Below are 144,179 nucleotides of genomic sequence, written 5' to 3' on the forward strand. Positions count from 1 at the left end.
AAATCTCCGTACCAATGATGTATGTTTCATTTAAAACAAAACGAATAAGGTATACTCCCTCCGTTTCAGAAAGATTTGAACATTTGTTGGGACACTTACTTTAAGGTGATAATTTGTAGTGTGGTTATAAAATGTTATTTTATTAAAAGAGTAGATATGATAGGAGTTGATGGGTATTTTTTATTGATGAGAGAGAAAGTTGAGTAACTTTTATTAATAAAGGTTGAGTGTGGGTCAAAAGAGTGTAAAATAGATAATATAGTAATAGTGGGATCATGTCAAAAATAAAAGTGTTCAAACTAATTTGAGACAAACATAAAAGAAAAGTGTTCAGACTATTTTGAAACAGCGGGAGTAATTTTTTTTGAAGGTAAAGTGTTCAGACTATTTTGAAATGGAGGGAGTAATTTTTTTAGGGTAATAATGTCGTATAACTAATGGCAAGCGTTGCACAAATTTTTTTTGATGTTGTATAATGAATGACAATGTTGTGTGAAGTTACTAATGTTTATAAAGTTACTAATTTTGTATATAAAAAAAATGGCTTAATTTTGTTAGAGATTTCAAAGCAAAGTTCCACATTGATGAGGCAACACTATATTAGTATGTTTATGAGGGGAATATCTCCTCACCATTATATTAGTATGTTTATGAGGGGAATATCTCCCTCATGAGTTAAGATGTATTTAGACTCACGCATACAAATCTTTGTTTTTAGTTGCTAAACATATCTATTCAAATCTTTGTTTTTAATTAAAAAACCAAAGTTGAGAAATTATTTTAAGATTTAAAAATTGGTAAACATGAGTTTTATTTTTTTAATTAATTTGAGGATAAATATGTAATTTAGAGTGGGTATTGAGTTATTCCCACTTTCCTTATATAGGATTATTTTATAACCTTTATTTTTTTCAAACAAAATGATAATTTAATGACAGTAATTTCTCTTTGTATTTACTTTGTAAGGACCTCATGTATCAATGTGAATAAGATCAAAGGATTCACTTAGCTTGCTTGTGACTCACTCACAAGTCACAACATATGGCAACTTCGTGAATCTTGACAAAACACATACACATTTCTTTGTACTTTGTACCGTCTTCGTGGTTCATATGGATAAAAAACCGTACACACTTCACCACTTACATTCTTCAACTCTTTCAATCGTCTATCTTACCAATTCTAGACAAAGGTACATGACCTAGTCTATGGTGCCATAATGTTTACTTGCTCACAGAAGGGATATTTGTTATCACAGTTGGCACTGAGCTACATGAGTTTGCAAACACACCAGAGTTTTTAGTGCATTTCTCACTATAACTGTTGCTTGATATTGGCCAAAGTCTTGTCAACAGGTTCATTCAGCAACCCGTTTTTAGCTCTTCCTACTCCTTTCACCTTTCTAGTTTTACCATCAAGAATTATATAGAATCCAGGGTGAAACAACACCTTATAACTAATTTGTCTATTACATACAACAAATTATATTATATTGATATATATTAAGATGCAAAGTATCTGCAATTTAGTCATGCATGGAGCTTGCCAGGTTTTTACTATAGAGAAGAAGAATCACATCCACCCAAAAGGGTTGGCCTCTATCATGTGCGAATGTGCCACCCTTATCAGTAGGACGGTTGCTAATCATGTGAAGGTTATTTGATTAATTAATTAGGGGCCATTTTTTGTAGTATTAGCACATAGCACCAACATGGAGTCCATCAACAAACTTGGCTTTATTGTTAGGATTTTTCGCCAATTACAACCTTTTATAATAGCGAGTTTGTTAATTGCAGCCTATTTATTTCAAACTCTCCAATTGCAGCCTTATAAAATCAAGGTGCCTTTAAGTTGCAGTCCAATTTCATTTTCCGGCCAAAAATGACGTCATGTTAACCATAGTTAAGGTCCAACGGTAATTTTCAGGCCCAAACCCTCTACTTCTCTCTTTCCTCTAACCTCCATTTGCTCTCTCTCCTCTCTCTCTTCTGACCTCCATTTTCTCTATCCTCTCTCTCCAAGACCACCATTTTCTCTATCTTCTCTCCTTTCTCCTCTCCCCTCTCTGTGCTAGCATTTCAGAAAATAGGTGTCTTTGCTCTATTTTATAAGTATTTTGTCATGCGAAAATCTCAATCGACGTCCATTTCACCTAATAAGGGCGGGAATGGAATCCGATTGGGTGTAAGAACACGAAAGAAGCACAAAAAAACTTGATGCAATTTGTGAGGATATATATACTCGGAATCGTAGGGTGTCGAATGAGGGTACTAGTGGAGGAGGACGTTTGGGAGATGACATTCAGACTTAGAGGAGAGAGAAAATAATGGAGGTTAGAGGACAGAGAGGAGAGAGAAAATGCAGGTCATAGGAGAGAGAAAGAGAGAAGTCGAGGGTTTTGGAGGGAAGTGGAAAAAGGGTTGAGACTTTGGTGAAGTATGACGTCATAATCAGGCTAATTTGGCCTGAAAATGAAATTGGGCTGCAACTTACAGGTACCTTGATTTTATAAGGCTGCAATTGGAGAGTTTGAAATGAGTAGGCTGCAACTAACAAACTCGCTATTATAACAAGCTGCAATTGACGAAAGATCCTTATTGTTAATATTAAATTAATAGTTCAACCAAAGCCTTAATGACACATGTCCCTTAGTCTACTTAAATAGCCTTTAGGGGAGGATCGGAGTGGGTTTTCTAATTGATTACTCTTAATTTTTTTCATTTTTTTCTTTACAGTAGTCCTGTCTGAAAATATAGTTTCTATTTCTTTTTTTCACGGTAATTTATGCAAGTAGAATCTAAAAGGGATAAAAAAAAATTATTTACATAAATATTGTATGGGAAAAAATGATTATTTTAGGAGAGAAAATGGAGAATAATTGATGAAATAGCATTAATTGTAACACTTTGGTTGAATAAACAAAGGAAAAACAAAATTTAATAAGCAAATAAATGATGAGACACGATTTTTCTAGACAAATTACGGAAAAATGTGAAACTAAATATGAAAATGAAAACTATATTTTAGAATACCCAAAATGAAAACTATATTTTGAAACGGAGAAAGTAAATATTTCCAGAGCACAAACAGTAATTCTATTGCACATAATTTACATTGTCCAACATGGAGATTATTTTCATTTTATAATGATAGAAAATGACAAACTGATCAAGTTGAACGGTAGACTAGACCTAAAATATCCTAAAGCCATGGTTAACATTTTTCTTTTTCCAGCTCTAGTTGATAATATGAATATATTAATACCAGCTACATATAGCAGCCAACTAATTAATGGGATGAGAACTTATATATATAGCAACTAGCAAATAACAACAATAAATTTGAATGGCATATAGTGGTATGAGTTGATCTACATTTGACAATAATCTTTCAATTTAGAAATTGGTAAGAAACATGATGTCTCTTGACTAGATATAGATAATGGAGTGATCATTTAAGAATTAGGATGGAACATGATGAAATAGATGATACTACCTCCTCGGTTTCTTTTAATTAGAACACTATTTGTTTTTGCATATAGACTAAGGAAATACTCCATCTATTTTATTATTGTTCTCATAATTAGAATCTTGACACTATTTATATTTCGAGAGAATTTTCTTAAACTTTTTCAATTTATAAGAAAAAACATAGACATGTGGGTCTTGTTTGATTTCTCTCAATTAGTACATTATTAATATTCAATCATTATAATGTTTACTAATATATAATGAAAGAGATTTAAGTTCAAAAATTGTTTAAATAACATTTAGTGTTATCATTTTAAATTATAATATTAAAAAATGAAAATTTTTCTTACTTGGGGCGTAGCTGGGCATAATAACTAGTTCCTTACTTAAATGTTGTATTGACTATTGAGGACAAGAATTTTGTGAAGAAAATCATATATTTGGGGATTAGGCACCATTACCATGGTAATGAAAAGGGAGTTATTCTAGTAAATTACATATGATATCATTACTAATATAGTCATTTAGTACCATTATCAGTCAACTGAGCAATTAGGGATTAATTATATACTCCCTCCGTTCCAAAATATAGTTCCCATTTTCCTTTTTTCACGGTAATTTATGCAAGTAAAATCTAAGAAAAATAGTAAATATTTTTTGTTTATTTAAATAAATGTTGTATGGAAAAACATGATTTTAAGAGAGAGAATGGAGAATAATTTATGAAAAGCATTAACGATAATATTTTGGTTGAATAAACAAAGGAAAAACAAAATTCAAGAATCAAATAATTTGAGTGGTGGTGGTGCGGTGGTAATTTGAGTGGTGGTGGTTGTGGGGTGGTGGTGGTAGCTGTTGGTGGTGGCTGGGGCGGGCGGCGAGTGGTGGCGGCAGCAATAGGTGATGGTGGCTAGTGACAATGGGGTATTAAAGGGGAAGAGTATATATGTAACTTCAAACCGTATTTTATACAAAATACGGGGGGTATATGTTAAGATAATAATTAGGAAATATTATACTTCCTCCGTTTCAAAATAGATGCTACATTGTTGACTTTTCCACTATTCATGAATGAGGTTTGACCATGCATTATTTACTATTAGGTAAAATCAAATGTTTTAATGTAATATGTTGTTGGATTTGTCTTAATGTATATTTTCAGAAAATCAAAATTTTATACTTTACTCTAATACATAATTAAAGATATTAGTAGTCAAATTAGTGCCTCGACAAGCGTTTTAGTCAACAATGTACCATCTATTTTGAAACGGAGGAAGTATATATCTTTGGATATCCTAATTATGTTAGTTCTTTATCTTTTCCTAAGTTATTGTGATACGGTTTAGGATTGTAATGTACTACATATATGATTGATGAATCAATGAGAAGGTTGGGATGTTCACATTATTTTGACATGGTATCGAGAGCCTAGGGTTCGAAACCGAGAAAAAAAATCCCAAACACCCAGTTTGTTTTCCAGTTTCCGTGAGTTAGGGAGATGACGAAGGATACTGATCCTCCTCCACCACCTCCATCGGTGGATCTTGAATATCATCTGAGTTTTAAGTGACCATCCCAGAATTGTCATTACTCCGATAAAATTGAAAGGCCCTAATTATGATGAGTGGGAAAAGACGGTTCGTTGTGCGTTGATTGCTAAGTGGAAATTTGGCTTCGTTGATGGTTTGATTCTCGAACCCACTACTGATTCAATGAAGCAAAAACATTGGATTGTTGTTAATTCAATGCTTGTGTCGTGGCTTACCAACACTCTTGATGATAGTTTGCGCTCGACTATTGACAATTATGATGTGGTTAGTGAGTTGTGGCTTCATTTGAAGCACTGCTATTGTGTGGTGAGTGGTACTCGGGTTTGTCATCTTAAACAAGCCTTAAATACTTGTAAACAAGCGTCTACTGAGTGTGTGACAGAGTATTTTAGGGCTCCTATTATACGTTTTTTCCAAAATTCCCTATGCCCTGTTTCAGGATGATAGAATTTACAAGCCAAAAACCACCTCCCAGGATTATCCTTTGTCCAAGATCTAACCTTTGCAATCGGGACACCACAACTACATTTCGCAGACATTTTCTTTCGATATTTGAAAAAAAAATTAGGAGGAGAAGAGAAATTACATCCCTAATTTGCAATTTGGGGAAAACCGTAAAATTAAGAATCCTAATTTACGATTTTGGGAAAAACGTATGGGCTCCGTTTGGTAGGGCATAAAACGTTTTTCCGCAAAACTGTTTTCCTCTATTTTCAGTTTTACATTGTTTGGTTGACAAAAGAGTGTAAAACCATTTTCCCTTGGGGTAAAATTAATCTATCAATGATGGAAAACCATTTTCCTTTCAAAATAAAGGGAAAACTATTTTCCTTATCTCTCTTGTACACTCCTCTCACTACCTCTTTACTTTCCCTTTATTTCATTTTACTTTCATTTCATTATTTTTCTTACATCGAACCAAACAACGGAAAATTAATTTTGGAATTGTGTTTTCCATTGTAAATTGTTTTCCATGAAAATCACTTTACACTGAAAATGTTTTACGCCCTACCAAACAGAGCCATAATGTGAGCCCTAAATTTCAAAAACCCTTAAACATTGAGAGAGAAAATTTTGAAGAGCAAAACATACCTTGGATTTGATGAAGGTTGCAGGATAAGATCGAATAAGTTGATGCTTCCCTTCAATGGAGATTGCGCTGTTGGGAGGAAAGTGTGAGAATTCAATATGTTATGGTTAGTTAAAATAGAAATAGAACATTAAAGAGTCAACTAAGGGTAAAAGAAAGGGTCAACGCCGATAAATGATAAATTTGGCTGGAAATTCATAAAGTGGTTCCTGTTCACAATCGGAAGTATTTTATTAGGTCCTTTTTGACAAAATTTTTTATATTAAATCTTTTCCCACAAAACTTGTATTTTATTAGGTCCAGTGGCGGATCTTGAAAGATTTGTTACAGGGGACCAAATTTTTCCACAATAACATATTAATGGATAGGTATTTTTTGTGAGATATAAAATATTCCATTGTTGCATTTAAAACGAAACGGAGGAAGTAGTATAATTTATTAATTACATAATACAAGAACATATTGATATTGCTTGAATCTACAATAATTTATAAAGCAAACAAAACACACATCACATGTGATAACATGAATAAGTTTTCAATTGAAAAAACAAAACAAAAAAATTCAAAATTAAAATAGGATGAGTGTCGTGTGAATAGTGATAACAATTCACAAGATTCATATATACAAATAAAAAAGCAATGATGCGTGCAGTAACTAATACTTCAGAGTTGTAGTTCATAAAAAGTAAAAAGGATACAATATTATGAATTGAAAAAGATAACTAAAAGTCTGAAATTCAGAGTTGCAGTTCCTAATTTATGCTAACAAAGTTACAGACTTGTAGTTGTTCAGATGGCAGATTTTCCCTTTTCGTTTTCACTTTTTAGTTTTTTGTTTTCTAATATTTTTTTTTTTTTTTGGTAATAGTAGAACTGAAATAAATTAAGAAAGTTTTAGTACATGAAAACTATCCATGGTCCGAGTGTTGGCGATTACTAGCCACCCTTTTACAAGCGTCTAAATCTTGTTCAAAATACTTAATACATTCCGGGGGAGGGGTAGATAATTCCTGCCAAAAATTTAAACTTGCGTTCCTCCCTTGGTCAAGCTTTGCCATTGCATCCGCAAGCTTGTTAGCGTTTCTCCTTTCATGCTCTAGCTCGATCCCTGTTTCTCCTTGGAGCAACTCCCTACAGTCATGAATAATATGATATAGATTACTTCTAATCTCCCTGTTAGTCTTTATTTCATTAATCGCATTAATACAATCAGAAGCAATTATACACTTGTCCCACTGATGGGTTTTCGCCCATTTCATGGCCATTTGTATGCCTCTAGTTTCGGCCTCTAATGCATTGTAACAGTAAGTGGACATAGTTACACCTCCATGCCAAGCACCACACGAGTCCCTGCAAACAGCTGCCAAGCAAGTTTTTTTTGTTTTAACAAAGAAAGAGCTATCAACATTAATCTTGAAGGTGGGTGTAAGTGGAGGGGTCCAACCAATATGATCATCATAATTAGGAGAGTTATAAGGGCTGATTTGGTTTGGGTTCGGTGGTCTAGGATTAGGGGTGTCAGGAGCTTTTCCCACCTTAGGTTGGTTCTGAGAATAGAACCATTCAGTGGCGGCCCAACTAGAATTTTTAATGGAGGAGGAAGAAGATATATTCTTCTTGTTGAAAACCCAAGCGTTACGTCGCAACCATAAACCCCAAATTGTGAAGATGAAATCAACATTAGAAGGAATTAAGGAAATAGATTGGTTATGGTCTTTTATGACATTTAGTTTAAGCCAATCATTAAAAGGAATTGAAGGGTCAAAATTGATTTTTTTCTCATTCCAGATTTCCATGGCCCTTTGACAGTCTCTTAAGATATGTTTCATGTTTTCCACCTCATTTGGACAAAAAGGACAGTTCATTGGGTAGGAATTTATACGATAGTTAATGTTATCATTAGTAGGCATTATATTCCACCACGTTTGCCATAGAAAGAAGTGGTGTTTTGGGAGGCCCGGGGCCTTCCAAATCCAATCCCAATGCTCATGATCCACACTTGGATAGATAAAAGCAGTGGCTTTTTTTGAATTAAATTTCCCAAGGTGAGACCAAAGAGAGTACGTTAGGTCTTTCTTATGAGAAAATTCGATGGCTCTGATTCTGTTGGTTATCTCCGGGGGTAGCCTAATCGAGCTTATTTGCTCAATGGTTTTGTCCTTAAGAGATTTTAACTGAAGCTCATTTTCATTTCTTTGGAGAGGGCCTTGTATTAGCGATCTTAAACTTTCACCATTTAGCCATTTATCATTCCATAGATTTATACAAGTTCCTTCCCCAACGACCCAGGCGATACTATGCTTATAAGTCTCCCACCCAGCCCCTATGTACTTCCATATGTGTGAACCTTTTTTAAAGCTCAGGGGTTCATTTCTTTTATTGATATACTTTTCTTTGATTATGTTAGAGGCCCACAATGTGTCATTGTCAAGTTTCCAGCAAAGACGGGCAAGGCTAATGTTATTCATAGCTTTATGATTACAGAACCCCAATCCTCCTTTACTCTTATGGTTACAAATTTTTCCCCAGGCGATCCAAGTTATTTTCTTTTTATCAGATTTGCTATTCCAGAAGAAGTTATTACAAATTGAGTCCAATTTTGCTTTAATTACTAAAGGAAAATCAATTAGGTGCATGTAGTAACGGGGGATCGCTTGTAGGGCTGCATTGATAAGAATAGCTCTTCCCGCTTTGTTAAGGCTTTTTGCTTTCCAAGAAGAAAGTTTAGAAGCAACTTTATCAATAATGAAGTTTAGTTTATTTTTTGAAGGCTTTCTATGGGAGAGGGGAAAACCTAGGTAGATACCAAGGTCATTTGTGCTTAATATATTCATTTCCTGCTCAAATTCATCTCTCATATTTAAGTTTGTATTTGGGGAAAAATATAACATACTTTTAGAATCATTTGATTTCTGACCCGAGAGATTGAAAAAGGAGTTTAGAATGTGTCTCATGGAAGTTAGGGTAGATGAGTTAGCTTCACCAAATAGAAGTATGTCATCAGCAAAAAAAAGATGTGAAATCTCCGTGTTACCCCCCTTGACTTTGAAAGGAGTCCAATCCTTTGAGTTACAAGCTTCATGGATAGTCCTAGAAAGGTATTCAAGGCAAATGATAAACAGGTAGGGGGATAAAGGGTCTCCTTGCCTAATCCCCCTAGTTGTATTGAAAGTTTGGTGCGGTTTCCATTAACTTGAATTGAAGTTTGTCCAGCAGAGACACAACTCATGATTAGCTTTATGGAATTGTAAGAGAAATTTAACCGTCTTAGGCAATGCTCAATGAAAGGCCATTCCAGCCTATCATAGGCTTTCTCGAGGTCAAGTTTTAAAGCAAAAAGGCCCTTTTTCCCTTTCTTTTTCTTCATTGAATGTAAGATTTCCGAAGCTATTATAAAATTTTCCTCCGAACCCCTTCCAGGTATAAAACTATTTTGATTTGGAGAGATGATGTCTTTTAGAAAGGGTCGGATCCTCTGGACAAGGATCTTTGTGGTTAGTTTATAAGAAGTGTTAACAAGGCTGATAGGCCTGAAGTTGTTAAGTCTTAGTGGGTTATTAATTTTTGGGATAAGGGAGATCAAGGTGGAGTTCATAGATTTTGGCATTTGAAGGGATGTGAAAATGTCATTTACACAGTTGAAGCAATCCATTTTATTGACTCCCAAAAATGGTGGTAGAAGAAGGCATGGTAACCATCCTCACCCGGAGCTTTAGTTTTACCTATTGAGAACGCAGCATCTTTAACTTCTAACATAGAGGGGATTGAGCTACAGTCAATGGTTTCATTCGAAAGAATATTGGGAGGAGGGGGAAGTGACGCAGAAGAAAAAAGATCTTTATAATGATTAACAATCATATCGTTGATCTCAGTTTGGTTCGTAAAGGAATTACCCACATCGTCTTTTAACATTAAAATTTTATTTGCTTTCCTTCTGAAAATGGCGGTTAAATGGAAAAAACGTGTGTTACGGTCGCCGTTATTTAGCCAGTTTGATCTAGAACGGATGTGCCAATAGGCCTCTTCTTGGTCCAGAATAGTGTTTAAATCTTTTGTTAATCTTTCCTCCAGATCAAAGAGAAAGGAATTTTTAGGGTCACGTTCAAAAGCCATTTGGGTACCATGGATACGAGATTGTAATTTCTTTTTACTTTTAAACATGTTATCTTCAGTTTGCACCCAACAAGGAATTTCATTGCTAAGTCTTTGGAGTTTTTCAGCTAAAGAAGTATTTTGCAGGGCCCATTGAGACCTTACCCAGGGGTCAAAGGGAGGGTTTTCAAGCCACATTGGTTCAAATTTAAAGTAGGTTTTACGCGTAGTGTTGTTAATTTTGTTTAAATTAATTAAAATGGGGTTATGATCAGAGGACAATCTTGGAAGGTTATGAACTACAACATTAGGGAAAGTTTTTGACCAGTTGGCACACGCCCAACACCTATCCAATCTTTCAAGAATGGGATAACTCTTTCTTTTATTAAACCAAGTATACTTACTTCCAATGTAACCCAAATCATAAAGCCCACATTCATCCATAGTTTCCTTATATTTTCTCATCTTATAATCTTTTGGAGCATTCCCTCCAAATTTTTCATGTGAATATGTTATTTCATTGAAGTCCCCGAGAACCAACCAAGGGAGATTAACATTATGACTCATACTAATCAAATTATTCCACATTTCAAGGCGCCCATGATATTTAGTATTAGCATACAAAGCAGAAATATAAAAGGGAGGAAAATTTTGGACCTGAATGATTCCATGTATGGCTCTCGGCTCTTTTGTTATGGGGGTGAAGGAATGAAGTCCTTCATTCCATAACATGAGAATGCCACCAGAGAAGCCCTGAGGTTCCACGGTCTCAAACGAGTTGAAAGGCAAGCTACTCACTATCTCCTGCATGCTTTCCCGGGCTACCTTTGTCTCAGTAATGATCACGAACATCGGGTCATGATCGCGGATGAGCTGCCTAATGTTTCGGCGGAACCCCTGTCTAGCCACACCCCTAGCATTCCATAATAGTATTGACATTCCCGGGTTGAGAGGGTGGAGTCTCATGAGCTCCTCTAATATTTCCGGATGCGTATTGTTGTCCAGAGCAACCATTCTTTGAGCTTTCAAGCTGAATAAAATCTCGCTGTTCACTTTTATTTTTATTCCCGACATTCTCCCTTCGTCCTTTTTCGAGGTCCCCCACGCCATTTTCAAAGTGAGCTGAGTGCAAACTTTTGTTAAGCGTAGCCACTTGACGTTGTCGGTTTCGCTTCCCGCTTGCACCATTAACCAATTCTTGGTAATTGATAGGGCTTTTCGCTCTCGCGGAAGTACGGGTACGGGGTCGGAGAGAAACTGAAGCTCCCATGGAATTGCTTCCGCCGAGAATTCGTCGATTGTTTTCAGCATCCACCACTTGAGGTACACTCCTATTATCTTGGATATTTTTGTTATATCCGCTAAGCATGGGAGGTGAGCAGGGACTAGTCTCCCGGCTCTTCGGGTACACCATCATCAGGTTTTGGAGCATCGGTGGTGTGTTTTCTGGACTGAGAATTAATTCCTTCAACACCCTGGGATAGACCCTGGACCAGTTTCTCATCATATCCATCCTGAAGAACATGAACCTGTTGACCCAAACTTCTGGGAAAGTGAGGTGGGGTCTGGTCCTTGTTGTTATGGTGGTCGCTGGAGATAGGATGACATGGACCGGAAAAGGAAATTTTGGAGGGGGCATTATAAATCCCCGGTTGAAAGTGGGGTCGGACAGGTAAGGAGCTAGGGCATGATCCTTCTCCTCTGCTGGGAATGGAGATGCCATGAAGTTTTTTGTTTAGATTATCAATGAGAGAGAAAATGGAGTGAGAGTGTTTGTTTTGGAAGGATATATTTAAAACGTTGGATTGCTGGGGTGAGTTGATGGGAGCTGTTGTAAGCCTTGGGAAGGAGAAAAGAAGTTTATCTGCTGGAAAATTTGAGGGATTTTGGAGGAGTGGCGGAGGAGAGAGGGAGGATGTGATTGAAATTTCAGCATGAGAAGACTTCTCTCTGTCATTTTCTAGAATTTCCAAGGAAAAGGTATCATTGAGGGCAGAGAAAGCATTGCCAACAACTGTGGAAGCCGATTTTTGTGTCAGGTTTAAGGTGGTATTTGGATTACTAATATTGTTTTTTTTATCCAAACTTTTTGCTGTGGGACCAGAGCTAAGGTATTCTCTTTCCTTTTTACCTGGGTCCACTTGTTAAACCCAGTCGATATTTCAACGTCTTTTGTCGGATCTTTTGGAACCAGGGGAATTCTGGTTTGATCATGATGCTTCTCTGGTTGACTTTGACAACCATGATCATGGTGGTTTACCTTGCCACATTCAGAGCAAATTTGTGGCCAATCTCTGTAGAAAATTTTTTGCTTGAATTTTCCAAGCCAAATTACTTCTTTTTTTTTTTTTTGACACATCCATCATGATCAAGATTCTTGCAAACCTCAACCTGTTTGCACTTCCGGAATTTGAATCCATTTTTATAAAGGATCCCAAGCAATTGCCAATCCTTCTTAGCATTTGTTCACAATTGAATTCAACAGGGATTTCATGAAACTCCAACCAAACTGGGAGGATGTGGATTTTTGCCGACGAAGCTTGGAATCCAGGGACCCATTTTTGTATTGAGAGAAAAGTGCCATTTAAAAACCATGGTCCTCCAGACAATATTCTATCAACCTCTTCTTCTGAAGCAAATTTTGATATGAAGAAACCTTTCCCAATAGGAATGGTCGAACATGGGGAAGATAATTTCCACAATTTTGGGAGGGTTTTTGAGACATAGTCAGTAGAAAAAGATTTCCCACAAGGTTTAGATATTATTGATCGATCCCACGGGTTGCAGAGGATTTTATAATCCTCCTGAGAAATGGGAAGGAAGACCTCTGATTCTTGATTAAAAACCGGAGGCGGGGAGGAACATGCAGGGGTTTGACCATCGAACACCTCATTTGACACTAGTGTATCCTTGAATGACTTCGGGGAAGAGCGAGTAGCTTGCCCTTCTTGCTCTTTCAGACCTGTAGGAACCTGCACTAACAAGGAACAAACAGAGTTAAGGAGGGGGGGAGGTTGTGGTGGGGTTGAAAGTTTTGTGGGTGTGGTATTTGATGGTGGAGGGCTGCCAGGTGGGGATAGGGAGGAGGTTTGGGGAGGGTCAGGAGGTTTATCTTTTGGAAGGGGTGAGGTAACCAGGTTGGGTGGGCGGGGGGGGGGGGGGGGGTAGGAGGGGGTTAGAGAGCATTTTCTCTCTCCTATCTTTTGCGTTAACTTTCCTCTCCTGAGGAGCAGGAAGCATAATTTTTTTGTTTGTTTTCTAATATGCAAGGGTATTTTTCAGTTGCTTTAGCAGTTTAACAAGTTGCCGTGTAACTTATTTCTTTTTTATGCTTGACTTTTGGGCCTAATCTACAAGCTTTACAAGTTTTTCTAAAAAACCTAAGGGGGGCCAGGCCCAGGCCAGCCCCCATTAAGATCCGCCTCTGATTAGGTCCTTTGTGATAAAAAATCCTATTTAGTATATTTAAAATAGAGAGAGAGTTTGAAGTTCATCTTCCTCACACACTCTTGTGCTTGGTGAGAGATTTGTCTAATCCTCTTGTAAACACTAATTCTTCTTCAATATTATTTGTTCTCCTTGTGTCTTCTTGTGTTCTGTTGAAGTATAGATATTAGGTTGTTAGAGTTTAGATATTCTTGTTAGGTTATTAGTTGTAATTCTAGCATTAATTTTGTTACCTATTGTAATTAGTGTAATTAGTATAAATAGGTAGATGTCATAATATTCTTTCTTACCTTTTACACAATAATAAAATGTAGCTTTACATTTTCTCTATCTTCTCTCCTCTACTGTTCTTCAACCTCTTGCTAATCAATGGCTTCTTCTTATGATTTTCAACCTCCCTAAACACAAATTCTAACATGGTATCAGAGCGGGAATGATCCTAGCTCGTAAATTCCGCACAAATTCTTGTTCAAATCAAATCCCTAATTCATTCATTTTCCCCAAAATTTTTCTGTTCGAATTTTTCTGAATTCATGCTCATAATTGAGCAATTAGGATTCGATTTGCCCATTTATCACCTAATTTCGTTCACAAATTATCTTTTCGAACCTTGAATCGAACAATTTATAGATTCTTGAGGTTTTCCCCTAATTTCTAGGGTTCTTTTTTGCGATAATGTTGCTTCGCGATTCTGAAATCATCATTTCCTTCCAATTCCTTTTGATAATTCATTTTCTATTTCGAGTTTCTTTGAATCGATTTCATCGAATCAACGTCAGATTCATTTTCTGATTCATCAACTTCATCCTTCTTGATCTTTTGCACTCAAAATTTCTGGATTTTTTTTTCTCTTTCTTTTCTCTTTTCTTCTCTCTAGTACAGATCGAGGGTTTCGAATTTCCACCTGGGAAGTTTGTTTTGGTGGTATTGGGGAATCGTGGTTTTGATGTTTGCTTGCTGTTTTTTGCTCGCGATTTTCACTATTATCTCCTCTACGAATTATGAAATCTTATTCGAAGCATTCAAGATTTGATTCTTGTTTTTCGGCTCAAGCTTTCAACTGCAAGTTTTCATCGCTAACTTGTTAATTTCGCCAAGTTATATGCACAGTTACTCCGGTAATAATTCAGCTGACAATGTTTTCTGGGTTTATTATTGTTGTATTGATGTTATGGTTTTATTGGTGTTTGATTGAGATTGAGATTGATGATTGAAGTTGCTATTAGGTGTTCTTAGATTGAAGTTGTAGTGTTGAGTTTGTTGTTGTATGTAATGGTTGAATACATGATGAGTTGGTGAATTTGTTGGATGATGGAGGTGAATTTGTATGTTTTCTGAAATTTTCTTTCTGATTTTTCACTTCTGATTTGTGAGATAAATTCTCACACTCTTGATTCTTTCAACATTTTCTTTCTTCTAAAACACATTTCTATTCTATAATTCTTCTACTTCTTCTCACCACAAATTTCCTATTTTCTTTTTCTTTTCTTGAAATCAAGTTGGGATTTCGTCTAGTATTCTTGATTCTTTTGTGCCCATAGAGGCATTTCTCATGATCCATTGTGATCATTTTCTTCGACCCAAAGTGGTCCTTTGTTCAAGACCCATAGTTGGTCATTTGCCCGTAAGAGGTTTTATTGAATTTTGAGACCCATAGTTGGTCATTTGCCCATAAGTGGCTTGTTATGCCCATTAGTGGCTTCTTTGTGCCCATTAGAGGCTTGTTTTCGCCCATAGAGGCTTTGTATGCCCATAGTGGTTTTGATAGCCCATAGTGGCTTTGTTGTGATCCATTGTGATCTTCTTTGACCAAATAGATGGTCCTCTTTCATTGATCCATTTATGATTTTTCTTCTGATGAGACCCATTGTGGCTCAATTTTTTTTTCAAACCCGTAGCGGTCATTTTCAGACCCAAAGTGGTCAATTCTCAAAAAGACCCCAGGGGTCAATTTCTATCTCTAGCTTTTTCCCTTGTTTTTGTATATTGTGAGAAAGATGAAATGACCATTGTAGTGGTGATAAGTGGGATGAAGTCCTTGTTGATTGGTACATGATGATGCTGTTATGGCAAGCAGTTATGGTGTTTGCATTGTAGTTGTTATGGTGTGTTTGGAGGATGCAAGTTGTAAGTGTACATGTATAGTTCTGCAGAATGATCAGTGGTGACTGGTGTATGGTGGAAGTTTGTTGGGCTTCTATGTTGGCTGAATTTAGTATCACACTAGACCAGAGTGATGACAAGCTAGCTGCTGCCAAAATCCTCTTCTGTGATATTGTTTGTCACCTGACATAACTTGCAGCAATCTTCTATAAAGCACACAAGTGAAGGTTCTTCTTCAAATGCATACAGCAGCAACATCTGGTTGTTCCGTTTGAAGTTCACTTTGAAAGTTCAAACTGAAAATGGTTGTTCAACCATTTCCAGTTTGCGGGGGATGTTGAAGTATAGATATTAGGTTGTTAGAGTTTAGATATTCTTGTTAGGTTATTAGTTGTAATTCTAGCATTAATTTTGTTACCTATTGTAATATAGTGTAATTAGTATAAATAGGTAGATGTCATAATATTCTTTCTTACCTTTTACACATAATAAAATGTAGCTTTACATTTTCTCTATCTTCTCTCCTCTACTGTTCTTCAACCTCTTGCTAATCAATGGCTTCTTCTTATGATTTTCAACCTCCCTAAACACAAATTCTAACATGTTCAAATTTCTCATTTGTGTGCTTCACATTAGGTTGTATTTCTGTTTATTTTTGCTATGTGAAAAAAAAATTCTACATATAAAAGATCGACATATATGATATACGCATCAGAGAATCTGTCAAAAAAATTACTCAATACTAGGTATATATCGACCGTTGTTTTTATTATTCTTGTTATCCCGGAGAGATTCGATCCTTTCCCGTGCACTCTAGGGGGTGATAGTCTCAAGGGGAGAGTTTGTACTTGCTTATGAAGTCGGCTTCCTACATTTCACTGCATCATATTTTCTAACAAATTTGAGTCATGATTTGAACTATTTTTTGTTAGGCGCTCCGCGCTCTAACTACCAGTTTAAGGGCTTGTTTTCCCTGCTTATGTTCAGTTTAATTCAGTTCAGCTCTGTACAATACTTTTACTCTCACATATCACTATTCAGTCAGTTCAATTCAGTTCAGTTTAATTCAGTTCATTTCAATCCAGTTCAGTTTTCAGTTCAATTATTTTATGCCGAGGAGAAAAGGCCCTAAGTTGTAATAATTTCCAACTCTTTTTCCCGGTATAGGAATTAACGTTGAAGATTCGTTGAGAAAGCTGGCTATGCTTGTTTGCCATGAATTACCTTTGTATCAAGATCCAGAAAGGGAGGGTCCTTCTTTTGTTAGAAGGGTGCAAATGATAGGGAGACAGAGGGAGACAGAGGAGACTGTAAATTTTTTGACGTCGCTGAACTTGTATCCTGATATTCCTGTGTCAGTTGTTCCTGTGACAGTTGTTCCTATTCTTGGAATGCCTGGTACTGGTAAAACTTCTTTTGTGAACCGTATCTTTTACAATCTTACAATACGTGAAATATTTCAGCACAGAAAATGGGTAGGTATTTCTGGACTCGATAGTGGCGCAGAGATATTAGACAAAGTTTTCGCAGAGAAAATGAACATGGATAGATACTTGGTTGTGTTGGAAGTTTTGTCAAACGAGGATCATATTCATGGGGAATGGGTTGATTTGCTAGAGGACTTTTTAACGAACTTTCAAAGTAAACCTGGAAGCATTATAATAGTTATCTCCAGGTCTTTTTCTTTTCTTTTTAATGGCCGTTCAAAAAAAAACATAATCACCTCCTGGTCTACATCTAAAGATAGGCCTTATCATTTGGGGCCGCTCCTCGCTGACGACTCTCTAGCTTTGTTTCAGAGCATAGCATTCAGAGGAATATCGGAAGAGGATAGAAAAACTCATCTGTCTATTGCTCTTGAAATTTCAAATATATGTTCCGGTAATCCTCGCGTTATAAGCATTGTGGCTTCCATTCTTTCTTGTCAACCTCCTACAAAATGGCAGTATATCAATAAAATCTTGCTCGACCTACAAGATCCTGTACAATGTATTCTTTCAGTAGTAGATTTGATGCAACAAGAACACCCAGTTTTGAATTACTATTCGTTGTTTCCACTTGATCATGAATTTAGCAAGGCAGAGTTTAACCAGCATTTGGGGGCTCAAGAGCAGTCAATTTTTCCAGAGTCATATGCATCAAAGGAAACATTTGAAAGTTATTTTAAGAAGCTTCGTAGTAGTGGTTATATCATTGAATGTCCCAGAACAGAGAAAAACGTTGTCTTAGTCTATTACAAGGCCCAAGTTCTACTTGAGGAGGTAGTGAAGCAGCTAGCAAGGCATGAATACCGTTTACTAGAGAAGCCGACTGTGGAAGTCAATCATCTCATAATCAAACATGTGAGCTTTATTGTGGACTATTCTTGGGAAGCTCCACTCTGGATTCGTGATGCGAAACAATTGAAGTCACTCCTTTTCTTTCCTAGTAAATCATGCCAGAGAATCGTTATACCTGACTTACATTTAATACTGCAAAATCTTGAGGGCTTGCTAGCTTTGGATCTAGCTATAGTGAATTGTACAAGTTGTTTGAGTTCCATTGGGGAGCTAAAATTCTTGAGGTATCTCAGACTTGGGATCTCCTCTGAAACTCTTCCCGAGTGCATCACAAACCTCGTGTTCTTGCGAACTTTGGACCTTCGTTGTTCTAAGGTCAGAGAGTTGCCATTAAGCTTTCATAAATTGTACCGTTTGAGGCACATGTATATTGGAGGTTCATTGATTGATCTTCCCCCGAAGTTTGGAGAATTAACTGAACTCCAAACTTTAGATGTCTTCATAGTAGGACCAAATAACGGGTTAGATGCACTACACTCCTTCACTCATCTCACTGGGAAGCTGATTATTAGGTATCAGAAAGGTCGCGAGGAGCATGTATTACCAAAGGCCAAAACATTTTTGAAGGACAAGAAGCTTCATGAGCTCTCATTAGAATGGTCATCTTCACATAACGCAGACGGAGTAGCTGAGGATGATGACAAGGAGGATACCATGGAGTTAGAACTGTTGCAGCCCCCTTTCACTCTCAAAAGCCTATCGATTAATGGTTGGAAGGGAGAGAAGTTTCCACAGTGGGCAAGGGATCATTTCTCTTCTTTCCTCAATGACCTTGTTTCCGTACATATAGCTAACTGCAGTCGATGCACACATCTACCGTCCTTCAGTAAGCTTGGTAGTCTTAAGCTTCTTGAGCTTTGGGGGCTTAATTCCTTGGAGTGGATTGAGAGTTGTAATGATGATAGTATGATTTCATCTGAAACAACTTATTTTCCGTCCTTAGAACATCTGACTTTGGTTAATTTGCCACAACTAAAGCGATGGTCAAGGGTGGAGGAACATGATGCTGAATGTAGTTCATGGTCTCTCCCTAGCCTTTTGAATCTCAGAGTAAGCGGCTGCGCCGAATTGATGTCAATGCCTTGTATGACAAGCCTTCAGTCACTCGACGCAAGTAACATCCATCAGAATCTGCTACATGATCTTCTCAGCTTCCACGGATCACCAGCAATTCCAAAACTCGAGAGTCTCCGCTCTTTGAAATTATCAAACCTCTCAGAGACAGGACCCCTTTCTAAGGGCTTCGAGTGCCTAACAAAACTTACGGAACTTTCTCTCTGCTGGCTTTATAATTTGAGAAGTTTGCCAGAGTCGATGCAGCACCTCATACATCTTCGTAAGCTTGTCCTCCGATATTTGCCAAATATAGCGAGTCTCTCTGAATCACTAGCTGGTCTCTCCGAATTAGAAAATGTTGAGATACAATATTGTCCCAGATTGAAACAAGTACCAATATACTTTTCTGATCTCAAGTTGTTAAAGCGACTCCAAATCAAGGAATGCGTGATTCTGGAGAAAAGATGTCAGCAACCTGATGGTGAAGATTGGACTCGTATTAAGCACATCTCCGATATTATTTTGGGGTGAAGGGCCTAAACTGGTATGAAAAAGATTCCTATATCGACTGCCTTTCCTTTTGTAAGACTAGCATTATATGCACATCATGTGTGCGAAATCATTTAAATAGTGACAGACTATTGTATGAGTTTTTATAGAGATTTGACGTCCTTTAATTTATTATAACTCAGTTGCGACCTTTATTGTTGTATATCTTTCTTTTATTTTATTTTGGTTAAATGCTATTTCATGACTTTTTGATATTATTTAACCTAACTATATATTTTTTATTTGCATTTTAATTTATATGAATATGATTACCCATTTTGATTTTTTTTTTTATCATGAAAATATGAATAAAAATGTTTTTATATATCTATAATCCGTTTATCATAATTTTTAGCATTTTAAAAATGTATTTACTTATAAGCAAAGCTATATAAGCATGATTTTTTTAATATTAAATAAACTCATGAATAATGAAAAACAATTAATCTCAATATACTAAAGTCTTAACCACTAAATAATATGATACTTGATGTTATCAGTTTAAAGTGGAACTAGTCTTTAGGCCCGGACGAGACCTCGGGGTTTCTCTGTGCTACAATTTAGCACTAGGTCTCATACTCATTTAAAAAAGTCATTTCATTCATTATATGGATTTCAAAAGTTTTCTTTGCATTTATCATCATTAATTTTGATTAATTAAGTACGCAATAATAGTATGGTAGAGTGATGGTTGCATCTCTTTCTTTCATACTTGAGGTTGTGGGTTCGAATGTTCACACTAATAATGTCTTTTTATTTTTACTTTATGATAAAGATGTGGATAGGATGACACTGAATGAGGGATGGTGACACATGACATATATACATTTTTAAGGAGGCTTATTGTCATGTGGTTTGAAGATGGATACTCCTTAGTCTTGTGAAGTAAACTTTCTCTTCTTATGATGGATGCAGCCTAGGCCCAAATTTAATACAAACTTATGATCAAATTTCGTTTATAGTATTACTGTAAATATAAGGGTAGTACTGTAGTAGTCAACACTACTCTTCAAATGGTATCATGCATACATAATTAATTTTAATGAACATGCAAATTTATTTATATTTAAGGACGCAATGGCTATGTTTAATAACAGTAACTAATTACAAGTTACAACACATATTTGTAATTTTGTGGAAACATAGATCACTAAAAGACGGTAGATCATATGGTGAATTTATGGAAATCCTTACATAAGGTTAGGGGTTCAAGCCTAGGCTTCAGCATATCTATACAATTATTAAAAGGTGTGCAAAAGAAAGTTTATGTGCCACGTGGCACTCTCCTCAAGTTTCTAATGCAAATGTTTTATATTCATGTATACTCCTCACTTTTTAAAAAAAATGTGTAAGTGCAAGGTATTGAACACGTGACCTTTAAAATGAAAAATAAGAGCTTAACCATCAATACACTATGACTTTGTTGTTGAATGTTTCAAATAAAATATAATAAAGTCTTGTAATTATTGTAGTTAACTAAAAAGACTTAACAAGTATATACGCCCTCCTTTTTTTTATTGCTACATTATTGTATGCATAATTATTTATGCAATGTCACTTTCAAACTTTTTAAAGTGTAATTTTTGATCCATTTAATGTAAAATAATGAAAAAAAGTGAAAAGAAAATATTTTTGGGTGGGAAAATAGAAGATTAAATATAAAAATATTACTTTATGGTGGGCCAAATACCCCAAATAAGGAAAATATAGCAATTAAAAAGAAACAATCATTTAAGAAAAATATAGAAATTAAAAAAAACGGAGGGAGTATATCTTTAACACTCTTATTACGTAACTTACAAGAAAATATTGATGTCATATTATCTTACCACAATTACTTTTAAGGTATCGTTTTCAAACTCATAGCTTTCAAAATTCTTTTTACTTATCACGTCGTGACGTGAATTTTTCAATTTCTTAATGGACAAAAAATACGAGAAGTGGCAAAATAAATTATGAAATGAAAAATAATAAAATATTTATTTATTGTAACTGACCCGAAATATCGTCCGGGCAAAAAAACTAGTTTATTTTTTAAATAGTGACCACTTGACTTTGTTGGTTAATAACATATGGCAAAATTCTGGTGGTAGAAGAAGGATGACACGTGTCGCATAAACATTGTTAAGCACGCCTTTTAATATATTTGTATAGATATTAATAATTGATAGATATAATTACTTGGGACATTATCCGTGCCTAAAAACTAGTTATATACCTTAAAAAACATGTTCATCATAATGAACAAAAACAAACAAAGTGTAAATGACAATATGTTAGTGAGCCCGGTATTGGTTATCAAACATGAGAACATTAAATCTCTATATATTAAAAGTGAAATCGTCCATCATTTAGTATGTGTATAACAAATGTGAAGAATAATAGAAAAGTTTCACTGTTTTACTCTCTTTATGTAATAAATCAGTTAGACCCATATAACTAACTCTCTACATTCTGTTATTAGCTTTTCTTTTCTGTTATGAGCTTAGCTACTATAAGTAGCTAGTTTCCTTCTTCTTTCTCCCTTAATGAGAATGATCTGATTTCTCCCAATTACTTTCTCTCTCTAGTTTTATTCATACAATCAAGATTATCTTGATTCACGTGGTATCAGAGCATGTTTTCTTTGAAACCATGCTGATTTTCTTCTTTTTCGCTTAAAATCTCATCAAAATTGTTGATGATCATTGATAATCTTGCTTCCTGATGAAATCTCGATTTACTTCAAATTGAAGAAATATGATGGAAACTAGATAGAATTCTGGAGAGCAGAATACTGATACAATAAGCTCGAATAATGGAGGTAACAATGTGAGTTTTGCTTATAACGATCCTTTATTCATTTCGAATTCTGATCATACTGTTGGGAAATTAGTTGCTATCAATCTTAATGGTAAACGACTAAAATCTAAGGATTTGAAATTCAGTCCAACTGCACCATTTCTCCATCTAGTCAAACATCCTCTTTCTCTCTCTCTCTCCTCTAACAACAACATAATTCTTTCAAACTCAATCTAATTATGATGAACAACAATTGCTAAAAATTAGAGATGCTCAACAGTGCGGCCCAATCCAGCCCATCTGTTGGGCCATGTGGGCCAGGCATGCGAAAAGCCTAATCCAGCCTAGCTCGAACCGTGAAATTGGTGGGTGGGTGTGGGCCAGATTTCTTGAGCCCAGTCCACTAAAGCCCGCTACTAAAACCGCCCAGCCCTGACCACGAAATTGGTTCAACTCGACCAATGAACCGGACTAGCCTAGCCCAAGTAAATATTCGACCAAATTGTGTATATTTTAATCAAGTTGTATATATTTTGATCAAATTGCACACTTATATAAATCAATCAAATTCAAAAATAATGAAATTATTCATTCATATTAATAATTGTATATATTTTAATTCATTGTAAAGGTTTTATGTAACAATAATGAATAATTTCAATGATTAAATAATTCTGAAAAAAAATTCTCATGTCGGTCCGCTAACCCGTCCAACACACTAAGCCCACGAACCGCTTCTCGAACCGTGAAAATCGGTAACAGACTGATGTGGTCCAAGATTTTCAACCCGCGGACCAGGCCGCCCAAACTGTGAATTTCACGCCGGTCCTGGGCCGTGAAATCCCAGTCCAGTCCGCTACGACCCGTGGTTCGGCCCACCCAGCCTGCACCAATGGCCATCACTACTAAAAATACTAACAAAGAAGACAACAAAGTTGAAAACTAAAAGGAGACCAAACAATGAGATATTTTGGTTCTTGTTTGCAGAGACAACAATTGCGAACTAAGAAGTTTTCAATTTTTTTTGGAAAATTGAACTTGAGAGGACCTTAGAAGATGGTTACAAATTTATTGTAATGAATTTTTGATTTGATAACGAAATGACAGTAAAAAAAGGTGAAGATTAAAGGTTAAAATTAAAAGATAATCAATTGATGAAGAGAGAAAATCCTAATTTTTGGGTAAAATTGATAGAGGGAGGGAAGAACTTAGTTTAAGAAGGAGATGGAGGTAATTTATTATTTATATGCTAATGAAAGTGAAATTTTAAACCAAAAATTAACAAACCGTTGATTAAGAATGACAAAATCTGATTTTATTTTTATATGAAATGATAAAATTTAGAAATCTTATTTTTTTCTCAAACAAATGATTTGGAATTAAATATCAAAAAATTGAAATGAATTACCTAAAATGATGTGTTTGAAATGAATTCGTTCAATCCAAATACTACCTAACATTATTACATACTCGTATGACTACATGTGCACCACTCGAAGTATAATTTACCAAAGGTGGTCTTGGTCTTTCTTTATTTCTTATTATAAGTTGACTCAATTTAAAAAGAAGACTGACCCATTGCACCATTTGTTTAATCATTTTCTATAATTTAAAGGCTACTATCACAGCATACAAATATCAAACATTGATAATGTCATGATCTGTATAAGTAAATTAAAGACAAAAGATGAATGTAGAATAAGTGAATAACCAAGTATTCAATTCATTTATAATTGGTAGTAAGATTTTATACAACAAGAAGAAAACTGCAATGATACTAATAACAAGAAAACTGTATCATTCTTTGTGTGCAGAAAAAAGTTTGTAATCTAATTGATTTATGTTTACAAGAATACAACACTAAAGAAATTGTATGGTACGTCGAGATTGCTAGCGCCTAGCAAAACGACCAGGGAAAAGCTTATGATTTGCTGTAACTTTGATCATCCTTAATACACACAGACTACTCATGCATCTAGATGAAGCTCATCCATTTTCTCATAACAGAATTGTGGTTGTATCATCTGCATAAGATTAGGATGATAATGATCTTAATGTAGCTTTAAAACCCGCTGTTTGCCGGGGGATCAAGGCTTCTGGGACACAGAATTAGGAACTTCGCTGCCAAAATTTTACCAAGTAACAGACAGATAAGATATGGGAGGTTACATCATAGTATAACTGCAGTACTGCAGCTTTAGAATCATAATAAAACAACAATAAAAGGAAGTTGTGAAAGATTTAAAGAAGCTATACCGGTTTAGGCAATTCACCAAGATCGATGTCAGAGATGTGTTCAATAAGATAGCAATCTTCGCCATCAGGCTGATTACATCTTCTCTGTAGCTTGGTGCATCCTCTAATCTCCAGTTGATTTAAAGACTTGAGGTTGGGGAAGAACTCCGGAATTTTTCCCACTTTTGGACAACATTGAATGACAAGCCGATTAAGCTGGGTGAGTTGCTCAATTGACTTTGGGAGGACACTTAAATTGTAAAGCCAACAGAGAGAAAGCTCTTTAAGTGTTCTTACATAACTCAGGCCGCGTGGCAGAGGTTCGGGCTTAGAGATGTTTGTCAGTGTGAAAGACAGAAGACTCTTGAGGCCTTGCCAAGCAGCTCTTTCACTGTCATCACCACTTCCATCAGCGTCCTCTATTTTACCCCCCCAACTTAAATTTTCACAGCTCTCAACTTTCAGTTCTTCGAGGACATTGAGATTGTGCAATGCACCCAGTATATTTTTCAAACTGGGGCAAGCTTGAATTTTAAGTCGTTTGAGAGAGTTAGGAGATTCAACCAGCAAACTGGTTAATTCTTTACACTCTCTTATAGTTAGAACCTGTAAGCAAGATATAGTGATTGAGAGAGAGACTAGTTTATGAACAGAGTTGATATGTAGCTCTCTGAGTGTAGGAGATGCGGATGAATCTGACGATGATTCTGCCGATTCATGGGCATTCAAGAGATGTTTAAGCAGCTTCTCGTGAATGTTAACTGCCTCAAGTGTCTCAAGGCTTGGGACTAGAGGCATCGACATCAGCTTTGGGCAGCCACTTACTTTGAGTTCAAATAGGCACTTCAAAATCTGCTGTGGTACATATCTGTGTTTCTCATGCTTTTCTTGTCGCCGTTTAACATCACGCTTTTGCATATTTGACCACCCTTTTAGTTTTGGCAAATTAACCAACATAAGATACTTCAAGGACGGAAAGTATGCAGTTTTTGAAGCAGAAACATTGCCATCATCAACACAAATCTCTATCCACTTCAAGGCCGTGAGTCCCCAAAGTTGAAGGGACCTAAGTGCACGAAGTGAATTGAATGATGGAAGATGTTGGCAATTATGACAGTCTGCTATATTTAAGGACACGAGATTCTTGAGTAAGATTGCGAACCGATCCATCGCCCATTTTGGAAAGTTCACTCCCTTCCAACCCTTAACAACAAAGCTTTTGAGAGTCGAAGGAGGTCGCAAGAATTCAAACTCCATGGCATCTCTCTTCTGATGAACATCTTCGATTGATTTTTCTTTCCGAGAAGACCAAGATAATGACAAGTCTTCTAAGTTATTGGTTGCTAAGAATTTTGCATTTACCAGTTCAGTGTGCTTCTCACGACCTTCTTGGTAACGGATCTTCAGCTTCCCAACAAGAAATTTCAGTTCAGCCAGTGCGTCTAGCCCATTATTCTCTCCTACTATGAATTCGTCTAAGTTTTGTAGGCTCGCTAATTCCTCAAACGAAGGTGGCAGATCAATGAGTCGACAACCAGTATACAAATAGCCCAAGTGCCGCAATTCACAGAAATTTTCTGGTAGTTTCTTAATGGCTGTGTGACGAAGATCTAAAGTTTGCAAGTTTTTCAGGTTTAGAATGCACTTGGGAAAAGATTCAAGGGAGATACCAAGTCTGAGGTATACCAACTGTTTCAATTCCCCTATGAAATCTGGTGAGCTTTTAAAATGTACCATTACCAAATCTAAAGCACGTAAAGCTTTCAATTTTGCAAAGATTTCATCAATGTTGCCAATACTAACCGACTCACATGATTCTTTAGGGAGAAAAGAGAGAGAATTCAATTGTTCGGCACACTGAAGCCAGGATGGAACTTCCCAAGTAGAGTCGACAATGAAGCTCGCATGTCGAATGATGTCAGCCTCAACAGCCTTTGTAGGCTTATCCAGTAAACAATACCCATCTCTTGATAGATACTTCACCACCTCATGCATTAATATATGTGCCTTATAGTAGACTCTGTCACCAGTTTTATCTGTTTCCCTATCTTCAAAGAAATATCCCATCACAACAAGTTTCTCAAATTCTTTCTCAAACTCTTCTGTTGTGTTCACACCATGGGACCCTAAGTGATCCCAAAGCGGCTGCAAATCAGCCTTACTAAATTTATAGCCAAGTGGGAACAAAGATGTGTGAGTCAATAATTTATCTCGGTTGACTTTTTGTATTTCGTCTACTACTAACTGAATAGATTCTACAGGATTCTCTATGCTTGCGAGCATAGCATTGACATACTGCCATGTCTCCAGATTAGTAAATTCAGAAGAAAGAATGGAAGCTACGATTGTTACTACGTGTAGATTATTGGCACACTTGTTAAAAATTTCAGTACTAATGTCTATTAGACGCGGATTTCTATCCTCTTCTGCTATCTTTTTGAATGCTATGTTCTTAAACAAAGCCATGGACTCATTTTGGGAAAGTGATTCTAACAGGTAGGGTGCACCTTTAGCCATTGGCAATCGACGAAAGGCACGATGCTTTAATGATGTCGATCTCGAGGTGATTAATATCTTGCTACCAGATTTACAATTAGCAGAGGCATCCAGCAAATTGCTTAACATATCGAACCACTCCCCACCATTCCCTTTTTCTTTTTTGGTTTTGGTTTTTGTTTTTTTGCTTTCTTGTTTCTTGGAACTGACAACAGACAGGTTTTCTAACACAATCAAGTATTGTTTGCCATCTAAAAATGTTTTTAATAAGTCTTGATGTGTAAGATGTGTGTACGTAGTAAGAGTTAAATCAATTTTAAAATTTTCAACAACTTTAAACAGTAATTCTACACTATTAGAAAGTCCAGAAATGTCTAGCCAAAGTTTCAGTTCAAAATGGTCTTGGACTCTACGATCGTTAAAGACAAAGCGTGTAAGACATGTTTTCCCGGCGCCGGCCATTCCAAGAATAGGAACAACCGAGACACCAGCAAGATCTGGATCCTGCTCTTGCAGCAACAAGCTTTTAATATACTCGCGCTCACTATTTCTTTCAAATATTATGGCTGCCTCTTTCACAAAAGACCGTCCTTCGTTAACCGGATTGGCAAACGAAGGCAACGTTAGCAGAACATCCTTAGCTAGTTTTCTCAAGTACCTTTTGTTTTTATTACATCCTCCTATCACTAAAAGATGAGAAAACAAAGAATTGATGTCACAACAAGGTTTAGTGGTACCTTGGCCAGATGATTGGAATCTCCACGTCTCAAAGATAAGGAACTCCACCCTGTTGAGTCCATATTTGAGTTTAATCTCCAGCTCTTTGTCGAAAGCTCCGAGCCCGCCCATCTCATTCAGTTGATCGGATGCGCTCGAGAGCATCAACTTGATCTTCTTTAGTCTGGACATTAATAACCTTCGTTGATCGTTTCCAACAAGGTAAGAGTCTACTCCATCAAACAAATTCTTAGCTCTACGGTAAAGATTGGTTACAGTATCCATGGTACAAGCTTTTCAGTTTTCAACGATTTGGTAATGAAGCAATTATGATGTAGTATTTTTCTAAAGAGGCCTTTTTTCTGTTTTTCAAGAGGGTATTGTGATTCAAATACCCAATGCACCTTGAATAATTTCTCAGGTGGGGTTTAGGAGGTTGGCCAACTGGCTAACTATAAGGTTGTTTAATGTTTGATAAATTCAACAAGGATAGTATACTATAGAATCATGTGAGGATACAGCTGCACCCATTTAAAAAAAAAAGATGACCACACAATTAGAATTTTTTTTAACCAAATACAAAACAATATGTCATGCTAATGAAAACACAATAAAAAGAAGTTGAGAGGTTGAACTCGGTAGCAGATGAAGCTACAAACACGAAAAGGCAAAACCACAAAATAGTTTTTCCAAAAAAGTTCCCTATTAGAGGCTGACCGAGTTCAAGGCTCCAATCACTCATTAATAAACTACTTAAAGTGTAGATTTTTGATTTGCATTAACAATGAAGCATCACAAGATAGTCCAATACTCATTGATATACATTGCGAAATCATCTAGAGCTCTGATTATGCAGACTTTAGGAATTTAGAACTTGAAAGGATTGTATAATTGTAAACTAATATATTTAATATTTACCATCTAATCTTAAGTTTATAACTTTTAAGTGGAATTCCCAACTTCTTGTCACCAAATGGACATATCATTCATGGCTAGTAAAGGGTCATCTAATATTATATCTGATTTTACAGAAACAAGCACATGATCATCCCTCATTCCCTCTTGTTGCTGGGTATCTAGTCTTAAGTTTTCCTGTCGCCACGTTATCTAGTTTTCAGGGACATATTTGATTGTACAGAAAAGAACAATGCTGGACAGAATCACACCTATTGCCATGTTATATCGTCTTCGTGACGCTTTCTATCCAATGACTAGTGTGAGCACAAGACTTATTCTTTCTCCGTTTATGAAATAAGTGAAACACTTCTCTTTTATTTATTTGAGAACAAGACTTATACTTTCTCCGTTTATGAAAGAAGTGAAACACTCTTCTCTTTTATTTCGTTCAGAATTGAGTAAGTATATAGGTTAGGACTTATGATAGATTTAGGGTATTTCCGAACCTCTGCCTCCCTCTTTTGTCATCATAATTCACAAAAGATAACTTAAAAATATACTGGGCAACTGAGTAAAACAGAAAACAAGATTTTCACAGGCAGCCAAAAAAAAATTACAATAAAACCCATTAAATGTGACAAATAGCAAGAACCAAAGAAAGAAAGAAATAAATAAGCATATAAATAGGCATAATTCAATCATAATTAACCCATTCTAGGCTTCTAGCATAAATAGGTACTAAATTATCTAGCATATCAAGTAGAAAAGAGAAAAGTAAGAGAAATGTACCAAGAAGTTGAAGATGCAAACGCTAGCTACCTTCAGGCGAAAACAACCCCGAAGAAGCCGAGATTCTAGTGACAAGCATATCTGAGAGGCGATTTTTGGGAGACCAATTCTGAGACTTGTATGAGAGAGAAAAAAAGAGACATAGTGTCAAGTGTCTAACTCTCAATGGTAGAGCTAAATGAAAATTGGCTCGCTACATAGATTTTTCTAGCTAACTCAACTGATAGGCGTGTCGCGCACCTAACAAAAATAAATAACCTAACTCATCCTCCTAACTATGTAGTAGGGTAAGTCAGGGTCGATCCCACAGAGAGAAAGTTGTTTTATTAGCCCTTAGGTAATGGTAAGACTAAAGGAGATTAATATCTAGAATAATGGTGGAATTAAACTATACTAATCAATATATAAATAAAAGACTTTACGGTTAAGTATCCCCACTAGCACGAATTAATACAAAACAATTCCTACCCCAAACTAATCAATTAAATGTTCACAAGGAAAAGTCCACCCTATAAAGTACCATAAACCTCTCCCGAGTATCTATGGCTTCTCTAATATTACTCCCGTGGAATCATGCAAATTAAAGACATTAAACACGACACTTTAACTTCCTAACAATCCATTCACCTACTCCGTGGAGAACTTCATGTCTTAATTGAAATACTCAAATCCGTCAAAATCCAACTCCCGTTGTGATCAAGACAATGGAATTAGAACAATACTAGTTATCCCTAATCTAGTATTGGAATATGCACAATCAATTAAGAAGAACAATTAACAATTAATATGAGAATTTAAAGAAACAATATGAATTAAATCATATAGGGTTCAACTTAACCATAGATAAAAGAAACTACTCTATCATAAAATAAATAATGAAATCTAAATCTACAAGAAAACATAAACAAAGAATCAAGAAAGAAACTAATGAACTCATGAATTAATGAAAAAGAATAAAAACTAGGGTTTACAATAAAACTAGAGAGAAAGAGAGGAGAGAAAACTAAAACCTAAAACCTAAAAAAAATAACGTGAGAGGGAGAAGGAGAGAGAAAAAGAATCCCCCCACTTATCTAAATAATATTCACCTAATATAACCAGGAAAGTAATTTACAAGATAAGGAAAATCTTAAATAAATCATTAATAGGCGGATTAGTGATCCGCACGTACGCGTGGCAGATTCCAAACAGTGCAATCTTCCGAAAGGCATAACTCCTTGACTAGAAGTCTCCTCGGGGCGTGCCACCTATCGTTGGAAAGCTCTTCAAGTCTAGTTTCCAAATCTGCTGGAATTACTTGATTTTAAGAATCGCATCAAAAGTTATGATCAGAATAGTGAACATGACTCTTTTTTCACATTTCTTCTAATGATTTTCCACTTCGTTTTTGCTCAAACTCGTACTATGACATATCTATACGATCCTTATTCATTGTAGCTTCTTTCCAAGTGCTCCTAATCCTTAAGATTAGCTAATCATACTCCAAATAAGTTCTCAATGCCTGAAATTCATCAAAAACAAGAAAACATACGAATAGAATAGAAAGCAAACTTAAGAATATAATGCAATTATGAAACTAAATATGAAACTAAATGCTCTAAAATGCAACCTAAATGCACCTAAAAACTATATATAAAAATGTCTTATCATCAACTTTAATTAAAACTTTCCACAATGGACAATGGTCTGTCAATATACTTGTTTGAGTATGTCCCGCTTAAAATAAGATAGTTTTTTTTTGTAAAGAAGAATATAGAAATTATTTATCAAAATTTCCATATGGGCCCACATCTTTAGCTCGAGAAAATTGGCTAGTTAAGCTAGATTGACTAACAAATGAAATTTAGCTACTCACTCCAATGGTTGGGCTAATTGCTTAACTTTTTTTATTTGCTAGCAAGTCTCTGATACTCACCATTTGAGTTGCTCTTATTGTTTTGTTGTATTTTTTCACTATATGGTGACCTCTCATTTTCAATTTTATATATATATATATATATATATATATATATATATATATATATATATATATATATATATATAATATATATATATATATATATATATATATATATATATATATATATAATTTGTTTTTGAAAGAGAAATTTCATTAATTGAAGACAAAACGACATCTACAATAGATATTAAAAAAAACAAGACACATGTAAACAAGCTAAAATCAAATTCGCCTTCGAAGAAACTACAACGGACTAAATCGAGAAATACAGCGCAACCCCCTTGTATTTGTTGAATCAAGCCGCTATTGATGAGGAAGTTGATATGTCACAATTATATATAGTTTTTAGATGCATTTGATTGCATTTGGAACTCTCTTTAGAGCATTTAGGTGCATAATGGAATGAATTACGTAAGTTGTGCTCTACTACTCCCCATTTGCGTGTTTTGATCATTTTCAGGTTACTTTGATGCAAATTGATTATGATTACCTAAGATCAAGCCTATTAATCATTGAAGATGAAGATATCTTGCACAAGGATCACAATGCATCATTTCGGGGCAATTTCGAGTTAAAATGAAGCAAAGAGTTGGTGAAAGAAGTGTCAAAACTGACACCTGTTCACTATTTTGGCCATAACTTTTGATATACAATTTATAATCAAGAAATTCCAGTTGGGTTGGAAACTAGACTTAAAGGTCTTTCCAATGATAGGTCACACGTCCCAATCCGACATCTGGTTCGAGAGATACAGCCTTCACAAGTTGACGCAAAATCACTGTTTCTCCGCCCGGTCGACCGGGCGGTTTTGCCCGACCGGGCGAAATCAATTTTTCACCAAAATGCAAGGAATGTTAGCCCGGTCAACCGGGCGAGAAAAGATCCAAAATCGCTTGCGCGCCCGACCGGGCGGATTTGCTTTTTTGTCGTAAGTTGTGAATCACCGTCGCCCGACCGGGCGGTTCCTCGGGACGCGTTTTTTCGGGATTTTTAGCCGGTTTTGTAATTAGTATAAATTGGTTTTTAGTTTTTTTTCATGAAGACCACTTTATTTTCTACGTTATTAGAGCAAAATACTTAGTTTTTCTCTCTCTAGTTTTGTTGAACTTTTAGATTGGAAGATTATATAGATCGTCGATTTGCTTTTTCATCGTTCTTCAATCATTTGGTATTTTTCTCTACTTAGTTTAATTTTATGAATTCTTTTACTTTGATTATGTTTATTGCGTTTAATATCATCATGAGTGAGTAGTCTATTTCTAGGGTTTAGAGAGAGAAGCCATGTTTATACCTTTTTTATTGTAGTTTGATGTTCTTCAATAATTGGATTGAATTAGAATAATTCCTATTGATTTGTTATACTTGTTTAATTCATGTAATTACGCAATATCATGAGTTATGTTTAGCTAATAAGAATTAGAATCGAAAGATCATATTCATTATAGGCTTATTACAATAGGTAGATTTGATTATGTTGAGCGACCGTACTGGCATATGTTAATCTAGGAGTTGTTAGTGCCTGACCAAGGATTAACGAAATACTTCATTTATTTGAACCTCAATCCAAGTGTTGTTGAACTATATTATATTGATTAAACTGGTATAAGCATGGTGGACCGAATCGATTGCCCTAGGTTTTTAATTATTTGATAAATTCCCATTTTTCTGCGTTCTAGTTTGTTCTAGTTTAGTTATTAATTCCTCAATTATTTTTCCTCTCTGGAAGTAGTTAGATAATTGAACATAAATCTGTAGAACTCCTCTCCCTGTGGATCGACCCGTATTTGCCAGTTTCTGCCAAACAGACACCGTGCACTTGCGGTATATTTTAAAACACATTAGAAGCCTATCATTCTGACATAGTTTTAGAAGAGCATTCTTAATCAAGTCATGTTAATCGCATCCGAGATTCCAATACCTTCATGTTGAGTCTTAAACTTCAACCAATGAGAATAGTTTCTCATATCTAAAAATAAAAAAATCCTACTCACAACTCCCATAGGGGAGAAGAAGATCTCCACAACAGAGACTAAAAATCTCTTATGATGATATCATTTTCTTAGATTGGTAAGGAGAAGTATCATATTTTGGGGAGTGGTTTTTACTACTTTATGATGATATCATTTTCTCAGATTGGTAAGGAGAAGTATCATATTGGACCGAAAACTCATACAGGTCAATCTGACCTAGCATGCAAGATTCTTTGGAAGTGATGGAGGAAAATAAGAGAATTCCATCCCCAAAACGCCTTTAATGAGGTTTGAATCCAACAACTATCCTATTAAGGTTATAGATTTGTATAATGATGATCTTATATTCTATAATCGTATGGATGATTATACTTTGATTAATATTTGGAGCATGAAGGAAGCTTGCATGCTATTTGGATTTCATCAAGAATCGATTACTTAATGATATGTGATTATTTTAAGTACGGAAAAGATGTAAATTTAGCATGTTATGTGGTGCATGTTATTAATATTTCTAGCTATCATTATTTTGAATGTAACCGTTTTTTTCCTTTTTAACCATTATAGTATGTAGCAAGTGGTGGCTTTTTCAACCATTATAGTATGGAGTGAGTAGTGGCCTTTTTTAACCATTATGTAATTGACCTAATATTTAATTGACTTTGGCTTAAATGTAACTATTTTTTAATTGCAGAGACAATCTTCCAAAGAGATTATATTTGAAAAAAAAATACCATGTAATATCTTTAAAAAGGATCACCTTTTTATTTAAATGGATTAGTAATTAACTATTCTCAAGTGTGCTCACATAAACTAACACTAGAATTTTTTGCACGCGATGCGTGCTTGAATTTTTTTCAAAGGAGAAACTCAATTTTCTTCGACATAAGAATCAAAATTTGAACATTAGACATACAAAGTATAATTGTTTTTAGTTGTAAAATTTGTTTGGTTTAGTTTCTGTCACTTAAGTCTCTCACCATTCTTTTTGTTTTTCTTTTTTACTTTTCACAGTTAAATTCTATGAACAAAATAGAAATTTTATTGAATTTATTTATGATTTCTAATATTATAATTTTTTAGTTGATTTTTGAATTAAGTACAGTACTTCGTAAATTATTGTAAAGAAAGTGGACACTTTGATTTCAAGTCAATTTTTTCATAGGTTGTAGTTTGTAAGTGAATTTTTAAGTTTTTGTAAAATTCCTCATTTTAGTGATTTGCATAATGCAAATTATGCAATTTTATGATTTTAGTTGACTTGTGAGAGTGATTGTTATAATTATATTTTTGGTATTTTTGTTTGAAGTCCCCTTTGATTTGTAAGTGAATTTGTAATTGAGAATGGAAAGGGGATAGTCTCTTCATTCGGGGACACCATAGCTCCCCCCCTTCCCTTATATAATAGAGATATGTTCTACTTTAATTCTTGAATGATATTTTACATAAACCTTTTTACCTTGATAATTAATTGCTATTGTATAATAGAAAAAGATAGGTCCAAATATATGTAAAAATTTCATTATATATAGGAAACACTTTTAAAAGTAAATAATTTTTTTCTCTGTCTAACTTCTAAATTCTGATTACACTATAAATACACCTCTATTTTTTTTTTATCATGACCCACTATTAATTGTGAATGGTTCTTGAGAATAGTGATTTGTAAGTAAAATTTTGTAAATGTTTGTGTATGTATTGATGTTCAAGGTTATTAGTTTTAGTTTATATGTTAATTTTAAGTTTTAATAAAGTTTCCTTATTATTTAAGTGATTTGCGTGATTTTTATAACGTGATTTTCTCAATTGTATGAGTGGTTTGTAAAGTTTCTTCTTTTAAGTGATTTGTGATTGAGTGTTGTAAATTAATTTTCGATAGTTTCCTTTGAATGCCGATTTTGATTTTGACATTCCTCTTGTAATTTAGCAAAGGAAGAGGGGTAAAATAGGCGTTTCAAAAGAGGACACCATTGCTCCCCCTTCCCTTATATAATAGAGATATATCACATTTTCTATACATGTTGGTTAAAAATGATTACTATAGAGTCGTATAAGAATTGTTCATGTGAGATCACATTTTCAATACATGTTGGTTCGCTTGATTCCTTACATGAAATAAAAAAAGCACTATGTATTTTCTTTTTAACAGAAATATAATTTGTTTTGGTTATATACTTATATTATAACCAATATTTCCTTAAATTTTAAAAAATACATTTTCAATAAAAAAAAGTTATTATGTAACAACCTAAAAAAGGATTACATTTTTACAACTCATGAACTATCTCTATTATATAGGCCAAGGGGTGAGCTACGATGTCCTCCTATAAGATTACTTTTCTACGCTTCACATATCAAAAAATATTAATTATAAAATATTCAATTCCTTCTTGATCTATATTAATGTGTAATAACTAATAAGGAAACTTAAGATTAACTAACTTATAATAAGATGTAATGTACACATAAAATATTTTCCAGAAAGAAATGCTAAAAAAGAGATATTTTTGATTGAAAATTAAACTACTCTAAATAAAGCAATTTCAAACAATTAAATAGTAAGAACTTACAAAGTTTCTTTCTAACTAAACTTCCAATCGGAATCACAATTTTAAAGAACATACATTAACATAAAAATACTAAAAAAAAGGAGACAATCTCATCTTTTTATTTTTTGCCTTTTATAATTGTCTTCTGTGTTGATTAGGATAATTTATCATTTTATTTATTTAAAGGCTCTTAGTGGTCGTTTGTGTTAGTTGGGATAATTCATCTCATCATTATTTAGAAATATGTTCGTAATTCAAATGTATCAAAGAAATAGGCTTATACCATCCAATTTCTCAATGTAATGTTACACAATGAATTACACATACTTCCTCCGTTTCAATTTAGTTGTGACACTTTTATTTTGGGTAATACTTCTCACTATCTCTCCCATCATATGGGATCCTTTTATTATTATTTTTCTCTATCTCTCTCCCTCTCCAAAAATTGCCTAGCTAGAGTCCGTGATTTTAAAAGTGTTACAACTAAATTGAAAAGGAGGAAGTATATTAAAGATATTAGCATATATCATCCAACAATATCAACTTATAGTACATTCTGGTACACGTTCATTTATCACATCGGAAAAAATTGTGAATGATCAAATTAAACTACAATAAAATAGTATAAGTGCATGCATTTAACGCTTTTAAATGTCAATATTAATGTTAATATGTCTTCGCACGCATCACGTGCATATGAGACTAGTAATTATACTATTATCACGGTCTCATATAAAAGTATTTTCACAAACAATGACAACATACAGGAATCAAAGTTGGCTTAACTAGTTGGAGACTGTCCTTACACCCCTGTCATAGGAATTTGATTTTTCCCCCTTGCTTTAGGATCCCCGAACTCCCCCACTTGTAACTTGTAAGGAATCTTCATCTTAGATAAAAAATGACAATATACGAGGAAATAGTCAATGTTAGATTATGTATATAATAATCATATGTTCATATTGTATATCTCTTATTATAGTTAAGAGAGTATTATGTAGAATATTCTCTCTTGTATTATGGTGTATATATTATCATCATGGTTAATGAGAAAGGGAAGGATTATATTTCTAATATGGTATCAGATTTTTAGGTTTTTTTTTTCGTCCTCCTACACTCACCTTCTTCCTCATCTTCTTCTCTGATTAGTTGCCCACCATGGGTAAAACTGTAAAGACCACCACCCTACTTCACCCGGCTCTCGCCGTCTCCAACATAAAATCCTTCATTATTCTTGTCACATTGGAGATGGAAAACCCCCAATATACTACGTGGCTTGAGCTTTTTAAAATTCATGCTCGTGCTTGTATGGTGCTCGATCACCTTGAACTTCCCGCCGAAACCGAGAAGGACAAATCTGCATCTTCTTCTACCACCGTAGACAAGGATCTTTGATCCCGTCTTGACGCCATCGTCCTTCAATGGATTTATGGCACCATTTCTAATAACTTTGTTCATACTATTTTCCAACCCGACTCCATGGTGACACAAGCATGGAACCATCTTCTTGACCTTTTTTCATGATAATAAGAACTCTCGTGTGGTGAGCTTAGGCCTTAGAGCATCAATTCTCTCACCTTGACATAGCTGGTTTTCCGAATGCAAGTTCTTATTGTCAAACTCTCAAGATGCTCGCTGATCAACTCGCAAACGTTGGCTCGCGGGTCTCTAATTAAAGATTAGTATTATAAATGGTTTTTGGCCTTACCGAGGCTTATAATGGGGTTACCTCAATTATCAGCACCACGACCCGCTTCCTCTTTTTTCTATTGCTCGTTCCATGCTCATTTTGGAAGAGACAAGTTTGGGGAAGCGGGTTGCTAAGAATGGTGGTTGGACCCTTGTAGTTGCTAATTCTCCTAATGTGGATGATGTTCATTCATCATCTTCTAATCCTCAACGTCGCGACGACCATCATAGTAACTACAAAGGCAAGAAAAATAATCACAAAAACAAAGGGGGAAATTCTGACAACCACACCGGTGGTGGTCAACATGGTGGCCAGAACTCCGGTGGCCGTGGTGGTGGCGATCAGTCCGGCCAGCAGCATAGCAGTCATGGGCGACAATAACCCTACTCGACAGCAGCACGACCTTAGGGATATTCATGGCCTTGGATGCAACCTTGGGCTACTTCACCAAGCCCATATCCTACTCTTCATTAGGCTCATCTAGGAAACTCTCAACAAAGGCCCAATTTCCTTGGTCCTAGGCCTCAACAGCAAGCCTTTGCTGCCACTGTTTCTCCTCCACCAAGTTATGCACCCATGCATATTGATTCGGCTATGCACACTCTTACTCTCAATCCCCCGGATGCGAATTGGTACATAGACACGGTTGCTACATCTCATATGACTTCTAACCAAGGTACTCTCTCGTCTTATTTTAATTTGAGCACTAATAAGAATATTGTGGTAGGAAATGGTCATACATTCCAATTCGTGGTAATGGAAATGCAACCTTGGGCTACTCCCCCACCCTCATTTGTCTTTTAATAATGTGCTCCATGCTCCCCAATTCATCAAAAACTTAATCTTTGTTCGTCGCTTTACTCATGATAATTCTGTTTCTGTTTAGATTGATCCCTTTCGGTTTTCTGTGAAGGACTTTTAGACGGGGACGCTTCTTATGAGATGTCCTAATTTGAGAAGATAACACTCGGACAAGTCCAAGTGCGTGAGTTGTTTCAACGAATCGATCCCCTTCGGAAGAGACTCCAAGTTATGACATGCTTTTAAATCCAGCACCTTCAGATGATCGAGCTTGTAAACTGAATCCGGTAATTCAACAATTCCTGATATCCCTTCGAGGCTTAAGAAAGTTACTTGACACATGTGCTTCGTCAAAGCTCTAAGGGCGTCGATGTCTTCAACCATTATGTACCTTTTAGGATTGCGATCCCAACTACCAAGGTGTAACACCTTACCATCGTTCTTCCTTTTAGATAGTCGTTCGAATGTTGTAGCACCAAGTGTGTTCTCATTTATGTTGAGCACCATCGTTCTTAAAACTTTTTTATCTTCTGGTTGGGTTAGAATAGACAAGGTACGATGACCAAGTTTAGCAAGTGAACCTTGTTGCGCTGGTTGTTGTGATGGTTGTTGTTGTTGTTGCGAAGATTGTGGTTGATCCATTATAGAAAAAGAGCTGTGTGGCTCAACTGCGACGAGCTTCATTTCGTGAATGATCATAGAGCACGCAATTTCATTCATTTTGTATCTATTGCACAACTTTTTATTGGCAATAGTGCGCTCGATGAATCCCTCAACCACAAGATTGGCCAACATTTCAGGACCCTTTAATGGATCAAAAATTAATTCTAGGCCAATGCATAAATGAATTGCTTCTCTATTTTTTTATCACATTTTGTGCGGAGAACAAACAGAGGGAGATAAGACAGTTCTTCTCTGTTCTTCGCTTTACTCATGATAATTCTGTTTCTGTTTGGATTGATCCTTTTGGATTTTCTGTGAAGGACTTCTAGACGGGGACACTTCTTATGAGATGTCCTAGTTCGGGTGATTTATATCCGCTCACATCTTCCATCACATCATCTATCTCCTTACTATCTACTTTTGCAGATCTCTCTCCTCAATTATGGCATGATAGTTCAGGTCATCCGGTCGAGGCAATGCTATTTTACATTTTCTTAGACTTAATAATTCTATTTCATGTAATAAGTCTAGTAGTGACATTATTGTCAAGGTTGTGTACTTGGAATACATGTGCGATTACCATTTGCTAATTTTACTTCTATTACTACTTCTATGCCATTTGATATAGTTCATTATGATCTTTAGACCTCTCCTATCTTAAGCTCATCAGGCCACATATATCATATTTTGTTTTTGGATGATTACAAATTTGATGTGGACTTTTGCTCTTGCTAAAAAATCACAAGTACATGCTATCTTTCTTGCTTTTCGTGCTTATGTTCGCACTCACTTTAAAAGAGAAATAAAAAAAATTAATATGGTAATGGAAGGGAGTTTGATAATTGACCATTTCATAAATTTTGCGAAATTGCATGACTTGTCCTTTTTTTAGCCCCAACTAATTTTACAACGAAAAGCACCATAAACAATAAGTTTCAATCACCAAAAAAGCTTAGTCGATCACAACTCACAATTATAGGTTTTACATAGTTTGGATTTTGCAAAATACTAATGTTAACCACTTTTGCACCATAAAATACATGGCTCATTATCCATTTAGCTTTACTTGAGGGACTGACTTGATGGCTTGATCTGCACTACAATAGTGGCCAAAAAAGTTAAATTCCTTTTAAAAGAGAATAACTTACAACCTGATAATAACACCCTCCCTCTTTTTGGTATTTTTTCATGTGATGGATAAAGGATAACTGATAGCCTTTATCCTTTTTTCTTTTTCCAGGAAATAACTATCCTTAACAAGCTCAAAAAGTACATAGGCCATATTGCAAGGGGTCTTAAATACTAAAGAGAAGATGACAAACCTACCTGCAAAAGAGTAAACAAAAAATGGTTTTCAAGATTACAACATTAACTCTAATTTTAACATAAAACCATCCTTAATAATAGATTAAAAAAACTCACCCATTTACTAGAATCAACCAAGATAAATATTGGGGATGTGTTGAATTAGAGCCCAATCTTGGCCATTAGGTTGCTGACATCTTCTTTCTAGCCTGACACATTCCTTAATCTCGAGTCGACGTAAAGACTTGAGCTCAGAAAATGTTTGGGGAAGTTGTTTCAGTCTTAGACAATAACGAATCTCAACATGTTGTAAAGCAGAAAGTTGGCTAAGTGATTCAGGGAGATATAGTAAATCAGGCAAATATCGAATAACGAGTTGATGAAGCTGGGTTAACTCCCCAATCGACTCTGGGAGCACTCTCACTTTATGAAGCCAACAAAGAGAGAGCTCCTTCAGTTTTATGAGGCAACCAAAGCTCCTCGGTAATGGTTCAGATATTGAGAAGTTTGCCAATTTCAACGAGCGAAGACTCTGCACGCCGAGCAGCTGATATAGCAGAGTTTCATGAATGTTACTTGCCTCCAGTGATTCAAGACTCGGCATTTGAGGCATATACATCAGTTCAGGGCAGCCGCTTACTTGGAGATCAAAAAGGCGAGGGAGAACTGACCATGGATCACATTGTTGGTCGTCAACAACATTCTCCTCCACCCTTGACCATCGCTCAAATTGTGGCAAATTAACCAAACTCAAGTACTCTAAAGACGGAAAGTATGGCGTTTCAGATGAAACTATACCATTACTTTCAGTTGTATCTATCCACTTCAAGGATTTAAGACCCCAAAGCTCAAGAAACTTCAAACAACCAAGCTTACTGAAGGACGGCAGATGTTTGCATTGATTGTTTTCAGCTATATGTATGGAAACAAGGTTACTTTGCAAATAAGATTGTGGAAATGTCTCTCCCATCCAGCCTGTAATTGCTAGGCTTTCGAGGTTAAGTGGGAGCTGCAAGAGATCTAATTCCATGACATCTTTCTTTTGGACAAGATCAGAACTAGTTGGTTCGCTATTGGAGGATGATGGCCATTCTAATAGCAAGCCATCTAGCTTGGAGCCCTCTAAATTTGTTGGGTTCTTTACTAATATATGCTCCTTGCGATACAAATACCGTATCTTTAGCTTCCCGGTAAGATGAAAGAAACGAGTTAGTGTTTCTAACCCGTTCTGTCCAACTACAAACACATCCAAGGTTTGAAGCATTTTGAATTCTCGAAAACTAGGTGGCAGATCAATCAATTTATCTCCTGTATACAAGTGTCTCAAACGAGGGGACAGTTTATAGAAGTTTCTTGGTAAATTTTGAATCATAGAGCCTCGAAGGTCTAAAGTCTGCAAGAATTTTAAGTTAATGATAGACTCTGGAAGAGATTCAACAGAGACACCAAGACTAAGGTACCTCAAGTGAGTCAGCTCTCCTATTGCCTTCAAACAGCTTCCACAATTCATCAGAATAGTTAGATCCAATGCTTGTAGTGCCTTGAGACTTGCCAAGATTTTTTCGATTTCAGGAATAGTAATAAGCTCGCCTGCTTTGCTAGGGAGAAAAAGAAGAGTCTTCAATTGTTCAGCACGACATAGCCATGAGGGAGCTTCCCAGGAAGACTCAACAACGAAGCTCAAATGTTGAATAATCTGAATATAAATATTATCATTTGTATCCATATCCACTAAACAACATTCTTCTTTTGTCAAATGCCTCACCGCCTCACGCATTAAACCTTGTGCCTTGTACCACATTCTCACACCAGTCTGATCTCTTTTGCTCTCTTGAATGAAGTATTTTGTATCCAAAAGCTTCTCCAAACATTTATCAAACCTTCTTTTCAACGGCACAGACTCAAGAAACCCCTGAACCTCCCAAAGTTGTTGTAGTTGTACCTTACAAAATTTATAGCCAAGTGGAAACAAACAAGAGTAGGTCAATAATGGATGTGCATCCGCATCAAGCTGATCCATTAAGCCTGCTGCAGACTGAAAAGATTGTACAGGGTTATTTACACATGAAAGCGCAAGATCATTGAAATGCTTTAATTTCTCCAGATTAGTAGGTTCAGAAGAAAGGATGGAAGCCATGATACTTGTGGCATGTAGAATATTCGGGTGGAAGTCATGGTCTACTAATTTGGCACTTGAGGTGATAAGTATTTTGCTACCAGTTTTACAATTGGTGAAAACAGACAACAATGGCTCTAACAAATCAAACCAATTATTCCCTTTCAGACAACCCTCCTCTGACAATTGATCTAATACTAGCATCAATCTTTTGTCACCCAGTTCTCTTTCGAACTCAGATAGAAGCAACTTCAAACTTTTGGATTCATGGAATTCAAAAGAAGCAACTCCAAATTGAGCTTCTTCAACCACTTGCCACACTATATTTGCTATACTGAGTTCAGAAATACGCACCCAATATTTGATATCGAAATGCTTTTGAACGCGTTCATTGTGAAATATAGCGCGAGCAAGAGCATAATCAATAGGAACAACCAATACAGAATAAGGATTTGAGTCCTCCAACAACAATAAACTTGTAATCCCCTCAATATATTTGTCTAATATGAGTCTTAAATTGACCTTTTCAACTGAACATATCTCTTGATTATTCTGTAGATTTGAAAATAGATGTGAATCCCGGATCAAATCCTTTGCCAGCTTCCTCCAGTATGATTGATCAGTTCCTAATTTGAAATTAAATTATTAACAATACTTTTCCAACAATAAAATCAGGTAGTTGTAGGCTTATAATTAATTAACATCTTATATGTAAAAATATATATCTGCCTTCCATCCTTGTCTCTTGCAATACTTTGTTTCTTTTTTCAAATTCGAAGTTCATCAACTTTGATTATATTATTTTCAACTAATAGGTTTTATATGTTTTAGAACACCATCCATCTTTTATTAGCTCACTCCATTGCATTTTCGAAGTGAAAGTTCATTTAAATTTATCATACTATATTTTTACTAATATACTACTTCCTCTATTTTTTAATAAGTGAAACAAAGAGAAAGTGGGGTGCAGGGGATACTAAGGAGCTAGCCTAGAGAGAGAAAGTTGGGACCACTTGTTTAACCAATTTTGAGTATTGGATAAAGTAAGTAGGTGAAACAATTAAATGATGACAAAGATGTAATAAATAAGAAGTATTTTTTACTACTTTGAGCTATGTGTCACTTATTATGCATTTCCCTTAAAGAAAAACGTGTCACTTATTAGAAACGAACGGAGGAAATAACATTAAACATCATCGCATCATTGGGATTTGTTTTAATGCGTATTGGATATAATATATTTACTTTTTGTAACTCGCCTTTTAACCTTTGTAACTAGTATTTAGGCCCGGGCGATGCCCCATATTTTCTCTTTGCTACAATTTATTAGTAGTTAAATAAGTATTCTCATACTCATTTAGAAAAGTCATCTTATTCATTATATGTATTTCAAACGTTTTCCATTCATATGTCATCATTAATTTTGATTGCAAAATCAATAATGGTATGGTGGAGTAATAATGGTTGGATTTCTTACTTTCATACTTGAGGTTATGGGTTCGAATCTTTACGTATACAATTCTTCTTCTTTTTTTCTATATGAAAAAGACGTGGATATAATGTTATTGGATGAGGGAGGGTGACACATGGCACATATACGTTCTTAGGAACGCCTTTTAATATATTAGTACTAGTTGCATATGCACGCGATGCGTGCGTCGACCATCTTATGTAGTTATATATAAATGGACATGTTGTTTATTATCTAAAATTATTTTGATAGTGATGTAAATTATTGGGGTTCTTTTGTAGATGTTATTTTCTTTTTAAATTAAAGGTGAATGGATTTTAACTGTTCAATATCGTCACTGTAAAATTTGGTAGATTATTTAATAATTTTTTTCGGCGACTTTAGTATAGTTCTTTAACAATTATAGATGTTAATATACCATATTGTTTGAATTTTGTAGATATGAAATATTATGTTATCACGATATGTTGCTAACTTTTTTTGGTTGAAGATTTTAATTGATTTCGTGAATTGATTGTGTGAATCTTGTTTGTCAAGTTATTAATGGTATTGCATATTCCATTTTTTACCTACTCATATGACAAGTTTCATTGATTCTCATTTTTCAATTTTTTATATAAAAAAAATATTTTAGATTATTAGAGGATATTTTAGTCACTTCAAAAGAGGACACCATACCTCCTTTCTTGGCTTATATAATAGAGATAGATATATGAGCTAATAGATCAAGTATAATATAATTTTACCATTATAATTTTAGTAATATACTTTCACGATCAATTCTAATAATAGAGTTTCTTAAAAATATACTAAAGTATAGTATTATTACTTTATTTGTTTTTCTTTTACTTGTAAGATTTTGACTTTAGCATTACTTGCATTTACTTTGACCTGAAATTTGTGAACAATAATACAAATTTTAGCATGTAAGGTATATATAAATATATAAATATATATATATATATATATATATATATATATATATATATATATATATATACAAGATCTCAACTTTCTTTAATTTTTACAAGCATATAATTAAAGATATTATGATCAAAATTGTATATCGTCAAACTTAAAAGTCAAACATTGCAAGTAATAAACATTGTTGGATTATGCTACAGAATTAGTCAAATAGTTTTCCTAATAGCTAGGATTAGTTGCTAATAATCAGTTAGTGGGTTAACAAGTAGTTGTCTAGATAATGGTAGTTAGTGGGATAGCAAGCAAGTAGTGGGCTACATAGTGGACATGTTATTAGTAGTGCTTTGTATGTCTATTTAAAGGTTGTTTTGTTTATTCATTAAGTGAGTATGAAAAATATATAAAAATGTAGTCTTTTTAATCCTCTTCAAGTTTCCCTCTTTCCTCCTCTAAAAATTCTACATGGTATCAAGAGCTCCAGGTTAGATACGGAAAGGGAAAGAGATGAAGCAAAGAAAAAAAAAGAGATAGAGAGAGAAAAAGAGTATTAAGAACAAAATTGAGTAAAAAGAAACAAGCAATGCAGCTTGATTTCATTGTTTGTGAGCAATTTCTTTGTTTAAGTGTTTTTTTTTGTGTTTAACCATGAAAGTAATGGTTTGGTGTGATGTGTTGTTGGGTTCCCTTTTAACCCATGAAAATGGATTTTAATCCAGTGAAAAAGAGGGCATAAAAAATTGTTGAGTTGAAGATCGAGTAATCTTTACGAGTGTGTGGAAGTCGTAGTCAAAGCAGAGACGGTTTCCGAAATTAAAGTAGTGGACTTAGTCAATTTGCAAGGCAACGTCAAAATGAGTTTATGGAGAGAAGTGCTTCATTGAGTGAAGGTTGATGATAATGTGCATCAACAAATTAAGATATGGTGTTGGTGATAATGTGTATCAACAAAAAATGGTGGTGATGAGAAGTGCATCACATTAGGAGAGAAGTGCTTCCATGTTAATGGAGAAAAATGCTCCATGAAGATAAAAAAAAAATGAAGGTCCATCATGTGGGAAGAATTACCAAGAATCAAGATTGTGACATAATGTTTAATATTGGCTCCTACAAATTTTGGAGCAAGGGGGTATGTTGGATTATGCTCCAAAATTAGTCAAATAGTTTTCCTAATAGCTAGGATTAGTTGCTAATAATCAGTTAGTTGGTTAACAAGTAGTTGTCAAGATAATGGTCTAGTTAGTGGGATAGCAAGCAAGTAGTGGGCTACATAGTGGACATGTTATTAGTAGTGCTTTGTATGTCTATTTAAAGGTTGTTTTGTTTATTCATTAAGTGAGTATGAAAAATATATAAAAATGTAGTCTTTTTAATCCTCTCCAAGTTTCTCTCTTTCCTCCTCTAAAAATTCTACAAACATAACGTAAGAAGTACATCTTTTGTCAAAAGAGAAATTAATCATTGTAAGTATAACTTTTTGAAATAAATGGAAAATGATTAGATCTTCAACAAATGATACACATGTATATGGATAACTGTAAAATATAACATTAACTCTGTAGGCTTTTATCTTGTTAACTTTGAATATTCTTTTTTTTTATAGGAGCGAGTTTACTTTGAATTTCTAGTCAAAATTAATTAGGAAATTATTACCAATTTTAGCTATCCATATAATTCTATAAGAAATAATATAATTTTATATGATCCTGTTAAATTTGTGTCAAAGTGTACTTTTAGTATATCGATTAACTTTTATAATTTTTCTAATACCTAATTAATTAAAGATACTAACAATCAAATACCTACATTTGATTTTTTTTTTTTCATATATTTCATTTACATAAGATTTTAGGAGATGTTGTGTAAGACCAACAACTTAATGAGTATGTGACAATAAAAGGTAAAATAGGTAAAAATAAATAGGTATATAATAAACACATTGGTAAACAAAACTGAATATATATAACACGTAACTAAGAATATTTATTTTAAACAAATATAGCAAATAGAATAAGAGATGGGTTATTACTTATTAGAGATTTTTTTTTTTGGTGAACAAAGCCGTCTTCTTACATTATCATATTAATTAAAAGTAGTCTTTACAATCGTTCAGATACACATTCATACAGTAACTAGGAGGAGCGGGGGTTATTAGAGATATTAATGATCCACAATTCAAATTCTTAAAAACAAATAAAGTTGAGTGGCTTACCTTGATGCAACCAAATCTTAACCTCGTTGTAAAGCAATTCCATTCGGCACAATCGATTTTTCACTCCGCACTTGACCTCTTCGAGTAAAATTCCACACCCACCCATCGGCGTTTGTTCAAGTTGATCGGGTGCGCCAAGAAGTACCACCTTAATATCCTCCATTGCTTTCTCAAACCTCCGCCCATCGTACTTATCAAGACGGTAAGAAACCTCAGCCACTGTTTTGGAATGTATTTCTTTGAACTTGTTATAAAGAACTGAAAGCTCAAATATATTCTCCATTTTTCTTTTCTGTTTCTTTCAGTTCTCTCTCTTTGTGATTGCAGTTATTCTGCGTACGTAGTACTAGTAGTTTCTAGCTAGCGAGAATCTCGATTATATAAGGTAAGAGGAGGAGATACCAAAAATGGTAATTCCTTTTATATTCTTACGTAATAAAGCACAAATTCACCATCTTTTATTATTATATCCTCAATTTACATCATCATTGATTTATCGATTTTCAAGAACAGAAGAAAGATATACAATAAATTTTATGAATTATTTTTCGTATATATTATTACGCAATTGACCTTTTGTTTGTTTTCACACGTATCGCATGCATATCCGATTAGTGAAAATTATTGTAAGGCCCTCGCTCGGTCTCTCTACGTGATTGCGCAGTTGTGCCAAGACAGCGCAGTACTAACTACTAGTAGTAAACTAGTAATACATCCTTGATAGTTAATAGAGAGTCGTCGTCATGTTCATGCCCCGGTATCGACGCAAAGTCAAAGTCAATGCGCTACATTCCTACTTGCTTTGCTGTCTTAATTATTTCTTTAAGTGGAATTATATAGGAGTATTAAATACATCTCAAAAGCATAGCACATACTCCAATTTAGACATGTTCGTATCACTCCTTAATGGTTTTAGTTTCTTGTTTAGAGATTTCTAAAGTTTTGTGTATTATTGTCTTTTATTAGGGGCTTTCTTTCTTATAATAATCGCAACAAATTTCCAGGAAAGTCGGGTCATTTGTTTTATTATATTGTTAAAGTAGTATGTGTTGTGATTATGAAGTATTAATTAACGCAAGGAAAATTAGGTGATTTATAGTGTATCTTTAGAAAATATTCTCTTCATTGTTTTAGTCTAACTGCTTTGTACATACCTGTGTATTATTCACTTAACTTAACTTTATTATGATCGTTGTTGGTGATTTATACTTAAGGAAATCAAATTTACAGGATGTCTACTTAAATTCCTCTCGAACTTATTTTTGAAATATCAACTATTATAATTTATTCTTTTTAATAATAATATAGATATATGGGTAAATATCAACTATTATAATTTATACTTAACTACATAGCGTGGGCAAGAGCCATTACGCTATCACTTCGGGCTCGAAAAAGGTTTGTGTTTATTGAGGGCTTGATTCCTAAGCCCACTGAACCGAGTGCGGTGCTCGATTGGGACACCGTACACTCTATGATCGTGTCTTGATTGGATATTGAGGAGCATGGATTCTAAGATTGCGGGGACGATTCCACTTCATGAGAATGCCCGAGATTTGTGGCTATACCTTGTTGAAATCTATAGTTAGAGTATAGACGAATCCGATAAGATCATAAATACATGATACTATTCATACACAACTAAAAATATATTCCATAAACGTATGTGAAATTGAAACTATAAAAAACAAATGTTTTTTTTTTTTGATAATTTGTTGTATTTTATTAATACTCAAGAGAATGAAATATCTACTCCAAGTAAGGTATCCCCTCTAAAAAGAGGAGAACTTTCATAGTGTTAGACACACCCAACAAGGAGGACACCTCAATACTCCATCCAAATACAACCTAACACAGTTCTGCTAGATACAATACAGCTTAATCCAAACCACATTATTACATGCCATTCATGAAAAGGGAATTCAGACTACGGGGGGATCCATGAGCATAGGATTTTGACTTGAGCACCATTTATCTCCTTCCTCCACCCTACTATAACCATGCTAAAAATTCATCATATCTGGACAACCCTTGCTTAGCCAAAGCATCCGCTACCGCATTTGAGCTCCTTTTTTTGTGGACAATGGAAATATCCAACCATTCTTTCCTTGCATTTCGTATGAAGTTTAACTGAAAATTTAAATTCCAAGGCCCACCCTCATTATCATTTGCCCATTTTACCGCATCCGCTGAGTCAGATTCTAGCATCAAGTGCCCCTGCTTCAAGTGATCGAAAGAGCATGAGATTTGTAAGGCTCGGAACATAGCATGAATTTATGCAGAGTTTATTTCAATTGGTGGAATAGGGCTAGAGAACACACACACAAAATTCCCTTGAGAGTTTCGCAACACACCACCAATCGCGACCCTTGACCCACCTGCATTTACCGAGGCGTCCACATTCCATTTCATAACACCGGTTCTAGGAGGAGACCATAGACTCGAACCCGTAGCTATGCTTTGGGGTAGCTGAGTTTTCACACATGAGTTCCATGAGAGACATTTAGGGAAGCGTAGGACCTCATTCATCGAGTAGGGAAAATTTTCCCCCCATCCTTTAATCCACCACATGAGACGAGTTAGCACCAATTCTTGTAATTGGGGGATGGAACTAGAGACCCCTCTAAAGATTCTAGCGTTCCTTTCTTTCCAAATCGTCCATATGACGATGGAGAATATTGCACACCATATCTTCAAGAAGAAAGGATTTTTATCAAAACTTACCCATTGCTCGAAAGCTTCGTCAAGATGCGATGGGAAGACCCATGACAGATTCCACAACTGGAGCCACCATGACCATAAGCGAGAAGCAAAAGAACAATGCAGGAGGAGGTGGTCCGAATCTTCTGGGGCCGAATTGCATAGGATGCATGTTGATTCATCAGGGGGGATTATATTCAAAGCTGTAAGTTTTTGCCTAGTGTTGATTTTCCTTAATAATGCTAGCCAAGTGAACACCTCTATTCTTGGAGGTATTAAACCCTTCCATAGCCTCTTCCAGTTGTGAATTTTTGAGTGTGGTTGGAGAGAAGGTTTGCCTATTTCCGCCGTGCATGACTTCACTGAGAAAATTCCCGATTTGTGAGGCGACCAAACTAGACAATCATCTCTTGATGATGACAAACACACGCCCTTTAATAGCACCTGCAGTTCCTTCCACTCTTCGCAATCTCGAACTCGAAAAACTCTTTTCCATGAGATGTTCCACTCCCATTCACATCCCCTCCATGATCCAAGAGAAGCAATATTCGCATGGGGATTACATGCAATAGAAAAGAGACGTGGGAATCGAATTTTTAGAGGAGAGCATACTAACCAAATGTCGAGCCAAAAGAGGGTATTTGACCCATTACCCACTGATTTCCTCAGTTTTGTCTTCATCAGCTCATTTGCCGTGGGATGAGAGATGATACTTGCGCATATGAACCTCCACGGCCCACCACCCTTTGGAATTTCTATATCATACGCTGTTGTTGTGTCAGAATATCCATATTTATCCCTAATCACCCTTTGCCATAGTGATTATGGTTCATAAAAAAGTCTCCACACCCATTTGAACAGTAGCGAGATATTCCTATGGAGTAGGTTCCCGCAGTTCAGTCCGCCATTCCATTTTGGTAGGATTACTTTGTCCCACGCTACCAATGCAAGATAATTCTTCCCTATATCTCCACTCCACAAAAATCTTCTTTGAAGTTTATTGATGGCTTCAATTACCCCTTTTGGAGCCGGGAAGAGGGACATGTAATAAAGAGGTAAGCTAGCAATGGAAGCTTTGATGAGCGTGATTCTTCCGGCAATGGATAACAATCTCCCTTTCCATGATGCCAATATTTTCTCTATTTTCATGATAATAGGGTCCCAAAGCGCCTTTCGCGATATGTGCCCTCCAATTGGGAGGCCAAGATAAGTAAATGGGAAATTCCCCACTTTACACAATAATGCATTTGCTGCATCTTGAAGCCAGCTTTCATCAACATGAATACCCATAATAGAACTTTTGTGAAAGTTCACTTGTAGATCCGAGGCGAGCTGAAAAAGAATGAGAGTTTTTTTAATGTTGAGCAAATAGTTCATGTTAGGTGGACAAAAGATTATCATGTCATCTGCATACTGTAGATGCGTAATCTTTATCCCATCTTTTGCAATCTCAACTCCCTCCCATAATCCTTGTAAAGAAGCTTTTGAATCACAAGGCTAAGCATTTCCACCACTAAGTAAAATAAGAGAGGGGAAAGGGGATCTCCCTGTCGCAAACCCCTGTGTAACTTGAAAGGTGCTGTTGGAGAACCGTTTATAAGTATAGATGCCGCTGCGCTAGTCACACAAGATACTATCCACATCCTCCATCTATCTGGAAAACCCATTTGAATGAGGGTCCACTCTAGAAAGCTCCAAGCCACACTGTCAAAGGCTTTGTGAAAATCAAGTTTGAGAGTCGTGAGTTGCACATTCCTTTTCCTACATGAATCAATAAGTTCTCCTGCTATCAAAGCTCCATCTAAAATTTGCCTCCCCGATATAAAGGATGATTGGAATGGCCCGATAAGAGAGTCCATTACCCTCTGTAACCGTTTTGAAGAAGCTTCGCTATTATTTTGTAAATGCATCCCACCATGCTAATAGGCGTAAAATCTTTTAGACCCTCCGGAACCTCACATTTAGCTATAAGCGCAATGAACGCTACATTCGACCCTTTTGGAAGTTTACCCGAAGCCCAGTAATCCTTCACTATGCTGTATACATCGGACTTGATTGTTTCCCATGCTTCCTTAATGAAATGGAAGTTGTAACCATCGGGCCCAGGCACCTTTTGCGAATTACATGATTCTACTGCTTCGTCAACTTCCTTGTTACTAAATGGTTCAATGAGTTGCGAGGCATGCACTGAGGAGAGAGATTTGAAATTTAGCCCGTGGAATAAAGGCCTGGATGAATAGTCCTCCTTGAAGATTTCTTTGAAAAAAGATAATGCTTCTCTATGAATACCTGCAGGGTCAGATACAACTCCATGGTTAGTCATAATTGCAGGTATATTATTTTTCTTTTTTCTGATGGATGCAAGGGTGTGAAAATATTTGGTATTTTTGTCTCCCTCCTTAATCCATTTTGCTCGTGAGTTTTGGGCCCGAAAAACCTCTTTTCGCTTCAACCAAGCCCATAGATTCATCTGCGCTGTTCTTCGCTTACCCAATTCGGACTCTGATAGATCCTTGTCATTTGAGATGATATCCAGTTTATGAATCTGATTTTCCAAGTCCTCAATATTTCGGTCAATGTGACCAAAATCGGATGAATTTCATGCCTTCAGTCTCCTCTTAGTTTCTTTTAACTTATCTGCGAAACCATCCAATGAGTGCGAGGACCATACTCCTTTGACAATTTGCATACAACCCGGATGCGACAACCAGCAGTTCTGGAATCTAAAAGGTCGAGGCCCCCAGTCTAAATCTTCCGACTTCACAATGATGGGACAATGGTCTGATAGGTTTCTTTTATGAACTGAAATGTGCAACGAGGGAAACTTTGAGATCCATTCAGGGTTTACAAACAAACGGTCCAGTTTGCTCTTTAGATTCCCACTGAACCATGTGAACCAGCCATCTGAGGCAGAGATTTCCATCAAATGTGTCTGGTGAATGAAAATTTTAAAATCATTAACACCCGAGTGAGAGAAAGCACTACTCCCCCTGTCATTTGGGCCCAGGACTTCATTGAAGTCCCCAATCACTAACATGGGAGATTGCATTTCATTCCAATATTCTGAGAGGGATTGCCATACATTGCTTCTGCTTATTCTACAGACAGGGTTGTATAAGTTCACTAGAACCCCACGAAAGTTAATTGATGGTATCTCTCCATACAATGCAATCCAATTATTTTCAACTTTTTGCGACATTAATTTGAAATACTCAGGTTTCCACATTGATAATAGTCCCCCAGAGTTCCCAGTTGACGGGGTGAAAAGCCAATCAATGTCATCTGCGTTCCATATGGTTTTGATTGTTAATGGGCTGAAATGTTCAATTTTAGTCTCCTGGATAAAAACAAACTTTGGATCCTGTCTAGAGATCAGTTTTCTCAATTGTGATTTTTTTATTCTGGCGTTGAGGCCTCTTAAGTTCCAGGATATGATTATCATCACAAAAATTTATGGTGGGAGATTGAGCGGGAACTTACTGTTTATGAGAGTCCCAAACTTGAACTTGGCCTTGAAGAATTACCTAGATACGTCTCCTGAGTTCGCTGGTATGGCCATCAAAAGAGAGACCCAGTGAGTTTGCCAATTCAATGATGTCATCAACTGCAATAGCGCCATAGCGCTGCTGTGTGTGGAAATCTGAAGGCGTCTTGTTTTTGGCTAGGAGCTTTAGCCTTTTTTTTCTTTTCAAGTTTTTTCCTTCTTTTTTCAAGTTGGGCCATCTTTACGTGAGTTGGCACCCTATCTTCAAACCCTGGTGGAAATACAGGTCCAGAGCTGGCTGACAAGCCCATAGTGCCTAAGGAGGACTGGACTTGTTTTGGAGGTTTTCTGAGAGGCCCAAATTTGTTATGTGTTTGGATTGGCGAATTTGTGGGGGAGGAAGGTAAATTGGGATGGGCCGAGGTATTTTTTGGAGGTAGGCTTTTTGAGTGTGGGACCTCAATGATTTTTGAGGGAGAGGAGAAATCAATGGGCGCTCTCATAGGAGAAAGGGACAAAGTTTTCTTTTTTGTTATGAAGTGGAGCCTACCTAGATCCGACAAATCATTAACTGATGATTGTAGTACTGGATGCTCATGATTATTTCCCAAAAAAGTTTTGCCAGAGTTGTCTTGGGAATTTAAGACACTGTTAAGGTTGTTTGGCGACTCTTTGGATACAGTGTCATGAAGGCTTGGTTCAACATCATTGTCCTTCCATTGGTCAGAATTTGAAAAGAGGGGGGGTGAGATTTTTGGTTATGATTTTGGGCGAAGGTTGTGGATGTGACAAATGGTCAGCGACATTCTGTTCAATCCCCACTTCATGTTCAACATTCTCAGAATGAGTGTTCTTGTCTTTTACAATTTGCCATGGACCCACTACCTCAGAGACAAAAACTGGATATTGCTTCCCTTGTATCTCCATTGACAATGTGTTATTAATCTGGAACAAACAATCAGTAAAGACTAGAATATGAGCAGATTCATAATCATTTTGGTTCACAGATATAACTCTTCCATACACACATCCAATTTTATGGAAGTTTTCATGTCCCCATGCAATCAGTGGAACACCATAGACTTTTAACCAGGTTTCTCTCCATATCGCCGCCGATTCATCATTGACATTCCTTAGAACCATGAACCACTTCTCTAACCAGTTGCTCTCCATCATTGCCTTCTTGTCCTCAAAAGTCTCAAAAATGATGAGGTGGAGCATTCCTCCCATTGGTTTGATGTTGAGACAATTCACCCCTTCAGCAAGAATGTGGCTTAGGATGTCCTTCGAGGATTGAGATGAGTTCGCCCCTGCTATCGCACTCCTCTCTAGCATTTCCCTTTTATCCTCGCATATTTCACCTTTTAACGCTGCCGTATATTCCCCATCTATATCAATCTGTCCCAGAGATTCTCTAACTTTCTCTGTATCTTCACCTAATGCACGGGAGCTCATAACTCTACGGGGGGATGGTTTTGGGGTTGAGTAAGTGATTATTTTCTCTTCTGGGGGTTTTAGGATGTGTTGGGTTGTGGGGTTCCCGGAGAGGTGGGTGGGCCCAGAAGAGGGGTTGGGGGTTTGATGATTCCCAGTCATGGATGCTTCCTTGTATGATCTAGAATTTCTATAGGCATGGGGGTGGTGGGGTTGTTGTTTTCTCACAGGGGGAAAGGTGGAGTGTTTAGCTTGTAATGGGATAGGGTTTGAGTTTATTTGTTTTTGGTTGGCTGGGGGCTTGTCATGCTTTGCGTAGTGCACAATAATTTTATGATTTCCAAGTCGCCTTCCATGTTCATCTCTAATGGCCGATGGCAGTGATTGTGGGTAGATGAATCTCACGAAAGCAAACTTGTGGTTTTCCTTGTGTTGGACTGTGGGAATATGAATTGAGTCAATAGACCCATGGATTTTGAAAATCGCTGCAATTTCTGTGATGTTGATGGAAGGTGGGAGGTAGTTCACAAAACAAGTACGGGTTGCTCTCAGAGGGGATGAGAATCTGGGTTTTTTCCTGGTTACCACTGTCCATTGGAGGTGAGGGTTTCTCTCTCTAGGAATACTCTCTCTCTCATGATTTTTTTTATAAAAAAAAAACAAATGTTGCAAGTAAAAAAATAGGAAAATTAAAGTATTATGAATATAGGATTTAGAATTGGTTAAACATGTACTTCAAGTGTTCTATTTTAATTTAATGTTATAATTTGCTTCTTCATAGTTTTTACTGTAATATTATTTGATCGTTATTATCTCTGATCATGTAAATATATGCTATATAACAATACACATTGAAACAAATTATTACTAGTTGGGATGCAAAAGTAAGGTGAAACATTTACCAACGCCTCCTTCCCCCTTTTTTCTCTCTTTTCCCTCCTCTCCCACAAAATCCTAATTTTCAACCTGGTGGCAACCGTAATGCTTTTGGGCAGTGGTAATCCCCTTTTTCTCCTTTTGTTACTAGTTTTTTAATGTTAGTGTTTCTATTAAACTTAAGTCTTTCTCTATTAAAGAGTTTTTCTACCCATATATTGTGTTATTTCTACCATATATTGGGTTATTATTACTCTTCATGTGAGAGTTCAGAGACTTTGTTTTTTTTTTTTTTTTTTTTTTTGTTGCAATTCAAGAGGTTGATTCATGGATTGAACTTTGTGCGTAGTTGCAACAAATGTTAGTACTTTGTTTACAATCAATTAATTGAATCCATTTCTACTTCAAAACTACAACAGATCGACAGACCCCCTTGTAAAAGGACAACGATGTGAAAGACGAGGGTTGTCAGAAGTGTTAGATCTACTCAAGGATCGTGGTTTTGTTATATTAGAATTGTATTTCTTTCATTTTGGTATGTATTTGTTTAGTTTTGACTTCCATTGTAGATGCCATATGACTTTAAATAAATGAATTAATTTTAGTTTCACAAAAAAAATTGCTAGTTGTATACATTTCACGGACTTATTAATTAGTATAAATATTGCAATTAATGTTTCTAACAAGATTTGCATTCACTAGTGTTTGGGGGGTGATTGTGCACAAGACAAAATTGTGGCATTAGGCCATTTAGTTACATAATTTAATACTTAATAGTTAATAGTAGCTGTTTTGGATAAATTTCAACAAGTAGCTAGGATCAATAATCTATCAATAATATATAGTTTAGGCAATCAATCTAAGTGCTTAAGAAATAAATGGAGAACTGGAGATCGTATTATTGCGAGTAAAACTGATGGGAAAATACAAGAATACTGAGGAATAAGTAAAGTAAGAGTAGATTGTAACTGATGCCTTATATTTGACTACATAAGCTCTATTTATAATAAGAGACCTAACTAATGTTATTGTTGCTAAGTCGTTACAAATGACAAATATTCCAACTAACTATCTCCTAGACTTGTGGCGAGTTCCCCTTGATTATCTCAGCTGCTTCAACGGGTTATGACTTGGTTTAACGCTGGATTCAGCCACGTACTTGTCGGTCATGCAGACTAAATCAGAACATGGCCTCAGTTGTGGTCATGTCCCTGAATCTCGTCAGGTACAGGTAGATTTTTACCGCACAACAATAGCATCGTCTAAGCATGTGAAACGACAAGTTTTTCTCCTCCAACGAATGACCAATAGAGAAATTAAGGATGTGATCCCTCCGAATATCTCTCCAACTGGCTGCTTTAGCTCCCTCACATTTTGATCCTCCTGTGTTGTTCCTCATAGGTAACCTAAGTTCATCAAATACCAAAATATGAAAAAAAAGTAAACAAATGAGTTTATGAAATATGGTAAAGAATTTCCAATTCTTGACGTAAAAGTAGGCAAGTAAACAAAAACTTATAATACTTTGAACCAACCTATGAAATCTCACCATTAGAATTCTTTGCCTCTTCCCAAACACCATTTTCATCGCACGGGAAGAAGATGAGATTAGGACATCCCGATACCTCGAGTCGAGTTAGTTCAGGAAAAAACTTCCTGAATTCATCCCAATCCATGCGTAGATCAGGCAAGTATCGCAGACGAACAGTGTGTACACAACGAAAAACATGCATCTCCATACCCAAATCCCAAAGTCGACCTCCTCGAATGTAGAGTTTCTCCAAAGAATTTTGTGAATCTTCACTAACTAACCTTAATAGTCGTGACATTGTGTTCTCGGGAGCAGCCTGAAACTCCAATTTCTTCAGGCTCTTCGGAAATCTTCCTGATGCGCTTGCACTCGGACTATCAACAGAACTCCATACCCATGCGATTCTTAGATTTTCGAGCGTCTCCATTGCATACAGTGTATCGAAATCTTCACTTGTTGGGAAGTTCATTCTTCTAGTGCGTATAGTTAATTTTATCAGCTTCTTAAGCTTCGATAAATCACTAAACAACGCACATGTAGATGCATTTTTCCCATTCTCAATACCATTTCCTACTTGTGGATCTTCAGGATTAATTACAAATCCTTTGAGCAGTCTAAGCTCAGTAAGGAGTTCAATTCCTTTGGGGATGTAATCGAGAAGATAACATTCGGACAAGTCTAAGTGCGTGAGTTGTTTCAACGAATGGATCCCCTTCGAAAGAGACTCCAAGTTAGGACATGCTTTTAAATCCAGCACCTTCAGATGATCGAGCTTGTAAACTGAATCCGGTAATTCAACAATTCCTGATATCCCTTCGAAGCTTAAGAAAGTTACTTGACACATGTTCTTCGTCAAAGCTCTAAGGGCATCGATGTCTTCAACCATTATGTACCTTTTCGGATTATGATCCCAACTACCAAGGTGTAACACCTTAACATCCTTCTTTCTTTTAGATAGTCGTTCGAATGTTGTAGCACCAAGTGTGTTCTCACTTATGTTGAGCACCATAGTTGATAAAACTTTTTTATCTTCTGGTTGGGTTAGAATAGACAAGGTACGCCCAAGTTTAGCAAGTGAACCTTGTCGCGCTGGTTGTTGTGGTGGTTGTTGTTGTTGTTGCGAAGATTGTGGTTGATCCATTATAGAAAAAAAGCCGTGTGGCTCAACTGTGACGAGCTTCATTTCGTGAATAATCATAGAGCGCGCAATTTCGTTCATCTTGTATCTATTGCACAACTTTTTATTGACAATAGTGCGCTCGATGAATCCCTCAGCCACAAGATTGGCCAACATTTCAGGACCCTTTAATGGATCAGAAATTAATTCGAGGCCAATCCATAAATGAAACGCTTCTCTCTTTTTTATCACCTTTCGCGCGGAGAACAAACAGAGGGATATAAGACAGTTCTTCTCTTCATCAGTAAGCCTTTGAAACTGCTCAACCTGTGGTTCATCATCCTTAGTAGAAGCTTCATATTGAGCAGAATCATCGCCTGGTGACTTACTACGCTCGAGTATCGAAGCAGATCCGACAGCAGAGAACTGCTTCTTGGATTTAGAGTCATTGATGATCTTAGCTAGATCTTCATATTTGGGGGCATTATTTATGTCAAGTTTGATCAATTTTTGTAGGGTAGTTTGGATTTTTTCAAATACTTTAAGAATGATTTTTTCAGGAAAAAAGGATGGAAGTTGAGAACATTCGAGTTTTTGCAGTATTTGTTGAACTACATTTCCAGCTTTTACATAAATGTTTTGAAGGTTCTCTTGCCTAGAAGTAGTAGAAATCTCTTTTTTGTGTTGGCTTTTGGCCTCACGAAGTAGGCTGGCAAGAGTTCTACCATTTTCGACAAGGGAAGAAATTAGAGGATTCATGGAGGAAGAAGCCGCCATTGTTGACAGCTAAATTGCTGGTTTTGGTGTGAATTAGGGAGTAAAAAGGAAATGGTAGGATGACATAGCAAAAGATGATTGAATTTTTTGTAGATGGAATTGAAACATGAGTGGGTGGCATCCAACTTTCCTACCTAATTACTCCATTTTTTTTGTGCTTAATGATAATATCTTGGAATAATTGATTATGATAATACAACTTTTTCACCGATTAATTTTTAATAAGCCAACCTTTTAACTATTCCTGAATAATGTAACCTTTGTACCTAATTTACTTTTAGTGAGTGAAAATAACTTAAAATTGTCTAAAACATTAGATCTTTACGATAGAAGTAGTGGGCATAGAGGCAAGGGAAGAGAAAAACGGATCAGTTGGAAAATGTAGCTTACCAAACAAACTGATTATCAAGACCCCAGAGCCCATTAAAATCAAATATTCCAACAGATTGCATTATTCAAGAATAATTGAATGATTGACTTATTAAAAATTAATCGGTGAAATGTTCTATTATTAGAATCAATTATTCATAATATCTTTGTTAATTCAGGTTTATTATACTCATTTTTTAAATAATTTCACCACTTTGCCTTAAGCAAATATTACAAAATTTAAATATTTCAAAAATCATCCTATTAAAAAGATTTCTCGAGACACTGGATGAGGAATATATATATTTTAATGCAAAAGTCATCAAATACAAAATTCACTTTGAAACAGTATGTAGTATATAAAACATTTGTGGGGTAGGTCCTATTTAGATGCCCTGTAAAAGAGCGTTGCACGTTAATGTTATTTATCTTATCAAAATCGTAAAAAATATTATGTGCGTTAGAGAATAGAAAAGGCAAATAAGTATATTACTAATTTACAAGGAATTTGTTGTCTGTTTCTCTGCTGGCATTTGCTGAACACACCAAGGTTGAATGTTGATGGTACATTACTACTAGATCGCCTTAATATAGTGAACATTATAAATAATTACAAGCCAACAACTTCTAATTATCTTATTAGTAGGTCATAAAGTCTTTAAAATTTGAAATCGTGAGAAACAAGATGCCTCCTACAGGCTCCTAAGGGTTTCCTAACAAAGTTTACTTTATTGCATGTTCTTACCAAATTTGCTAATTAAATATTTTATAATTAGTAACCTAATCATAAACAAACCAAGCATTATTGGATACTCATTTAAATCTTGAGCCAAAAAAAGGTCCTCATTATTTCACCTTGATTACGCATCCAACTATCATTCATCGTGCCTTTTGTGTTCAACTTAGTCAAATCTACTATAGTTCCACCTCTAGCTCACTTTTTTTTTTTTTTATCTTTTGGGTGAAATACAGATAGTAATTAATTAAGTCACAGCAGAGGATATGTTATAACTTCTAGCTCATTTTGAAAGCAAAACTTGATAAAGGGGAAAGTATTTTTCATGGGAAATGACCAATTAAAATACGGTTTTTGTAGGAAAATATCATTAAAAATTTTTTTTGGAGAGAAAGACCAATTAAAATACTTATGTTGGCAACTTAACACTATATTACGATTTTCCAGCTAAATTGTCAACTTTCCGGTGTTGACTTATTTTTCTGTCCGAAACATCAAATTTTTTTTGTTTCTCCTCATCCCCCACCCCTACAACCTACCCACCAAAAATCCAAAATCCTCCTCCCCCCATACGCCCTACCCACCAGAATCCTCCTCCCCCCACCCCTACTCCCTACCCACCAAAATCCCATCGAAATCCTCCTCCTCCACCCCTAAGCCCTACGCCCTACCCACTGGAATCCTCCTCCTTCACCCCTAAGCCCTACGCCCTACGCCCTACCCACTGGAATCCTCCTCCCCTACCCCTACACCCTACTCATCGGAATCCTCCTCCCATGTGCTCTACGATAAGTACTTAGTGAAGCACGAGAGCATGGACCCGCGAGGAGATATAGAGATAGAGAGAGGGGCAACCAGTGCAAAAGGGGTTGGAGGATTTGAGATTGGGAGGTGAAGAAGAAAGATGAAGCTATGAAAAGGAGAGAGAAGGAGAATGAGAGGATTTCGGGGTAGGGGACTAAGGGGGGGTTCCGATGGGTAGGGCGTAAGGGTGGGGGAGGAGGAGAAACAAAAAAAAAATGAGGTTTTGGAGGGAAAGAAATTTTCAACGCCGGAAAGTTGATAATTTGGCCAGAAATCATAATGTGGTGTTAAGTTGCCCGCAGAAGTATCTTAATTGATCCTTCACTCCAAAAAAAATTTAAGTGGTGTTTTTCCACAAAAATCTTATTTTAATTGATCCTTCCCCACAAAAAATCCAAGGGGAAAAGTTTTACTCCCTCCGTTTTCTGAAATTTTGCTCACTTCTCATTTCAATCTGTTCTGTATAGTTTACTCGTTTTTATATTATATCTATCTTGACAAAAGAAAATTATTAGTTTATTGGTCTATGACCCACTTCTGTTTCCTAACTATATGTAATTGGACCTGAATATCTTTCTTGTCTCTCCTTATATAATTCTATTTATTTTATACTACCTCTGTATTTTTTAGTTGTAACATTTGATTTTTCACATTTGTCGAGATGCTTCTTTGAACGTTAATATCTTTTATTGGGTGTAAGTAAAAATTATAAAATTTTGGTATTTGGAATACTTGCATTGAGACGAATCGAACAAGAACTCACTTGACTATGTTTTTCTTATACAATGATACGAGATAGTTAAACAAAGTTGGTTGATTAATAGTGTCACAAAAACAAATGATAAAACTAAAAAAAATACAGAGGTAGTATAAGTGGATCCAAAGTATAGTCTCTCATATTGTCTAAGATACTTTGTCCACTTTAACCAACCAAGACTTAAAAAAATGGAGGGATGAACAAGAATGCATCAATCAAGATGCTATTTCGACTGATCCATCAAGTTGCTTAGTTATATGTGAATTACAATTAATTATTCTAAACAACGAATACATTAAGCTGGCATTATCAGTCTTTTATTAGAAACATCGTGGTTGCTGAAAATCAACACCAATCTGAATGCATTTAGTCAACTCTCATCTTACTAACCTTTCATTAAAAATGACCAAGACTTTCAATCGTAATTAACAATTACAATCATGGTTATGCACATTAACAACTTTGGAAATGGAATTATCATGATTGATGTTGAAAGGAGAGGTGGTAGCTCAGTAGAGTACCATTCCGAATTTCAGGACATTGTCCAGGGTTCGAATTCTCATCCCTGTAATATGTTGGGCATTTAATTCTGGGTTGTTTAGCCTTGTATCCAGCTTCAGAGCTGACGTAGAATTCATCCAGAAACTTGGAAGCACCTTCACTGATCAAATAACCTACCTTGTTTCTTTTGCAAACCAAAGAAAAGCAGAAAGAATAGTTCGAATTAAGCCACAAATATAATGGAAAACCCAAGTAATTTAGCGAGGGTAAAAAATCTGCTTGAAAAATGGGATGTCCGTGTTTTCATATTAGTCAGTTTGTTTATCCAAGCATTTCTCACATTACTTGCACCCTTTCGAAAATCAAGTGCAAGTACATTCCTCAGTTTTCTGATTTGGCTGCTGTATTTATCAGCTGATGCAATTGGAGTATTTGTAATTGGGCTGATCTCCAGCAATGAAGGTGATACTCCGCACACTATAGAACTACTTGTGTTTTGGACACCATTTCTTCTGTTACATCTTGGTGGTCCAGACACAATTACTGCTCTGGCTTTAGAGGATAATGAGCTATGGAATCGACACGCTCTTCAATTGGCTACTCAGGTATCCATCACTGTTTATGTCTTCTTCCAATCGTTTCGAGAAAACAGACTGTGGATACCTGCAGTACTTATGTTTGTGGAAGGTTTGATCAAATATTTCGAGCGAACCTGTGCTTTGTTTTTCGCTAGCACAGACAGTTACAGAGACTCCCTAGTTGCTGAACCTGAACCTGGGCCTAACTATGCCAGGTTAATGGAAGAGTATAATTCCGCGAAAGGGGCTTATATTCCTACTGATTTCGAAGGTAAAGATGGGCGTTTAGAAGGCGGTGCAAGGTCAGATGAAAGAGATGGCCTAGTCGAAAATGATCAAAACCAGTCTGCAGCTGATGATGGCAGTGACCCAACTGGTGTTGCTAATTCTGATCTAAAGCTGACACTTGATGAAACAAATGTCAAAGAAGCACATCGCTTCTATGAAATGTTTAAAGCTCTACTAGCAGATGGGTTTCTGAGCTTGAAAGATCGTAAAGTAAGTCGTGACTTTTTTATCTCTGTGCCTGTTAAAGATGCTTTCAGGATCATCGAGATTGAGCTCAACTTAATCTATGATGTTTTCTATACAAAGCTATTTTTGTTGCAACGAAAACGAGCTTTTGCTCGAGTTTTCTGTTTTATATTCGTCATTGCATCCCTATTGATCTTCTCAATTAAGGACAAAAGCAAATACAAAACTGTTGACATTGTAATAACCTTTGTTTTGCTTCTTGGGGCCATAGCTTTGGACATATGTGCTGCTCTTATGTTTCTATTGTCAGATTGGTGGATCATTATCATTTCCTTTGATGGCAAGATGAAAAGCTACTTCCAGTGGATTATGGTTGTGTTTCTTAGGTGGTCAAGAAGAGCAAGACAACCCTGTCGTAGAAGATGGTCTGAATGCATCTCAAAGTATAACTTGCTAAAACGTTGCTTCAGGACGCCGCCTTCATTCTTCAACTTCCAATGCATCTTTAGTATAAAACGGATCAGAGATATTTTGCTTGGATTCTTGTATGTGGAACGACACAAGGTCGATAAAGAACTTGTCAATTTTGTCATAACAGAGCTAAAGAATAAAGCTGAGCTAGCTACTGATATAGAGGTAGCCAAGGAAGTATGCTCTTCCAGAGGTAGTTTAGTTTTAGAAGACGATTATTTCCTTGCTTCGGATTGCATTAGCCCTTGGACAGTAGATGTTGATTATGACGAAAGCCTTTTAATTTGGCACCTTGCTACTGACATTTGCTACTGGACTTCCACTGAAGATACAACATCAGAACATCGTAATATCAGTAAAGCACTCTCAGATTACATGTCATATCTGTTACTGAGGAAGCAAACGTTGGTATCCTCAGTCGTGGGAATGGCTGATACACGGTTTGAAGACACTCGTGCAGATGCGAAGAAGTTCATGAATAATAAAAGCATCAAGATCAGCTGGCTTGCAGATCCCTGGTGGACTGTGAAGCGGTTCATATGCAAGAAATTGTGTTGTCGAACCATGTCAGAGACAGATGACAGTCCATCTGTAAGAGTGGAAAATAAATTCTTTATGAACTTTAGTAAGAAGTTGCTTGAAGTAAAGGCAGATGTTCAGCCTATTGTTGCCAAGGGTGATAAAAGTAAATCTGTGCTTTTTGATGCATGTCGTCTTGCTAAGCAGCTAGAAATGTTTGGAGAAAAGAAATGGGAGATATGCAGTAAAGTTTGGGTGGAGTTGCTCTGTTATGCTGCTGTTCGTTGCTCGCCAAGATCGCATATTGCACAACTAAGTAAAGGTGGAGAGCTTATCACACTGGTGTGGCTATTTATGGCTCATCTTGGCTTAGGCGAGCGCTTCCTGCAAAACCAGGGATTCGGATGGACTAAGCTTATTATTCAGAAATGAGCACATTGCTGACTTACAGTTGCAGGCTGCAGCTGTTATTTCTGGCGAACATTTTGTTTATGGTCCTCTGCCCCCAACCCCTTCTAGCTCTTTTTCTTTGTAATACTTTTTGGCTAGTTGTGTAGTAAATTTCACAGCTTTGGTTTCATTGATACAAAGCATTATGTATTGTGATTAACAAGTGTATTATCACCCAATTTTCTAAACTCCATCCCCCCTTGATTTTTTGCTCTAACACGGACTTGACTTTTAAAATTCTCAAGTATTTTTAAAAATTTACTTGTAATACTGAAGTATGGCACAAGAATTTAGAAGAGGAGATAGATAAATATAAAAGAATCCCATAAACAAAATCCGCAGTAATATATTTTCTTCTCAAATCTTACTAGTTAAAAGAAAGTAAATTGTGAATGTGGCAAAGGACTAAATAAAACGTAAACATAACTTACAGCAACTTACTCCCCCAATCCCCTACTATACCTATTTCTCCATTTAACTTTGCTTATTATATTGGAAAAATTGACAAAAGGGTTTGAATTTTGGGTGATAATTTTTAAAAGGTGTGAAGTATTGATTAACTTGTGTAGGTCCAGACTGTAGGAGAGTTTTAACTTTTTGCGGGACTCAGTGACTTGAGATTGACGATTTTTGTAAATCTCACCTACCTCCTACTTCTCTCCCTCAATTAACCATTCGGTGGGACTCACATTTAACAAGTTATAAACTATTAACCAATTTGAAGTCACTAAGACCTGCTAAAAGTTAAGATTTCCTAAAGTAGAGATTACACAAGTTAATCAATAGCTCAGATCTTTTTAAAAATTAATACCCAAATTTCAGACCCCTATTATCAATTTTCCTGATACATATTTCTCACTAGTATTTTCTAATTAATGGATGTTACTATTGATTTCTCAATAGTACTATTAGACTATTGTTCTGTGTTTTATCCATATGAATCACGAAGACAATACAGAGTAAAAACAAAAAAACAAAAAAAAAAAAAAAAGAGAAAAGGAGATTCAAATATATGACTTATCGTTCAAAGCACCTCAATTTTAACCACTAGATCAAAGTATTCTTAATTAGACTATTGTCCTGTTGCTGGTTGTAAACTTAACGTTAATCAAATGTTAGTAAGTTATCAAACGTTACTAAGTTGCAATAAATTTGTTTTGGTACCAACTCCAAAAGTCTTAGTAATAATTAGACCAAGATGTTCTCTTAGCCTATCATTAGTATATTTCAATAATGTATTAAGTCTTCCATATAACCAGTTGACCTTTCACATCATGTGAAAAACACAACCACCGCTCCCCCAAAAAAATATTATGAAATTCATCAATCACGCAATTTGCAACATATTGATAAAACACGTGAAGATTAACTCGTATGCTCGATCAACATGAGATCAAAATTAGAGCAAGAATGAGAGAAAGAGGACGTCTACATGAAATGGTGGTGTTTGAAGGAATGGAATTGGCAAATATATCAGAGTGAAAGTATTGGGTCAGACCGTCTGACCCAATGCATATTATCAGACGGGCTGAGCCCAGTACTTTGAATTTGTTGAAACAAATTTAAAACCCAAAAATCTCCACTTTCACTTCCTCCTGAACTTCACAGGTTCTGCAAATGCCCTATTTCTCTCTCCCCTATTCATCTTCACCATCTTCACCGGAAAAACTGTTGTTGTTTGGTTTCTTTGGCATCTTCTTTTTTTTTTTTTTTTTGATAATTTCACGATGCCTCAGAACTGGACATCACTCGAACAACATAATCTCGTGACCCGTAAACCAACAATGGCTCCAAGGCGAAGTGATATGCATCATTTCCGCAAAATCTCATGACAGCTCCTCCATACAAATCAATACTTTCACCATAGAGTTCCATAGATTTGCCTTAAGTGGATACAATTGGTGCAGCTGATGTAAGTTTGACATTTGCTTGGTAAGGTTGTGAGCGTTAACTTGAACTATGAGATCATACAAATGAGTTGTATAAATGATTGTGCCATTAATCAATTTACTATCCTATATGCTTACAACAACTTCTGCCTAAATTAGTAAATTGATTCCAATTCTACAAGAATTAGGATATGAAACTCATTAGTGATGCTGGATTGCTGCTACCAGCAAAGAGAAGTTAATAGTTCAAAACTATTGTTGTTCTGAACATAAGTATGGAGTATCAGCTAAGAGGAATGAAGAAGAAGGAGAAAGTGAGAGAAAGTATAGGTTAGTGTTTTGTTTTCTTTTCAGTTGGACTTTGTTTTCTTTCAGTCGGACTTTCTTTTCTTTCAGTTAGACTTTGTTTTCTTTCAGTTGGACTTTCTTTTCTTTCAGTTGGACTTTCTTTTCTTTCAGTTGGACCAACTGAAAGAAATAATGGGCCAACTGAAAGAAATAATGGACTAACTGAAACAAAATGAAGACTACCTGAAGAAAAATGTAGACTACCTGAAAAAGAATAAAGACCAACTGAAACCCAAGTAAATCTAACTGAAGCACAAAAACCCACTGAAAAACAAAGAAGACTAACTGAAAACAAAATGAAGACTACCTGAAAAAAAATTGGAACCACCTGAAAAAAATTTGGAACCACCTGAAAGTCGTCCGACCAAGATTATGGTCGGACGAGTCCGACACAATACGTTGTCTATATCACATCTACAGAATCTTGCTGAGAAATTGAGTGTTGCATTAAATGGTATGCAATTTGAGACAAATGTGCATCGTCTTCGACTGTCTGATATCATTAGCATGCTCAAAAGTGTGCACAAGGAACTACAAGACAATAATGTGTTTTTATGTTTAGAGAAAGAGGTTGAGAAGAGGCTCAAATGTGGATTGCATCGAATTGAATTCCTTGTTAACGAGATAAAGGCATCCGATCCACTCGAAACTCTTATGGAACATGTAGCAGAAACAATTATCTTGCAGGGATACATCCCTTAGCTTAATGAAATTAACGTCGTTTTAGTCAAAAAAAAAAAAAAAGCATCCGATCCACAAGGTACGCACGCCAAATCACATTAATTCTTTATTTTCGTTTGGAATATTTCATTGGCAACCCCTGAGTAGTTGTATGATGGATGTGCACGTCATGTATGCGTTAATTTCGAAACTTGTTATTTTGTTATATGTTAAAGTACCAATTATATTTAAAATGTACTCCTCCATCTCAAAATATAGTTCTCGTTTTCATTTTGGGTGTTTCAAAATATACAAACTTTTATATGAGGCGGGCCACACCAAAGGTGTGGCCACCCCCTCCCCCCTTCTCTCACGCACGCCCCCTTCTTTCTCTCACGCACGCCCCCCTCTTTCTCTCATTTTTTTTTAAACTCTTTTTTTTTTCTCTTTGATGTCTCTCTCATTTTTCCTATTTTTTTTGCCTCATTTTCACTCTACTCTTATTTCCCCTATTTTTTTTTTCCTATTTACTCTCTCCTCTTATTTCCTCTAGAATTTTATCATTAACACATTGATAAATAAGGACGTGGCCAACTAATAATAAGTCCAAACTATGCCTTATAATAAAAGTTTGTGTTTGTAACCTTATTTTATGATACGAGGAACACATTACTTCATAATAAGTAACTATTATTATTATATAATAACTTGAATAGTTTATAGAATATTTTCATAAGAAAGGTAAAAGTAACTCATTAATGCTAAGGGGTTATTTTACTGACACTAAGGATTACTTTTTAATAATGTTAAGGGTTATTTTTACTGAAAATATAGGTTACTTTTTGTAATTATAAGAGGTTACTTTTTTTATAAATAAGGGTTACTGTTACTATAAATAGGGGTTAATTATAAGTTACTTTTTGTAACGGTAAGGGGATTACTTTTACTATAACTAGTGGTTACTTTTACTACAATTAGGGGTTACTTTTTATAATGTTAAGGAGTTACTTTTACTATATGTATATGTATGTAGACGAGATTTGATCCTAAGTCTTGGGAGCCACTTCCCAAAACTTTAACCAACTAAGCTAGTTGACATCCACATATGTATGTGTACATAATTTTTTTAACTTTGCTAAAATTTGCATTAATTAAGAAACAAAATTACAACTTAATGCTATCACAACTAAACATGAAACATAAAGCAAACAAACATTAAGGTAAACTTCACCTGCTCTTACATACCCTACTAAGAAAAATCAACTTGTTGCTGATCGATTCCAAATGAACCTTATTTTGGGCATTTTTTGGTGGGTTTGGGTAATCTTGAAGACAAAGACCTAATGTAATGAGAGCATGTGTTGAGATGTTAAACCCATACGATCTTCAAAGATACATTGCTGCATTTTATCTTAATGTGTACATAATATTGGTAATGAAGAAAATGATTGATTTTATCAAATAATCATGTATTGTTGGTTTTTTTTTTCCTTTTTTTGAAAGGATTTTATCACCTGATGAATTTTACGAAAATTTTCTGTTAATTATTCTCTTTTGAGGCTAGGTAAGGCTAACTATTTTCAATAAAACAAAAAACTGTGCATGAAAAACATAAGAAAACTATACTAAATAATCATAAAACCACGCAATAATCAATTCAAATGGCTATTTTTTCGTACGGTTTTGTGTTTTTTTTTTCTTTTGGTATGAAAACATCCATTTAACTTTTTGTTATTATCTATATAATTTTATACTCTAATCAAATTATTTAAGACTAGAATTTGAAACCCTTGCGATGCACAGTTTTTTTTTTTATGTGGTAGAATTATTATATTCAAACATGTCATAGTTGTGTAATAAATAAATAAAATAAATTATATATTTATTGAGATACATATTTTATAGTACTATAATTATATTCTTAATTAATAATTATTATTTAAATGCAAATCCCGAACTCTATTTGTATAATCTTTTGAAATTGTCTGTTCAAAATTAAACTTTAACTTTTATACCATCCAAAATTATATATTCTTCATCTTCTTTTACTTGCTTCATTTATCATGAATGACTGTCTTTTTTGTTGCTATATTTCTTTATTTACTAATACCCACAAATAAGAACAATAGTCCCCTTTATTTTATTTCATCTTTCTACCTATAAATTCCATATATTTGTCATTTTTTCATAAAGTTAGGTTCCCTATACTACCCTTTTTCTCATCTCCTATATACGTGTTCCTACACCAATTTTGCAAGTAACTAGATACGGATGAGTAGATATGTACCTATATCTATTTTGAACTCTATTTTTTATATTTATATAACTCAAATTTTAAAATATGATTTTGAAAGATATATTTTGTTTGATCTTGCAGTACTCTTCAGTTATAATCACATACAGTACACTATTCTTATAATTATTTCTATATGTATCTAAAATAAAGAATAAATAATATATTATTATTCATCTAAATAAATATATTTTTTCATAAGTTGTAAAATATATTATGAATGAATCTTATTTCAAATATAAAGTATATATCGAACGCTCTCCAACGGTATACAAATTATAATATTCCGAATTATTTAGCAAAAGTTATATTCAATTTACATAGTATAATAATTTAGGTTGTTTATTCAAAATCAAACTCTAATCTTCACTTATCTAAAACTCCTTGCATGTATTTATATCTATTCGGAACTCTATTTTAATAATAATAAAAAATGATATGGATATGCAGATATGCTGCTCTCTATAATATTCTAAGATTGTTTTTCAAAAATTAAACTCTAATTTTTTGATCACCAAAACTCTAATAATTATACAATTTTATCACTGTAGAATTTTTATTTTTCTTTTAATAACAAAGTTTTTTAATGAATTTTGTTCAGTACTAATTTTGGTTTAGCTGAGAAAGACTAAGATTGTGAAAGATAATATTTTTTCATAAAATTATACTGTAAATAGATCTTATTTTGACGCATATTTTAAGCGCTACATAATGGTACCAAAATTATAATGTTAGTGCTCCATACATTTATATAATAATGTAGTAGTTAAGGTTGTTTATTCAACACCAAACACTAATTTTCATGGTTACCGAATATAAATAGCCATAAACACGGGGTTACTAATATAAAGTAATTCTTTTTTTATTTATTATAAAGATCCATCAAAATTCATTAGCTGATTCATTACTGTTGCTACAACTAGAATAAGTAGTAGTAACTTCAACTATTGCTTTGATTTTTTTGTAGGAAGTAATAGTAAACATTACTTCAAAAAGCTGGCTAAGGATGTTCTTGAAGATGTTCCAATGTTTACAGATCCAATGCCGGCATGGAATTATGTACAAGAGGTAAAATAAATGATTGATAGACAGAAGGAGAGGGAGGACATTGTAAGTTTATTGTTGCAGGATGACTTGAATATTGATTCTGCTCCTGTGCTGCTTGTTCCTATTCTTGGAGTGGCTGGTACTGGTAAAACTGATCTCGCACGCCTTGTCTGTTCCGAAGACAAAGTGAAGAGATAACAGAAAGTTATCTCAATGAGATTAGAGAGAGAAACTCTTAATCTTTATTTCATAAACTCTCAAAAGAAAATTACAGCCTAAAGATTTATTTATACAAGAAGTTCTAAGCTAAAGAAAACTAACTGCTAGCTAACTGAATTATAACAACTTCTATAACAAACTAACAATCTTATAACAGAAAATGCCAGCTCATCAAGGAGAGGAATATCTCCTGAGTTACAGCCCCCTCTCAAGCAGGACTTGGGGAAGGCATAGAAGAAACAAGGCCTAGCTTGAAACTTAATAATTTATGATGAGCAGGTCCAAGAGACTTGGTTAACAAATCAGCTAGCTGCATCTGTGAACTAACATGATGAGTTGCTATGAAGCCAGATTCTACATTCTCTCTGACATAGTGAACATCAATGTGCAAATGCTTGGTTCTTTCATGAAAACAAGGATTTGCAGCTTGTGTTGAGCAGCCTTGTTATCACAAAACAAAGGCACAGGAATAAGAACATGAATTCGAAGATCAGTGAGTAAATTGTTGATCCAAGTGAGTTCACTGGTGGTGTGACTCATGCTGCGATATTCAGCTTCAGTAGAACTTTTAGAAACCACTTTTTGTTTCTTAGTTTTCCAAGATATGAGAGAAGTACCGAAAAATATACAATAACCTGTGAGAGATCTTGCTGAATCAAGACAAGAACCCCAATCTGCATCACAATAGCCATGAACTTGTAATGTAGAGTCAGCTGAATAAAACAGACCATGATGTAAGGTACGCTTTAAGTATTTAAGAACATGTTGAGTAGCAAGGAAGTGAGGAACTCTTGGAGTACATAGAAACTGGCTAAGCTGTTGAACCACAAAAGAAATATCGGGCCTGGTCATGTTGAAGTATAACAGCTTACCAATGATTCTTCTATAAAGCTCAGGATCAGTCATTAAGTCACCATCATGTTTACTGAGCTTGAGACCTTGAGGAAAAGGACAGGCTACAGCCTTGCAATCTGACATACCAGTGTTATGAAGAAGATCCAAAATATATTTTCTTTGATTCAAAAGAATACCAGCAGCATCTCTAGTAACTTCAATACCTAAGAAGTACTTGAGAGGGCCTAAATCTTTAATTGTGAATTCAGCATGTAGCTTATCCTTCAAATGCTGAATCTGAGGAAGATGGGTGCCAGCTATTAAGAGATCATCCACATAGGCCACAACTATAGTGTAAGAATTACCTTGTTGTGAAGTGAACATAGAGTAATCATACACAGATTGAATAAAACCAAGACTAAGAAGGAACTTAGTCAATTCTAAATTCCATTGCCTGGAAGCTTGCTTCAGGCCATAAATGGAACGTTTCAGTTTACAAACTTGACCTGGTTTGATCTTAGTGTAACCCAAAGGAGGCTGCATATACAAATCTTCCTCAATAAAGCCATGGAGGAAGGCATTATTAATATCCAGTTGATGAATGTCCATGTGACAAGCAGCAGCAACTGCAAAATTGTTCTAACGTAGTAAACTTGGCCACAGGACTAAAAGTATGCTTATAATCCTTGCCCTTAATCTGTTTATCACCACGAGCAACTAATCTTCCTTTACACTCTCCACAGTGCCATCAGGATTAAACTTATTTTATAGACCCACTTGCAACCAATAGGTTTAACACCACTAGGAAGATCCACAATATCCCAAGTTCCATTTTTTCAAGGGCCTCCAACTCTTTATGCATAGCATCCACCCATCTAGGATCAGTCTTGGCTTGAGCATAAGAAGAAGGCTCAATAGTAGAGAGAACATTTGTTAAGCTAGCAAGATGGTCAGTAGATAAGGAAGAAAGTTCAGGACATTGAAAGACATTAAAGGAAGAAGAATTAGAAGAAGGGAAGGAGAATAAGAGGTTTAGCAAGAACAAAATCTGTGTATTTTGTAGAAGGAATAGGTTGTCTAGAAACTTCTTATAGGAGAACAAACAGGTTCTATAACCTGAGTGCTAGAAGATGGAATAACAATATCAGTAGAAGGTGCAGGAGAATTAAGAGAAGAAGATGATTGGTCAGTAGGTAAATCAAGAGAGATAGGAGAAGATGTGTTAGAAGATGTATGTAGGGGAGATGTAGAAGATGTAGAAGAAATAGGTGAGAAAAAATGAGGAATATCATCATCATGTAATGCAGGATTAACCATAGAAGTAGATGGTGGAGAAGAATTAGTTTGTGAAGAAGAAGATATTTTAAAAGGAAAAATATCTTCCTGAAACTTAACATCTCTACTGAGAATGATTTTGTGAGATTGTAAATCATATAGTTTGTACCCTTTTTGTCCATAGGGATAGCCTAAGAAAACACATTTCTTAGCCCTAGGAGCAAACTTGTCAGAAGATTTGCAAGAAGCATAGCACAAACAACCAATAACCTTCAAATGATCATAAGAAGGTGGTTGTTTCATTAAGCATTCATATGGTGTAAGCCATTGTAACACAGAAGAAGGCATGAGATTAATGAGGTAAGTAGAAGCCAAAAGACATTCACCCCAAAATCTATTTGGAAGAGCAGCATGAAATTTTAGAGCCCTGGCAGTTTACAAGGAGATGCTTATGCTTCCTTTCAACCCTGCCATTTTGTTGAGGTTTACCAGGCAAACTTCTTTGATGAATAATGCCTTTGCTAGCAAACAAGGAAGAACAAGCTTCCTGAAAAATCTCAGTCCCATTGTCACTTCTAATGATTTTAATAGAAGTATCAAATTGATTCTCAACATAAGCAATGAAATCTTTGATCAAAGTAGGTATTTGAGTTTTAGAATGGACCAAATGAGTCCAAGTAGTTCTTGAAAAATCATCAAGTATTGTTAAAAAGTATGTAGCACCTGATAAAGAAGAGTGTCTATAAGGACCCCAAAGGTCCACATGAACTAAGTGAAAAATAGCACCAGCATGAGAAGTAGAAATAGGAAAAGGTGAGTTATGAGACTTAGCAAATATACAAGGTTCACAACAAAAATCTGCCATATTATTCTGTTTGAAAGAAATTGGTAGCTTTGACATTTTTTGTACTGATAAGTGACCTAGTCTAGCATGTAGAATACTAAAACTAGGTACAGAAATGCCAACATGGAAACTTTTATTAAACAAAGCTAGATCAACAGCAGATGAGTTTGAAGAGGAAGAAACAGTACTGAACTTATATAAGCCAGCCTGTTGATAGCCAATTGCCAGAATATCTTTAGTTGTAGGGTCCTGAAATTGGTATGAAGAAGATGTGAATATAGCAAGCAAATGATTTTGAGACAAAAGCTTACTAACAGAAAGAAGATTGTGAGTAAAATCAGGTATTAACAATACATTTTTCAAGATGATTTTATCAGTAAGTTGAACAGTGCCAGTTATATGCACTAACTTGGTAGTACCATCAGGTAGACCAACTTTAATAGGTGTATGTAATAAATTATGTGAAGCAAAGAGGCTTCTATCCCAGATCATATGATCTGTTGCTCCAGTGTCTACAATCCAAGCTATTTTATCATGCAAAAATGGCAATGAATTAGCATTGGAAGCAGTGATTATACCTGCAAAGTTTACTGAATGATTGAAGTCTGAAGCATTTTGAGAAGCTTGACCTTTCACCATCTTCATCATTTCCTTGTAAACAGCTTGGACAAGAGCAGAATCAACTTGAGTGTGTGTAGTAGAACCATTAACACCTCCTTCAGAAAGATCTAAAGGTGTATTGCCAGCAAATTCAGTGCTATTACCAAGTTCTCCAACATGTGCAGCCAATTTATTTGTGACAGTAACACCAGTAGACTTGTTTTTCATATTAAGAAACCAATCTGGATACACACCAGTCAACTTGAAACATTGATCCATAGTGTGACCAGTTTTCTTGCAATAATCACATTTTCTACTAGTTTTATCAATCTTGAATCTCTTCCCATCTCTTCTGTCATACTGAGAAGGATTAGCATGTAGTATAGATCCCTGAGGTGCTTGTTGTCTCATAGACATAAATGCACTGGTTTGTAGTGAAGATTCTTGCTGAACATTAAGCCTATTCTGTCTCTCAACTTGTAAAAGCATGTAATAAAAGCATGTAATATGCTCTATTCACATTAGGTAAAGGATCCATACTTAATATGTTTGTTGTAACAGTATCATATCCTTTATCTAATCCAACCAGCAATTGAATTAGCTTTTGTTTCTGATCAGCAGCTAAAACTTTCTTTAAAATTCCACAAGAACATTTTTCTAATGCTCCACAATCACAATCAGGAAATCCATCTAACAATTGTATTTCATCCCAAATTCTTTTCAGTTTAGAATAGTATTGAACAATAGAATCAGAACCTTGAGAGATAGATGACAATTGTTTATGTAATTCAAACAATTGAGGTGCGTTAGATTGGCCATACCTTTCAATAATTTCTTCATACAACTGATTGGCAGATTGTTGAAGAATAAATCCTTCTGCAATCACTTTGTCCATGGAATTCAGTAACCATGACTGAATCATGTAATCATTCCTTAACCATTTCTGCAGTTCTTCAGAATTAGATGGAGGTCTAGGAGTTTTTCCATCAATAAATGTCAGTTTATTCTTAGCTCCCAAAGCTAATCTGATTCCACGATTCCAAGTAAGGAAATTATCACCATTAAGCTTATGAGCACCAAGGTGTTGATCAGGTTGGTCTCCTGATCCTAAGAAATACTTGTCTGTATATCCTAGCATTGTTGTCTGAGGTTGAGAAACAGAATTTTGAGAAGTTTCTGTCATTTTCATAATCAAGAAATTGAATAATCTTGCAAATGAAGATTAAAATTGGAGAAAATCAACTCAAATTGTTGATTCTATTGAAAAATAATCAACTAAAACGTTGATTTGAATTAAGGAATTGAAGAATTTCAGCAAGAATTATCTTGATTTCTGTAAGAATTGATTGAATACAATCAAATATCGAAGAACTCGATCAATATTTGAGCGTGTGGCTCTGATACCATGAAGAGATAACAGAAAGTTATCTCAATGAGATTAGAGAGAGAAACTCTTAATCTTTATTTCATAAACTCTCAAAAGAAAATTACAGCCTAAAGATTTATTTATACAAGAAGTTCTAAGCTAAAGAAAACTAACTGCTAGCTAACTGAATTATAACAACTTCTATAACAAACTAACAATCTTATAACAGAAAATGCCAGCTCATCAAGGAGAGGAATATCTCCTGAGTTACACAAAGTTACAAAGCATTTCAACGAGGTACGTTGGGTAGACATTTCCGGAGTTAAAGATGTCACACAGTTGTTGACTCGTGTTCTTCTCAAACTCGGCTCTTACCCAGATGCGCGTAGTGACATTGTTGATGAGTTGCAAAGAGTATTTGGCTGGCAAAAAATACTTGCTTGCATTGGGAGACTTGTCTGGTGATCAAGATTTTTCTTTTGGGAAATGGTTAGAATTTTTGGAGCCTTTGTTGGGTGCTTTTGCTAGAAGTATACCTGGAAGCAAGATATTAGTCACCTCTAGGTCCGCAAGTGTAGCAGCTGTAACGCGTCACACCTTGGTGCGATTGCAAAGGGAGGCTACACCTTATCTATTGGAACCACTTCACCTGAACGAGTCTGTAGCTTTCATTCAGAGCATAGCATACAAGGGAATAGCTGAAAAGGAGAGAAATCCTTTGTTGATAGACATTGGTCTTGAAATTTTTAACAAGTGTGCCAATAATCTACATGCCATAACAATTATAGCTTCCATTCTTTCTTCTGAACCTAACAATTATAAAAAGTGGCAGCATTTTAATGATATTTTGCTTGCAAGAGTTGAGGATCCTGTAATCTGTATTAAGTCAGTTCTGGACCTAATGCAGAAACATGATACATTGCAGCCGGTCTTGAGTTACTCTTCTGTTCCAAACCCACTTTTGTCTTACTCGGCGTTGTTTCCACATGACTACAAATTTAGTAAGAGAAAACTGCAACAACTATGGGAAGTCCAAGGATTCCTTGATTCAGTGCCATCAATAGAAGCGTTTAATGCTTGTTTTGAGGCACTTCTTGCTGAAGAGTACTTCCTGGAAAACAGAAAAAGAGATAAAGATGGTGAGATAGTCTATTACACCACACAGGCTTTGATGCATGAGGTAGCGAAGCATCTGGTGAGGGATAATTGTTGTTTACTTGATAAGCCTACGAATCAAATTGATGCTCAACATGTAAGCTTTATTGTTGACTCTTCTTGGAAATCTCCAAAATGGCTTAAAGACTCCAAGCTATTGAAGTGTCTTCTTTTTCTTCCTCATGAATCATGTGGGTTTGTTACTATCGATAACATCAACGACATCTTGGCAAATTTGAAGTGTTTACAGGTGTTGGATTTAGCCATTGTGAATTGCAGAAATGGTCCTGATTCCATAGGGGAGTTGAAGCAATTGAGATACCTCAGACTTGGTATCTCCTTTGATTCGCTCCCAGAGTGCATCACAAGCTTGCAGTACTTGAGCACTTTGGATCTTCGGCACACTACAATTCAGGAACTGCCTCAAAGCTTTCATCAATTACGCTGTCTAAAACACTTGTACATTGGAGGTAGATTGATTGATTTGCCACCTAGGTTCTGGGAATTAACTCAACTACAAACCTTAGATGTGTTCATAGTAGGACAAAATAATGGGTTAAACGCACTGGCTAATCTCCTGCATCTTACTGGAAAGTTGAAGTTATGTTATAAAAATTCTAATGAGAAGCACGTAGGACCAAATTACAATAGAATCATAGCGGACAAGGATCCCATATCTTTATCGGATTTGAAGATAGATGATTTGTCGTTAGTATGGTCGTCTTTGAAAGGAGCACCTGCCACTGATTTTGCAAAAGAGAAAAATGTCATAGAGTTTGATATTTTGCAACCCCCTGCCACTCTGAAAAGCTTGGCAGTTCAAGGTTGGAAGGGAACATGTTTTCCACCCTCTACCTTATCCAGTAACCTTGTGTCTCTTCAACTTCAAGGTCTTGAGGCCTTAGAGTGCATAGAGATTTGTCAAGATCCTCGTAAGACTCATTCTGCTGCAACAACAGACTTCCCGTCTTTGAAGTATTTGATTATGGTTAACTTGCCACTACTAGCGCGGTGGTCTAAGGTCAAGGACCATAATCCTGACAGCCAAGAACAAAAGCAATATGTTCCACAAAAGATTTTCAATCGTCTTTCTGAACTCAGAATAAGTGGTTGCCCGAAGCTGATGTCAATGCCTTTGGTCCCAAGCCTTGAGAAGCTGGAGGTATCTGACATCCATGAAAAGCTACTGAAACATCTCTTAAGCACACAGGAATCACAAGCATTATCATCATCATCAGAATCATCAGCATCTCCTACACTTAAGGAGCTGCATATCAACTCTGTTCATGAACTAGAGTTTTTCTCAATCACTGTAACTTCTTTGCAGGTGCTAACTATTACAGAATGCAGGAAATTGACCAATGTGCTCGTAGAATCTTTCAACTCCCTTAAACGACTGAAGATTCGAGCATGCCCTGGATTGAAAGATATTTCACATGCATTGCACATCTCTCTGTCCTTGAGGAATTAGTGATCGAGAATTGTGAAGAATTGAATTGGGAGGATAAGATGGATGGCATAGGGCGCAATGCTGATGATTGTGCAGGAGCTGCTAAGCAAGGCCTCAATAATCTTCGCTCTTTGTCAGTGACAAACATCTTCAAGCCTAAACCCCTGCCAAGAGGACTTGGTTGCCTCAAAACATTGAAGGAACTCACACTCTGCTGGCTCTACAACATGATTGTCCTCCCAGAGTCAATTGGGCACCTCACTCAGCTTAGTCGGCTTCTGATTCGATATTGTTCTAAATTAAAAAAACTTCCAGAAAATTTTGCTAACCTCAAGTCTTTAATACAACTTGAGATTAAGGAATGCCCGAAGCTAGAGAGACGATGTAAGCAGCCCAATGGTGAAGATTTGAATCTTATTGGCCACATCCCCAATGTTCATCTTGGAAAATTGAGGTATACAGGTAAAGTTTTTAGCACTTTGTTTCCAATCATTGTAGTTTCAGTTTCTGATTTATGAATATAACAGTGTTGTTGCTAGTATAAGATCCAAGATCCTATAAATCTGATTGTTACTTCTTTTTTGGTTGATTTTGACAGGAAGATTGTCAGTTCCAGCAGTTAATCATGTGAATTTCTAAACCATTTTGAAACCATAATCCTGTTTTCCCAAGGTATCATATCCCAGCCTTCTAAATTTAATGCACATCAAACAATTTCACTGTTGAAATTTTAACGTAGGCTGATGTTAGAGCTACATAATTTGGTCCCTAATCTTACCACGATGTAGTGTAGTAGCTTCCGCGAATGAAAATTATGTATATGCACCTTCAATCTTTGTAATCAAATTGTGGCATTAATAATGTAGTTACTACTATATAGGATGTAATCATTGATGACAGACTATTAACTTCAAATAATTATAATGGTCATCACAATATGATCACATGTTTCAAGATACTTAAGCATCTTCCGTTATATTTCCTCCGTCCCATAATATAGTGCCTATTTCATTTTTGGTGGTCAAACTTTAAAATCTTTGACCGAATATTCTCATTTGTATATATAAAAAAACATATTCAAGTAGGATCTTGTTAGATTCGTCTCAATGTGTAGTTTCATAATATGAACATTTTATATTTTTTATTAATAAGGAATTGTAGATATTAAAGGTCAAAGTTACGTTTTGGAGACCGTGAAAAAAGAAACAAGCACTATATTATGGGACGGAGGGAGTAGTACATTGATTAGAAAAAAGTTTTGATGTAAAATACTAATATACATACATTGATGCAGCTGAAATTGCGGCACGATCTCAATGGGTTACATCCCCAATTCTTATTAAAAACTACTCCCTTCCTCCCAAAATATAGTTCCCATTTCTTTTTGCATAGTCTCCGAGACGTATCTTTGACCTATTATGTCTTCTATTTCGTATTAGTAAAAAATATAAAAAATTGATATTATGAATGTACATGTTGAGACGAATCTAACAAGACCCCACATGAATATGTTTTCTTGTATACATTAATGAGAATATTTGGTCAAAGATTTTAAATTTTGACTCCCAAAATAGAAATGGGAACTATATTCTGGGACGGAGGGAGTAGTTATTAGTTCGGGTTTTGTCCCGTGTAAGAAAAAAATTTCATTTATTAATATTGCATCTTTAATTGAGAACACTAAATACAACTTAGGGCATGTTCTCTTCGGCATAAAACAGCTGAACTGAACTGATCTGAACTGAATAGATCTGAACTGAATTGAACTGAATTGAACTGAACTGAATTGGACTGAACTAAACTGAAATGAATAGTGATATGTGAGAGTTTAAGTATTGTCAAGAGCTAAACTGAACTGAACTGGTCTGAACTGAACTGAACTGAACTGAATTGAACTGAATTGAACTGAAATGAAATGAAAATAAGCTGGGGAGAACAGACCCTTAGCTTATACATAATAATATTGGAATTGTTTACCGCCTCCTCTCTCCTTCTTTTTGTCTATTCTCTCCTATCCCACAAAACCCTAATTTTCAACCTAGGGGCTACCACTATCCTTTTGGGCAGTGATAAGCCCATTTTCTCCTTATATTACTAGTTTCTTTATGTTTATGTTTCTAATAAACTTCAGTCTCTCTCTAATGGATAGTTTTTCTACCCATATATTGGGTTATGTCTATCCATATATTAGGTTTTTATTTTTGGGTTTTTGTGTAATTCAAGATGTTGATTTGTTGATCGAAATTTATGCGGAATTGCAACAGATGTCAAGACTTCGTTTTCAATCACTTGAATTGAATCCGGTTCTACTTGAAAACTACAAAAGATCGACAGACTCACTTGCAGAAGGCTGCATCAGACAACGATGTGAAAAATGAGGGTTTTCAGAAATATTAGATCTACTCAATTAACGATGGTGGTTTTGTCATATTAGAATTGTATTTATATCATTTTGTTATGCATTTGTTTAGTTTTGACTTCTATTGTAGATGTTGTATATATGACTTTGAATCAATGAATTAATGTTTATTTCAAAAAAAAAACACAACTTAGTTTAGTGGTTAAAACTTTAGTATATGAACTTGAGGTCACAGGATTGAAACCTATGTTATGCAATTTCTAATTTTTTTTTGTTGTATATGGATTATATTAAGTCAGATCATTAGCTAAAACTCTCTAGGGATAGCGTCATGATAGGCGTGTCGCGCACCTAACAAAAATAAATAATCTAACTAATCCTCCACTAGGGGAAAAAAACAGAAGGGCTGCGCAAGAAGGGTTGCGCTTTTGATAAAAGCGCAGCCCTAATTTTGAAGGGCTGCGCTTTTCTGGAAAAGCGCAGCCCTTCACCTTGAGAAGGGCCATTTGTTGTTGGTTGCATTTCGGGAACGAAAAGGCCATTTCCTAACTATGTAGTAGGGTAAGTCAGAGTCGATCCCACAGAGAGACAGTTGTTCTATGATTAGCCCTTAAATAATGGTAAGACTAAAGGAGATTAATAACAATGATCGTTGAATCAACTATACTAATCAATATATAAATAAAAGACTCTACAGTTAAGTATCCCCACTAGCACGAAGTAATACAAAATAATTCCTACCCCAAATTAATCAATTAACTGTTCACAAGGAAAAGTCCACCCTATAAAGTACCATAAACCTCTCCCGAGTATCTATGGCTTCTCTAATATGCATTCAAGCCTACTCCCGTGGAATCATGCAAATTAAAGACATTAAACACGACACTTTAACTTCCTAACAATCCATTCTACCTACTCCCGTGGAGAACTTCATGTCCTTAATTGAAATACTCAAATCCGTCAAAATTCAACTCCCGTTGTGATCAAGACAATGGAATTAGAATAATACTAATTATCCCTAATCTAGTATTGGAATATGCACAATCAATTAAGCAAGAACAATTAACAATTAATATGAGAATTTAAAGAAACAATCATGAATTAAATCATACTAGGGTTCAACTTAACCATAGATAAAAGAAACTACTCTATCATGAAATAAATAAACAAACTAGAGAAAAATAATTGAAATTCATAATAATAAACAAAGGAAAAGAAGGAGAAAATAAATACTTGAATTGATGGAAGAAAGGTAGAGTCTTGGAGAACAATGAAAATCTACAAGTTTTCTCTCTCTAACTTCTCTCTAAAAAACCCTAAAAAATGTTTACAATAGACTTCCCCCCAAAATAAGGTTTTTAAAGTCCTATTTATAAGCTTAGAATAATATAAACCGACATAAGTTAGGTCACGCGGAAAACACGACACACCAGCAGGTTGCACGGGCAAGCAGCTTATTGCACGGGCGTGCAGGGTCGCGCACGGTCGAATGGAATCTCGCTAGGTCGCACGGCCGTGCATAAATCCGAACGGGCGTGCGAGCGAAACAGTGATTTTTGCTCAACTTTGAACAGGTATAACTTTTTCTCCAGAGCTTTGTTTTGTACATATAATATATCGATGAAAAGCTCTTCCAGTCTAGTTTCCAACCCAACTAGAACCACCTCATTATCAGTTTTGTATCAAAAGTTATGGATAAAATGGTGCAGAGGTGTCATATTTCACACAATTGCATGAAGTCCTTTGTATCTTCTTCAATTCCAATCCGTTTAGAGCACATGATATAGTTTTTGATGGTAATACAAGTGCCTTAATCATAGTGTCCTTAAAAATGAGTCCAAAGTACCTGAAATTATATCAAAACACCAAACAACCCGTGAAAGCACTGTAGCTTATAAAAAGGGACCTAAATATGCATAAATGCGATATAAATGCTCTAATGCTACATGAAAATGCACCTAATATGCAACTAAATGATGTTAGAATATGTACTTATCAAACTCCCCCAAGCTAAACATTTGCTTGTCCTCAAGCAAACCAAATCAATTCACACGGGAAGAGTAAAATGCAATTTTGTATAGGAATTATCACTAGTGAAAAAAAGCAGTAGGGCTGCGCTGAAAATGGCATGTAGGGCTGCGCTTTTTGAGGGCAGCCCTTTCCATCGCAGCCCTTCAGTATTCAAGTAGAGCTGCGCTAGAGAAGCGCAGCCCTTCACAACGAAGGGCTGCGCTTTTTACAAAAAGGCGTAGCCCAGATGGAAGGGCTGCGCTTTTTTGAAAAAAGCGCAGCCCTTCTAAGCTAGAAGGGCTGCGCCTTCTTCACAAGCGCAGCCCTTCTAAGTTTAGAAGGGCAGCCCTTGTAGCAAGAAGGGTTGCGCTAGTTTAAACTAGCGCAGCCCTTCTTGCTAGAAGGGCTGCGCTAGTTTAAACTAGCGCAACCCTTCTTGCTAGAAGGGTTGCGCTAGTTTAAACTAGCGCAGCCCTTCTTATTAGAAGGGCTGCGTTAGTTTAGACTAGCGCAGCCCTTCTTATTAGAAGGGCTGCGCTAGTTTAAACTAGCGCAGCCCTTCACTTTATAATTTTTTTTTTTTGGCTTGCTCACAGCCTGCACATACCAGCAGCACAGCCTGCACCCACACACCAGCCCCACCCCCACCCATAACCTCCCTTGGACAAGAAAAAAAATGCAAATTGCAATACGATAATATATGACAAGTGGAGAAAGGTAATAATTAACTTCAAATATATTAAAATAATGTAAAAAGTGTACATAGGATGATAGAAACTAGCTAGTACATTGTTGGAGCGAAAATCTCATCCTATGCAATCATCGGTAATGTGGGACGCCAACTTATCCCGAACTTCGTCAATTTCTTCTTTGGTGAAGTTCCTCAAACGTGGTATGGAACTAGCATAAACCTTGCAAAACAACCAAGGAATAAACATATACAAAAAGTCAATCATTTTACCGTAGTTAGTACTTCTAAAAATGACATATATCTTCCCGAAATGGAATCAAAATCAAATGCAAGCCTAAAAGTCTACACACTAGTTATAATATATCTCATATAATCATGTTCAAAGAGAATTTGAGTTAAATCACTTCATAATACTTTTGGGAGCGAAAAGGCCAAAATAGGCCAAAATAGGCCGGAAATGGCCTTTTCGTTCCCGAAATGCAACCAAAACAAATTAAAGCCTAAGAAACTACATACTAGTTATAATATGCCTCATATAATCATGTTCAAAGAGAATTTGAGGTTAAATCACTTCATAAGTACATTTTGGGAGCGAAAAGGCCAAAATAGGCCAAAATAGGCCGGAAATGGCCTTTTCGTTCCCGAAATGCAACCAACAACAAATTAAAGCCTAAGAATCTACATACTAGTTATAATATGCCTCATATAATCATGTTCAAAGAGAATTTGAGGTTAAATCACTTCATAACTACATTTTGGGAGCGAAAAGGCCAAAATAGGCCAAAATAGGCCGGAATTGGCCTTTTCGTTCCCGAAATGCAACCAACAACAAATTAAAGCCTAAGAATCTACATACTAGTTATAATATGCCTCATATAATCATGTTCAAAGAGAATTTGAGGTTAAATCACATCATAACTACATTTTGGGAGCGAAAAGGCTAAAATAGGCCGGAAATACAACAAACAACAATTGGAAACCTAAAAGTTACATACCTTTCGAAGATCAACAACATCTTTGCAATAGTTGACGATATCGAGCATGAACCTCATGACGTAATACCCACACGCAAGTCCACCTTCTTGTACCGGACACTAAAATTCACCAAAGATGCAATAAATGACATGTTATATGTGTATTATGTGTTTGTATAAAAGGATGCAAAAAATATTACATGTTACCTCGACTAAATACCAAACAGGAGCTTTTCCTTGTCGAAGTCCAGATGAAGTAATCTTCTTCATCACACTACATCAATACACATTATTATAAGATTAGATGTACATTTAATATTTAATAAGCTAAGTGTGCATATATAGTTTGATTAGGCTACCTATTTAACAATGATTTGACTAGTAAGGACCGTATTGTTCCTTTACGCAAAGAATCAAAGTGGTAGACTTCGTTACTTGACACACATATTGCAATGAGTGTCCAATGGTTCCTACAACAATAAAAATAATGTTATTGTTATCGTAGAACAACTAATAGGTCAATTTAATTAATTAAAAAGTCAGTTTAAGAAGCATACGATTCAATGTAAGGAAGAAGAACGATCTTATATCCAAGACGAGAACATGCGTTCAAAGAATCCTTGAGATATACTTTCACCTCTTTTTCGTTTTGTACGCAACTGTCATCTCGTACAAAGCTTGGACATAACCAACCAAAGATTGGCTGACTAGATCGCCTCACATCATTGTATAATAGCCTGAGAATTCATATTGATAAAAATAAAACTTACTTATTATGGAAGTTATTATTAGTTGGATTGAATACTACTTAATTAATAAAGTATTACCTCATGAATGTTTGTATCATGGAAACATTCAACTCTTCCCCAAGTAAGAATTCTTTAATATCATCCTTAGAAATGAAGGTCGATGTTTCCTCATCAATGTAGTGGAATTGGTGGTGCGACAACTTAATCTCAATCATTGCTTCATCGGCTGCATCGCTAATGCACTCATGTAGCCAGAAGCACGGTTTAGTAAGGCGTTGCACCACCTCCATATCCGTAATGAGTGGATACTTTGCCGAAGAATTCGTTCCCACTTGGGCACGTCGGCCTCCCTGAGGTGAAGCTACCTTCTTTCCCTTCCTGTCGGCCTTCCCCGAACCCTAGTAATTAGTTAAATTAAAAGATATTACTGACAATCATATATAGGAACTATAAAAGAAAACTATGTATATAACTTATGTTAGAGATTGTACCTGATATTAACCGCACCAATGCACGCGGCCATAGAATATAACTGCCAATGGAATCAGACAATAACTGTAGACCAACTGCTGCATTCGGCAGCGGAAGAGGAAATGCTTCGAAACCGGCACAATGTCTTAACGCTGACCACATAGTGAATATCAGCTACTGGCTGGTTGTGCAATAGTGGCCGGTCCCTAGGGGGCTGTACAGATCCATAAGCCACGATAATGAATCTACCATGACCATCTCCTTGATTACATAGCTCACATGGTGTCTCTTCCTTTAAAAAAAAACTCTATTCAAGGTTAGTCTATGAAACAACATATTTAAGAACAATAGTTGTGATATTAAACAATTACCGTTAACTCCGGTTGTGGACGAGGCTGCGTAGGAACAGGCTGCATAGGAACATTGCCCTGCGTGAAAGCACCAAAAGTCGGTAAGCCCATCTGCGCCAAAATGGCGTTGAAATTCTGAGTCATCTCCGCTCTGAGCTCCTCCCGAAGTTCGGCTTTCATAGCCTCCACATCTATGGAAGGTGATGAATTGACACTGGAGGTAGTGGATCTGGACGTAGAGGTGTATTGATCACCATACACCTTTCTCACCCCGAGGCGGACACCTCCTACGCCCCTCACACGTCCATACTGGTCCCGTCCTAGAGTCTCGTGTAAGGCATCAACTTGTCCTCTAGGAGTGAACTCACCAGCTGCCTCCTTTTCCTTCAAGCCAATCTGCATAAATGATAAGAGAGAAATACTCGTGAGCGCAGAAGTTATATTATTATGTAAACCTTATCAATAACTTATAATATGTACTTACAATGGCATTAGCTATCTGTTTTGTTCCGGGATCAGGTATGACTCTCTGTCCCTTTGCATCAACCCCATGCATGGAACACCACCAATCGAGCACTCTATCTGGTTGCCGCTGTGCAACTGTCGTCGTAGAGCTAGTGCCCGATGTCGTGGTCGACGCAATCGTGGGGTAATGGTCATACATCCACGATTCTCTCGCCTGACCATACGACTGAGCACCCAGTGGTGTAGTGCTTCCTAGATTTTGCATTCGCGCTATTTTTCTCACGAATTGCCTGAAACACACAAATATAAACAAAGGTTAGATATGGTGTTATATAATATTGGATCTGAAGTATTAAATCTTAGCTAGTAAAAAATTCTTACAACAACTTCTGGGGTAGTTGTTTTTTGTGCAACAAATGCATGCCACTGCTCAGCTGTGATATGCCTCCATATCTGATATGGAAGCTTGGAGGGATCCTCGAATGATGTGTCATGTGAAGCCTCAGAAGAAGGTGTTGCTTCCCCGTCGTAGATTTTCTTCTTCTTTGTTCCCCCGACTTTTCTCCGCTTCGTGATCCACCCCGACACTAGCTTGGCCTTGAAGTCTCGGAACCTTTGGGCAACTGCGGATAGAAAAAATTCTTCTTCGCTTCATCGTTTGGAATATGGAATTGATTCTACAAAGAACGCATTTCACAAATTAGTCAATATTACATAGTATATTTAACCAAAGTGTTAAAATTCTAAATAATTATACGCGAATCTTACCATAGTATCTTCCCAAATCATCTTCTTCAAAGACTCGGGGACCTCTTTCCATGAGTGGAGAATGGAGAGCTTATGCATGCAAATCCCAATTTGCATGGCATACTTTTGACGCCATTTTCCACAAGGTTGCCCCAATGATCGTACTCCAAAGTCATTAGGGTGGGTTTCCCTAGTGACTTTGTAGGTCCCCTTCCTTTCCTCTTTTTCGTCTGCAAGTTCTTACTTGCAATTGACGTTTGTTTACCTTTTTCTTCACGGCGAGCCATAACCATTTGCCGTTGTTCCTTTTTGTGATCGAAACACTCATCCTCGGTAGTGTGTTCCGCACTCGTATCCGTATGCACATCCTCCATGTCCCTGAAATGGTAAAAAAACATACGAAATTAAAAAGTTGCTGCAGTGGGGGGGGGGGAGGGGGGGCAGTGGGGGGGGGAAGGGGTGGCAGTTGGGGGGAAGGGGGCAGTGGGGGGGAGGGGTGGGCAGTGGGGGGAAGGGGGGGCAGTGGGGGGGAGGGGGGGGAGGGGGCAGTGGGGGGAGGGGTGAGGGGGTCTGCAGGGGGGCTGGGGGGGGAAGGGGGGGCGCAGGGGGGAGTGGGGGGCAGTGGGGGGAAGGGGGCAGTGGGGGGGAGGGGGCAGGGGGGGAAGGGGGGTGCAGGGGGGTGGGGCAGGGGTGGAAGGGGGGTCTGCAGGGGTGGGGGGAGTGGGGAGGGGGGGGAGAGGGGGAGGGGGCAGGGGGGAAGGGGGTCTGCAGGGGGGCTGGGGGGTGTGGCAGGGGGGAAGGGGGGCAGTGGGGGGGGAGGGGGGGTGTGCAGCAGAGGGGAGAGGGGGTGGGGAGGGGGGTTGGCAGCAAGGGGGAGGGGGGTGGTGGGGGGGAGGGGTGTGCACGGGGAGCGAAAAGGCCAAAATAGGCCAAAATAGGCCGGAAATGGCCTTTTCGTTCCCGAAATGCAACCAAGAACAAATTAAAGCCTAAAATCTACATACTAGTTATAATATCCTCATATAATCATGTTCAAAGAGAATTTGGGTTAAATCACTTCATAAGTACATTTTGGGAGCGAAAAGGCCAAAATAGGCCGGAAATGGCCTTTTCGTTCCCAAATGCAACCAACAAGAAATTAAAGCCTAAAAATCTACATACTAGTTACATTATACATCATATAATCATGTTCAAAGAAAATTGGGGTTAAATCACTTCATAAGTACATTTTGGGAGCGAAAAGGCCAAAATAGGCCAAAATAGGCCGGAAATGGCCTTTTCGTTCCCAAAATGCAACCAACAAGAAATTAAAGCCTAAAAATCTACATACTAGTTACATTATACATCATATAATCATGTTCAAAAAAAATTGGGTTAAATCACTTCATAAGTACATTTTGGGAGCGAAAAGGCCAAAATAGGCCAAAATAGGCCGGAAATGGCCTTTTCGTTCCCAAAATGCAACCAACAAGAAAATGAAGCCTAAAAATTGGAGAAATTACACACACCTGAGTTTATGTCTCATGATTTATTGAGCTTCCGCCTTTTCTTAGGATCCTCAAGTACATGTATCCCTTCCGTGTGATCTACACGCATATAATTCTCCGACATATTTACATCATCTTCCACACAATTTCAGGATAGGTAAAGGGGGGAGGTCCTCAAATGCATCATATTCTTCCTCATTATCAACATCACCAATACCGAGGATACTCCTTTTACCAGGTACAACAATTGACCACTTATGATCAGCAGGATCAGTTACAAAAAATACTTGCTTCACTTGTGATGCAATTACAAATGGCTCCTCAGTTTCACGTAAACGACTAAGGTCAACAAGGGTGAAACCGCAAGGATCATCGTTTCTTACACAACGGCGATTATTGCAACCCACGTGCAACACAAGAGGCAAATATTAAAAGTACAGTAGTCCAGCTCCCAGATTTCTTGTATTCGCCCATAGTAGTTGCTTTCAGCATGTACAGGCGACTTATCTTTCGAGCTTGCATATTGTGTAGACGACGCCACAAGTGAAACACCACTATTTTGTTGCGATCTTGACTTGAGATCTTGACGTTCAGTCCAAAAAGTATACCCATTAATATCATAACCCTCATAAGAGCGTACAGCTTCACGAGGACCAAATGCTAACCACTTGACTGTTTCAGGAACACTTTCATCCAAATCATTGAGTACTCGTTTATGAAACCAATCAATGAAAGTCTTGTTATGCATTTGCGTCAATGCCCTCACTCCTTTTCCAGGATTGCTAACACGTAATTCCTCCATATGTTCACTTAAATAAGGATGGACATCTGGTACGTGATGCAATACAAATAAGTGAGCTTGTTTACGCTTTTCTACGGAAGGTGTGATCAATTTTGAACCAATTGTACCCTTGCCCTCAAGTCTGCCCTCGTGTCGGGATGTCGGAAGTCCAACAGGATCAACACTAGCAAAATACTCAGCCACAAAATTACTGATCTCTTCACCCACAATCCCTTGAATTATACTACCTTCTGGTTGTGCAGGATTACGAACTTTATCTTTCAAAGTTCCCATATATCTCTCAAAAGGATAGCACCACCTCAAAAACACTGGACCACACAGCTTAATTTCTCGAACTAGATGGACAATGAGATGGACCATAATGTCAAAGAATGCGGGGGGAAATACATCTCAAATTTGCATAGAGTTTCAACTACTCTAGTCTGCAAGGAATCGAGGGTCGACGGGTCTAGGACTTTGCTGCAGATTGAATGAAAAAATGAACAAAGTTCTGTAATGGTGTGCCTCACATGCTTTGGAAGTATCCCACAAATTGCAATCGGTAAGAATACTTGCATCATGACATGACAATCGTGCGATTTCATACTCGATAACTTCAACTCACCATTTAAAGTAACAAAGCGCTTCATATTCGATGAGTAGCCAGTAGGTACCTTAATCCGTTTCTCTGCACACGCGACATCGTGTAGCAAGCTGGTGGCAAATAATTCTTCTCCGAATCCTCCACCTTTTTACTTTTCTGATTTTCATCAACCCTTTCCTCCCCTCTTTTCTTCTTTCCTTCCGTCCCTTTTCTGAGCCCACAACTCTGGTCGAATCCCCTCTTTTCCAAGTAAAGTCGTGACGCCTTAACATCTTTTGTCTTGCCCGAATATTCATAAGTGTCGCGATAATAGCTTCACAAACATTCTTCTCTATGTGCATGACATCCAAACAATGTCTGACCTTTAGATCTTTCCAATATGGGAGTTTCCAAAAAATGGACTGTTTTTTCCATAATCCTGTAGGTCTATCAACCTCACTAGCAGGTTTACCAAAGACTTTTCAATTCCCTTCACCTGATTATAAACTTCAGTACCAGTTAATGGTCTATGAGCAACTTCTTCTTCAACCGTCCCATCGAATGCCTTCTTCTTAAACCGATAGGGATGGTCGCGGCTGAGGAGCCTTCGTGTGCGCATATACACATGTTTGCAGCCCTTAAGGTGTGTAGATTTCATGTCATCTAAACAAATCGGGCAAGGTTGTTTTCCTTTAGTCTTATACCCAGATAAGTTCCCATAAGCTGGATAATCGTTCATAGTACAAAAAAGCATGGCACGCAGAGTGAACATCTCATTAGCATACGCATCAAATACTAACACTCCTTCGTTCCACATCTTCTGTAAATCTTCAACAAGCGGCTGAAGGTATACATCTATGTCATTTCCAGGTTGTTTGGGCCCCGATATAAGAAGCGACAACATCATGTACTTGCGTTTCATGCACAACCAAGGAGGCAAGTTATAAACCACTAAAACTACTGGCCATGTGCTATGCTGCGAGCTGAGATTGCCAAAAGGGTTCATGCCATCCGTACATAATCCAAGCCTCAGATTCCTATCCTCATTACCAAATGACTTATGCACCCTGTCGATAGTTTTCCACTCAGGCGAATCAGCCGGATGCTTGAGCAGACCGTCTTTCTTCCTACGATCTGCATGCCACCTCAAATTCTTCGCATCTCCTTTCATTGAGAACATGCGCTTAAATCTAGGTATTATGGGTAGATACCACAACACCTTGGCTGGTGGTCCTTCACTACCTCCAGCTCCTTCACGCTTGTACCTCGACAATCCACAACGTGGACACTCATGTAAATGCTCATACTCATTACGATAAAGCACACAATCGTTAGGACAAGCATGTATCCGCTCGTACTCTAAACCCAAAGGACACATCAACTTCTTCGCATAATAGTACGACTTTGGCAGTTCATTTCCTTCAGGGAGCATCTCAGCTAAAACTTCCAACAACGATGTGAAACTAGAGTCCGTCCAACCAGCGTTCGACTTAATGTTGAACAGTGTTACCACCGCAGAAAGTTTGGTGTACTTTGTACAACCTGGATACAACGGCTTTTCAGCAGCCTTAGACATAGACTCAAAAATACGAGGTCGTCTACACGACTGATCTTCAACCTCGTGTATCATCTCGTCTACCCGATCCCTATCATCATCTCCAAATTCATCATCCAAATTCTCATCCCCTAACTCATCATCATCCTTCTTTTTTTCTTCACATACATCATTCTTTAATCCAGAGCTTCCCATATACCTCCCCTGCTCACCATGCCAAATCCATACATGGTATTGAGGCCTAAACCCACGGCGAAATACATGCTCCCTAACCACATGTATACTACTAACCTTGCTCACATTTCTACAATCCAAACAAGGACAATAAAAGTCGACTGCTCCAGAGGATGTTTGATATTCTAATGCACTTCTACAGAATTCCGAGACCCCATTCACAAACTCAATCGATTCACGACTACCATACATCCAAGTACGATCCATCTCATTCAAGAAGACCACCTCTAATAATTAAACACAACATTCATTATAATGCATCAATCATTATTAAAGTACACACACGTATACAACAAGCTAAGATAGTCACATGTTCAATTGTATGCATGCAGTCAAAGGTCCTTATCACTCCAACCTAACCCATCCTTGGACGTCTAATCTCACTAGTGAATATATGCCAACTTTCCAATTCTAAGGAAAATCCGCAGCATTTCCCTACAGTTCTCCAAGTACACAATGTAGATAATTGCTTATCTACATATGTACCCAGAGAACAATGTAGCGAAACGATAAGCCAAGATTTTCCTCAGAATTGAAAAGAAGACACACATTCACCACCTAAATGAGATCAAACGTCCAAGAACAGTCCCAAACCGGGGACTATTCAAGACTTACCCCTAATGAGTAAGTCTTGAACGGGTATCTAGGCATATATGATGATGATTCAAACAACTACTTATATATTTTCATATATATAGCTAAATCACATTGCGTTTTCATACAATCTCATATCAACAAATAATATATTATATATACATTATAAAAATACATATACATTCAATAAATTATCAACTTTGTCTACATGTTAAACTATCTATAGTTACCTCTTAACACCAACGACGAGCAATGAAGAGAAAAGAGCTACTTGGACTTTTTTGCCTTCCTTAGCCTCTTCTTCCTACAATTGACAAAACCCACATTGCACATTAATCATTTAATTCAATTAAGAAAAACAAAAGTAACTTAAAAACAAAATTAATTCATACCTATTAACCACTCAAATGGTGGGAGAAGAGAAGAGAAGAGAAGAAAAGTAGTAGTGATGGTGGAGAGAGAGAGAATATGTGGGCGGCGCGCAAGGTGCCGAACACAATGTTGGTGGAGAAGAAATGAGAAGAGAAGATTTTGTGGTGGAGAAGAAATGAGAAAAGAAGAAATGTTGTGTGGTGGTGGTGGAGAAGAAATGTTGTGGTGGTGGTAGTAGTGGTGGTCGCGCAAAGTGGGTGGTGGTGGTGAGAACTAGGGCTCGCAAAATGGGTGGTGGTGGTGAGAACTAGGGCTCGCAAAATGGGTGGTGGTGGTGAGAATTAGGGCTCGAAAAATGGGTGGTGGTGGTGGAGGTTTTTCGCACGAAATTGAAGGTGAAAGAAAGAGGGAAAGAGGAAAGAGGAAAGAGAAAATATGGGCGCGCATGAGCATAGTAAGTATCGAAAAAAAAATACCCAACAGCTACGTTTCAAAAAAGCGCAGCCCTACCTAGAGAAGGGCTGCGCGTTTTAAAAAAGCGCAGCCCTTCTCTAGGTGAAGGGCTGCGCCTTCTAAAAAGCGCAGCCCTTCACCTACAGAAGGGCTGCGCTTTTTTAAAAAGCGCAGCCCTTCATACAAAAGGGCTGCGCTTTTTTTAAAAAGCGCAGCCCTTCAACAATAGGGCTGCGCTTTTTTAAAATGCGCAGCCCTACTTGCGCAGCCCTTCTGGTTTTTTCCCCTAGTGTATACATTCAACCATTCAATCTCCAACACATAAAATTCGGGCATATGAAAGATATTATAATTATAAGATTAGATTAAGATAACCATAAATCATACCTCATATTAATTCATGTAATCGCAACTTGACTCACCATGGCAGACCACAAACCTTCCCCCAAGCTAGACTCAATTAAACTCGATAAACCTCACTTTAGTCGAGCACACTTTCTCTCATGTGTTTATAGGTTATGAAATTTCTACTCAAACATATACCAAGTCGACTCAAATGAAGTATTTTTCTTCAAACTTGACTATCGTCTCATTCTCCACTTAAAAATGACAAAAGCATGCATATAGATCATGAGGATTGATAGGTTGTCGTACACCCGTCAAAAATAATTCCTGCAAAACCTTCTAACAATGTAGTAGGGTAAGTAGGGTCGAATCCACAGAGAGATGGTCGTTTTAATTTAACTTCTAATATATGGAGAAACTAAACAAGATTAGGAATAATTGAATTAAAGTTCTAAACTAATCAAACTACGAAAATCAAACTAAAAAGGATTTAGGGTAATGGTTCACCATGTTTATAACTCTAATCTATCAAAATATCATCAATGGTTCAATTAATCAGATATCTAGAGCATGGATTAATCCTTGGTCAGGCATTAACACTCTCAAATCAACATATGCTAGTACGGTCGCTCAACATAATCAGATTTGCTAATTGTAGGTAAGCCTCTAAAGAATACTATCTCTCGATCTATGACTCAATATTAACAATATTTAATCAAACAATTGATCAGGTTGCAAGATTAACAATAAAACACTAATCAATTAGAGATATCAATAACTAATCAAATCATAAATAAATATCAATCAAATCATAGCATATAAACATGGATTCCCAAAACCCTAGAAATAAAAACTACTCTAACATGAAATAAAAGATCAAATCTAAAACTATAAAAGAAAACATAATTAAAGAAATCAATGAAAGAAATTAAAGAAACTCATGAATTAATGAAGAATAGAAATTAGGGTTTACAACTAAAACTAGAGAGAAAAAGAGGAGAAGAAACTAAAACTAAAAACCTAAAGAATAAGAAAATAACGTGAAAAGGGGGGAGGGGAGAGAAAAAAAATGAAAACTAATCTAAATAATATTCTTTAACCTAATATGACTAGGAAAGTAATTTACAAGATAAGGAAAGTCTTAAATAAATCATTAGTAGGCGGATTAGTGATCCGCGCGTACGCGTGGCAGATTCCAGCAGAAACAGTGCAATCTTCCGAAAGGCATAACTTCTTGACAAGAAGTCTCCCCGGGGCATGCCACCTATCGTTGGAAAGCTCTTCAAGTCTAGTTTCCAAATCTGCTGTAATTACTCGATTTTAAGGAGCACATCAAAAGTTATGATCAGAAGAGTAGACATGACTCCTTTTTCACATTTCTTCTAATGATTTTCCGCTTTGTTTTTGCTCAAACTCGTATTATGACATATCCATACGATCCTTATTCATTGTAGCTTCTTTCCAAGTGCTCCTAATCCTCAAGCTTAGCTAATCATACTCCAAATGTGTTATCAATGCCTGAAATTCATCAAAAACAAGAAAACATACCGAATAGGAGTAGAAAAGCATAACTTAAGAATATAATGCAACAATGAACCTAAATATAAAACTAAATGCTCTAAAATGCAACCTAAATGCACCTAAAAACTATATATAAATATGACTTATCAAGGACTTACAAAGGGTTGTAGAGTGGCTACGATAAGGGTAGGAAAATATTTGAGAATGTGGTGCTAAAAGACAACTAGTGGAGGAAATAACACTACTTTAACATCCATGGCCATTAGATGCAAACGTCCCAAAAACTTCTACTAGATGTTCAACAACACATTGCCAATAAATCAAGATATTACCCATTTATATCAACTCCGACAAACATTATTTCACCTTTTGTTCAATCTTTTTCACTTCTTTCTTCTTTTCTTTTTTTTCAATTTTATTTTCAGAATTACTCTTCACAACTTCTTCATCATTCTTTTCATTTTGCACTTTCACACTATAATTTTAAACATTTTTTTCTTTCAACGTATTTTCTTCCAATAATTACCGAAAAACACAAACACAAGCTCAAAATATAAACTTTAATGCTACTCTTAGCAAGACTTTGGTAGAGAAATCATAAAAGGCTAAAGGCTTATAATGTAGGTTGATCAAGAGAATGGGATATCAAAAGCTCAAAATTAAAGGAAATAATATATGTGAAAAGAAAATGTTTGAAGGCTCAAAACAACGAAAAGAACGCCTCAATCATATATCAACACATGCATATGCCACATAAGTCTGAAAGAGTGCCAAGGCAAGTTCAAGAGTCATACTTCATGAGGAATATCACACAACAAAAGTAGAAGACTGATGTAGATGTGTCAGTCTATAAGGCTTGAAAAAATCCTCACTAGGCTTATGCTTACCGAGTAAAATCAAATCTTTCTTGCATTGGGGGGGGCTGCAGTTAAGAAAGTCATGAAGGGAACAAAACTCATGGAAGTTACAAAAAGCATAGATCGCAGAAAAGAGCTCATTTCTTGGGGTTCATTTTTGAACTGCTCTGCTCCCCCCACCTCAACAAGAGGAAAGACTTGTTTGTTGTAAATCGCTGGTTGGGTTTACCAATCCAGAAAGACATGGGAATTTTGGGAACAAGCAAGGGATTGATTGAGCTGCGCGAAAGCCTCCAGCAGGGCTAACGCGCATCCGTTTTCTTGCTTTTTAAGTTAAGTAAAGACTGACTACGAGCTAACTAATCGAATGGAACTTTCTTTAATGAAAAGAAAAGCGGAGGCCCACCATCTGCTAGCATTGTGGTTTGGAATCGATTCTTTATCAATGGCCCACCCTTTCTTTGAACCTTGTCAATGATCGAACTTAAAGATATAAACTGAGTGCCATTTGATGAGTAACTGAGAACAAGGGAGAAGGATATGGAAAGGATGAAGTAATGAAAGAGGAAGTCATTGCTAGTAGTAACGACTTGTCACGATCCATTGGTTCATATAGAATCCATGTCCTAGGTGTATCAAAAAACATTCTTTTCACTAAACGTATATAATAAAATAGAGTGAAAGGGTCCACTCCGAAACCAAGAGGGTACTAACTAACAGCTGAGTCCTCTCCGAACCGCAGGAGATAGTTTCCCATCATACGGCTCACCAACTTCACTTGCCTCTATGGGAGGCTCGCTCCGGGCAGGTTCGGATCACTTACAATACACGGCTCTACGAAGGAAGGGCTTGGGTTAGGAGCGTTTTCAATATGATTCTTTTCCCTTATTTGTTCGATGAAAAATTCGAGACGAAAAAGGAACCCCTCTTTTCGACTGGGAAATGCGAGTCTCTTTTGTCCACTTTCTCTATCCCCCCCCTATCAAAATGATCAAAAAGGTCACAAGAGTGACTTCTTATTCCCGTGTTTGATCTCTTCCATCCCTGCCCTGCTCGTTGTCACCTATGTTGAAGAAAGGGTTAACCAATCTTACCACAAACCATTCAAGTTGCAAAACAATCGTACCATGAAGTGGTCAATGCAGTCCAACTCAATCTTGTAAAATTTAATTCCAATATCAAAGATATGCCCAAATATCATGAATTGTCAATCTCATGGAATAAAACATATATTTCCTATAATCATCAAAATGCATGAATGCAACTGATATGCTCCTAATACTAAGAAAGCAATAAATCCTAACTCACTTTCGTAGGAATCACGATTGCACTTAGCATGTGCAACAAGCCCTTTAAACCCCTAGGCTCCCCTAGTGGACGAGTAAGGTCTCGTGAAGGTTTTCAGAAGGCATACCCACAAAGCCAAAATATGCAAATATGCAGAAGAAATCAAATATATTATGAACCTAAACAAAAACATGTGCAAAGTTATCACCCAAAAAGTAAATCCTCCCCCAAGCGAAATAACACATTGTCCTCAATGTGACAAATAAATATAGGGAAGGGAAGAGAAAGGAAAAATATATCCACAACCACATAATAGGATCAACTTCCTCAATCACACAATCAAGTTAAACCAAAATAAATGGCAAAAAGAGATATGACTCTCAAAAACTTGAATGACAGAAAGGAAAGAGTATACCGCACTAGTAGAATAAATGCTATTTGCCGCGGTGAAAAAGTGGCCCATTGCGGTGGTTTTGGACGCGCAGCAATTAAGGGGGCAGCAATAGGTAATTAGTATATTGCTGCGGTTTTAAACCGCAGCAATATTTGAACATATTGCTGCGGTTTCTAGGTAAAACCGCAGCAATACACTAGTGTAAAAAACAGCTTTTGCTACTTATCAAATGCTCCGGTTGATTAATCAACCCGAGCATTTGTGATCGTGTGGATTAGTCAATCGGAGCATTTTATACCAAATGCTCCGGTTGCCTAATCAACACGAGCATTTGTGATACAAATGCTTGGGTTGATCAACGGAGCATTTGGATGTTAGGCGCGAGTTTTTTCTAATGTTATCAAATATTACACACAGCCGTCCCAAATTAAAGTCCCAACTCCTCTCCCTAATAACTCCTAAGTCGCCTCTCCCTCCCAAATTCCCAAGTCCTTCGCATCCTCCACCACTCAGCCGTCCTCCGTCGTCCCTTCCTCCGCCGGATTTCAACTGGAACTCACTCTTGGTCCTCTCCTTGGAATGCATGTCCAGGTATTTTCGTTCGAAATTTATTGCTGTATTTTAGGATTTTTTTGGTTTTCTGGATTTGGGGATTTTGTTTGGGTTTTTTTTATTTCGTTTAGGGTTTTATTTGGGTCAAAAACTTTATCTCTTACCTCGATTTCCTATCCGGCCACCGCAGCGAGCCACTTTTGTTTCGGTGCTGCTGTTCCGGAGCATGCCAAAACATGGATGTAGTTTCTCAGCCTTCGAACGTTTCAAAGCATCGTTTTTCCGTAATGAGTTCGATACCTGCAATATTCTTCTTTCTCAGCTTAAGGGTATTTCTTCTACTTTCCACCTTTTTTCACGCTTCAAAACCCTATATCCTTCCATTTCTTTCGTTATTTTTGCAACTTCAGAAAATTATTTCAGTTTTTCGATCGAAATGATTTCCTAGTGTTTTACCGTTTATGATGCTTTCTGCACTACAAAAAAAATTGGCTATAGAAGCACATCATTTGGCCGACTTGCCTCTAAAACCCCCTTTTACCATCACATAAACATGGTTGCCTCTAATTATATGGTTTTTAGTGTCAAGTATATTCTGGTGCCTCTAAAGATACATTTTAGCATCAGACGAATGTTGGTTGCCTCTAAAACCATGTTTTTAGCATCACATGAATATTGGTTGTCTCTAAATCCATATTTTTAGCATCACATGAATTTAATTGTCTCTAAAGCCATTTTTTTTAGCATCACTGTAGTTGTCTCTAAAGCCATGTATTTAGCATCACATGACTTTAGTTGTCTCTAAAGCTATTTTTTTAGCATCAACTGTAGTTAGTTGTCTCTAAAGCCATGTATTTAGCGTCACATGAATTTAGTTGTCTCTAAAGCCATTTTTTCAGCATCAACTGTAGTTAGTTGTCTCTAAAGCCATGTATTTAGCGTCACATGAATTTAGTTGTCTCTAAAGCCATTTTTCAGCATCAACTGTAGTTAGTTGTCTAGAAAGCCATGTATTTAACGTCACATGAATTTAGTTGTCTCGATAGCCATTTTTTTCAGCATCACATAGATTATTGTTGCATCTAAAGATATTTTTTAGTGTCAATTGAATTGTCGTTAGTGGTGTCAAAAACTGATCTGACTGCTAGGTTAACCTGATATTGACCTGATTTGAACCTGGCTCGACCTATGAGGGTCAGTCTCTAGACATGATCGAAACCTAACCTGAGATTACCCAGACCTAACCGTAGTGGTGTCAGAAACAGATCTGACCGCTGGGTCAACCTGATTCTGACATGACTTGAACTTGGTTCGACCTGTGAGGGTCAGTCCTCAAATCTGACCTATTTTCATTTTCTTTATGAGGATCCACCCCTTGCGTATTTATTTTGGTTATTTGGATCAAAAGCAATAAAATATTTGGTTTAGGTTTTCAGCATTCATGACTAAAAAATATGAGAAAAAATATCTCAATTATAACTACTTTTTAAAAAATCATAACTAAAAAATTAATAAGATAATTATCGAGCTCCTCATGAGTTAATCAAGTTGAGTTGGGTCTTGGTTGACTCCACTCGTTCTGCATTTAAGTCAAGTGAACTTGAGCTGAACTTTGAATAATTTAACTGAGTCGAACATGAGCTACTTGTGAGCATCTAAACTCGATTAGCCCGTAATTCAAGTCCGATATGTCTACACTACTAGATAAAGAGTGTTTTCTCAACGCTTTTCCTCAATATTCTGGACGGAAAAAAGTGTTGAGAAATTGATTCTCAATGCAATGTAAAAGCGTCGAGATTTCACGCGTGGAGAATTCTCGACGCTTTCATGCGTTGATATTCTCAACGCAAAGCCGCGTCTAGTTATGACTTGTGACACTGTTTTGTGTTGAGTTTCTCGACGCTTTTATGCGTCTCGAAATGTGCTCTAGACACATTCCAGCGTCAAGATTATTTTACCTCCACAAATAAATTTTTGGAGCCAAAAGAGCTCTCAACACGAAAAAGTGTCGAGATTTTAACCTAGCTAAAAAATACATCTACAAACAGTAGAATGCATGAGTTTATAATCAATAATAATTATAATTATAATAATAATTACTGTTTAATTGGATATGGATCAAATATAATATATTATAATTAAGCGATCCAATAAAAAATATTTAGGTAGAAAAGACTAGTATATAATAATATTAATGATTAAATACACTAAAATATTATGTTTCATCACAAATAAAATAAGTCAATTAGATAATGTTTACTATCAACTTCCTTAAACCTTACAAAAAAAACCATAACAAAAGAAATATATCTTTTACAAGGCCTTTTCAAATCATTAATAGCTTTACGAGTTGTATTAATTTGATGGATCCTTGGCTTCTTTTCCTTCACCATCATCTTGAACCTTGAAAAAAAAAAAAACAGAATAATGACATAAGTAATCTTTCCTAATTGGTTGGTGGAACTCATTAAACTGTATTAAAGTATGTTATTTGCAACAGTTAAAAGATGTTCTGTTGTCCAAAGAAAAAATGACTCCATTAAAGTAGTTAATAACTGCTGCATAATATGCTCTCTGCAACAGTTAAAAGATGTTCTCTGCTGTCCAACAACACTATTATGAAGATAGCAAAAGCACACTTAAATACATTAACTGATCTTATAGTCATGAAAACACAACCAAAGAGCGGAGGAGAACACCCACAAGGATTGCAAACAGCAAGGACTCAAAACTTCAACATAGATTATCTCCATGCTCGTACTTTCAGTTATCTTCTCAGAAATTTTTTGCTCTAAAATCCCGATGAACCAGCCTAAGGTCCATTCTTATGGCTCACTTAGGCCTGTTAAATCAGCAAGAATAGCAGAGCAAGCAACAAGAACTCAAGAGCATGAAGAAGAAAATGTGGAGTCAACAATGCCCAACACTAATAATTATGCACTGTTAAATCAACAGAACTGCTGCCAATATCTTGTATATAAGTGAGTATTCAGGAAAAAGCAACTGGATGATGATCATCGCTACCCACAATTAGCTTTGTTCAGCAGCAGCAATCAGCAACTTACTCTAGCCTAGACAACTCTTCTTTGACCTCGCATACAAGCCAAAATTGTTCAAAACGACAGGAGTTCTCTATAATATGTGAATTCTGGGAGTATCATTCTGGTTGCGTGACCATCTTAGCCTAGAACAAAGAGTTAAGATGTTCCTTTCCAAAAGCATTCACTATTCCAATCAGACTTATTCACCATCATCACTAATTCCCTAGGAAAGCACTAATCTTAGCCTAGAAAAAGGAGTATAGTAATATCAAATGCTCAACTACAAACTAGTATAGTATATATCACTAAGGAACTCGTTGAGAGTCCAAAAGTTTTGATCAAAAACTATACCAATTTCAGTGCTTCTTATCACAATTCTTGATTGAAAATGACCCTGCATAAGTAGAATCTACTCTGTTTAGGCTCAAAAAATTATGTGCAATTAGCAGTAACAAAATTACCAAGTAATATATATATCACAGTTTAGAATATGTTTTATATCCTTGGAGGTGTTTATAACCAATATCCATAATACTGGTTCTATTTGCAGCATTTCTTGATTGAACATGAACCCAGGATCACCATCCAAAAGTTTAGTTAGTAAACACTACAGTGGCAAAGGAGAAATAGCTTAAAACACTCCATGATGGCATAATCCTACGGAACAGCCGGCATGGCCATGATCAGTAATGCTGGAAGTAGTGATAAGGGAAATATTTGCCTTACCAAGAGCCAGAAGACTATTTAAAAAGATAAATTTAGTTGCAAGAAGACACATATGACATAAAATAAATAAAAAATAAAAAAGTGATATTAGGAACTACATATCAATATGATTATTACAGTTACTGGAGAAGTTTGTTTACTATTATATTTGATTAGCCTTACTGAACTAGAATTATATGTTCATTAAATCAATTGAAAAATCAAAGTGCTTGGATGTTAGATAAGGTAAGCTTTATTGAAGAATCTTTGATTCACTAGATGCCATATTTTGTGTCATAAGTAACAGAAATCCAAAAGCGGAAGGGCCAAACTAATCAAGTCCATCAAGCAGTGAGTCATCAATTTCCCTAAAAGTAAGTGCTATTTTGGTTTAAAAAGATTATAAAGGAATACCAGGACAAGAGGAAGTCTTCACAAGTCACAATGTCCACCTAATTTTATAATCTTTCTTTCTTTTGATAAGTACTAAAGGATATAACAAAGAGACCAAGGGGAAGTACTTAAAAATGAGATTTAATTCCCTATAGTCTAACAACATTCAACCAACGGCCACAAAAACGAGATTCAATTCGTAGCTCCTCTCTGTATACCATGGCAACAATCAGTCAACCAGATCATTAGAAAAGTCTGCAACTTAATATATCTCCATAACACTTTTGGTCCCATTAACTCATATAGTTTCTCTCAGCAGAGTAACTGGAAAAATCGGCCCTCACAATCCCCACACCAGAAAAATTGGAAGGAGGGAACTGGCAGCGATCCAGCATTTTTTGGCAGGAAATAATCATATCAACCAAATTAACTCTGTAGATTACATGCTTTGAAGGCTTTTCTAGCATATGACCTTGTGCAAACAATGAAAAAGATCAAAGTAGGAGTTGAAGATGATACATAATCTATGTAATTTAATTTGACTATTGACAATGGTACTCCATTGCAGTTGATCATTAAAAAAGAAGCAAAGATTAGCTAAAGGTGGGGTGAAAGAGTAAAACAAGAGACTATGATTAGTCAAGAGTCAAGACAGTGTGGAAACAATCATCATTACACTAGTAATTAGCAAAGACAGATAAATCTTCTCAGGAGAATGTAGAGGCTTTAAACGACAAACAAATGATTAAGATTATTATGGAAATATTTAGATGACATATTCTGTTTAATTAGTACTTAGAACTAAGCATGGATCAACGTAACTAAATCAGCAGGAAATAATTCAAATCAAGTAGATAATACCCTGAGAGCAGAGCAGCTGGACAAGATTCAAATCAAGTAATGGATTCTTTCTAATGCACAAAAACAGTGAGCCAGCATCTCACACTCATACTTCAACAACTTAAAAGTCACTGAAACATGTTGATAATGAGAAGCTTAAATCGATAACATTTTGATTGCTCTAAGTATGATGAGATAAGAGACGACCATTATATATCTTGATGCTTTGAACTTGAAGTTCTATTTTCCTTACCTATCAAAACATTACAAAATCAAACAAGAGCTACAAATTAGAGAGCAATTATAAGATATTCCTAGTTCTTATGGGTTGTTGAAGGTTAAAAGCAAAAAATAGATAAAACTAGAATCAGTTAATGGAGATGATGCAAATTCAGACAAAAACGGATCGTAATTACAGCAAATTTTCGAAAGAAATTTAGAACCCAAAACAAAATTTGAACTCAAGAAACTCGAATCATTGAACGAAATCTAAAAAATCCAAATAAATTCAATAGAATTCCCCAAACTTCTTAAAAAAATTCGAATTCCCCAGATCTGAAATATTAAACCCTAAATTCAAACGAAAAGCCCCAAACCCCTGTAAAATCGAAGCAAAACGAAAACCTATAAATCGAATAAATTTGTACAACAAACAAACAGAAATTCAAACGAAAAGCCTGAAAAATCGAGAATTCAAACCAATAAAATCCCCATAAAATAAACAACAAACAAATCGAACGAAATTACAAAATTGAAAAACTTACAGGAGGAACGACGTTCGTCGCTGCTTGGAGATGAGAGAGAAAAAAGGAGGTGAGTTGAGATAGAGATTGAGAGAGACGAGGAACAGAGAGGAGAGAAAGGGGAACCGGATGAGCTGAGAGTGGATGATGAGGGAAAGAAAGGAGTTCAAGAAAGTTAGTGAAAATAAAGCGCTTAAACTCTTTTCACCAAAAAAAAAAAACAACGCTTAAACTCCCGCTTGTTTTCACCAAAAAAAAAACTCCCGCTTGTTTTTTTAAATTTTTTTTTAAATGACAGTTAAATATTATTAAAGGCCTCTAATAATTTCAGCTCTTATCAGATTAGATCAGGCAAAGAGAACGTATCCATAGTTTTTGACCCAGATATGTTCGATATATTGTTTCTAAGAAACTTTATGCAGTCATTACTAAAGATATATATTTAGATAACTCATTCAAAATTTATGCAATCATCATTACCCGTACCCATAGGGTTCGATAGGGTATGGGTAGGGTCTAAGGTCCTTAATGAGTATAGTGTAATTTTTTTCCGAAATATAATAAACCTTCAATATACATCACAAAATATCATTTCTATATAGATTTTTTGCAAAACTACGATCGAAAAGTGAGAGTTAGATTGAGAATTGAGAAAGTAGAGCGGCAAATTTTGTTTCTACGAAAGTATATAGAAGATTATAAGTTTAGAGTTTTTCATATATTAGTTTATATTAGAACTAAAAATGATATATATGTTGAAATTAAATGGTAAATGTTACAATTGAAGGTGTATCTTTTCGAAATAAAGTTGTTAATATTTACGACAAAATCATTAATGAAAAACAAATTCCTCTTTGAACATCATATGTACACCTTTTAATTTGCTTTTCATAGTTTTCACAGGTAGGGTTTGGACAGGGTCCAGGGTAAACAACCATCTCTAATAGAGAGCAAGCTGAATGACGTGGCTTTGTTTTCTGTAATTTCTTTTTCTTTTTCTTTTACTTCTTATTTCTCTTTTTCATTTTATTTTTGTTTTTATTCTTTTATTTCCTTATTCCCTTTTAATAAGAATTTCTCACTCTTGTCTCATCTTTTAAAGCTTTCCCTTTGATTTCATGCTTTAGTTCATTTTTCTTTGTTCTTTCAATTACTTGTCTTTTAATTCATGTTTTGCTTTTAGTTTCCTCAATTCATGTTAGATTTAGTTTCAATTTCATGCTCTAGCTTTCAATTTCCATTAATTGCTAGTTTAATCGTTCTTTTGCTTGTTCATCTCAATTTCTAGGTTAATCCTAGGATATTCTCTTTTGAATATGAATTTTAGCCATGAGTGAGTAGCTTCCTTTGCTAGAGGAAGTAAAAGAAATCAAAGTATTGCAATGATTGCATGATGAGTACTTGATAAGAGTTAATTGATTGATTGTGACATTTGATTTCCAATATTCATAAGGATAGGAGTAATCAACCTAAAATTAGGTCTAAATTGGATTATGACTACTAGGTTTAGCAAGGGATTGTGAATCTAGAAGTCCATACTTGATTGATTTGAATTGAAACCTCTAAATCTACGACACTCATAGCGGGATACACCTCATTACCTCACATTTTCACTCGCTTTCTCTCACCTCACATACATATCAAAATACTCACCCTCACACCGACACTATTCTCTCTTTCAATCTCTTTCTCTCACCTCACCTTCACTCCTCCCTTCGTTGCCCTTCATCTCTCTCACTTCACCGCCTCCTTCATTGCGATTTCGGTAAGTTCTTTTTCTCCAATTTGGTGCATCTCAACTTTTTTTATCTTCGAATTTTCTGGATTAAGTTCGAAATTTGGGATCTTAAATTATGTGGGTTTGGGGCTTTGAATTTTGAGGGGTTTTGGGGTAAAATTCTGCTTCGAGTTAGTTCGAATTTTGGCGTTGACTACTTCGAATTTTCTGGATTATATTCAATTTACATTATGTTATACAAGATGTGGGTTCATATTTGAGTTTTATTTGGATAATCTGATCTGTTTACGATTCGCTATTAACAGTGGCGATCATCTGCAACTAACAATTGGGTTGGTGTAAATTTTCTTATATGATATAAATTTTCCTGATCTAATATGAATTCTTCTTATTATACTTCGTTGGTTTTAAAGTTATAATTAGTCGAATCCGATGTGATTCGATTTGATTTTTTCTTATCTAAACTGAATATTATTACTCTCTCCGTCCCATAATTTTTAGTGCATTTGAGTTATTGACACTATCACATGCAGAGATAGTCTTCTATATATTGATCAACATATAAAAGTAAATAGAGTCATGTGGGGTCTTGTTTGAATTGTCTTAATGAGTATAATATTAATATCCAATTGCAATAATTTTTACAAATATGTAATCACAGATATTTATGACATAAAATGTGCGTTGAGAAGCGTATGAACAGTGAAATGCACAAAAAAATTATGGAATAGAGGGAGCATCTAATTTCAAATTTTCTAATCTTAGCTAGTTTGATCAATTTTAATGTAATCATTTTCAAAATAAGCATTATAGTGCTTATATACGTTGAAAAGAATGCACCCTTAGGTTGCGTTTGTTCAACTTAATAATAACAACTTGTACATTTTTCTTTTATAACAATAATAATATTATTATTACATAATAATAATGATGATAATAATAAGTAATAATAATAATTATTATTATAAGTAATAATAATAATAAGGAAGAGTCCCAAATAAATTCAAATTTAGATTATTGCTGTACAACTGAAATTTCAAAAACACTTTTTTTAAAAAAAAGGATTTCAAAAACACTTCGTTTGAGAATTGGAATAAAAACCCTAGTCCCTCATTTCATTTCCCCCCAATTCCCAGCCCAGCCGTCTTCTCAGTTGTCCTTCATTCTCTCTCTTTGACTCTCGGCGACGGCGTGAAATCTCGTCACTAACGCAAAAACTCAAGGTATTCTTTCTCTCTCCTCTATTTCCCCCAAATTCAAAACCCCAATCCTTCATTTCCCTCACCAATTTCTCGTGTTTATAGGTGAATCGATCGAAGTGTTTCTCTTCCCTTACTCCTGCAGCGGCGGCAGTGGTGATGGGGATGGTTCGGCGGTGTTCGACCGAGTGGCGTCGCATCGAAATTGTCAGTCTACAATGACATTATCATCAGCCGCCACTACGTGGTCGTTTTATCAGTCCGGTCTCTCGCCGGAGACCCATACAACACTTCGTAGCCCCTGTTCCCCCCTCTCTCTCTCTCTCTCTCTCTCTCTCTCTCATGTTATGGTATAGTTTCTCCTGTTCGTCGATGTTCGTCAGGTTGTTGCCATTCGCTGCTTCGCCGGCGAACGCCTCCGCCTCCACGCCGAAGCTCCACTGATGTGCACTGAAGTTTTGAAAATCTCCCTCGACCCCTCTGTTTCTCGGTTCTTCTCTGTCTTCGCTGCTCCTAGTAGAGCAGAGGTAAATTTCCTCTTTTTTTTTTTTTTGAAAGAGGAAATTTCTTTAAAAAAAAAAAGGTAAATTTCCTCTTTGTTCTTAATTCAAACCCTTTTCTTTGTAATTCAAGCCCAAGTTGTTTGTGTTGTTGTATAGTTGTTGTTCTTGTTATTGTTGCTGTCGTTTATGGAACCGTGCTCTACTCTGTCATTTTCTTGTTGTTGTGGTGGTTATTGTTAGATTATATTGTTGTTCTGTTATTGTTGTAGGGTTTTTATGAGCGTTTCAGTTGGATCTCCTTCTGAAACTGCTATGTTTTCTGATTATAAGCCTTCTTCCGCTTTTCTTTTTCCTGGTCAGGTGAAGTTATTCACTCTTTTCATTTCGAAATTTCATTTTTGTTGGGTATCATTTGATGATGTTTTGAAATAAGGAATTTGATGAACTAATGTGGCTTGAAAGTTGTTTTTAATCTCATCATGAAAAGCAAAATAACTAAATTTTTTTTTGTTACATTGGCTTCGAATCTGTTGGTAAATGTTGATGTTTGAGATTTGTGGAATATTTTGGCTTTTATTACTAATTTTTTGCACGACAAGCTGCTGCTAATTGATTGTTGATTGTTCTGTTGCGGCCATTGCTTACTGCTTCTATTTTTTTGCTTATTATTTGTTCCTGCAGTCACATTCAGCTCTTTGTCCCTTCTTAAACGGCTATCCTTTTGTTTAGATTATCGATTTAGCCCATCGAAGCTGTTTAGATGATTAATTTTCGCCAGCTGCAAATTGTTAAGGTTAGTACCTCTCAGTTGACTTTAGTTCTCTAATTTTGCTGTGTGATTTTGGTATAGAGTATAAAAACAGGTTTCCACTGTTAGATTAAGTGGTATAGAGTTATGCTTATCTTATATGCATTTATGATGTTAAATTTTTTTGATCTTATCTTTGGGTAACAAATGTTTTTTCTTTTTTTCAATCTTTTGGTGCAGTTATGTGTTCATGGTGTCATATTGGAGCTGTCAAATTAAGGAAAATAAGGTGGTTTTCATGTAAGTTTCTAATTATTTTAATGAAGTTCAAAATTCAAGATATCATGAATAGATATTTATAGTTACTATAACGGTTGTAAATAATGGTGAAAAAATTGCTACCTGAATCCTTCTAGTTGTGGCTTTGATGCTGTTAAATAAGTATTTTTAGTCAATCTGGAAAGGTTTGTGCTGCTGACTTGCTGATGTTTGTTTTTGCACGATCATTGTTGTTCATGTACTTAATCTTGTGTTATTGCAGCGGTTGCTATGCTTTTTAGTTGTTTCCGGTGCAAGTTGTCGTGCCATTGCGTGCTACTACTACCGGCTAAGCCAATTTTTGTACAAGTTATTACAGCTTTGTTAAACTAATATTTGTTATTAAACTAATATTTACTATATGCATGTGTTGCAGGTGCTTGCGGAATCCAACTATTCAAACAATTGAAGAATAATATGAGGAAGAAAATAGCATGACACTAACAAAGACTGAGGCAATTGAAAAATGGAATGACACTATTCAAACTATTAGATATCTTTTTTTTTCTCTCTTGTAGTTTCCAATTTCTTTTTACTGTAACAATTGTGAACAACCAACTAGACATGTTAGTTGATTAAGGTGTTTATATAAATGACAATTATTTTTTATCTATATAGTAGCTTTTTATTGATTCATTAAATTGTTTTGTTTGTTTACTTTTAGTATTAATATAGCATATATATGTATTAATTCATAAATCTTAAACTGTAAAATGTGTAGTTGCCCCTAATAGTTTTAATAAAAATGTCAAAAGTTGCACCTAAAAACATCCTTTAGCGACTAACTTATGGTTGCATTAGAGGCAACATATAATTAGAGATGGATTTATGGTGCCTCTAAATATAAGTGGTCTTATCTAACTTGTGTGCCCCAAAAAGGTGGCATTAGGGGCAACCTATAATTAGCGACAGACATATGGTTGCCTCTAAACGTAAGAGGCTTTAGCAGAACTGTAACTTGTGTGCCTCAAAAGGTGGCATTAGGGGCAACCTATTATTAGCGACAGACATATGGTTGCCTCTAAACATATCAGTCTTTAGCCGCACCATAACTTGTCTGCCTCTAAATGACGCATTAGGGGCAACCTATAATTAGCGACAGTCATATGTTTGCCTCTAAACTTAAGAGTCTTTAGCAGATACCATAATTTGTCTGCCTCTAAAACGTGGCATTAGGGGCAACCTATAATTAGCGACAGGCATATGGTTGTCTCTAAACATAAGAGTCTTTAGCAGCACCATAACTTGTCTGCCTCTAAAACGTGGCATTAGGGGCAACCTATAATTAGCGACGGACTAATTAGAGGCAACCAAAAAATTGTTTCTAAACACCATTAGAGGCTACAAATATATATTTAGATGCAATTTTGGATTGCCTCTATATGTATTTTTTTTTGTAGTGCTGTTTGTTCAGTTTCATCTATTATTTCATATAACTTTAATACTATTGGACAAGCTCATATATGCATACTCCATATGCTTATGGGCTATGGCTTTTAGATTCTCTCAAGACACTATTTCAAAAGCTAAGCACAAACTCGTTCCTGTGTCATTGTTCCTGTTTTGTTGTCTGTTCCAGTGATTAAGTGTTTTAAAATTCAAAAAATAGGGAAGGAAATTAGAATATTCATAAACCAAGTTAACTCCATTTGTGTTTTCTTCCCATTGAGATTGTGATTACATATAAATCTCATTGTTCCTGTTTTGTTGTCTATTCCAGTGATTAAGTGTTTTAAAATTCAAAAAATAGGGAAGGAAATTAGAATATTCATAAACCAAGTTAACTCCATTTGTGTTTTCTTCCCATTGAGATTGTGATTACATATAAATCTGGTTCCTGGGTATTATTTTCGATTGTTTTAGTATGCCTAGTACTTTGTTCATATTGTCTTGTTACTTATTTTTTTAATGAAAACAGAAAACAGAGTCGAGAAAAAAAGAGAAACCAGCTAATGGTTAATTACTTAATTGTTACTGTTGAAATTCTCGCCGTTTTCCTTTCTTTGAACTCCTTTCATTGTAATGTAGTGGGTGGGGAAATTGAGTTATGACTTATAAGCTGAAGATAGTAGAAAGTTTGAGCACATTTGTACTTGCTGTTAAATAGATCTTAAGTTTACAAGATTATGTACTCCTCTTTCCAGCTTTAAAGGTTAAAACGACAAGTACGTCAGGTGTTCATTTGGCTGAGCATATAAAGTACAAGTATTTCCTCGGAAGTTGTTTTTCCCTAGGAAGTGGCAAAAGTTGTTTGGTTGACCATGGCATCCAATAACAGATCCGTCAAAGGAAATGACCTAATAGTTGATGATAAAAGGGTTACTGCCTGTATTTATGCTCAATATCCAGTGCATAAATATATTCCAGCACTCACAAATCACTCAAGGAAGTACATCATCAAATAAACATGAGACAGACAAGGGATGCATTGATTGCCTAAAGGTGGAGAGGGAGAAGAAGGGGAGAGGAAGCGGAAAAGAGTGAGAGTAAGAGATTGCCCACCTAAATGATTGGTTGCAAACTAAAGCTCTATGTTTTCTTTAGATAATTGAAATGGGGTAGCCGTAATCTCTGCATTGTTACTTCCAAAGATAAATCATCATTAAGAACTCATCTGTATGACTATAAAATAGTAGCAGGTAGATAATATTTGTTCAATAAAAGTGATTTTTAGCAGGTTGAAGAAATGGTTGCTTATGCAATTTAAGGATCTAGAAGTTTAAAATCTTAGCATAACAAGTCACCATCTGTTCAGTTCAGTTTTCTCACATGAGAACATTAAGGGACAAATTCGAGGACTTGAATTCAGATGCAAACTTCTCTACTGACGCTAATGAGCTGAGATTCATCTCCATAACATCAATTTTAGCAGTAGGAATTTCTGCAAGTATTTTTTGTTTGAGATTTTTGCCAGCATCCACATTTCTCACAGCCATAATAACATGAGCACCACGCATGGCAAGTGTTTATTCTGTCAAAGCAAATTACATCACTATAAGAAAACCGATGGGCCTCTGAAGAAACATTTGACAATCCTTCCTTCTCTATTGCTGACAGTTACTCAAAGGTCAGTTGGAAAAGTGTATAGTTAATCATGGTAATGGTTACAATCAATGCTAGCACTTTGTAAATTAGTATTGTCATACTGTTATGCTTAAGCTCATGTTGCCTGTTTGGCACCTTTGTATCTTAGTCATTAATTTGAATTTGAACTGTTAGCATGAGCCTCAGGGCTTTAACCTTTCTTGCAGTAGCTTAAAGAGAGGAAATGACTAGGTTTACACGATGTGCAAAAAAATATATACAGTTGTTTTTGTTTCTTCTTTCCAGGTAGCCGTTTTATTGCATAATATTGTAAATTCATATACTAATATGTAACTTATTTTGTTGATTGTTAGGAAAATTCATCATAGTGGATCAACTAGGTTACATTAGAACTTTCGATATAAGGTATGATATCATTAACTCATTTTTTTCAGTGGTAATATTTTTTTTTTGGCTATAAAGCCTGCTGCAAGTCATCAAATAATCGACAAATCAATAACAATGGAATGGGGTTTTTGATTGATTAATGTAAGTAGTTGAATTAGGGAGTGATAAGGCAGTGACTTATTATGTGTTTGAGTGTTCTGTCTTTTTTTATTTTCTTTGATTTTTGACATTTTAATTGAAATACATATGAAGTCTCATGAGATTCGCCCTCGAGACGTCATTTTTGAGTTTCTCTGCTCAATGTCATCGTCATTTTGGCTTGAGAGAGAAGAACCTCCGTCGATTATTTTCCCTAAAGATTTGTCCGAGGTTTCTTCTTTCGATGATTCTATCTTTTTTCTTCAATTTCAAGTATGACATCAGAAACTAAATGAAAACACAAGTTTGAAGGAATTCCAAGTCAGTCAGTAATTTGAAACCTCCTTTGGTTTACTTCCCTCGATGTGTAATTTATGTTGTGAAACTCATTGGCGATGTTAAAAATCAAGGAAATGAGAAGCATGTGGTGAGGGATTAGGGTGCAGACCTCTCCTTGGGCATATCTGATCCTGATGCCAGAGGTGTGTGTCAAGTTCGATCTGGCAGTATACTATTGTCGAAGAATTACACAGTTGAGGAACTCTTGGAAATCATATTTACTAAATCAATGCAGTGGGTGGATAATCTGATACATCTTCTTTGTTTCTTGCATAATGAGGGAGTGAAATTGCAGCCAAAACTTGAGAAATCTTCTTCATGTTGTGCAAAATCCAGTTCCATTCCTGAGTTGGAAAACACTAATTGCCACGATGATGAATCCTTATTTGGAGATCCCTTTTCCAAGGGTGGTCGCTCTGTTGGATCAAATGATGGATATAAGCAAGTACCTTATGTTAATCCCTCACTGGTTCTTATGAAATGATAATACAAGCTGCTGCTGAAATTTTCATCTTCCTCAAGTCCTGCGTATTTTCTCCAGAATGGTGTGCTCCTGTGTCTGAGGATGCTTGCAAGAAGCTTGGCATAAATCATATTGATTCTCTGTTGGCGATGCTTGGCTCTCAAATTTGTTACTATGATGGGTTTGATGGTGGGCCTGGTGTACACGAGCAAAGGAGGATCGAGCAAATTCAAGAGATATGTTTCGAGATGTTGCATGGTCTGCTTAAGCGTCATGCTCTCTCTGATGTGCTGGAGGAGCACGTTCTACTTCAAATATTGAAGGTTGAAAATGGGTCTTTTGCTTACAATGATCAAACCCTTGTATTGGTCGCTCATATATTAGTCTGTAGAGTGGGTTCAGCTGGCAGCCATTTGAGAGATAAACTTTACAGGCAGTTTGTGAATTTTATAGTTGAAAAGGAAAAAGATGTACGCTCAAATTGCCCCATCCTAAGGGAACTTGTCATCTCTCTTCCTAATGTCTTTCACATGGAGATAATTCTTTTGGCCTTCCATCTGTCTTTTGAAAGTGAAAAGGTGGCTCTAGCAGACCTCATTTTCTCTCATTTAAAGACCTTTGCTGCCAGTTCACAGATTTTGAGCTGTTCGCAACACACATGATTGTAATATGTACCTTGTCCTGTTTTATGGTTTCCTTATCACAAGTCATAACCATGTACGCATCAGTGATAAACGTACAATAGCAATGGAACATTAGTTTTCTCATAAGGAAGTTCTGTTGTTTAGTTGTATTTGATTTTGTTACAGTTGACACATTTCTTGGCTGCTCATGTATTCAGTTGTGATTTTTTGGCTCCTGTTATAAGATGAAATTTTTGTTTCGTTTTCTCGTGTTTTGCAGACCTGTTACTCATGCTGCTGGCCAGCAGGGGTAGCAGGTCTGAATTTTTTTTGATAAGAAAAGCTTAAATGCTCGTATGACGTTTGCTACGCGTTAAATACGGAGCATTTGGAGCCTAAACACCCGGAGCATTTGAGGTTTTTTCTACTAGTGATATATTTATTTTATATCAAATTTAAAAAGCATATTGCTGCGGTTTCAGGCCAAAATCGCAGCAATATATTACACATATTGCTGCGGTTCCTAGCCAAAACCGCAGCAATATGAACTGGTACAGGTAAAAAAAATTTTTTTTTTTTTTTGCATTTTGCCATCAAATTTGAAAGACAAAAAGGCTAAAAGAAAAATAAAAAAAATTGATTGAAACTAATGATAAAAGAATATAATACAAAATTCAAAAACATAAAAAATACAAAAAACAGATCTGAAAAAAATTATAACAAAAAAGAATATAAGTGCACTTAGAGAGAAGTTAGGGCAATATGGAATGCCTCAGCTTTGTCCGAAGGATTAAGCAAAAATACAGTATGATAATGAGGAAGAACAAAGTTTCCATAGTTCAATCAACAAAAACTTGATGAAACTTTAAGAAAATTCATTGTCAATCATTCAAAATCAGTAGTTCTTGCATAGAAATTAACAGAAAATGAAATCCAAATCATTTGTGCAAAGCAAACAACACGATACCCACCAAAGAGCTTTCCTCCCCAATAAAAAAGCTAAGTGACCCAGATCAAAAAAGTAAAATTAGAATTAAGAATAACAAAAAAGAATATAAAAAAAAATATATACTACAACTATAATATAATAAAATACACAAAATACTGGATCCGAAAATAATACAACAACAATCATATTATTCATAAGTTGTAATTTCGTATACAAATAATTACAAAAGAATAATACAACCACCACTACAAAATGCCGAACGAACTAGAAGAAGACCAACGAACTGGAAGATGAACGAACAGGAAGACCACGGAAGACTAACCTGGAAGACGACGACGAACGAACTGATAGGCGGCCGAATCTGGCGAGCCACGTCGAACAACATGCGAGCGGGCGAATATGGCGAGCCACGTCGAACGGCCTGCGAGAGAAATTACGCCGTAGAACGGCATGTGAGCGAAATTACGCCGTTGAATCAAGCGAACCATGGAACTGTCGAGCGGCCGAGTCTGGCGGTTGAAGCCTCGCGAGAGGATGAAAGGGTGCGTGAAACTGAGGAGAGGAGGAGAGAGAGAACTGAAGAGGTCAAGAGGTGCGTGAGAGGAGAGAGGAAGAGAGGAGGAGAGGAGAGAGAGAGAGAGAGAGAGAGAGAGAGAGAGAGAGAGAGAGGAAGAACTGAAGAGCGCAGTGTGAGAGGAGAGAGAGAACTGAGGGCTGCGTGAGAGGAGAGATAGGAGGGAAGAGAGCGCTTAAAACCCTAGTGAATTTTTTAATATTAATTTTAAAAACCTATTGTTGTGGTTTTTCTGTAGGAACCGCAGCAATAGGTACAAATAATAATTTTTTATATTATTTTATTATATTGCTGCGATTTTTGTCATAAACCGGAGCAATATATTTGGTCAAATAGTCAAACAATTTCAAAAAAAATTCGTTCAAACTATATTGCTGTGGTTTTCAGCCAAAACCGCAGCAATATGGTTATTTTATATTTTTCCTTTTCCTTTTACGTTATATATTGTTGCGTATGGGTAAAACCGCAACAATATCACCCCAGCAAATAGCATTTATTCTACTAGTGCCGAAAGGGTTGTGGGTGAAAACCCTTAATTGAACCTCTTTAACAAGTATCTAAAAATTAACCTCAATGGATAATAGGAACTCAACCCCTAGAGCACAATTTGCACAAATTTTATAAGTTAGTAACCAAAGAAAATATTAGAATTTTCTAAATCTAAAATTAAAAAGAAAAAAAAAGGTTAGAAAACTTGGGTTGCCTCCCAGGAATAGCTCATCAAAGCCTTTAGTAGTTTGTCAAATGAATCTGCATGCATCTCACAAAAAAGCAAATAATATACAAAAGAAAATGTAAAATAAATTAGTTCCAATTCTTTACATTACCTGCAAAAATGAAAATCAAAGAAAAAGTTATATCCACAAGAGAAGGAAGAAAAAGAAAAATTATTAGTCTTTCTACATGACCCAACAGGTTGAGAATAAACCGAATGTACATTGATTACATGATCATAGAAGTCTTCAAAGAGGGAGAAATAAGGAATGAAGGAGGATATAATATAGGAGAAGAAGGAGTGAGGTCAAGCTTTTGAGAGAAAGGAGCATGAAACTCAAAAACAGTAGGTGGAACCGACAAAGACTCATGAATCACATCACTCTCATCTATAGACTTCTCCAAGAAAGGTTTTTCAACTACGATTTCTTCCTCTTTTAAAATATTCATCACATTAATTTCTCCTTTAATTTGATCATTATCCTCATAACTCTCATCATCTATACAACACGCATCATCATCATCATCATAAAAAAAATATACGGTTGGGGATGAGAATTTTGAGTATAGTGATCAAATTCATATTGAGATGAGGGAGTGATAATCACATCTCATGACAAAATATCATGAGAAGTAGAGTGATAATTAGAACAATAAGGAGGTGGTGTAATGTAAGTTGGAGGTGAAGGAATTACTCTAGTTGATAAAGACATCTCCCACTCATAAGTATCCCTAGCCAACCACTCAATTAAATCTCAACAATAATCAGCAGATTGGCATAGAAATCCTCCATTAGACATATATAAATTCCACCACCATCCTAGTTTCTTCATTTAACCCCTCATAAATCACTAGACACATATCCCATAGTTCAATTCCATGATTAGGACCAATAAAATCACCAAGTCTATGATAGTACTTTAAAACACTTCATTCTCATATTGAGGAAAAGAAAAAATTGCTCTAGAATTACTAGCATATACATGGGATTCACATAACATATGAGGTAATTCAGGAGAACTCATGCAAAAATTGGGAGGATTCTGATATGATGCATCAAAACTGGAAACATGAGAATCCCAAGAATTACGACTATGTTGCCTAGCAAAAGAATTATCCCCATCATCAAAATAACATGACTCCATGATACAGAAAAGTTATTGAAAAAAAAAAGAAATTCACAAAAGGGAAAAAAATATATACAGTTTAGTCTCACCAACAATAAAAACTAAACAGAACAAAAGTCCACCCTATAAAGTACCATAAACCTCTCCCGAGTATCTATGGCTTCTCTAATATGCATTCAAGCCTACTCCCGTGGAATCATGCAAATTAAAGACATTAACCACGACACTTTAACTTCCTAACAATCCATTCTACCTACTCCCGTGGAGAACTTCATGTCCTTAATTGAAATACTCAAATCCGTCAAAATCCAACTCCCATTGTAATCAAGACAATGGAATTAGAATAATACTAATTATCCCTAATCTAGTATTGGAATATGCACAATCAATTAAGCAAGAACAATTAACAATTAATATGAGAATTTAAAGAAACAATCATGAATTAAATCATACTAGGGTTCAACTTAACCATAGATAAAAGAAACTACTCTATCATGAAATAAATAAACAAACTAGAGAAAAATAATTAAAATTCATAATAATAAACAAAGGAAAAGAAGCAGAAAATAAATACTTGAATTGATGGAAGAAAGGTAGAGTCTTGGAGAACAATGAAGATCTACAAGTTTTCACTCTCTAACTTCTCTCTAAAAAAACCCTAAAAAAGTGTTTACAATAGACTCCCCCCCCAAAATAAGGTTTTAAAGTCCTATTTATAAGCTTAGAATAATATAAATCGACATAAGTTAGGTAACGCGGAAAACACGACACAACAGCAGGTTGCACGGGCAAGCAGCTTATTGCACGGGTGTGCAGGGTCGCGCACGGTCGAGTGGAATCTCGCTCGGTCGTGCGTGCAGGGCAGAAGCTTTCGTGCCTTTTCGTTGCAGGTCGCACGGGCGTGCATAAATCCGCACGGACGTGCGAGCGAAACAATGATTTTTGCTCAACTTTGAACAGGTATAACTTTTTCTCCAGAGCTTTGTTTTGTACATGTAATATATCGTTGAAAACCTCTTCCAGTATAGTTTCCAACCCAATAAAAATCACCTCATTATCATTTTTGTATCAAAAGTTATGGATAAAATGGTGCAGAGGTGTCATATTTCACACAATTGCATGAAGTCCTTTGTATCTTCTTCAATTCCAATCCGTTTAGAGCACATGATATATCGTTTTGATGGTAATACAAGTGCCTTAATCATAACATCCTTAAAAAGGAGTCCAAAGTACCTGAAATTATATCAAAACACCAAACAACCCGTGAAAGCACTGTAGCTTATAAAAAGGGACCTAAATATGCATAAATGTGATGTAAATGCTCTAATGCTACATGAAAATGCACCTAATATGCAACTAAATGATGTTAGAATATGTACTTATCGCGTCACGTGGCACAATTCCTTATTTAGAAACGTCTTTTAATATATTTATATAGATTCAGAAGTCTTTGAAATAATTAAGAAGCCAAACATGGATTTTTTTTCTTCATATTATCGAACTGTTTTTTTTTCCATCGAGAAATCATACATTAATTAAAAGAGGAAGTACAGCCTAATGCTAATACAACCTAAGCTAAAACAAACAAATAAGCCTAAAGGAGCATTAAGAGCTCGTTTATTCCCCCTAATACAAAAATAAGTAAAAACGATACAAAGTCGCGTAGAAGGGGGAGTGTCGCTAGTCATTGCCGGTGATGGTTGATGCAAATCTCAGATGGCTGATGGAAATGGTAGAATAAGCGGTTGCCGAACACGATACAGACAACGAACACCAACGGCAAGCGTCGCGTCTCGCCGTATGAGCAATCCCAACGATACGTCATCACTTGGGATTCTGAGCTCATGAACATCTTGACCCGATTCAAACACATGGTACTAGATATTAGGAGTCATGCCACCTTCTCTCTCTATCTCTTTTTCCCTCTCTCTCGTCGTGACTCTTTCATATGGGTGTAGGGGCCTTGGGGTAAGATGTTGACGTGATAAAAGAAAGAGAGGAGAGATGAGGCGATCGAAGAAAATGATGGAGAAAGCTGGCGATCAAAGGCGGTGGAGGAAAGAGATGAAGGTGGTGGTGACAACCTGGAGGAGTTTTGAATGAGTGGATTTGAGGTGGTGGGATTTCGGATCCGTAGGTGGTGTTGGGGGTTAGGCAGGACCGTCTCATAAAATTAGGGGTCATGTGCTAAAATAAATTATAAAGATTAAAATTTTTTGGTGAATTGAAGAAACAGAAGAGTTATAAATGAGGCTTTTTTGGAGGGTAGGAGAAAAAAGAAAAACACCAAATAGAAATTAATCTCTTTAAATTTTTAATTAGATTGAGGTTTTCTTTTCTTAGTTTAGGTGGACAACTAATAGAATTGGACCTTTATATTTCGGAGGGCCTTGTGCAGTTGTTAACCCTGCACATGGCCTTAGCCGCCTCTTAGGTTAGGCGTGTTAGAAATCGGTAAAGGGTGAAGAAGATGATTACTTGATGAACTTAGAATCTTCTAGGCGTGTTGGGACACTTTCTCAAAAGCAATATTCCTACCCTACACTGAGCACGGGTTGCAAGGAATTCACTTTCGAGATACAAAGAAGAACAACAAATATCACGCTCGTTATGAGATTTGTCAAATGAGTGAAAGGAAGAAATTATTTGTAAGATGATGAACTTTTGATACTTATGCAAGAGAGAGAGTGTTTTTCTTTTTATATCCTTCATCATATGAGAGACTCATATTTATACTAATGCTCAATAGTTTCTGAAAAACCGAAACCATTCAATGACAAACCGTCATTATACTCGAAGCCACGTAAAACCGCAAAACCGCAGTAGACATCCGCGAGCCGCGAAGCAGCGTCGCGAGTCGCGACTGGGCACCGTCGCGAGGTGCGACCCAGGTCACGACTCGCGACCATCAGTCTGCCTCCTCGTTTCTTCTGCTTGGCAGTCGCACAAAGTCGCGAGGTGCGATCTCGCTCGCGAGTCGCGAGCTCTGCCTCCTCACCTGGCTTGTGCGAGAGAATGCCTGAGTGCTGCGAGGCTATTGCTTGTGTGAGTTTGCTAGTATTACATATATTGATTCAAGTTACACCACCATAACCAAGTAACTTGAAGCAACATATCATGAAATAAACTAACCTATACTCTAAATCTCCAACAATCCTCCCCCATTTAGAGTATATATAATAGTTATGCATAAACATCATCATAACAAAACAATCTTATGCATAAATGAAAGTGTATAAAACTTGAACTTTCATATAGTATAGTACACATTCCAAGTATCCGTATCCAATTGGTGTCGATAACGATTGAACCAATTTCAATACATAATGGAAAACCCGAAGATACTATACACACAAGATAAAATTACTTACACTCATTATAAACCGACACATAAAGCCTTGTGTCCATATCTATTCATAAGTGTATCAAAGCTATGCCCCACTAGCTCCTTGAAGCGGCTAAACTTCACACTTACATAGGTAGATCTCTAAAATACATGCTACTGTGAAAAGCATAAACAAGAGACCTATTAAGTTATACAACCTCCTTATACAACACAGTTATAGAACTATAAACTTAGGATGAATAAAAGTTCTACAATCATCTAAATGAAGAAATTAATCTTATTGAACTTAAGACCGAACGTCATATTGGGCGTTAAGTTAAGATTCCCTCATTCGTGATTCTCGAGGGGCCTTTGTAAAACAATCCGCTAGATTATCCGCTAGATTATCCGATTGCCATCATCTTTACATTATCTCTAGCCAAGGCCTTTGTAAAACAATCCGCTAGATTATCCGATTGCCATCATCTTTACATTATCTCTAGCCAAGGCCTTTGTAAAACAATCCGCTAGATTATACGTTGTACGTACATAATCAACAGTGATTACACTATCTTTGATAAGTCCTTGGATGTAGCTATGCCGTACACCAATGTGTCTTGACTTACCATTATAGACTTGACTATATGCTCTTGCCAAAGCAGCATCGTTATCACAATGAATCGCTATTGGCGATATCGGTTTTGGCAACAAAGGAAATCTCAATCATGAGATTCTTAACCACTCCGCCTCTTTGCTTGCGGAAGACAAAGCAATGAATTCCGAAGTCATGGAGGAATCCGCTATGCAAGTTTGTTTCTTGGAAGCCCAAGATATAGCACCTCCCCCAAGTAGAAATACCCATCCACTTGTAGAAGAGTGATCTTCTTTGTTAGAGATCCAACTTGCATCCGAATACCCTTCTAAAACCGAAGGATATCCATGTAGGATAAACCATAGTCCTTGGTTTTTCCTAAATACCTTAACACACAGACTTGCCAATGTTGTACACTAGGATTACTAGTATACCTACTAAGTTTGCCTACCGCAAATGCGATATCCGGCCTAGTACTCGTCATAGCATACATCAAACATCCAATCACCCTTGAATACTCAAGTTGAGATACAGCACTACCTACATTAGGTAGTAATTTCTCACTAGGGTCCATTGGAGTTGACACAAAAGAGCAACCACTAACATCGAATTTCTTAAGAACCTTTTCAATGTAGTGAGATTGAGACAAACTCAATTTACCTTTGCTTCTTTTAATTCTAATTCCTAGAATGACATCCGCCTCCCCCAAATCTTTCATTGAGAACTTAGACGATAGAAAAGATTTAGTCCATTCAACTTGGGATAAATCAGTTCCAAAAATTAGCATGTCATCTACATATAAGCAAATCATAACACCATGACCATTGTCATCAAATTTGCTATATACACACTTATCTGAATTGTTCAATTTGAATCCATTAGACAACACTACCTCATCAAATTTTTGATGCCATTGCTTAGGTGCTTGTTTTAGCCCATACAAAGATCTAATTAGTTTGCAAACTTTTTGTTCTTGACCTTTGACAACAAATCCAACCGGTTGTCTCATGTAAACCTCCTCATCTAATTCTCCATACAAGAACGCAGTCTTGACATCCATTTGATGGATCACAAGATTATGAATTGCTGCAAGGGCAATCAATAATCTTATAGTGGAGATTCGAGCTACAGGTGCATATGTATCGAAATAATCGATACCCGGCTTTTGAGAAAAGCCTTGTGCCACTAACCGGGCTTTGAACTTGTCAATAGTTCCATCGATTTTCATTTTCTTCTTGAAAATCCATTTGCACCCTATTGGTTTACATTTAGGAGGTAGGCCGCTAAAACCCATGTGTTATTCCCCATGATTGAGTCCATTTCATCATCAATAGCTTCCTTCCAAAATGAAGCATCTTGAGATTGCATGGCCTCATCATAGTTAAAGGATCCCCTTCCACATTATAGACATATGGAAATTTAGTAAAACACTATCTCTTGATCCTTCAACCAAATATACATGAAAATCCGGGCCAAAAGATTTCTCTTTCCTAACCCGTTTACTTCTCCTTGGTTGAGTTGATGTAGATGCAACATTTTCATCTAGAATTTGTTCATCTAACTCATGATCATCGTTTTGATCAATCTTCTTGAATTTCGGTACTTGGAGTTATATCCTTTGGTCTAGGAACCGATGAATATCTATTTTCATCAAAAATTGCATCCCTTGACTCCACAATAGTGTGAACCGACCAAAAGTCGTTTTGTTCTATAACATAGAACCTATAGGATTTGCTATGAACAGCATATCCTATAAAGATGCATTCAACTCCTCTTTCACCTAACTTTTTACGTTTAGGTTCCGGCACTTTCACTATTGCCCTACATCCCCAAACTCTAATGTAACTTAGATTTGGTTTTCTTTTGTACCATAATTCATAAGGGGTAACTTTATTCTTTTTCATAGGAACACGATTCAAGATGTAACAAGCAGTTAAAACTGCTTCACCCCAAAAACCATCACTCAAACCCGAGTAGGATAACATAGAATTTACCATTTCTTGTAAAGTTCTATTTTTCTTTCCGCTATACCATTTTATTGTGGTGTATAAGCCGCGGTTGTTTCATGATAATTCCTAAAGCTTGGAAATAACTAGGATTATGAAATTCACCACCTCTATCGGTTCTAAACCGTTTAACCTTGTCACTTAGTTGCAATTCTACTTCATTTTTATAGATCTCAAATTTTTCTAGGGCTTCATCTTTAGTAGACAATAGATATACATAACAAAATCGTGAATGATCATCAATAAATGTTACTATATATTTTTTGTTTCCTAAAGAAGGTGTACTATGAAAATCACAAAGATCACTATGTACCAAATCAAGCAATTTAGTATCTCTTTCCACATTATTAGGGAAAGAACACCTAGTTATTTTGGTAAGCATGCATGTTCTACACTTCTCAATACTTGGATCAAAAGAAGGAATTAAATCATCCTTAGCCATAGAATATAATTTTCTATAATTAACATGACCAAGTCTTAAATGCCAAAGAGAAGAATTTCATTAATAACACACACATTGTTAACTAAAGCATTTGAAATGCTGAGTTTAAACATACCATTACAAAATAACCAAGTCCAACAAAAAACCACCCTTAGATAATATAAATTTGTCCGACTCAAAACCATTTTAAAACCTATTCGATTCAAGATAGCTCCTGACACTAGATTACGCCTAAGTTCCGGAGCAAATACAACATCTCTTAACACTAGAGATTTGCCGGAACTAAAGACCAACTCTACTTGTCCTACACCAAGAACTTGAGCTGTAGAGTCATTCCCCATGTATAGAACTTCTCCATTGTCCACCTCCTTGAAGGTTTTGAATGAAGACCGCTCCTTGCACACATGCCTTGAAGCTCCTGAATCGATATACCATGAACAATCATCCTGTACACAAAAGATTTCAGAAATCATACACATATAATTCAAACTTGAATTACATGAAAGTTGTGACAAGTACCTTGTTTGGCTTGGGATTGGCTAGACTCGCCTTTCCCTCCACCTTGCTCATTCTTTTTGTTCATTTTCCTCTTCCATAGGAAGCAATCCTTTTTGAAGTGTCCGGGCTTGCCACACTCCCAACAACCACGTTGTTGAACACCTCCACCATTCTTAGGCTTCTTAAAGTTGTTGCCTTTGGTGAAATTATTAGCCCTCTTCTTAGGATTTGAGTCTTTGAACTTTCCATCCTCCACCATGTTAATGGTAGAAGAATTAGGATTTACCTCCTTTTGTCCATCTTGAACCCGAATGCCCTCTTCAATCCGAAGATGAGCACCCAATTGTTCCACATTTATATCATCTTTCCTATGTTTAAGAGTATTTCTAACATCCTTCCAACTGGTGGTAATTTGTCAATTATTGAAGATACAATAAATGTTTCATCCATACTAATATTGTGTTGTTTAAAACTTCCTAAAATCCTTTGAATTTCATGGAATTGCTCCATCACAGGCCTTGTTTCATTCATCTTAAAGTTATTGAAATTACTAACTAAGAACTTCTTACTAGATGCATCTTCGGCCATGTATTTTGACTCAAGGTCATCCCAAAGCATTTTAGCGAATTCATAAAATTGATAAACATCAAATAAAGTGTTAGACATACCTTTTAAAATATGACCACGGCATATATAATCGTCATTCTCCCACTTGTTCCTTCTCCTTGAGGCCTCCAAAGTTTCATCTTCCACAAACTCGGTTTTGGAGTACTCAAAACATATGCCACCGAAAGAGAAGTGAGAAGAAAATGCATCTTCTATTGCCATCTACGGAATCCCACACCCTCAAACTTTTCAAGTTTCTGAAAATTCGAAGTCATTTCACGTACCGTAGCCATCTTCAAGATATATTGCTTTTGGATTGTTAGAAATCGGTAAAGGGTGAAGAAGATGATTACTTGATGAACTTAGAATCTTCTAGGCGTGTGGGACACTTTCCCAAAAGCAATATTCCTACCCTACACTGAGCACGGGTTGCAAGGAATTCACTTTCGAGATACAAAGAAGAACAACAAATATCACGCTCGTTATGAGATTTGTCAAATGAGTGAAAGGAAGAAATTATTTATAAGATGATGAACTTTTGATACTTATGCAAGAGAGAGAGTATTTTTCTTTCTATATCCTTCATCATATGAGAGACTCATATTTATACTAATGCTCAATAGTTTCTGAAAAACCGAAACCATTCAATGACAAACCGTCATTATACTCGAAGCCACGTAAAACCGCAAAACCGCAGTAGACATCCGCGAGCCGCGAAGCAGCATCGCGAGTCGCGACTGGGCACCGTCGCGAGGTGCGACCCAGGTTACGACTCGCGACCATCAGTCTGCCTCCTCGCTTTTTCTGCTTGGCAGTCGCACAAAGTCGCGAGGTGCGATCTCGCTCGCGAGTCGCGAGCTCTGCCTCCTCACCTGGCTTGTGCGAGAAAATGTGCGAGAGAATGCCTGAGTGCTGTGAGGCTATTGCTTGTGTGAGTTTGCTAGTATTACATATATTGATTCAAGTTACACCACCATAACCAAGTAACTTGAAGCAACATATCATGAAATAAACTAACCTATACTCTAAATCTCCAACAAGGCGAAGGTGGGGTTGTGCGAGGGTGTGGGTCAAGGGTTTGGTGTTGAGTTGTGGTTGGGATTAGAGTGGAGGCTTGGCTGGTGGTCGGGTTAGGTGGTTAGCCATGGAAGGAGGAGATGAGAGATGAGAAATATTAAAAAAGAAAAAAAAATCTGATATTTTTTCTTTCTTTTAACCGGTTAAACATGTTATAAGTCATCTAACTCATTAACAGCTTATCTGGTATTAAAGTCCGCTTATTCCAGAATAATCCAAAATTTGACTTAATATCGACAGATGATTTAAAAATCGGCTTAATCATAACAATTTTTCCTAACTAAAAACATATACTTCCTTTCAAGAAGTTAAATCGTTCCTTTTTTTCCGAATGTAGATAAGTGACTAATCGGTCAAAATTTGAGGTCCAATAATCCCCTAAATATTTTATCAATTAGCGTGATGACACCTACAACTAAACATGTGGTTAAAGTAATCATATTGACTCTTGACCCGAATCAAACACATGCTACCAGATATTAGGAGTCATGCCGCCTTGAATTTCAATCGTGATTCCATACATGATACTACATTTATATCCATATATCAACCAAATACCATCTTAGTTTAATTTATAATAAATCGTATCACCAGAAAGCAAAGCGCACGTACCCAAGAAAAAAAAACAAAAGAGTAGGACAACGAGGTAAGATCGCATCTTAATTTTTACTAAATCACTAACTGTATTGGTGGAGATATTGAAGTTTAAAAGCAGAGAGAGATAGAAGAGTAGAACGTACAGGAAAAGAAAAATGGACAACATGTCTCATCTTTCTATTATGCTTGAAATGTATGTTGAATTAAGCAACAAAATAAAAAACATAGCTACTCAACACCTTGATGCCTACGATATGATGACTTTCGAGCAGCGCCTGTATACAATAAAGTTCATGCTACGGAGTGCACGGAGGCAGCTGGAAGAAATTGGCGGGCTTGGAGGATTAGACAAAGAGGTTGAAATCAGCCTCAAATATGGTTTGTACCAACTCGAGTTCCTCGCCGCCGAGATAACAGTGATTGAGCCTAAAGGTACGGTATATGTTCTCCCCAGCTTATCTTCAGGTCAATTCAATTTAGTGCATTTTAGCTGTTTTATGTCGAAGAAAATAGGCCTACTTTTAATTTTTCTTTTTCACAAATCTGTTTATTTAATTATATACAACTATACAATTAAGTATACAACTACGTACTAGCTAGCGTCTTGTACTTGGGTTTTGGGATGTTGATGGAATTGAATGAAACAAGTAGTATAATTGTTTGATTCATTGGCAAGTACTCCATCCATCTACGTTTGAGTGATTTGGCCTGGTGATTACATACAGTGTTTCGGTACAAGTATTTAGGAAAGGAGAAAAACAGAAGCAGACACCATCATTTTATAAGAAAAATGACAAATTCTTTTTGGCGAGTCATTGGGGTTTTTTTTTTGACAATTAGAGTTTTGGAACAAAAATAGAGGTTTGGACAAATTTAGAGTTTTGACTAGTCAAAAACTCTAAAACGGGTGTTTGGTAAAAGAGAGTTTTAAAGAGAGTTTTGGAATGAAAACTCGCAAAGTGAAAAAGCTCATATTATGAGCTTTTTCTTTAGAGGATTAGGTAGAAATATGGTTAATGACCTTTTTGCCTCTAATAATAACACTACACATATGTATTAAAATGTCTATAAATGTCATTTTACACAAACAAATGACAATAAATTTAGTAATCAGTTAATTTTTACCAAACACATTAGTAAAAAAAGTTGTCAAATCAGCGGTCAAATCTGCTGAACAAAAACTTAATTAAAACTGTAATAGCAAACTCTAAACTCTAATCTTTGACGACTCTTTATTACCAAATAGAAAATTATAGCAAGTAAAAAATTTATTTATGAAAAATGTAATAAGTAAATATAGACATAGGGAGTAATTAGCTGTGTTGGACTTCAGGTAGTACATACCAGTCTTATAAGCACATGATGCATGTAAAAGCATATAAAACTCTTCATATATAATAGAGATAGACAGGCGGTTATTTTATTTTTTTATCGAATAGTTAACCTTTCTTTTTTTTAGTATCCTCTATGGGTTGCCTTATATAATAGAGATACATACATAGCGATTGCATAAAATAATTCCAGAGATATTATAGTGAATTCTTTTTTCTTTTTTTTAAGGAAGTAAATATAGACATAGGGACTAAATTAGCTGGGTTGGACTTCAGGTAGTACATACTAGACATGCACATAGATGCATGTAAACGCATATAAAACTCTTCATATATAATAGAGATAGACATATGGTTATTTTGTTTTTTTTATCTAATAGTTAAAGTTTCTTTTAGGCTCCGTTTGGTAGGGTGTAAAACGTTTTTCCGGAAAACTGTTTTCCTCTATTTTCAGTTTTACATTGTTTGGTTGGCAAAAGAGTGTAAAACCATTTTCCCTTGGGGTAAAATTACTCTCCAATGATGGAAAACCATTTTCCTTTCAAAATGAAGGGAAAACTATTTTCCTTATCTCTCTTGTACACTCCTCTCACTACCTCCTTACTTTCCCTTTCATTTTCCTTTCATTTCATCATTTTTCTTACATCGAACCAAACAACGGAAAACTAATTTTGGAATTGTGTTTTCCATGAAAATCATTTTACACTGAAAATATTTTACGCCCTACCAAACGGGGCCTTAGTACCATCTATGTGTTACCTTATATAATAGAGATATATATATTCATAACGATTGCAGAAAAAGAATTCCGTAGACATACATAATAGTGCATTCGTGTTTTTTTTTTTAGGAAGTAATGACACTTACTTGAAAAAATTGGCAAAGGAAGTTGTCCATGACTTACCTTGGTTTTCAGACCCAGAGGGACCAGGTGAGCGGCATTGTTTAGTTAAAGAGGTACCAATGTTCGACATGGAGAAGGAAAGAATGGATATAAGACGTTTGTTGCTTATGAAGGACACATATAATTTTGGTCGTGTCTCGGTTGTTCCCATTCTTGGAATGGCTGGAACCGGCAAAACTGTTGGGTATATGGCATGATATGAAGCTCATGGAGGTGTATGGGTGTGGAGATGAGGTTGCGTAGAAGGAAAACGTCATTTGGGACATAGGCTGACTTTGAATGGACATATCTTTCAATCTATAAATGATTTTGAGGTGATTCAAAGTTGAGGTGATAGCTTGTTCCAAGAGCTTTCCAATGATAGGTCATACGTCCAATTCCGGTGAGAAACGAGAAAGTTATGACGGTTTTACGAAGAACTGACAAAACTGACGGGTTCTGTCCGCCCGCGGGTTGTCGAGCGCGGCCGCGGGGTGTCGAACCGCAAAGCCTAATTTTTTCCGGTTTTTTGTTATTAAAAAGGGTATAAATAGAACCCTAATTAGGTTTATCATTATTCTTCATCTTTAAACACATATTAGAGAGAGAAAAAGCAATAGAGAGAGTTCTTGGAGTGCTTTTTGTAATCTTTCTTGAATATTCATCGATTCCTAGTGCAGATTCGTGGTTTTTCTCCCAGTTCTTGGGTTTCCACGTAAAATTTCTGGTGTGTTCTTTCCTGCTTTATTATTTGATATTCTATTATTGTTTGCTATTATTTCTAGATTGATAGTCAATAGAACTTACAAGTGGTATCAAGAGCTAGGTTTGATTATTGTCTAGATCTAGAATAATTAACAATGGAGGATTCAAAGATTAGAATTGAGAAGTTTGATGGGACAGATTTTGGATATTGGAAGATGCAAATAGAGGACATCTTATATCAGAAAATCTGACTTATCAACCTTTGTTGAAAGCCTGCTGAATGGAGAGGCTAAGTGGAAAGTACTGGACAGACAGGCACTAGCGGTGGTGCGTTTGACATTGGCTCGGACTGTGGCGTTCAATGTCAAGGATATCAAAACAACGGCTGGATTGATCAAAGCACTGTCAGATATGTATGAAAAGCCCTCTGCAATGAATAAGGTATATCTGATGCGCCGTTTGTTTGGTTTAGAGATGAATAATGGTAGTTCTGCTGCTGAACATATTAATGAATTTAATTCATTAATAAGTCAGTTATCTTCGGTTAATATTGCCTTTGAGGATGAAGTGAAAGCCCTAATTTTGTTGTCCTCTTTACCTACTGCTTGGGAAACTGTTGTAACTGCTGTTAGTAATTCCTCTGGTAAAGAGAAATTGGTTTATGATGTTGTCCGTGATCTGATTTTGAGTGAGAGCATTCGAAGGAAGGAGAGTGGAGAATCATCTGGAGCATACAGTGCAGAAGGTAGAGGGAGGGGAAAAGGGAGGAACTTTCAGGGAAAATCGGAGTCAAAGGGGGATCGGAGTAAGTCAAAAGGCAGGACGAGTGTTACTTGCTGGGGGTGCGGTAATGAAGGACATTTAAAGAGAGATTGTCCTAGGAAAGAGAATGGGAAAGGGAAGAAGAAGGTTCAAGAAAGTGATGATGAAGAAGATGCATCAACTAACTTGATTTCTGAGTACGATTCCGATGCTTTGATGGTAAGCATGGATGATCAGGAAGAGTTGGTTGGGTGCTCGGGATCATGGGTCTTGGATTCGGGTTCTTCTCATCATTCCTCACCATGCAGGAGTTGTTTCGGAATTTCAAACCCGGAAAACTTGAAAAGGTCTACCTTGCGGATGGCAAGGCAGTGGAAGTCATGGGGAAAGGTGATGTGAGTGTGAAACTCACTCATGGTGGCTCGTTGGAGTTGAAGAATGTCAAGTTTATCCCAAGGTTGAAGAAAAGCTTGATATCAGTAGCCAACTTGCTACATCGGGTTACAAGGTTGTGTTTGATGGTGGTTCTTGGAAGATTGTCAAGGGAGCAATGATCATAGCTCGTGGGACAAGGACTGGAACACTTTACACCATGGGGAGCACAGTGAAGGGGCCCGGGATTGGGATGAGAACTTCATGTAAGGTGTCGTTTGGTCGGAAAACTATCGATAGTGGGCCAAGGGATGAGAACCGTGGTGAAGCGGTATCCTGGTGGCAAATTGACCGGTAAGCGAACAAGGTGAAGACGGCACACAAGCATGTAGTGCCGGAAATCCTAAGTGGAACAAAGGGTGTAGTGTTCGAGTGGGAGCAATGTGAGTTTGCTTTTAAAACAATGAGAAGCTTCTTTGGCTTAGGTGGTAATTGGTTTTATTGAAGTTTGATGAGACTTCAATGTGCTTCTTTGGTTGGAGAGGAAGTGATTATCTTCTTTAGTTGTTGAGGAAGGGATCTTCATTTGGTTGTGCTTGTCTCTAAGGTGATCCGACCTCCGGGGTAGGAGGGTGTGTAGGTTCATGGAGTGATGGTGCAATGATTTGGAGTTTAGTCATTAAGAACTAAAATCGGTGTAGATTTTGATGTCTTTGAATTGGAGTTGGTGCAAACTTCAATGTTATTTTCCTTGGTGTAGAGGAGATGTGTTGTCATGGGATGCTTGAGGTATGTCATGGTTTGGACACGACTAGAGATTGCTTTTGCAGTGGGAGTTGTGTGTAGGAGTTGAGATGAATGAAAGGATGATGAAGGTATGAAGTTTTCTTCACTTACACCTATCTCCAAGTGGGAGATTGTTGGGTATATGGCATGATATGAAGCTCATGGAGGTGTATGGGTGTGGAGATGAGGTTGCGTAGAAGGAAAACGTCATTTGGGACATAGGCTGACTTTGAATGGACATATCTTTCAATCTATAAATGATTTTGAGGTGATTCAAAGTTGAGGTGATAGCTTGTTCCAAGAGCTTTCCAATGATAGGTCATACGTCCAATTCCGGTGAGAAACGAGAAAGTTATGACGGTTTTACGAAGAACTGACAAAACTGACGGGTTCTGTCCGCCCGCGGGTTGTCGAGCGCGGCCGCGGGTGTCGAACCGCAAAGCCTAATTTTTTCCGTTTTTTGTTATTAAAAAGGGTATAAATAGAACCCTAATTAGGTTTATCATTATTCTTCATCTTTAAACACATATTAGAGAGAGAAAAAGCAATAGAGAGAGTTCTTGGAGTGCTTTTTGTAATCTTTCTTGAATATTCATCGATTCCTAGTGCAGATTCGTGGTTTTTCTCCCAGTTCTTGGGTTTCCACGTAAAATTTCTGGTGTGTTCTTTCCTGCTTTATTATTTGATATTCTATTATTGTTTGCTATTATTTCTAGATTGATAGTCAATAGAACTTACAAAAACATCTCTTGCACGCCTAGTCTATCACGATCAAGATATCCAACAACATTATTTCGACATCAAACTTTGGGTTGATATTTCTGGATGTCATTATCCTGTAGATATATTAGAGGGGATTTTTCGTGTGGGCGAATTTGATAAACGCACTTTTAGTGTAGATGTGCTTGCTTCAATTTTAAAGGAGAAAAAACTCTTTCTCGTATTAGAGAATTTGTTAGTTGAGGACAATGGTGAATGGTTCGATTTGTTAGAGCCTTTGTTATCGATGTGCGCTAGATGTAAAGTTGGAAGCAAGATATTGATCACCACAAGGTCTACATCATTAGAACCTCATGTCCTCCTACTCCATGAAATGGCTGAAGGTGCACTCTATGTATTGAAATCGCTCGACGAATATAACCGCAGGATTTTGTTTCTGAACATAGCATTCAGAGGTGTAGTAGAAGAGTGTATAAATCCCCACCTGAAAGACATTGGTCTAGAAATTTTTAACCAATGTGGTAGTAATCTACATGTCGTAAAAATCATAGCTTCCATGCTTTCCTTTGAGCCAACAATAGAGAAGTGGCAGTACATAAATGACATATTATTCACAAGCATAGAGGATCCTGTAAAATCTATTCAGTCAATAGTGGACCTTATGCAACGACACAATGCCTATACATGGCCACTTTTGTATTACTCTGCATTGTTTCCACTTGATTACAATTTTAGCAAATTGGAAGTGCATCAGTTTATAGAGATCCAGCAACCTCTTGATTCTGTTTGTTCAGAACAAACGCTTAATGAATGTTTTATGAAGCTTCTTAATATGGGATACTTTTATGAAGACCGAAAAAGAGACGAAAATGGTGTCATAATCTGCTACAAAGTAAGAGTTTTGATGCATGAGGTGTTGAAACATTTAGTAAAGGATGAATATTGTTTAATGGATAAGCGTAAAAAGGATGCAGCTGTTGATGTTCGCATGATTCGACATGTAAGCTTTATTGTGGACTCTTCTTGGGAAGCTCCATCATGGCTTCAACATGCCGAACAATTGAAGTCTCTTATTTTTCTCTCTAGCAAATCATGTGATGGGTATGTTACCATTTCTAAACTCAACAAAATCTTAGAGAATTTAAAGGCATTACAAGCTTTGGATTTAGCCATTGTTGATTGTAGTAGTTGTCTGAATTCCATAGGGCAGCTAAAGCACTTGAAGTACCTCAGACTTGGGGCCTCCATTGAAGTCCTACCTGATTGCATCACAAATCTTCAATTCTTGCAAATTTTGGATCTTCAACGCTCTATGGTCCGAGAGCTACCAATAAGTTTTCATAAGTTATGCCATTTGAGGCACTTGTACACTGGAGGTAGATTGATTGATCTTCCACCAAGGTTTGATGAACTTTCAGAATTACGAACCTTAGATGTGTTCATAGTTGGCGAGAATAATGGGTTAGCTACACTCGCGAGCCTTGATAATCTAGCTGGAAAGCTGATGATCCGTTATCAAGAAGGTCGCCAGAAGCACACATTACCCGTAAAAGCAAGAATATTAGCAAACATGAACCTATACGACCTATCATTAGCTTGGACATCTTTTACTGGAGAACTAGTTGGTGAAAAAGATCAAAACAAAGATGATGTTATGCAGTTTGAACTCTTGCGACCCCCTTTTACTCTCCAAAGATTAACAGTTCAAGGTTGGAAGGGAGTAAAGTTTCCACGATGGACGACAAATCGATTCACTATCTTACTTGACAAACTTGTGTCAATAAAGATTGGAGACTGCAGTAATTGTCAATATCTACCTTCCTTCAGATCACTTCGTAGTCTTGAGTCACTTCAACTTTGTGGCCTCAATGCCTTGGAATGGATAGAGATATATGATGATATTAGCGAAGCTCCGCCTTATCCAACAAGAAACTTCCCATCCTTAAAGTATATGACATTGGTTGATTTGCCACGACTTAAGGGGTGGTCAAGTATGGAAGCGCAAGAGAAGCATGAAAGTTGCCAATATGTCCCATGGCCGTTCTTCGATAATCTCTTACAACTCAAACTTAGTGGTTGCCCAGAGTTGATGTCAATGCCTCTAATGCCGAGCCTTCATTCATTGGAAGCGAGTCATATCAATGATAATCTTGTGCAACATCATCTCAGTGCCGAGGTAGTACCAGGATTTCCGCTCCTCGAAAGCCTTCGCTCCTTAAAATTGACAAATATGTCAACACTAGAACCCCTGCCAAGGGGGTTTGATTGCCTCACAACACTTGAGGAGTTGTCTCTTTGTTGGCTTTATAATGTGAGAGTGCTGCCGGAATCAATTGAGCATCTCACCCGACTTCAACGACTTGTCGTTCGATATCTGCCTAATTTAGTGTATCTACCTGAATCAATTGGTCGTATTACATCTTTACAACATGTTGAGATTCAATATTGTCCTAGATTGAAACAAATTCCAAAGTCTTTTCCTCAGCTCAACAACTTACAATCTCTTGAGATTAAGGAATGTATTAAGCTCCAGAAAAGGTGTCAGCAGCCGAGTGGCGAAGATTGGCCTCGCATTCAGCACATCCCCAATGTTTATCTCATGTGAAATTGCCTTAATGGGTGAGTCTTACAAAAAAAATTCCAAAAGTTATCATCTTAGTGTTAGTTTTAATGGTAAAATTACACTAACATTTTTTTGTCAATTTTCACAGGAAGGCTCATGATCCTCTCATGTTAGAGACCCCCTGTAATTTGGACCTTTTTATTTTTACAACTTGAGCTTGTATTTGGTTCAGGGTCTCTCGCTCCTTAACCAAGATCTCGCGTTCGAGCCTTGAGTATGGAAAAAAATCTCAACGAGAAGGGATGCTGTCCTTTAAAATACCCATGCAAACTCATGCGGAAGATTAGTATACTCGTCGAAGGTGGTGGGAAACTCCTCATAGTAGGACCCAAAAGAAAAACTATCTGAGCTTGTATTAAACTCAATATAGTTATCAATTAGCCTTCAAATGTATCTTTACTCAATCTCACTAATAATTGTTCCGCATGTCGCCAATTTTTTATGTTCTAATTACTTTATTTTCTGTTCATTCTTTTTTCTCCCAATAAATCACCATGGTAAAATCGAAGAATGTCAACTAACGTATTGTGATTTTTAATTGAGTCCCGTATACCTTATTCGTAGTTTCTATTATAAATATCATTACTTCCTGATTTTTTTCTTCGTAATCAAATTGTTGCATTAATAATGTAGTACATAGGATGTAATTATTGATGACAGACTATTAGGTTCAATTTATTATGGTGATCATCACATGCTTCAAGATACTTGAGGATTTTTAATTATATGTTTATTAGAAATTCAAGCTGGAACTGGTCAGTTCTAATGTAGAATGCATGCTTATATAATATAGATGCAGCTAAAGTTGCGGCACGATCTTAATGGATACATCACTAATTGATAATGCATAATAATCGGAAATTCTCGAACTCGATTCCCGTTGATTTGACATATTCTCTCCTACTCATTGATTCTCTTACTTTTTAGTCAGGCCAGCTTTTGTCATGTTTAACAATGGTCATGCATATTTCTAATCTTTTACAAGTCTTAATTCTCAAAACCATTCACCTTCTCAATTTTTTAGAAACGTATTCACCTCAGATGAAACACCGAAAAATATTGTTTAAACTGAAAAATTCTTTTATTACCTATTTATTTGTAATCCATTTCCACTTATATTTATCTTTTAATCATAAAAAAATGGTCCTCAAATAATCTACTTATTTCGACTACTCTTTTTTTTTTCATGATTTGATTATATGAAGTGAAGACTCATAAATAAATGAGCTATTACATTATTGAATTCTTCAAATATGAGTTCGCACAGGGCCTCTATATAGTTCGAGACGGACCTGTTTTTAGTTCTTCTTACTTGATTAACAGATATCATATAAACTCGTTGGTAAAATCTTGTGGAGGTGATACCTATTAGGGGTTGGCGGTTTTGTCCTACGTGGCAACAAGTTGGTTGGATTTATTTTGTTAGTTGGCATCGCCAGGTGGCAGCGGTTAATTGAATAAACAGTGTAAGAAGAAGATTGCTGACATGGCGAGCAGTTGAAAACCTCCTATAATTTAGCGCAAATTAGATCCTGGGGAAGGGAGTAGTATGAGCATCCTACACCTTCCCCTAAGCGATGTCGTTTCATTAGTTTTAGGGGAGCCAAAAATTTGGCTGGCTTTTGGCAGTATATTTGAAAGTGGGACAGCTCCCCCATTTTAAACTTTTGTACTTTGTTGCTTACAACACTCACTCATTCACTCTCTTTCTCTCTCATTTATTTTTCAAGAACCATTTCAATTATATCTCTCATTTATTTTGTCCATCATTCATTTCTCCCTGATTTTCATTCATTTCTATAACAAATTTCCAAAAGTTGATCATATTTGTTTTTATTTTTTGTTTTGCATTTTTAAAACTTTGCATGTTTTATGTACTCAATTTGTAAAATGGGGCATATAAGTGAAATTGATGGAATTTTAATTGATAATGTTATTTCGTCTAATGGAATGGGAGATTTAGGTGATGGAGGAGAAAGAGAAGAAGATGAATTACCAGGAAATTCTGGTATTTATTTGTTGAAACAATTTTTTTGATGTACAAATGCATATGGTTTGCTGTACAATAATATACGAGTGTATATTATGTATTTTTTAGTGATAAAAGTAATGACCATTAGTGTACATTGTGATTTATCCTTATTCGTTGGTTGTGGTACCTTTTTTTTATTACTAGCTCCACCTACAGTGGCATGTATATGTACGTACCTTGCATGTACACTTTGTTGACATTCATGTACATTAACTGGTTTATAATCATTTGGTTATGTGTTGACCTTTTGTTTCAATACCCATATTGAGTTTTTTTTGTTTGTCTATAGAATATACTGAGTTTGAGACATTTGAATTGATACTCAAAGAGGTTGCTAATGACGAAGAAGCTACAAATTATACAATGACTATGCCTTTAAATGTGGATTTGGGATTCGCAAGGCCAAAGTTTGTTGGAGATATGATACAAATACCATTAGACAACAATTTTTAGTTATGCATGCATGTTAGTGAAGCTAATATACATTTAGTCATACACAATGAACATTAACGCAATTGTAATGTACACAAAACAAGGTCAGCTCTATAAAGTAACTTGAACATCCAGTCATAACAACATTGTACATTCAGGCTTAGTAATTGAACAATCTTGCTAGAATATTTGTACATTGAGTCATATCCAGTGAACAATTCAATCAACACATCAATGGACAAAGAAACAAAGATTGCAAATTACTCACTTGACATCAGCTTCAGGAATTGGGTTACTTTCAGCTGGAGGACTGTCATTATACATTTTATTTTGATTTTGTTAATGAACAACGAAGAAACCAAGAATGTACAAACAAACATAGTAGAATAAAAGTATTCATCTGGCATTGTAATGTTTCACTCTCATTTGTGGGACTGTCAGTGTCATTGTACATATATCGGATTTTAATGAACAACCATAGTTTATCATTTGTACCTTTATCCTAGTAATGTACAATCAATTTCACTTAATATACAACAATATAAAAAATAAGAAGTAACCATAGTTTGTTTGCATGTTCATAAAAATAACAGCATAGTTCATATGTTTATGGAAGTCCATTATGTACAATAGAAAGATTAACAATGTAAGTCAATTGTTCAAACAAATTCCATCATGCAGCCCCATAAAATCGCCAATAACACACAATGAACAATAACAGACATCCAAAGTACAATCATTATGATATAGTGAACAATGTGTAAAGACAGATCTTCAAAGTAGAGGTTCAGATATTTCTTCAGATTTTTCCCCTTTGCTCTCAGAAAGGTGGTCAATGGTATTTCTTCACTTTGTGTTCTTGCAACCCAAAAGAAAAAACGAAATTTAGTAACTAGAGGACGAAATTTTAAAAACGAAATCATTAAACATGGAAGGAGGAGAAAATTACTCAATTGTTGGGATATTGAACGAAATTTGGGGTATTGAATGAAATATTTGAAAATTTTATGACCAATTTTTGGGATGGTGGAAGATAATTATAGTAGATTGGAAATATGGAGGTTATGGAGTTTTTGAACTTTTTGGAGAGAGAAAATGAAGAGGGAAGTGAAATGATGGAGGTTGAGTGTGGGAAAGTGAGAAGTGGGATGGTGGTTTACCCGCATTTAATGGTGAACAATGATAACTGTCAAATCGATTACTTTTTCTAGTACACTAGAAGTAAGTCAATGTTCATTAGTTGTCAAATCAATTACTTTTTGCATGTTCATTGGTGCATTTTGTTCTTCTTGCCTTGCGTTTTGGAGCTGGTGTAGGAAGCTCATCCTACACCTCATTCCAAACATCTACTTATTGATAGTTTAGGAGATGCGCATCGCATAGAAGGAAAAGTGGAGCAGAATTACAACTCCAAGATCAGAAGGATCTCTCACTCATCCTTATTTATATGATTGAGCCAATGGTGATCAAGGGAATAAACGGCTATAATGGCAATGTCAATATTAATCTTAGTATAAATAGAGCTCATAAGATACTTTTGTAAAATTACCAGGCCCATCTATATTACTCTCTCACTAGCTAAAGTAATTAGTTTGTACTCTTACGCAAGCTCAAGCAACTTAATGAATTGGCAGGATATCAATTCTCTCGTGGTTTTCCCCTCATTTTTAAGGATTTTCACGTAAAAAATTGTCTTGTGTTCTTTGTTTTATTTTGCTCTTTATTTACGCAATTTATTTCATATCGCAAATTAATTGTCAACTCCCTCTCTAAATAAATTAGCCTTAGTGTAAATTTTGCCCTAAACAATACCTAAAATCTAGCATCAAAGCCTTACACATCCATTCTCCAATTTGTACATATTTGTACTTAAACTCATCAATCTCTACTCAACTACTCTAGTGGAACCCATTGTTTAATATATTATATATATTTTAAAAGTTTGATATTTTTAATGTACTTATAGAGACGATTCAAATGAAAGATTTCTAATAGGAAGAATAAAAACAAGGGGGTGTAGTTTTTGGGTTGAGAATAAAACATAAGACGAGCTGAAAACTTAAAACCGAAATTGTTACTCATTTTAAGAAACTTTCGCTTATTTGACAAAAAAAATTCGTTTATAATTCTTGCTCATTTTAAGAAACTTTTGTTCGTTTTAATAAACTTTTGCTTTTTTTCTTACAAATTTTCAATCATTTAAGGGTTTTGCTCATTTTATATTTTTTGCTTATTTTATACTTTTGCTTATTTTAGAAAACTTTTGGCTCATTTATTTTTCAGATTTTAGCATAAGGAATAGTTTTCACCTGAAAACCCAGTCTAATGTTATCATGCAACCGGTCTTGGTAATGTGCGTCGTCAGCACTGTGCATCACTAGTGGTCGTGGCGGCTGAGCAGATTATTTATGTGTTTGTTGGTGCTAGAGCGCATGTGTGGTGGACAAAAGAAAGAGACGTGATGTGACGGTGTGGTTACATGGTGGCGACGACATAATAAAGAAGAGGTTTGACAGATGGCGGCAGGTGATGGAGTATTAGAGGTGCTGGTGCATGGGGAAGGGTGAGAAGTAAGAAATATTGATATCATTTTTCTTATATACATATATATAAGTTTTTATATAAATGATAAGATACATAAAATTGAAAAATGATTTTGAAATAAGGAAAAATGATAGAAATTTGCTAGAAAATGACATAAAAGTGAGTAATAATGATAACATGATAATGAAATAGGGAAAAATAATATGAAATAATTCCAAAATGATACAAATTTGCTTAAACATGATATAGGAACTGTGCCGAATGGAGTTCTTTGTCAATGAGACAATGTTATCCAAGCGTCAAGGTGTGCACACCTTAATTATATTGTTATCATTTCGTTATATGTATATACCCACACATGTCAATCCGGCACAGGTTAACGGGCTAGACACCTGAGGGTAAAGGAGGACGAAAAAACCCTACTCCCAAGGCTCAAAATGCCCCAGTGAGAATTGAGCCCCAATCTTAATATGGAAGCTTGGAAGGCACAACCACAATCCTTTTTTATATGCATTGAACTAAATGAGTAATAACAAAATTAATGAAAAGAAATTAGTTGTTTGAATAAACCTAACCTTGAGATACACAAACATTTTTGAGGTGCTTACTTGTTATCTTTGATGTATGTTATATTTCCCCGTTTTTAGTGGTATTATTTCGACTTGCACATTGTCAATACATGAATTTGAGTGTTCATTCTGAATATACCTCTTATATCCCAATTTATAGGGAAAATGTTTGAGTAACTTTTAGGGTTGCCAACCCTATTAGACACATTAAAATATAATATTGATATGTATGTAATAAATGAGGGGAGAAATAGAATTAGAATTAAGGACAATGTCATAAGATGTCCTTAATATAGACAGCAAAAAACATAGATCAAACGATATTAATTCTACTTACTTATGGCATTGTCGTTTAGGACATATAAACGTGAAACAAATTCAGAAGTTACATAAAAATGGACTTCTAACATCCTTTGAATTTGAGCCATTTGATGTGTGTGAATCATGTTTATTGGGTAAAATGACAAAATCGCCTTTTACTAGAAAGGGTGAAAGGGCTAGTGATCTATTGGGCTTAATACATACTGGTTTGTGTGGACCAATGAGCACAAAATCTAGGGGAGGGTTTGGGTACTTCATTACTTTTACTGACGATTTAAGTAGATATGGATATATTTATCTAATGAAGCATAAGTCAGAAACCTTTGAAAGTTCAAAGAATTCCATAATGAAGTCCAAAACCAGCTTGGCAAGACAATCAAAGCACTGCGATCCGATTGTGGTGGTGAATATTTGAGCCAAAAGTTTAGTGATCATTTGAAGAGTTGTGAAATTCTTTCACAACTAACTCCGCCTACAACACCTCAGTTGAATGGTGTATCCGAAAGGAGGAACCGAACTCTACTTGATATGTTTCGGTCTATGATGAGTTTTGTTGATCTTCCAATATCCTTCTAGGGATATGCTCTCGAAACTGCTACTTTTACACTCAATAGAATTTCATCAAAGGCAGTAGAAAAGACACCTATGAAATATGGAGTGGAAAAGTTTCAAACTTGTCGTTTCTACGTATTTTGGGATGTGAGGTTTATGTAAAACGTTTACTTTCATACAAACTCGCCCCTAAATCAGATAAGTGTTTCTTCGTGGGTTATCCCAAGGAAACCAAGGGCTATTACTTCTACAATCGAACTGAGGGCAAAGTGTTTGTTGCTCGTTGTGGTGTCTTTTTGGAAAAAGATATTATTTCCAAAAAGGCAAATGGGAGTAATGGATGTCTCAAAGAAGTTCAAGAAAAGCAATAAATGGACATAATTCAACCTATGTCAGAGTCAGAAACATAAGTGCCAGTTGTGGAGTTTGAAGTAGTTCCTCCTTTAGAGGAATCTTCTCCCATAACTGACCAAGTGCCGAAGGACGTGCATCCCGTACACGAACCTCGTACTGTCCAACTCGAATCTAATTCGTGCGAAAATTCTCAAATTGTTGAGAAGAAAATTTCTCCTGTTGCAGCCCCTCGTAAGTCTAATAGACCAAGAATACCAACCAAAAGGTTTGTTGATTTCCTGTTAACCGAAAGTTCTGAGATAATGATTTTAGAATTTGAGGAACCTATTACTTACAAGCAATTTTGTTGAGTGAAGATTCCGAAAAAAAGCTTGAAGCCATGAGGTCCGAAATGACATCTATGTCTGAAAATCAAGTATGGGACTTGATGGATTTGTCCGATGGAGTTACACCTATTGGTTGCAAATGGGTTTTCAAAGTGAAAACAAACAAGAATGGTAATGTTTAGGTTTACAAAGCAAGGCTAGTTGCAAAAGAGTTCAAGCAAGTTCATGGTATAGACTATGACGAAACCTTTTCACCTGTAGCATGCTTAAATCCATCCGGATACTCCTAGTATCACCGCCTTTGTGATTACGAGATTCGGCAAATGGATGTCAAAACCGCTTTCTTAAATGGGTTCTTGAAAGATGATGTGTATATGGTACAACCGGAAGGTTTTGTGGATCCAGAATATCCTAGGAAGGTATGTAAGCTTCAAAAATTCATTTATGGATTGAAGCAAGCATCCTGGAGTTGGAATCTTTGATTTGATGAGACAATCAAACAGTTTGGTTTCTCAAAAACGAAGAAGAGTCTTGTATTTACAACAAGGAAAGTGGGAGTAACATAGTGTTCTTGGTCTTGTATTTGTATTTGCAACTGGTATTATAGTAGTTTAATTTGAAAGATGCGAACCCTATATAAATTTGACAATACCACTGAAGATACAAAAACTTGGTATAACCAGTGAACCGAATTAACCACAAGAAGAAAAAACAATATCTGGTTTGCTAATTTGGTTTCATACATACATTAGTTAGTTTTGTAATTTAAAATTAGGCAACGGCTCAAGCACACTAAATAGTGAACGGACTACCTTTCTCACTAGTGCCGCTATGAGATTGTTGACGTATGGGACAACAACGGATTTCGTGCACGATTATCTAAAAAATAGTGCATCTCGTGCTAGAGATTCACCAGACATTTTGTAGAGGGGTGGTTGCCCATTTGGGTGACAAATATTTCAATGAAACTGACCGAAATATATATTATTAGAAAATATTTGATTTCATTGAAAATCAAGTGTCCTGTATGGAAACAATAGAAGAGGCAAAGACCAAGTATAGAATTCAACTATTATTGCTGGAAATACAAATATTTATCTTAGGCTTTCGCACTTATTTAGTAGTTCTGAAGACACACTGATAGAGTATAAATCTATTCCTGGGGCCTCAACCATCAGCTTAAGCTTTTGGTTGAGTTGGTCCTTTGACATGGTATCAAGAGCCAGCGTGACAAAAAGGTCACGGGTTCAAAAATCTCATCCACCCCTTCTTTCTCAGTGGAATATCTCGCGCCAGGTATGAGGGAGGCCTGTGCTGCATCCACACTTCAAGCCCAAAGGGCTCTTGCGTGAGGGGGCGTGATAGAGTATAGATATATTCCTGGGGCCTCAACCATCAGCTTAAGCTTTTGGTTGAGTTGGTCCTTTGACACACGCATACATGTCTAAGGCGAAGCAATGACTAGACACATTATTACACAATGCAACTATATGCATTATTGATTGATAGAGCACACAAATGAATCTTCTAAAATTGCTAGCTCAGAGTCTCCAACACCACCTGCAGTACCAGCAGCTTTGTTGATATAGCTCGCAACCATTGTAGAAAACAACTGATGACCAGACGTACAACTATTTGCGTCATTGCTCTTGTACTTGAGCAGGATCACATCTATTTTTACGTCGCTTACCAAATTCCACTTCTTGCCCGCGATCACAATGGGTGGACTAATAGTAACACATTTATTAGGCACTTGCTCGTTCGATTGATGGACAGCTTTTGAGATCTTTCCCCAGTTGGTCTCGAGATCTATCATTTTATCATCTGGTTTAAAAGCTTTACTTGATCCACTATTGACGACGAGAGTCTCAATGTACTTGAATCGCGCAGCCTCCGAAACCATTTGGATACTCATAAGAAGGAATCGGGCCACCTCCGCAGCTGACACTGGTGTTCTGTGGTCATAGAAGGCTACAATTTTCTTCCGTAATTCCTGAATCCCCAAGGCAAGGTCCTTCCTAGAGCCGCCCACTGCCTGTATGCTATTATAGTTGCTGTCATATTGAAGTGTTGGTTGATTATCGTTCTTATCAAAAAGTTTAGACCTTGCAGATCTAACATCTAGCTCATTAAAGAATGTGCCTTTAGTTTGGCCACCAACACGATAAGCCACCAGATACACATTATCAACTCTTATGGCTAAGGTGACCCATTGTGCTGCGGTAACTTTAAGGTTCACATAAACATATTCCGCGTCTGCTGGTAAGGTTGCTTGTGTCACTCGAATGTTGCAAGCCTTTGTTGCTTCCAATCTTGTGCGTAAATTCGTCAAGAACTGAGAGTAGGCTTTTGTACCGCTGTTGAGGTCGTATGTTTCAGTAGGGTAAGCTAGTGCTGATGATGGTCTCATTACTAAGATAATGCACCAAAAGCATACTGTTGCAGCTATTCTGTGTGCTATAAGTATATATGTCAAA

At 36.2% G+C, this 144,179-nt stretch overlaps 10 protein-coding genes and 1 long non-coding RNA gene across 18 annotated transcripts; 5 read left to right on the plus strand and 6 right to left on the minus strand.

Moving 5' to 3' along the window:
* The first annotated feature begins 16,956 nt into the window (after positions 1–16,956).
* On the plus strand, positions 16,957–19,680 carry LOC125495250 (putative disease resistance protein RGA4). Its single transcript, XM_048639905.1, has one exon. The coding sequence runs from the start codon at positions 16,957–16,959 to the stop codon at positions 19,678–19,680; it is 2,724 nt and encodes a 907-aa protein (XP_048495862.1).
* Positions 19,681–24,171: 4,491 nt separating this feature from the next.
* Positions 24,172–29,768, minus strand: LOC104887763 (putative disease resistance protein RGA1). 7 transcript variants are annotated; one of them, XR_007270889.2, is made up of 4 exons: positions 29,614–29,768; positions 25,012–28,448; positions 24,736–24,896; positions 24,172–24,595 (listed from the first exon to the last, which is right to left on the minus strand). XR_007270889.2 is itself a non-coding variant. In XM_048638099.2 (3 exons), the coding sequence occupies exons 2-3, from the start codon at positions 28,210–28,212 to the stop codon at positions 24,542–24,544; spliced, it is 3,531 nt and encodes a 1,176-aa protein (XP_048494056.1). In that variant the 5' UTR covers positions 28,213–28,448; positions 29,614–29,768; the 3' UTR covers positions 24,172–24,541. The 7 variants fall into 7 exon arrangements, 5 of the variants coding, with proteins under 5 accessions (XP_048494056.1, XP_019103754.2, XP_048494059.1 ...); XR_007270888.2 differs by having other exon boundaries at positions 24,172–24,600; XM_048638099.2 differs by having other exon boundaries at positions 24,736–28,448.
* A 10,377-nt stretch (positions 29,769–40,145) lies between these two features.
* On the minus strand, positions 40,146–47,606 carry LOC104887832 (disease resistance protein RGA2). The gene is made up of 2 exons (XM_048638103.2): positions 47,272–47,606; positions 40,146–43,293 (listed from the first exon to the last, which is right to left on the minus strand). The coding sequence occupies exons 1-2, from the start codon at positions 47,552–47,554 to the stop codon at positions 40,682–40,684; spliced, it is 2,895 nt and encodes a 964-aa protein (XP_048494060.1). The 5' UTR covers positions 47,555–47,606; the 3' UTR covers positions 40,146–40,681.
* A 9,017-nt stretch (positions 47,607–56,623) lies between these two features.
* LOC104887762 (hypothetical protein) lies at positions 56,624–59,370 on the minus strand. 2 transcript variants are annotated; one of them, XM_010672492.4, is made up of 2 exons: positions 57,301–59,370; positions 56,624–57,171 (listed from the first exon to the last, which is right to left on the minus strand). In XM_010672492.4, the coding sequence occupies exon 1, from the start codon at positions 59,188–59,190 to the stop codon at positions 57,301–57,303; it is 1,890 nt and encodes a 629-aa protein (XP_010670794.2). In that variant the 5' UTR covers positions 59,191–59,370; the 3' UTR covers positions 56,624–57,171. The 2 variants fall into 2 exon arrangements, with proteins under 2 accessions (XP_010670794.2, XP_010670795.2); XM_010672493.4 differs by having other exon boundaries at positions 57,315–59,369.
* A 2,999-nt stretch (positions 59,371–62,369) lies between these two features.
* Positions 62,370–65,028, plus strand: LOC104887761 (hypothetical protein). Its single transcript, XM_010672490.3, has one exon. The coding sequence runs from the start codon at positions 62,597–62,599 to the stop codon at positions 64,829–64,831; it is 2,235 nt and encodes a 744-aa protein (XP_010670792.2). The 5' UTR covers positions 62,370–62,596; the 3' UTR covers positions 64,832–65,028.
* Positions 65,029–76,603: 11,575 nt separating this feature from the next.
* On the plus strand, positions 76,604–78,850 carry LOC125495251 (putative disease resistance protein RGA4). The gene has a single exon (XM_048639906.1). It carries the CDS (start codon positions 76,604–76,606, stop codon positions 78,848–78,850), a length of 2,247 nt encoding a protein of 748 aa, XP_048495863.1.
* A 4,947-nt stretch (positions 78,851–83,797) lies between these two features.
* LOC130590554 (uncharacterized) lies at positions 83,798–86,006 on the minus strand. Its single transcript, XM_057393060.1, has 6 exons — positions 85,691–86,006; positions 85,421–85,600; positions 85,223–85,333; positions 85,071–85,137; positions 84,885–84,983; positions 83,798–84,109 (listed from the first exon to the last, which is right to left on the minus strand). The coding sequence occupies exons 1-6, from the start codon at positions 85,900–85,902 to the stop codon at positions 84,005–84,007; spliced, it is 774 nt and encodes a 257-aa protein (XP_057249043.1). The 5' UTR covers positions 85,903–86,006; the 3' UTR covers positions 83,798–84,004.
* Positions 86,007–86,090: 84 nt separating this feature from the next.
* LOC130590309 (uncharacterized) lies at positions 86,091–87,163 on the minus strand. The gene is made up of 4 exons (XM_057392390.1): positions 86,918–87,163; positions 86,455–86,829; positions 86,218–86,375; positions 86,091–86,103 (listed from the first exon to the last, which is right to left on the minus strand). Exons 1-4 carry the CDS (start codon positions 87,161–87,163, stop codon positions 86,091–86,093), a joined length of 792 nt encoding a protein of 263 aa, XP_057248373.1.
* A 15,547-nt stretch (positions 87,164–102,710) lies between these two features.
* LOC130590313 (uncharacterized) lies at positions 102,711–109,529 on the plus strand. Its single transcript, XR_008967899.1, has 3 exons — positions 102,711–102,780; positions 108,811–108,870; positions 109,265–109,529. It is a non-coding gene; the product is annotated as an uncharacterized LOC130590313 (long non-coding RNA).
* A 17,118-nt stretch (positions 109,530–126,647) lies between these two features.
* LOC125495252 (putative disease resistance protein RGA3) lies at positions 126,648–134,554 on the plus strand. The gene is made up of 3 exons (XM_048639907.1): positions 126,648–126,822; positions 128,572–128,816; positions 131,954–134,554. Exons 1-3 carry the CDS (start codon positions 126,648–126,650, stop codon positions 134,552–134,554), a joined length of 3,021 nt encoding a protein of 1,006 aa, XP_048495864.1.
* An 8,643-nt stretch (positions 134,555–143,197) lies between these two features.
* Positions 143,198–144,112, minus strand: LOC125495253 (antiviral protein MAP-like). Its single transcript, XM_048639908.1, has one exon. The coding sequence runs from the start codon at positions 144,110–144,112 to the stop codon at positions 143,198–143,200; it is 915 nt and encodes a 304-aa protein (XP_048495865.1).
* Positions 144,113–144,179: the final 67 nt, after the last annotated feature.

The sequence above is a fragment of the Beta vulgaris genome, chromosome 2 (assembly GCF_026745355.1).
Source record: "Beta vulgaris subsp. vulgaris cultivar EL10 chromosome 2, EL10.2, whole genome shotgun sequence".
In the NCBI taxonomy this organism is placed as follows: domain Eukaryota; kingdom Viridiplantae; phylum Streptophyta; class Magnoliopsida; order Caryophyllales; family Amaranthaceae; genus Beta; species Beta vulgaris.

Coding starts and splice junctions, on each gene's coding strand:
- LOC125495253 (XM_048639908.1), bottom strand. CDS start 144,112: ATGAGACCATCATCAGCACTAGCTTACCCTACTGAAACATACGACCTC.
- LOC125495251 (XM_048639906.1), top strand. CDS start 76,604: ATGCGCGTAGTGACATTGTTGATGAGTTGCAAAGAGTATTTGGCTGGC.
- LOC130590309 (XM_057392390.1), bottom strand. CDS start 87,163: ATGCAAAATCTAGGAAGCACTACACCACTGGGTGCTCAGTCGTATGGT. Junction 86,830..86,917: donor AACAGATAGCTAATGCCATT/GTAAGTACATAT, acceptor TCATTTATGCAG/ATTGGCTTGAAGGAAAAGGA. Junction 86,376..86,454: donor GTCCACAACCGGAGTTAACG/GTAATTGTTTAA, acceptor TTTTTTTTAAAG/GAAGAGACACCATGTGAGCT.
- LOC104887832 (XM_048638103.2), bottom strand. CDS start 47,554: ATGGAGAATATATTTGAGCTTTCAGTTCTTTATAACAAGTTCAAAGAA. Junction 43,294..47,271: donor TAAGATTTGGTTGCATCAAG/GTAAGCCACTCA, acceptor ATTTCAAATTAG/GAACTGATCAATCATACTGG.
- LOC125495252 (XM_048639907.1), top strand. CDS start 126,648: ATGACTTTCGAGCAGCGCCTGTATACAATAAAGTTCATGCTACGGAGT. Junction 126,823..128,571: donor AACAGTGATTGAGCCTAAAG/GTACGGTATATG, acceptor TTTTTTTTTTAG/GAAGTAATGACACTTACTTG. Junction 128,817..131,953: donor GCAAAACTGTTGGGTATATG/GCATGATATGAA, acceptor CTAGATTGATAG/TCAATAGAACTTACAAAAAC.
- LOC104887762 (XM_010672492.4), bottom strand. CDS start 59,190: ATGGCGGCTTCTTCCTCCATGAATCCTCTAATTTCTTCCCTTGTCGAA.
- LOC104887763 (XM_048638099.2), bottom strand. CDS start 28,212: ATGGATACTGTAACCAATCTTTACCGTAGAGCTAAGAATTTGTTTGAT. Junction 24,596..24,735: donor TTGGTGAATTGCCTAAACCG/GTATAGCTTCTT, acceptor TTGGCAGCGAAG/TTCCTAATTCTGTGTCCCAG.
- LOC104887761 (XM_010672490.3), top strand. CDS start 62,597: ATGGAAAACCCAAGTAATTTAGCGAGGGTAAAAAATCTGCTTGAAAAA.
- LOC125495250 (XM_048639905.1), top strand. CDS start 16,957: ATGCTTGTTTGCCATGAATTACCTTTGTATCAAGATCCAGAAAGGGAG.
- LOC130590554 (XM_057393060.1), bottom strand. CDS start 85,902: ATGGAGGTGGTGCAACGCCTTACTAAACCGTGCTTCTGGCTACATGAG. Junction 85,138..85,222: donor GTCAAATCATTGTTAAATAG/GTAGCCTAATCA, acceptor GTATTGATGTAG/TGTGATGAAGAAGATTACTT. Junction 84,110..84,884: donor ATGTTGTTGATCTTCGAAAG/GTATGTAACTTT, acceptor TTGTTTTGCAAG/GTTTATGCTAGTTCCATACC.